General features: G+C 40.8%; 2 protein-coding genes across 2 annotated transcripts; one reads left to right on the plus strand and one right to left on the minus strand.

The window, feature by feature from the left end:
• The first annotated feature begins 4,469 nt into the window (after positions 1 to 4,469).
• LOC132134224 (interferon alpha/beta receptor 1a-like) lies at positions 4,470 to 34,255 on the plus strand. Its single transcript, XM_059547020.1, has 7 exons — positions 4,470 to 4,590; positions 5,450 to 5,579; positions 14,784 to 14,974; positions 29,696 to 29,859; positions 30,695 to 30,842; positions 31,198 to 31,352; positions 33,703 to 34,255. Exons 1-7 carry the CDS (start codon positions 4,533 to 4,535, stop codon positions 33,997 to 33,999), a joined length of 1,143 nt encoding a protein of 380 aa, XP_059403003.1. The 5' UTR covers positions 4,470 to 4,532; the 3' UTR covers positions 34,000 to 34,255.
• Positions 34,256 to 47,655: 13,400 nt separating this feature from the next.
• Positions 47,656 to 107,538, minus strand: LOC132134234 (interferon alpha/beta receptor 1a-like). The gene is made up of 7 exons (XM_059547036.1): positions 107,401 to 107,538; positions 97,575 to 97,704; positions 94,570 to 94,760; positions 84,892 to 85,055; positions 61,790 to 61,937; positions 61,280 to 61,434; positions 47,656 to 48,372 (listed from the first exon to the last, which is right to left on the minus strand). Exons 1-7 carry the CDS (start codon positions 107,456 to 107,458, stop codon positions 48,076 to 48,078), a joined length of 1,143 nt encoding a protein of 380 aa, XP_059403019.1. The 5' UTR covers positions 107,459 to 107,538; the 3' UTR covers positions 47,656 to 48,075.
• Between the last annotated feature and the right edge of the window lie 36,641 nt (positions 107,539 to 144,179).

Here is a 144,179-nt window from a genome sequence, read left to right on the forward strand (position 1 = left end):
AACAATTATTGCTACATGTGTGACTGCATCATATAATTACTATTAATTAATAATATTGATAGTTCATCATCTAGCTGACTACGTCTTGTATTATTATTATTATTTTTAATTTTCTGTAAAGTTGCTTTGTAACGATTTGTATTGTAAAAAGCGCTATACAAATAAACTTGAATTGAATTGAACTTATATGACCGCCATCAGTTCATCAAACCAATTTGAAAAACGAACAGAATGAAAGTGAAAGTCGTGACATATGCCAAGTACAGTAACCCTGCATTTAACCCATCCAAGTGCACACACACAGCAGTGAGAAGAGAGCTCACACCTGGAGCAGTGGGCAGCTATAGATCCAGCATCAGGGAGCAACTGTGGGTTCAGTGCCTTGCTCGAGGGCACTTCAGCCATGGCTATTGAGGGTGGAAGAGAGTGCTGTTCATTAACTCCCTCCCACCTAAAAACTCCTGCCAGCACTGAGACTCGAAACAGCGAACTTTGGAAAACTAGTCCAAGTCTCTAAGCATTAGGCCACAGCTGCCCCTAATGCATAGTTTCCTAGTCGCATATGATTATAAAAAACTGAAACACATTGTTGATGAGTAATTTCTTACTGCTAAATTCTGAAAAAAAAACAGAGGTGTTAATTATAGGACCTAAAAACTCTGCTTGTAATAACCTAGAACACTGTCTAAGACTTGACGGCTGCTCTGTCAATTCTTCATCATCAGTTAGGAACCTAGGTGTGCTATTTGATCGCAATCTTTCCTTAGAAAGCCACGTTTCTAGCATTTGTAAAACTGCATTTTTCCATCTCAAAAATATATCTAAATTACGGCCTATGCCCTCAATGTCAAATGCAGAAATGTTAATCCATGCTTTTATGACCTCAAGGATAGATTATTGTAATGCTTTATTGGGTGGTTGTTCTGCACGCTTAGTAAACAAACTACAGCTAGTCCAAAATGCAGCAGCAAGAGTTCTTACTAGAACCAGGAAGTATGACCATATCAGCCCGGTCCTGTCAACACTGCACTGGCTCCCTATCAAGCATCGTATAGATTTTAAAATATTGCTTATTACTTATAAAGCCCTGAATGGTTTAGCACCTCAGTATTTGAATGAGCTCCTTTTACATTATAATCCTCTACGTCCGCTACGTTCTCAAAACTCAGGCAATTTGATAATACCTAGAATATCAAAATCAACTGCAGGCGGCAGATCCTTTTCCTATTTGGCGCCTAAACTCTGGAATAACCTACCTAAAATTGTTCGAGAGGCAGACACACTCTTGCAGTTTAAATCTAGATTAAGGACCCATCTCTTTAACCTGGCTTACACATAACATACTAATATGCTTTTAATATCCAAATCCGTTAAAGGATTTTTAGGCTGCATTAATTAGGTAAACCGGAACCGGAAACACTTCCCATAACAACCTATGTACTTGCTACATCATTAGAAGAATGGCATCTACACTAATATTTGTCTGTTTCTCTCTTGTTCCGAGGTCACCGTAGCCACCAGATCCAGTCTGTGTCCAGATCAGAGGGTCACTGCAGTCACCCGGATCCAGTACGTATCCAGACCAGATGGTGGATCAGCACCTAGAAAGGACCTCTACATCCCTGAAAGACAGCGGAGACCAGGACAACTAGAGCCCCAGATACAGATCCCCTGTAAAGACCTTGTCTCAGAGGAGCACCAGGACAAGACCACAGGAAACAGATGATTCTTCTGCACAATCTGACTTTGCTGCAGTCTGGAATTGAATACTGGTTTCGTCTGGTCAGAGGAGAACTGGCCCCCTAACTGAGCCTGGTTTCTCCCAAGGTTTTTTTCTCCATTCTGTCACCGATGGAGTTTCGGTTCCTTGCCGCTGTCGCCTCTGGCTTGCTTAGTTGGGGTCACTTCATTTACAGCGATATTGTTGACTTGATTGCAAATGATTGCACGGATACTATTTAAACTGAACAGAGATGATGACATCACTGAATTTATTTAATTGTAATTTTGCACTATTGACACATTGTTTTCCTAATGAATGTTGTTCCATTGCTTTGACACAATCTTTTTTTTTAAAGTGCTATATAAATAAAGGTGACTTGACTTGACAAGATTATTTTGATACTTGAGTTTTTAAATAATGTGGGCCATCCATTATGAAAATTAACCAAGGTTTTATTATATTAAAAGTGTAGTCACCATGTTTTTTTAACGTTTTTTTGGTGCATTGATTATTATCTGTATAACCAGTTTTACTACAAATACCATGGTTAAACTCTGGCTAGTCCCAGTATAACGGGGTAAAAAAAAAATTCTGAACTTAAGGGCGATTGGTGTCAAAATTGTTGTTTTGGTTATTAAATGATAGTTCTAGTTATAAAATAAATTATGCTCAATGTTAATTTGTATAATGCATCTTGGAAAAAGGGGAGACACCTACAGGCAAGAATAGTGTATAATGTGTGAAGTCAGGCATCTTCTCAGTTCACTCGAGCAGCTGAGAAGGATGCTAGATGAAAATGTATTTGGTTAATTGGTCAAAAATATGTTGGGAGATAATGTTGAACTTTTGTCTAAAGTCAATTGTATTTAAGTCAATGTGTTTAAGATAAATTTACTATGCATTATTGTGTTAAAGGGTTAGTTCATTGAAAAATCTAAATTATGTCATTAATAACTCACCCTCATGTCGTTCTAAACCTGTGAGACCTCCGTTTATCTTCAGAACACAGTTTAAGATATTTAAGATGTAGTCCGAGAGCTCTCAGTCCCTCCATTGAAGCTGTGTGTACAGTCTACTGTCCATGTCCAGAAAGGTAAGAAAAACATCATCAAAGTACAACCAGCCAGAACAGCCAGCCTCTTTTGCAATGACCTTTTGTGTCTTGCCCTCCTTGTGCAAGGTGTCAGTGGTCGTCTTTTGGACAACTGTAAGGTCAGCAGTCTTCCCCATGATTGTGTAGCCTACAGAACTAGACTGAGAGACCATTTAAAGGCTTTGCAGGTGTTTTGAGTTAATTAACTGATTAGAGTGTGGCACCAGGTGTCTTCAATATTGAACCTTTTCACAATATTCTAATTTTCTGAGATACTGAATTTGGGTTTTCCTTAGTTGTCAGTTATAATCATCAAAATTAAAATAAATAAACATTTGAAATATATCAGTCTGTGTGTAATGAATGAATTTAATATACAAGTTTCACTTTAATTAGTGAAATAAATCAACTTTTTGATGATATTCTAATTATATGACCAGCACCTGTATAATAAAATATAGGAGGGTTTGTTCATTATTTTCACACTCCATCACAGTAGGTGGCGGTATGAACCTTTGAAGTTGGTTCGCAACCTGCCATTAAATCAAAAGAAGAAGATGAAGAAAAAGAAGAAGAAGAAGAATATATTCCAATTGGTGAATTTTATATTAAGAAATGAGTAACTAACCATTTGTCAGTATATGCTACAGAGCTATTGGCATTATTATTGGCCCTACAGTGGATAAAAGAGAAGGAACTAAATAGCACTGTCATTTCATCTGATTTTCAGCACTTGAAAGTATGAAATCCGTCAGATCATCAGTTAGGATGATATTATTAATGAAGTATTTTGCAGGGTGTATAAAATGAAAGATAAGGGTATGTCTACACAATTCATTTGGGTTCCTGCTCACGTTGGTGTGGAGGGAAATCAGAAGGTGGATTCTGGCTAAACAAACCCTAAGAATAAAGCAAATGGATCTACATATTCCATTAAGTAAAGCAGAAGCTAAAGTGTACATAAGAACATATACACAGTCAGGATGGCGGATATATTGGGATGACCATGGAACAGGTAGACATTTGTACAATATACAAAAAAAAAAAACAGCTGATGTTGTGAGAAAGGAGAGTAGGAGTCGAAGAGAAGGAAATATCATTACATATCTTAGAATTGGACATACTGTCGTTAAGAGTAGGCTACTGTATAGAATCATAATTAGCTTTATTGGCCAGGTGTGCTCAAACACAAGAGGAATTCGTTGTGGGATTTTAAGGTGCTCCTGGTACATACACATTACTGTAATCCACAAGAAACAGTAAAACATGTATTACTTCAATGTGTAAAATACAACAATGAGAGATATCGCCTTACAGAGTCAATTAAGAAGTAAAGTAAAACACCATCACTTTTCTTTGTCAGGTTTATTTGGCAAATCAGCTAACAAGATATATGATAATATAATTAGGTGTATAAAAGATTGTGAATTAAGTAAGAGACTATATAATATAATAAGGTGTATTTTGGTGTTTATTTTTATTTATTTGTTTTATATGGCCATCATATATTGCATAAATCTTGATCCACACTCCAGTCCAGTCGGTGGTGGTAATGCACCTATAAGCTGGTTTGCCAACCGTCAATAAACTACCAAGAAAGAAGAAGAGGCAGAAGGAGGAGAGAAGAGATTGTATGAATAAGAACTGTGTTGTTTGTACTCGAGCGGAAGTGACAGAAGTGTGCACGCAAACCCCGAGCAGCAGCTCAATGTGGACATGGAGGCGCTCCGCTGCTTCTGCGTCTGTTCTCTGCTTCTGCTCAAAGTGTCCACGGGTGAGTTCATCTTCTGACTCTGTACTCACTCTAACTACTTCTCATCATCTGCCACAAAACGGTTTAACTGCGCGACTGTAAAACAGATCCTAGACCACCTTTAACGAGTCTGCTGTTTCTTAGATAGTGGAGGCGCTTCCAGTTTGAGGAATTTCCGCTCAAAAAGACCAAAACAAATAATGTAAAGTCATCAAGATTAACTGTAAATGGTAATTTATTTCAGTTTGACCTTCAGACGTCTGGAGAGCGATGCTGTAAAGTTAGAGTTTGGACATTCATTGGATATTCATTGTTTTTGCCAATTAAACTCTTTTTGGCTCAGATAGTCATAAATATATGCCCTTTACGTTGCACAAGGCTTCCTAGGGGGAAATAAAAAAATAAAATAACAATTTAAATTAATTAAACAATTTAACTAGGTGACATTATGATATACAATCAATAAAATGTTCAGAAAAACATCCCTGTTATTTTTGGAATTATTATACATGCTATTTTATAATTTTAAAACTTTTAATGTGTGCAATAATATAAATCCATTAAACTGACACTATCTGACATAAAGATTTCACATGGAGCAGCTGTTACTACACAGAGCTGTTTAATTGGCAAACAGAAAAATACAAATGTCAAACCTCAAACTAACTTTAACGCAGTCTTGGTTTTTGACTGTGACTTGCTGTAACAGGATGGCTTGTGGCACGAGCTCTTCTCATTCGCATTTTCTCTTTTGCTTTATATTTTGCTGTAACACTCATCAGGTTGTGGTAACCTTAAATAAATGTAACTAATGTTAGCCAGCATAAAAAGTCTGTTCATATATAAATAAGTGGGTGTGCTGTCTCTGTGTGTCTGGCAGGATTTGGAGATCTGAGGTGTCCTGAGAACGTCAGCATGGACTCGCTCAACACCCGTTATGTGCTGCGGTGGGACTGGCCTCATGAGACCGCCATCAACCAGACCGTCACCTTCACCACACAGTGTCTGGAGTAAGAGCCTTTATATGTGTTTGCTTCATGCACATGACCCGGTTGTACATGCTTATTTGGGCTTGTGACTGAATCTACTGTTAAAGTGAATAAATAAAAAATACAACTGATAGTTTCTACAGGTCACGAGACATCACATACTCTCTGTACTATAACCACTAGTCAGAAACAATCTACTTGAGTGTGCATTAACCATAATGCATGCACAGTAGGGGTGTAATGGTACGTGTATTCGTACCGGACCGTTTTGGTACAGTGCTTTCGGTACGGTGCACGTGTGTACCGAATGACCGAATGCAATATTTTGTATGCGGAACATAGGTACATTTTCGTGTTTCCACACGAACATATTAAGTGGCGGAAATCTCAGCGTTCAGCGCAAATCCTGCCCTGCAGCTGATCTAAGGCCGGTGACACACTGCTGCGTGGCGTGAGCGTGGCGTTTCTGCTGCGTGTCAGTTGCGTGACGGCTGCTTCGTGTTTTCTGTGTCTTTACACACCAGAATCGTGCCTGACGCGGCACTGGCGCGCTGCTGCTGCTACTGTAGGTGACCTAGAGGGAGACCACCGACAGACCAGGATCTTGTCTTCACGACAACAATATCTATACTTCATGTTGAGCATAAATATAAAGCCTACTGATAAAGGACACAGTCAACAGTACTGATGGCAAAATAGACTATGTTTGACAGGTGCAATATGCCAGTGTGTCACCGGCCTAAGGTTTTCAAAAGGCATCACGCGAGTGTGAACATCACTACAACTAGGAAAAAAATTATTGTAATTCAAACGCAGCTCCCGTTGGCATTTGAACAGACCTTTGATCTTAATTCCGATCGGTCCAACGCAATAACGAAATCTGAGCAGGTCTAAAAACTTAAACTGTTGATGCTGCACTTTACACTTTGGAAAAATTATATATATATTTTTTAAATATGAGCAGGCCTACAAGCTGGGATTGGTAATGCTGCACTGTAATCATAGTTATTTATTTATATTTTTCATTATTTTATTATATGATATTGGTTTGAGACTGAGATAATTTTATTTAGTGGAGAACTTTGCAGCAGTATTTTATTTCTTACTCTTTTTATATATATATATATATATATATATATTATATATATATATATTATTAAAAAGTGTAAACAAATTGTTAAAAAAAGTTTATAGTAATAAACAACCTGCAGTTTAATGTTTGCATCTCTTTCCCTTACTGTATTGAAATGAACAAAACCGTGATTTTTGCGTACCGTTACACCCCTAATGCACAGTTTTCGAGTACAACACAAATTGAGGATTACAATATTGTGTGTAGCTGTTACTTTCTATCACTTTATCTATGTTACATGTAAAATTAAAACATGCAATGTAATAATTAGGGGTGTCAAGTCACCTTTATTTATATAGCGCTTTAAACAAAATACATCGTCAAAGCAACTGAACAACATTCATTAGGAAAACAGTGTCAATAATGCAAAATGACAGTTCATCATTGAATTCAGTTATGTCATCTCTGTTCAGTTAAATAGTGTCTGTGCATTTATTTGCAATCAAGTCAAAGATATTGCTGTAGATGAAGTGACCCCAACTAAGCAAGCCAGAGGCGACAGCGGCAAGGAACCGAAACTCCATCGGTGACAGAATGGAGAAAAAAACCTTGGGAGAAACCAGGCTCAGTTGGGGGACCAGTTCTCCTCTGACCAGACGAAACCAGTAGTTCAATTCCAAACTGCAGCAAAGTCAGATTGTGCAGAAGAATCATCTGTTTCCTGTGGTCTTGTCCTGGTGCTCCTCTGAGACAAGGTCTTTACAGGGGATCTGTATCTGGGGCTCTAGTTGTCCTGGTCTCCGCTGTCTTTCAGGGATGTAGAGGTCCTTTCTAGGTGCTGATCCAGCATCTGGTCTGGATACGTACTGGATCCGGGTGACTGCAGTGACCCTCTGATCTGGACACAGACTGGATCTGGTGGCTACAGTGACCTCGGAATAAGAGAGAAACAGACTAATATTAGCGTAGATGCCATTCTTCTAATGATGTAGCAAGTACATCGGGTATTATGGGAAGTGTTCCCGGTTCCGGTTTTACCTAATTAATCCAGCCTAAAAATCCTTCAACGGATTTGGATATTAGAAACATATTGGTATGTTATGTGTATAAGCCAGGTTAAAGAGATCGGTCTTTAATCTACATTTAAACTGCAAGAGTGTGTCTGCCTCCCGAACAATGTTAGGTAGGTTATTTCAGAGTTTAGGCACCAAATAGGAAAAGGATCTGCCGCCTGCAGTTGATTTTGATATTCTAGGTATTATCAAATTGCCTGAGTTTTGAGAACGTAGCGGACGTAGAGGATTATAATGTAAAAGGAGCTCATTCAAATACTGAGGTGCTAAACCATTCAGGGCTTTATAAGTAATAAGCAATATTTTAAAATCTATACGATGTTTGATAGGGAGCCAGTGCAGTGTCGACAGGACCGGGCTAATATGGTCATACTTCCTGGTTCTAGTAAGAACTCTTGCTGCTGCATTTTGGACTAGCTGTAGTTTGTTTACTAAGCGTGCAGAACAACCACCCAATGAAGCATTACAATAATCTAACCTTGAGGTCATAAATGCATAGATTAACATTTCTGCATTTGACATTGAGAGCATAGGCCATAATTTAGATATATTTTTCAGATGGAAAAATGCTGTTTTACAAATGCTAGAAATGTGGCTTTCTAAGGAAAGATTGCGATCAAATAGCACACCTAGATTCCTAACTGATGATGAAGAATTGACAGAGCAGCCATCAAGTCTTAGACAGTGTTCTAGATTATTACATGCAGAGTTTTTAGGCCCTATAATTAACACCTCTTTTTTCAGAATTTAGCAGTAAGAACTTACTCGTCATCCAGTTTTTTATATCGACTATGCAATCCATTAGTTTTTCAAATTGGTGTGTTTCACCGGGCCGCGAAGAAATATAGAGCGGAGTATCATAAGCATAAAAGTGAAAGCTAACACCATGTTTCCTGATGATATCTCCCAAGGGTAACATATAAAGCATAAAGAGTAGCGGTCCTAGTACTGAGCCTTGAGGTTCTCCATACTGCACTTGTGTGAATACCTCGAGAATACCTTATTCGGAATGGCACGGGTAATGGCTCCAAAAATGGATAACAGGCAAGGAATAATCCTGCCTGAATATTGGGCTGAGGCTGGTACAGTCTGGTGTTTGCTAGATGACAGTTGAATCAGGGGATCAGCACAATCTTTTACACAGACCTCTAAATTTACGCAATAGTGTGACGTGAATGAATGTAAACTTTGAGTGTAAAGAGCGTAAATGAAACACAGCATTTTTGTTGCCTCTCTGTGCATCTCTCAGAAATCATAGCTTGGCAAGAGTAATATCACCTTTAATAAACGTTCTATTATTTGTATATATTTAAAAAGGCATTTATTTAAACCGTTGGCTACGATATGATACAAATGAGTGGAATAAGCAAAACAAGATGAAAATCTAACTAACAAACCAACCTCAGCTTTTAAGTACAGCAACCAAACATCAATATTCACAGAAACATAGCTTCATTATTAATTGTGAGCAAAGACAAATTGGTTCACTCTCTCTGGTTTTAATGCTGCCCTGGTACATGTGACCACATTACCCCCTGTGCTAAATATGATTTCAGAGGGGGTGCTGGTGGCAAGTATTTGTTTTGCAAGCTTGCTCACTCTCAGGAAGTTGCGCTCATGTAGCCTCCACCACTCCAGCGGTTCAGACACCCTGTCAGTGTCAGGAGACATCACTCTGTCTTTCAGTGAGAGGTAAGGCATCTGCACTAGGGCTTTGCTTTTTGAAGAAACTACCCTAAGACTTTCATTGCTTCTTCATACCCAGTGGTGGAGGTGGTTCAGCAGAAACTCCTCCTTCTGCACCTGCTGCATCTGTTTCAACCAGAGTCTCTGCCTGGGGTGGGCCTTGGTCATCATCCATCATTTCAGCAAGCCCCCTGTTTTAATGGCTTCTGTCTTGTCTAGCTTGATGTACTGAGCTTTGAATCGGGTCAACTAAAGTAGCCACATTGAATGGGTCATCAGTGACCTGGTCTGCATATTTTTCATCAAGGGATGCCATGATTTTGGTCTTAAAGTCTTTGTGTTGAGCGTCCTGTTCATTAGCACCGAGTAATTTTGTTCTGAGTAGCTGGAGAACAGGATTCACGTATGACTCCCCAGAAAGGGAATCTGTGAAATCCAGTAAGGGACTTAGTGCTTCGTGCATATTCTAAGACATCAACGTCCTGCCATGATGGAACCAGGTGTCGGGTGCTTCTGTTTGAAGCCTGGACTTCAGCAATGGCCGTTCGTTGTTCCAGCATTCTTGTGGGTGACTCCATCATAAACTGAAGTTTGGGTTGATTGAGTTTTGGAATGATTGGATTTGTTGTCTTCTACCCAACTGCTGATGGCCATCAATCAGACGGAAAGATAAATCATGGAGTTAACGGATGCAAAGACTCGATCAGACTATTGATCAGACACGTCCTCGCGCGGATCGCTTACGCGAGCTGTCCTTGTCGTCAGAACCAGCGGCAGACGGTAAACAGTAATTATGTTCTGTAAATAAGTAACACAATCCACCATAAAACGTGCAAGAAGTAAATAAAGAACTGCTTGAAGCAAGCTAGTGGTTTGCTGGACGTTAGACACTACTTCCCCATTTGTCCACGACACTGTTGTCATGTGGTTTCTACGTCAGTAAAGGCGGTAACAAAGGGTAACTAGCATCATTGACAGGCGACTGCACTGACCCGTGTCACTGTTTAGAATGGGAATTTTGGCATAATTTACAAGTAGTTGAAAACATTAGAGATATTGTTAGTAATCAGCTGGACAAAATGTGTTTTTATGTGATTGTACTTAATTTAAGTTACAACGCTACTTGCCAATAGCTGCAAGTGGTGGCCAAAACATTGCAATGAGTCCCAGATGTTAAGTGAATTGGCTCTCACTACATTCGCCCTGCTGTCTGTGGTGATGCAAACTTGGTTGCTTTCATGCCGAGCCCATGAGACCAGCGCATCAGACAGGTTTTGCACAATAAATTTCCCCAAGTGGATTCCCCCATGTAAATGCACACTTAAGCTTATGTACATGGTCACATGTGCGACTCTTCCAGATGTCTGCGGTTGATGCAAAATATGAGATGGTGGACTGCTCCTTCTCCACTGCTTGACTATACTCTGAATAGAGCTCTGGAATAGCAGTCTTTGTAAAATACATGTTGACCGAGACAACAGCGCGGATCATCTACGCTAAGAAGACTTTTGAAACCTGATTTCTACACCATCCTGAATAGCAGCATTTCTTTAGCAATATAGTACACTGAGCTCGGTTGCACATGTACTTAATACTTGGTAGGGGCTCCTTTTGCTTTATTTACTGTCTCAATTCGGGCATGGAGGTGATCAGTTTGTAGCACTGCTGAGGTGGTATGGAAGCCCAGGTTTCTTTGACAGTGGCCTTCAGCTCATCTGCATTGTTTGGTCTCTTGTTTCTCATCTTCCTCTTGACAATAACCCATAGATTCTCTCTGGGGTTCAGGTCTGGTGAGTTTGCTGGCCAGTCAAGCACACCAACACCATGGTCCTTTAACCAACTTTTGGTGCTTTTGGCAGTGTGGGCAGGTGCCAAATCCTGCTGAAAAATGAAGGTAGCATGAAGTGCTCCAAGATTTCTTGGTAAACGGGTGCAGTGACTTTGGTTTTCAAAAAACACAATGGACCAACACCAGCAGATGACATTGCACACCAAATCATCAAAGACTGTGGAAACTTAACACTGGACTTCAAGCAACTTGGGCTATGAGCTTCTCAACCCTTCCTTCTGCCACAGAAATACACTTAAAGGTCGCATGACATGGATTATTTCCTTTTCTTTAAATGCTTTTTAATGTTTCCTTAGGTGTACTTATATTGTTAGTATGATTTTTACATTTAAAATTTAGAAATAAAAATCATTTTTTATATCCTGATATTAGCCCTCTGGCTTGAATGCTCTGTTTGAAGGGGCGTGTCTGCTGTGAGACTCCGAGTAAACCACAACTGTTGTGATTGGCTGACATCTTTGCATTTGAAATGCGTATTACATGTGGACCCCTCTCAAATATATATATATATATATATATATATATATATATATATATATACTACAGCTGTCGAGATTAACGAATTGTGGATCTGTTGATTATATAATTATTTTTTCGATCTTTTCCCATCACATGAAAGGCTGCAGTGATGAGCATTGAGTAGACAGAGTCTGTTTATCGCGTGAATGCATTGATCTCATTATTGCAACACGTTTTCTCTCACAAAATGCTTTCACCACAACTAACAGCAAACACATGAATACAGTAAGAGCTTTGTTGTGCAGCATAACAGCGTCATTCATTGTAACGGCAGTTTAGGCAAGAGTGCAGATAATATATACTCGCGATGTGTGAGAGCTCCGGAAAAAAAGGGAGCGTTCTTTGATCGCTCTCTGTAGTTAAATCACAATTTAAATAACAGATTTGTTTCATGCTACTAAGAGAAACAACGTGAAGTTGATCGTTTAGACACTGGCTTGATTCACTGATGCATAAACAGTATTAAACGATTTAGAAAGAAAGTCTGTGTGAACTTGAATGATTAACTACACATCAGAAATCACTGATCACAGATCAGGCATTAATGAACACTGTTACTCACTGTTTGTGCCGGTGCTGTCGAATCCATATCATAAAAGTCTGTTTGTAACGCCTGTGCTGATATTGCGACTGAATTATATGTAAATATTTGGGTGGGCAAAGCAGAGAAAGGGGAGGTAACATTTCTCTTTACAACGTCACAAAGAGGAGATTCCAGATCAGCCCGTTTGAGCTTCCATTTTCTCAAAGGCAGAGAAAGATAGCAAAATCTCGATTTACACCGATTACAATTTTTTGAAAGTTGGGGACCACATACATGCTAGGGGAAGTCATATTAATGTTAAAAAACCTCAGAAAGTGAAATTGTCATGTCATAGGACCTTTAAAGATGGAGAAGAAGACTTGGACTATACGCATAAACATTGCACACGGTATAGACACAAACATGGAACAATACATTTAATCTGTGTTAATGTTAATAAAAAGACAATTATTCAGTGTTTGTTCATGTTTTTATTGCTGTTACAAGACATAATGGTGTGACTAGGGGCGAGATGTGGGTTGATGAAGTCATAGTTCCAGAAAATATACCGATTCGCTGTCAAAAAGAAAATACAAAGGTAAAGTATTCAAATTTATCTACTCTGGGACCCAGTCTCAAAAAGAAAGATTGTTTTTTTCACTCTCCCAAAACGCCAGATCCGTGTGGTCCAAACCCCTATAAGACACAAAATGTAATTTTATCAATAAGATTCGGGAGGAGCGCGTCAGATACTTACTTTGTCAGCCTAACCAACACAGGTGGACCATAATCAAGTAATCAATCCCATAGTATAAATATCGCTGACTTACCTCTATCCATTTACGGTTTATCAGCATCCCTCCTCCACCCCATCTCCTCACTTCAAGTTCACTTTATAAATAGACGGGGAAGTGGGGGTACTCTAGGTTCGGGCCATTCCCGAGCTCGGAGCCCTTCCCCGGACAGCACGCCAAATACGCATTCCATACCTCAGCTAATTATATGTAAGCGTGAACTATTGAAATGTATACATATACAGCGAAATGCGACTCTGTGTAGACAATACCTAGGACCTGGGTTTCCAGCTTAGCCCAGGTAAGATGCCTCTGAAGTTGTCTGTGGTTCAGCAAATTCATGGTTGTTCATGCCTTGACCCCAGCCTCAGTTCATTCCTTGTGAAGTTCACTCAAAATCTTGAATTGATTTTGCTTAACAATCCTCATAAGGCTGTGGTTCTCTCCGTTAGTTGTGCATCTTCTTCTTCCAGACTTTTTCCTTTCTGTTAACATTCTTGGATACAGCACTCTGTGAACAGCCATCTTTTTTGGCAATGAATGTTTGTGGCTTACCCTCCTTGTGAAGAGTGTCAAAGATTGTCTTCTGGACAACTGTCAGATCAGCAGTCTTCCCCATGATTGTTTAGCCTAGTGAACCAAACTGAGAAATAATTTTGAAGGCTCATGAAACCTTTGCAGGTGTTTTGAGTTGATAAGCTGATTGGCATGTGACCATATTCTAATTTGTTGAGATGGTGAATTGGTGAGTTTTTGTTAAACGGGAGCAAAAATCATCACAATTAAAAGAGCCAAAGACTTAAACTACTTCAGTCTCTGTGCATTGAATTTATTTAATACACGAGTTTCACAATTTGAGTTAAATTACTGAAATGAACTTTTCCACGAAATTCTAAATTATTGAGATGCACGTCTGTAATGTTATCGTTTGGAAGTTTTCTCAGAAGGCATTGTTGTGGAGTACTTCTCCATTGTGGACTGCTTGTGAGTTGTTTGTTGAGGTTAGGTAAATGGACAACAAGCTGCATTTTCCAAAGCGTGGCAGCGATTTAAGATGATGAAATAAGTTGCTTGTGTTTCCGTTCTTGGCCAGGACATTTTTAATATAAAGCTCACATACAATGGTGTTCTGATGTTGGTCTGAAGAATAGAAACAAAAATACTGCTACACTGGCAAGCTGACATGTCCTCTGTTATTGATAATTTCCACACCGCCTACAGGTACGCCACTTTTCTTGTAGGTGTTCTGATGTCACACACTGATATTGACAATGTTTTATTGTCCAGCCCTATCATTTAGTCATAAACTAAATGAATGATTAGTGTGCCTTACTGTATAGTAGGGTTGTGAGGCAGTGGCTTGACAAAAACAGAAGCTAGTAAACCTTGGGACGTCCAAAAGTGGGACGACATTTTAATGCTTCAGTGACCTCTAAATGAAAGATCTTCAGTTGTTTCTCTGAGGTACTCATCTGTCCAGGATCGGATGACCACCTGAACTGTTTTGTTGTTCTTTTCAAGTTTGTTCCTGGAGCCCAATACAACCACGTCCAACACGTCTACTTATCTGACAGACTCGTTTCAGTGTCTGCTGATGAGCTGAATCATGTGTGTTTGATGGAGACAGCACTGGGGCTTCACGAACAGGTTTGGGAAGCACTGCTTTACTGTCAGATCAAGTGCACTCATGTCGTCCTTTCCTCCAACAGGGAGTATCGGTCCCGGAAGGCCAGTAATGAGAAGAAATGGAGATTGGTGTGTGTCAATGTTTTGGAGCATCACTGTGATTTCACTGGAGCTATACTGCATTACAAAATCTCTTTTCTGCTGCGTGTGCGGGCCAACACATCACAGCAATCCTCCAGCTGGGTCCAGATCAGTTTCTGTCCTGAGGATCATGGTGAGCCGTCTGACTGTCTATCTGTGTGTCTATCAGTAGTCTGTCTGTCTCTCAGCAGTCTGTCTCTTTCTGTCTGTCTGTCTGTCTATAAGAAAAATAATATAAGAAAAGAATTAAGAAAAATAATATACTGCCCTGTATACCGGTATACTGCCCAGCACTACTGTCTGTCAGTCTCTCTGCCAGTAGTCTGTCTCTCTGTTTGTCAGTAGTATGTCTGTCATTAGTCTGTCTCTGTTTGTCAGTAGTATGTTTTTCAGTAGTATGTCTGTCATTAGTCTGTCTGTCTCTCTGTTTGTCAGTAGTATGTCTGTCATTAGTCTGTCTGTCTCTCTGTTTGTCAGTAGTATGTCTGTCATTAGTCTGTCTCTCTGTTTGTCAGTAGTATGTCTGTCATTAGCCTGTCTGTCTCTGTCATTAGTATATCTGTTATTTGTCTGTTTCTGTTTGTCAGTATTATGTCTGTCATTAGTCTGTCTGTCTCTCTGTTTGTCAGTACTATGTCTATCATTAGCCTGTCTGTCTCTGTCAGTAGTATGTCTGTCATTAGTTTGTCTGTCATTAGTCTGTCTGTCTCTGTCAGTATTATGTCTGTCATTAGTCTGTCTGTCTCTCTTGTCAGTAGTATGTCTGTCATACGTCTTTCTGTCTGTCTCTCTGTTTGTCAGTAGTGTCTGTCATTAGTCTGTCTGTCTCTGTCAGTAGTATGTCTGTCATTAGTCTGTCTGTCTCTGTCAGTGGTATGTCTGTCATTAGTCTTTCTGTCTCTGTCAGTAGTCTTTCTGTCTCTGTTTGTCAGTAGTATGTCTGTCATTAGTCTGTCTCTCTGTTTGTCAGTAGTCTGTCATTAGTCTATCTGTCAGTAGTCTCTCAGTCTTTGTCAGTTGTCTGTGTGTCTGTCAGTAGTCTGTCTGTCTCTGTTTGTCAGTAGTACGTTTGTCAGTCTCTGTTTGCCAGTAGTATGTCTGTCAGTAGTCTGTTTGTCATTAGTATTTCTGTCAGTAGTCTGTCAGTCTCTGTCTGTCTCTCTGTCTGTCAGTAGTCTGTCTGTCAGTAGTCTGTTTGTCATTAGTATTTCTGTCAGTAGTCTGTCAGTCTCTGTCATTTGTCTGTCTGTCTCTGTCTGTCAGTAGTATGTCTGTCAGTAGTCTGCAAGGTTATTTTTGTAAATAATAACTGAAACTGAGACTAAAACTATCAGTTAAAAAAAAACATTTTCGTTAACTGAAATAAAATGTAAAATTCAGAATAAATGAAAAATTAAAACTAAACGAAACGATCAAAATTTATTGAAAAACTAACTGAAATGAAATAACAATTATCAAAAATAAGTATTCGTTTTCGTAATAAGCTCTCATCCCGTGGCGGAAAATCTGACATGTTTTAGTTTAAAATAGAGGTCTTCACAGTGCACCCGAGACCCGTACGGGTTCAGGTCTATATTTTAAATGATCAGCTGGGTCCGGGTCAGGTCCGAATCTATTACTTCGGGTCCCGGGTCTGTTTAACATTGTGCGTAATACCCGTGCGATCGGAGAACACCCGGCCGCGATCACACACTGCTTGTGTTTCTTGCAACTTGTAAAATTAGGAAAAGAAAAGTGTGAGCCAAAAAAAGAAAGAAAAAAGCGATCTCTCTCTCTGCCGTTAGAAGCAGAGTGCGCAGACTCAGAGTTAATGCAAGGGCACACACGGTAATAATGCTTGCAGACTTGACACCCTCATATTTAATATATTTCAAATCCGCAACAAGATCTGAGGTGAACCGGCACATGAATGTTTTCGATGACGCTCAGATTAATTTAAAAAGCATATTTCAGGTTGATCCGGCTAGCACGCATGTGCAGTCTCGAGTGTGTGTCATGTTTCTATGGCAACCAGTGAGGGACAAACCGCGCTTTACATTTTCTACCATTTTTTTAATAATATAAATGAACCGTTTAATCTTAAAGTTTTATTGGTCAGATTCAGACTCAACGCAGAGCAGAGAGCACAGAGATGATAGCAAATAAATAAGTGAGCGGCCATGGCATTGCACGAGCGATCGTTATTATAGTTCAAAAGGGCAAACAGTCAAAATTATTATGCGAGTTAACTCGAGTCAGAATGTACATGTGCGCAGTCGTAACCGTGACATCAAGAGGACTTTTGAAGCTGAAATAATGAGTGGATTAAGCTCGGACTTGAAATAACGAGAGGAATAACATGGATAACTTTCTTGTCGGAGGATTTTGATGCATAACAGACAGTCAGGTACAAGGAAGAGAAACTACGGCTCCTTAAATTAGATTAGAAAAAAAGTTGTATTTTTCGCAACAGATTTATTGACTTGTAATAGCAATTTAAGGTGGAATATGTGACAATCGGGTCCAGTCGGGTCTGTGTCTTCCCGGCGGGTTCGGGTCCAGCTTTCAAATAATAGAGGGGTCCGAGTCGGGTCCGGGTAGGCATTTCTTGGATGAGAAGCAGGGACAGGCCAGGATTAATGTTAGACAGAACAACGGTCAGAGGAGACAAATTGAGTTGTGGTTTGAAGAGAACCAGTGGAGAACAGGGCAGGTGTCTTGGTGAGAGACCAGTGTTAGCTTATAGATACACGTTCGCTAACGATATAAACTGTGCTCACAATATTGTACAGATTATTACCATCGTATATCAGTTAATAGCAAAGACATTATTGGTCATCTGGGCGTATTGGAACTTACAATAACAGAAACTAAGCTTTGATCAGGCGTTTGTCATGCTCCTTAATATCCGTCCAGACTTACGTTACGTGATATAACTATAGCAGTTTCTCATCGAGAGACAGAGATATTTTTATTCCTGATACAATTTTTTGTTCCATAGGTGCATGTGTGGGAAATGCGAGGCAATGTTTAAAGCTGAGGAAAGTCAGTGTTGCAGGGAGGTGGATGCATACAGGGCCTTAGTGGAAAATGTCACACCCAGACTTGATGTGCAGTGCCTGACTCTGCACCCAGGCTTCGAGGCTTGCTGTCTGAACCCATATGTGCTACAGATAGCCTATATGCACTTCAGACAGGAGCATGGACCTCTCCAGGCCAGCAGACATGAGTATGTTTATGGTAGAGATAATTTATTACTTTTGAGCTAAAAAGACATGTTCTAAGCGATCTCACGCGTTTTTTAGGCCAAAACATTTTTCACATACCGCAAACATCGATATCTCCTCACCATCCGCTAGCTGCCTGTCCCCTGAGCACAAACGCAGCTAAAACATATATCACACTATTTGATGCCATTGGTATAAGACTATCAATATTGATATTTCTTCCATGTCTCAAGGCAATACCGCTACACTGCATACCGACAGGTTGTCCGCTGGGCCTATGGCATTCTGGGCAGGCACATCAGGAAGCCCTTACCTGCATGTGTTGTGTCAGCCATTAGAAGACAGTTTCCAGAGGAAGGAGGACTCTATAAAGGTTTTGAATGGCTAAATTTTGTTGACAATCAATAGAAAATAAACAAACAAATCACAAATTGTCGTATAAAACTTTTTATGATCATATATACAATTTAACAATCTTTCGGGTATCACACTAAGATTTCGTTAACGTGTTAAATCGTGAATGCTGTGTTATATACACGCCAACAGCCTCATCCTTGTTGATCCTCTGGAGGGATCTGGAAAGGGGAGCAGGTGTAGTGGAAAACAAAACTGTGCTGCGTTCTCGTAGAGCCTGTGGTGACCTGGAGTATTCCTCTCTCAGAGACTCTATGAGGGCTGATGCATATGCTGGGAGAAGGAAGCAAAAGTGTAGATCACATTCATTGCTAACTCGTGGTCTGACTTGCTTAATATTTAAGAACTGACTGAAACTGCCCACCATATGATGGCTTTTCCTTAACAGGACGGACTACCCAGCCACCTTTGCGGAACCTTGGGTAGCGAACCGCATAACACGCCTCACCATCACTGGTTCGAGCAACTTCTCTGCTGCCATTGTGGTTGAAATGCATGGCTGCCAAGAGAAGTCTGTAGAGAAAAAAAAAGTAATTTTACCCATTACAAGTTGTGCATATGTAAATAAACCCAGAAGTAAAAAACTGGGGAGAAAAGCATTGCTTACTGCAAATTTAATGAAATTTGGGCTGCTGTGTTAGACTGCATTAGTTTCAGAAAGTACTCATTCTTTCACATCACACACTTACCTGCTGTACATCCCAAGAAAGGAGAACCCAGTGTGCTTTGGTGCAAAGTGCAGGATAAGGGAGTGAAATGCCTCCAGTGAAAAAGTCTGATGCTGTGGGGACAACTGCCGAACATCCTTTACCAGTGCTGTTCTAGTAGCTACACTCTCCAGTTTAACTGCTACAGTTGATCCTGCATAAACAAACATTTTGTTTTTAAGATGAGTCATGAGTGTACGACCACAATGAGGTGGGATTTTTTCAGAATCGATCCGATACCAAAAATTCAGAGTATTGACCGATACCAGCTCCATTTTAAAAATCAAGTAGAATTTATATAACTGTGTGTTGAACTGATAATCACCATTTTGTATGTTAAACAATCTACTTAATACAGACAACTTCATTATAAAGAAAAACAACATCCAAAAAATAATTTATCATAATCTGTGACAAAAATGCTATTATAAACTACATTAGTGGATAAATCAGCAGTAAAATTTAATCTAGAAAAATCTGAACATTTAGGGAAGAAAAAAAATAATTTAGTGGGAAACAAATAAGAGACAATAAGTGTAACGCCTAATCTGGTAAAACTTTACCCATTGCTCTTTGCATTGTTGTAAAATACATTAATAAAAAACAATTATTTTATAGCCTACTATAAAAAATGTTTATGTATAGCACAGCTGTTTAATGAGTCACTGTATTATGATATGAAAGGCTCCAATACAGTGCGACACAAAGCGCTTAAAAACTAATACATTAAACTATATTATGCAGTTTAGACTTGTTTTCCATTGTAATGATATAAGCTGAAGTGTGCTACCTGCAGTCACCAGACAGGATCAGTCCACCCCTCATCTCTTTCAGATCTCTGATGATCCCTGCCTGCTCATTCTGCCACGCCTGCACGATGGTTGGAATCGTGTACAAGCGCTGATGGCGAAAGAAGGTGCTGGCACTGATGCTCTGAAGCCCAAACAGCTTCAACATCCTGATGGTCTGGGTAGCCATGCAACCTGAAAAGTGGATGGCCCCACTCAGTAATAGGTTGCAAGCTGGCATATTGCGATGCAGCATTGGCTGGTTCTGCCAAAAACGCTGATACCCACATGCTGCACAGACCTAAGAGATGCATGTGAAAGGCAGAAAATGACTATAACATACAACAAAGTATAATGATTAAAACAAACTATACAAGTTATGTTACAACATCATTTTCTACCAGAAAACACAAATAGTTTCTTACTTGCTTTATTTTTACAAAAGTTCCCTCCTGCTTCTCAACATTGCCTTGGGTTTCCCCACAACAGGCTGGGCAAATGGTAAAGAGAGACATCAACTGGCTTTGGCACACAATGAACTTATCAGCAGCACTGGAAAAAAAAAGAAAAACATTATTTTTGACTTGACAATTTGATCATATAAAAACTTAAATAAAAGAAAAATAAGTCTTACTTGAGGTCAGGGTGAGATTCCTGCTGTGGTTCCTCATCAGATGAATCACTTGTCATTTCCCCCTCTGGGATCCATGACATATCACCAGGTTTGTCCATGAACACAGAGGATGACTCATCATCGGTATGCACAGGACTGGGCAGTGGAGTTGACATTGATTTCTCAAACCTTTCTGTCTGAGTCCCCACACTGACCATCTTGGGCTGTGCCTGGACAGCTAGAATAAAAATAGGTCCAGTTATACAATTGTGTAACAGCATGTATATGATACATCATAAATATATTTTTTTTACTTTGAGCAATGATGGAGCTATAACTTAACTTGACTCTTCTTAGAAGCAAATAAAAGAAAACAGCTTCTTGGAAAAAATGAAATGTAATATTGTAACGTTAGTAGGCTAGTTGTTAAAGTTGCTGATCTGTGGACACTGGGTAGTTCATTCATTGCACATTATATTTAATGTAAAATGTTAATCCACCTGATGAATGATGTGAAGGTCTGAGGTCACACTGTGAGCCAAAGTGATGCACAGATGATTGAGGGGCCAGTGGAGAGAAAGGCTCTTGCTCTGGGTCAGCAACAAACACTGCAGCACTGGCTGAAGATGTATCTCCCACTTCATTACTTGCAATTTCTGATAAATCCTTGTAAACAAACATGACAAATTACGAATTAGCTGTGCTAGCAACTAGCATTAGTTATTATGCCTAACAAGCTAGCTGCGGTACTTTACAACAACTTATACACGCCACATTGCTTCTCATTATTTAAATCATTATGTTGACTGATTTGTTAGTTAGTAAATGTAAAAAAAAAAAAAGACTTACGTTGCACAGTTCACGTTTTCGTCGAGCTGCATCTCTGATGGATCCGTGACCACCGTGTCTCCCGCCGGCGGGAGAACCCGAAGCTACGTGCACTGAAGGAACCGCACCAGCTCTGAGTCTCACTCGGTTCTTACTTCGGCATCCCATGTTGAACTCCCAACAGACTGCTGACAGAGACTACTAACAGACAGACAGACTGCTGACAGACAGAGACTAACAGACAGACTACTGACAGACAGACTAACAGACAGACAGACTGCTGACAGAGAGACTACTGACAGACAGACTACTGACTGACAGAGACTAACAGACAGACTACTGACAGACAGACTAACAGACAGACAGACTGCTGACAGAGAGACTACTCTGTCAGATTTTAGTTGGTCATCCAGCCTGGTCTTTGCCGGTCAGGAAACTTGTTTTTTACGGGGTTTTTGACCACTTCCTTGAGACTTAGGGCTCTGCAGAGACTGTCAGTCAGTCTCTCTCTGTCAGCTGTCTGTCTGTCTGTCAGTCTCTCTGTCAGCTGTCTGTCTGTTAGTAGTCTCTCTGTCAGCAGTCTGTCAGTCAGTCTCTGTCAGCAGTCTGTCGTTCTGTTAGTAGTCTCTCTGTCAGCAGTCTGTCTGTCTGTTAGTAGTCTCTCTGTCAGCAGTCTGTCTGTCTGTCAGTAGTCTGTCTGTCTGTCTGTTAGTAGTCTCTATCAGCAGTTTGTCTGCCTGTTAGTAATCTCTGTCAGCTGTCTGTCTGTCTGTCAGTAGTTTGTCTGTCAGTAGTCTGTCTGTCTGTTAGTAGTCTCTGTCAGCAGTCTGTCTGTCAGCCAGTCTCTCTCTGTCAGGAGTCTGTCTGTCTGTCAGTCTCTGTCAATCAGCAGTCTGTCTGTCTGTTAGTAGTCTCTCTGTCAGCAGTCTGTCTGTCTGTTAGTCTCTGTCTGTCAGTAGTCTGTCTGTCTGTCTGTCTGTCTGTTAGTAGTCTCTGTCAGCAGTCTGTCTGTCTGTTAGTCTCTGTCTGTCAGTAGTCTGTCTGTCTGTCTGTAAGTAGTCTCTGTCAGCAGTCTGTCTGTCTGTTAGTAGTCTCTCTGTCAGCAGTCTGTCTGTCTGTTAGTAGTCTGTCTGTCTGTCTGTCTGTTAGTAGTCTCTGTCACCAGTCTGTCTGTTGGTAGTCTCTGTCAGCAGTCTGTCTGTCTGTTAGTCTCTGTCTGTCAGCGGTCTGGCTGTCTGTTAGTATTCTCTCAGTGGTCTGTCTGTCTGTTAGTAGTCTCTCTGTCAGCAGTCTGTCTATCTGTTAGTAGTCTCTCTGTCAGCAGTCTGTCTGTCAGTCTCTGTCAGTAGTCTGTCTGTCTGTCTGTTAGTAGTCTCTCTGTCAGCAGTCTCTCTGTCAGCAGTCTGTCTGTCTGTTAGTAGTCTCTGTCGGCAGTCTGTCTGTCTGTTAGTAGTCTCTCTGTCAGCAGTCTGTCTGTCTGTTAGTAGTCTCTCTGTCAGCAGTCTGTCTGTCTGTTAGTAGTCTCTCTGTCAGCAGTCTGTCTGTCTGTTAGTAGTCTCTCTGTCAGCAGTCTGTCTGTTAGTAGTCTCTGTCAGCAGTCGGTCTGTCAGTAGTCTGTCTTTCTGTTAGTAGTCTCTTTGTCAGCAGTCTGTGTCTGTTAGTAGTCTCTTTGTCAGCAGTCTGTCTGTCTGTTAGTAGCCTCTCTGTCAGTCTCTCTCCGTTAGTAGTCTCTCTGTTAGCAGTTTGTCTCTCTGTTAGTAGTCTCTCTGTTAGCAGTCTGTCAGTCAGCCTCTCTCTGTCAGGAGTCTGTCTGTCTGTCAGTCTCTGTCTGTCAGTAGTCTGTCTGTCTGTTAGTAGTCTCTCTTACAGCAGTTTGTCTGTCTGTTAGTAGTTTCTGTCAGGAGTCTGTCTGTCAGTCAGTCTCTCTCTGTCAGGAGTCTGTCTGTCTGTCAGTCTCTGTCTGTCAGCAGTATGTCTGTCTGTTAGTCTCTGTCTGTCAGTAGTCTGTCTGTCTCTCTGTTAGTAGTCTGTCACCTGTCTGTCTGTCTGTTAGTAGTCTCTGTCACCAGTCTGTCTGTCTGTTAGTAGTCTGTCTGTCTGTTAGTAGTCTCTGTAAGCAGTCTGTCTGTCAGTCAGTCTCTCTCTGTCAGCAGTCTGTCTGTCTGTCAGTAGTCTGTCTGTCTGTTAGTAGTCTCTTTGTCAGCAGTCTGTGTCTGTTAGTAGTCTCTCTGTCAGCAGTCTGTCTGTCTGTTAGCTGTCTGTCTGTCAGTCTCTGTCTGTTAGTAGTCTCTCTGTCTGCAGTCTGTCTGTTAGTAATCTCTGTCAGCAGTCTGTTTGTCTGTTAGACTGTCTTTCAGTAGTCTGTCTGTCTGTTAGTAGTCTCTCTGTCAGCAGTATGTCTGTCTGTTAGTAGTTTCTGTCAGCAGTCTGTCTGTCAGTCAGTCTCTCTCTGTCAGGAGTCTGTCTGTCAGTCTCTGTCTGTCAGCAGGCTGTCTGTCTGTTAGTCTGTCTGTCAGTAGTCTGTCTGTCTGTTAGTAGTCTCTGTCACCAGTCTGTCTGTCTGTTAGTAGTCTCTGTCACCAGTCTGTCTGTCTGTTAGTAGTCTCTGTCAGGAGTTTGTCTGTCTGTCAGTCTCTGTCTGTCAGCACTCTGTCTGTTAGTCTCTGTCTGTCAGTAGTCTTCTGTCTGTTAGTAGTCTCTCTGTCAGCAGTCTGTCTGTCTGTTAGTCTCTGTCTGTCAGCAGTCTGTCTGTTTGTTAGTCTCTGTCAGTAGTCTGTCTGTCTGTTAGTAGTCTCTCTGTCAGCAGTCTGTCTGTCTGTCAGTCAGTCTCTCTCTGTCAGCAGTCTGTCTGTCTGTCAGCAGTCTGTCTTTCTGTTAGTAGTCTCTCTGTCAGCAGTCTGTCTGTCTATTAGTCTCTGTCTGTCAGCAGTCTGTCTGTTTGTTAGTCTCTGTCAGTAGTCTGTCTGTCTGTTAGTAGTCTCTCTGTCAGCAGTCTATCTGTCTGTCTGTCAGTCTCTGTCTGTCAGCAGTTTGTCTGTCTGTTAGTAGTCTCTCTGTCAGCAGTCTTTCTGTCTGTTAGTCTCTGTCTGTCAGCAGTCTGTCTGTCTGTTAGTCTCTGTCTGTCAGCAGTCTGTCTGTCTGTTAGTCTCTGTCTGTCAGCAGTCTGTCTGTCTGTTAGTCTCTGTCAGTAATCTGTCTGTCTGTTAGTAGTCTCTCTGTGTGCAGTCTGTCTGTCTGTCAGTCAGTCTCTCTGTCAGCAGTCTGTCTGTCTGTTAGTCTCTGTCTGTCAGCAGTCTGTCTGTCAGCAGTCTGTCCGTCTGTTAGTCTCTGTCTGTCAGCAGTCTGTTTGTCTGTTAGTCTCTGTCTGTCAGTAGTCTGTCTGTTAGTAGTCTCTCTGTCAGCTGTCTGTCTGTTAGTCTCTGTCTGTCAGCAGTCTGTCTGTCAGTAGTCTCTGTCAGCAGTATGTCTGTCTGCCAGTCTCTGTCTGTCAGCTGTCTGTCTGTTAGTCTCTCTCTGTTAGTAGTCTCTCTGTCTGTTAGTCTCTGGCTGTCAGTAGTCTGTCTGTCTGTCTGTCAGTCTCTGTCTGTCAGTAGTCTGTTTGTCTGTCTTTCTGTTAGTAGTGTCTCTGTCAGCAGTCTGTCTTCTGTCAGTCTGTCTTTTAGCAGTCGGTCTCTGTTAGTAGTCTCAGTCAGCAGTCTGTCTGTCTATTAGTCTGTCTGTCAGCAGTCTGTCTGTCAGCAGTCTGTTTGTCTGTTAGTAGTCTCTGTAAGCAGTCTGTCTGTTAGTCTCTGTCTGTCAGCAGTCTGTGTGTCAGTCTCTCTCTGTCAGTAGTCTGTCTGTCTGTCTGTTAGTAGTCTCTTTGACAGCAGTCTGTGTCTGTTAGTAGTCTCTCTGTGAGCTGTCTGTCTGTTAGTAGTCTCTCTGTCATCAGTCTGTCTGTCTGTCAGTCTCTGTCTGTTAGTAGTCTCTCTGTCAGCAGTTTGTCTGTCTGTTAGTAATCTCTGTCAGCAGTCTGTCTGTCTGTTAGACTCTGTCTGTCAGTAGTCTGTCTGTCTGTTAGTAGTCTCTCTGTCAGCAGTATGTCTGTCTGTTAGTAGTTTCTGTCAGCAGTCTGTCTGTCAGTCAGTCTCTCTCTGTCAGGAGTCTGTCTGTCAGTCTCTGTCTGTCAGCAATCTGTCTGTCTGTCTGTTAGTCTCTGTCTGTCAGTAGTCTGTCTGTCTATCTGTCTGTTAGTAGTCTCTGTCACCAGTCTGTCTGTCTGTTAGTAGTCTCTCTGTCAGGAGTCTGTCTGTCTGTTAGTCTCTGTCTGTCAGTAGTCTGTCTGTCTGTCTGTCTGTCTGTCTGTCTGTTAGTAGTCTCTGTCATCAGTCTGTCTGTCAGTTAGTAGTCTCTGTAAGCAGTCTGTCTGTCTGTTAGTCTCTGTCTGTCAGCAGTCTGTCTGTCTGCTAGTCTCTGTCTGTCAGTAGTCTGTCTGTTAGTAGTCTCTGTCAGCAGTCTGTCTGTCAGTCAGTCTCTCTCTTTCAGCAGTCTGTCTGTCAGCAGTCTGTCTGTCTTTCTGTTAGTAGTCTCTCTTTCAGCAGTATGTCTGTCTGTTAGTCTCTGTCTGTCAGTAGTCTGTCTGTCTGTTAGTAGTCTCTCTGTCAGCAGTCTGTCTGTCTATTAGTCTCTGTCTGTCAGCAGTCTGTCTGTCTGTTAGACTCTGTCTGTCAGTAGTCTGTCTGTTTGTTAGTAGTCTCTCTCTCAGCAGTATGTCTGTCTGTTAGTAGTTTCTGTCAGCAGTCTGTCTGTCAGTCAGTCTCTCTCTGTCAGGAGTCTGTCTGTCAGTCAGTCTCTCTCTGTCAGGAGTCTGTCTGTCAGTCAGTCTCTCTCTGTCAGGAGTCTGTCTGTCTGTCTGTCTGTCTGTCTGTTAGTCTCTGTCTGTCAGTAGTCTGTCTGTCTGTTAGTCGTCTCTCTGTCAGGAGTCTGTCTCTCTGTCAGTCTCTGTCTGTCAGCAGTCTGTCTGTCTGTTAGTCTCTGTCTGTCAGCAGTCTGTCTGTCTGTTAGTCGTCTCTTTGTCAGCAGTTTGTCTGTCTGCCAGTCTCTGTCTGTCAGCAGTCTCTGTCTGTTAGTCTCTGTCTGTCAGCAGTCTGTCTGTCTGTTAGTCTCTCTCTGTCAGCAGTCTGTCTGTCTGTTAGTCTCTGTCTGTCAGTAGTCTTTCCGTTAGTAGTCTCTCTCAGCAGTCTGTCTGTCTGTCTGTTAGCCTCTGTCTGTCAGTAGTCTGTCCATCTGTTAGTAGTCTGTCTGTCAGTCTGTCTGTCTGTCTGTTAGTCTCTGTCTGTCAGCAGTCTCTGTCTGTCAGTAGTCTGTCTGTTTGTCTGTCTGTCTGTTAGTAGTCTCTCTGTCAGCAGTCTGTCTGTCAGTAGTCTGTTTGTCTGTCTGTCTGTTAGTAGTCTCTCTGTCAGCAGTCTGTCTTCTGTCAGTCTGTCTTTTAGCAGTCTGTCTCTGTTAGTAGTCTCTGTCAGCAGTCTGTCTGTCTGTTAGTCTGTCTGTCAGCAGTCTGTCTGTCTGTCTGTCTGTCTGTCTTTTAGCAGTGTGTCTCTGTCAGCAGTCTGTCTGTCTGTATGTTAGTCTGTCTGTTATCAGTTTGTCTGTCTGTTAGTAGTCTCTGTCAGCAGTCTGTCTGTCTGCCAGTCTCTGTCTGTCAGCTGTTTGTCTGTTAGTCTCTGTCTGTTAGTAGTCTCTCTGTCAGCAGTCTCTGTCTGTTAGTCTCTGTCTGTCAGCAGTCTGTCTGTCTGTTAGTCTCTCTCTGTCAGCAGTCTGTCTGTCTGTTATTCTCTGTCTGTCAGTAGTCTTTCCGTTAGTAGTCTCTGTCAGCAGTCTGTCTGTCTGTTAGTCTGTCTCTCAGCAGTCTGTCTGTCTGTCTGTTAGCCTCTGTCTGTCAGTAGTCTGTCCGTCTGTTAGTAGTCTGTCTGTCTGTCAGTCTGTCTGTCTGTCAGCTTCTGTTAGTAGTCTCTCTGTCAGCAGTCTGTCTGTCTGTTAGTCTCTGTCTGTCAGCAGTCTTTCTGTCTGTTAGTCTCTGTCTGTCAGTAGTCTGTCTGTTTGTTTGTCTGTCTGTCTGTTAGTAGTCTCTCTGTCAGCAGTCTGTCTGTCAGTATCTGTCTGTCAGTAGTCTGTTTGTCTGTCTGTCTGTTAGTAGTCTCTCTGTCTTCTGTCAGTCTGTCTTTTAGCAGTCTGTCTCTGTTAGTAGTCTCTGTCAGCAGTCTGTCTGTCTGTCTGTTAGTCTGTCTGTCAGCAGTCTGTCTGTCTGTCTGTCTTTTTTTAGCAGTCTGTCTCTGTCAGCAGTCTGTCTGTCTGTCTGTTAGTATGTCTGTTAGCAGTTTGTCTGTCTGTTAGTAGTCTCTGTCAGTAGTCTGTCTGTCTTTCTGTCAGTCTCTCTCTGTCAGTAGTCTGTGTGTCTGTTAGTAGTCTCTGTCAGCAGTCTGTCTGTCTGTCAGCAGTCTGTCTTTCTGTTAGTAGTCTCTCTGTCAGCAGTCTGTCTGTCTGTCAGTCTCTGTCTTTCAAGTCAAGTCACCTTTATTTATATAGCACTTTAAACAAAATACATTGCGTCAAAGCAACTGAACAACATTCATTAGGAAAACAGTGTGTCAATAATGCAAAATGATAGTTAAAGGCAGTTCATCATTGAATTCAGTGATGTCATCTCTGTTCAGTTAAATAGTGTCTGTGCATTTATTTGCAATCAAGTCAACGATATCGCTGTAGATGAAGTGTCCCCAACTAAGCAAGCCAGAGGCGACAGCGGCAAGGAACCGAAACTCCATCGGTGACAGAATGGAGAAAAAAACCTTGGGAGAAACCAGGCTCAGTTGGGGGGCCAGTTCTCCTCTGACCAGACGAAACCAGTAGTTCAATTCCAGACTGCAGAAGAATCATCTGTTTCCTGTGGTCTTGTCCTGGTGCTCCTCTGAGACAAGGTCTTTACAGGGGATCTGTACAGGGCCGGCCCTGGGCATAGGCGGTATAGGCAAATGCTAAGGGCGCCACTCATCCATAGGGGCGCCAGAATGAGTGAACGAGTGAATTTTTTTTTTTTTTAGAATAGGCTACTATTTAAAAACCATTAATTCGAAATACTACCAAATAAAGCAAAAAAAAAAAAAAGAAAAGTCTGGCTCTTCAATCTTCCCCCGCCCATCGAGTGCTTGAAGTGCGTCAGAAACAGAGCGCGCGCACGATCAGTTGTTGGTAATTTGTTGTGTAGCGTGCCCGACGCCGCATCCAATGTAGACAGCACTGCTTTTGTTAACACACAGCTCGTAGAAACGGGCCTGGCAGCTCGCGCCAGTTCTAGACACGGTGAAAGTTTCCTGATTGTGACGGAAGGCCGAATTTACATGACACATTATAAATGAGCATAGTCTGCGATAGATACAGTGCCAAAAAGAAGAGAAGAGGATAAACACAGAGGTAAAGAGATGTAGAGAATGAACAATTTATTGCATAGGAGTAAGATACTATAATTTCATGGCAGTTATTTTTACCTTAAACTTAATGTTAGCAGTTGTTCTGAGTTCTGAGTCCCCAGACTGTGATTTTGTACAATCATGTCAGTTTTAAGACGCATTTTTTATCACTTTTTTATTAATGTTTTACTCTACAGTTGTGCAGTTTTGGGGGGATACAGTACAGGCCAAAAGTTTGGAAACATTACTATTTTTAATGTTTTAGATAGAAGTTTCTTCTGCTCATCAAGCCTGCATTTATTTGATCAAAAATACAGAAAAAAATTTAATATTGTGATATATTATTACAATTTAAAATAATTTGTTTCAATTTATTATACTTTAAATTATCATTTATTTCTGTGATGCAAAGCTGAATTTTCAGCATCATTACTCCATTCTTCAGTGTCACATGTGACATCCGGTCTATCACATGATCCTTTTAGAAATCATTCTAATATGATGATTTATTATGAGTGTTGGAGCAAATTGGTCAGGGCCGGCCCTGGATCTGTATCTGGGGCTCTAGTTGTCCTGGTCTCCACTGTCTTTCAGGGATGTAGAGGTCCTTTCTAGGTGCTGATCCACCATCTGGTCTGGATACGTACTGGATCCGGGTGACTGCAGTGACCCTCTGATCTGGATACAGTAATAGATTTCAGTAGTCTCTTTGTCAATAGTCTGTCTGTCAGTCTCTGTCTGTCAGTATTCTTTTTGTCTGTAGCTCTTATTCTGTTCGTAGTCTGTCTCTCTGTTCCTGGCACTGGCGTTTGATTCTGTGATGCTGACCCCGGCTCTTTTCTAATGTTCTCAGCGGCTTTAGGTCCTCCCTCCAGCGTGAAGCTGAGCTCGGTTAAAGGAGATCTAGAGATCATTTTCACCGACCCTCTGAGCAGCACTAACCAGTCCATGAAAACTTTGCTAGAAGACAAGTTGAGCTACCTCATCCAGTACTGGAGACGCTCTGAAGAGCCTCAGGTATCTGTGCACACTTGTGCTCTCGCATGGGTTTCAGCAGCAGTTGCGTGTGGATACTGTCTGTATGTGGTGACTGCTGAGACTTGAAGAAGCTTGGAACACAAAGCACTTCGCCATCTTCCGTTTCGATTTCGGAAATGCTGCCAAGTAATGTGACCACATCCTGTAGAAAGATGGTGGTTTCTGATCTCAAACCAGATTCTTTACTCTTAAAATGTTTATAGTTCAAACTGCACACTGGGCTCAAGTCTGTAACGTGGGAATTATTGTTTTTTATTTTTTTAATGTGTGACTTTGAAAAATGTAAAACAAAGATATAATACTCATAATAATAATAATAATAATAATAATAGGTATAATGATGATCATTATTTAGATATTGTGCAGTTTCAGTAAGTGTATAAAGTAAATCCAGTATTGGGCTTCTCACAGCACACTGAGAGGTGAACTCTGACACTAGTCTGTAGGTTTGTGTTTCTCCACTGCTGTGTGATGGGTGATTGGAGCATAGCAGCATAAATAATCAGTGATGCTGCTCATCAAAGTGATGCTTAGTCATCAGAGAGTTTGAGCGTTCCCCCATCGCACAGGTGAATGGTTTCAAATCAAAATATGTTCATGAGTTAAAAGTGTATGCTGTTCTTAATCTAGGCTGAAATGGTAAGTGCATTGGAAGTATAGCCTAGTTCAGTATTTCAGAAAAAACCTGATGCATTCAGTTGTGTTAACGGACCTTCTTATTTTACGGCCATGACTGGTGTGTTTGGTTTTTAATGCAGTATTACTGAATAAATAACACTGCTGGGTGACATTATTTCCTGCTCTATCCCTGCAGAAGGCTAAAGTTCTGGAGACGAACAACAATCTGGTGATGCTGACTGAGCTGGACAGACAGACGTGGTACTGTGTGAGAGTTCAGAGCCGTGATGTCTTCTATAACAAGAGCAGTGTCTACAGCGACACACAGTGCACACGCACTGAAGGTCAGCAGCTCCGTCACACACACAAGTCAGTCATGTCAGATTGAATCACATATGTGTAACATTCAGCCAACAGAATGAAAAAACAGTCTTCCAGTGACGGTTTAACCGCAAATTGTACCTAGTAAAGGCTACTGTTTTGGGAGAATGATTAATTTAATAAATGTATAACTCATACCTGTGAGTTCTTTTAAATACTTTACATGGTTGTTCATCCTCATTTGTGAGCATTTATAGTGTACATGTATGGATTTCATAATGCAGAGGCGGTACTCATGATGACAAGTGATTCTTCTGTCAGATGAATGAGTGTGTGGCATACGGTGACATTACGACTGAATGCTGTGTGTTATTTCAGGTCAGATGCCGTACTGGGAGATATTTCTGTACGTCCTGATCGGTCTGCTGCTGTTCTTCCTGCTGGTGCTGTTGTACTTCTGCTTTTACAAGATGTTCACGCTCCTCAAGAACACCTTCTGCCCAGACATTCAACTCCCGGATCACATTCAGGAGGTACAGAACATTTATACTCTGTTACCTGCTCCAAAATGATATGTGTCGTAAGGTTTTAAATACATTTGATGCATCTCAGGTCAATTTATACATTCTAGTAGTTATGCATTGATGAACTGTTAATCAAAATACATTTATCAGCTGTCTTCAGGAATAAAGACAGAAGTTCTGATTGAATCATATATTTTACATGCGGTCTCCTGACTCACTATTGCTGCATAGAGTAGCATTAGATTTAGCCTCCTCTACCTTAAGTTATTTCTCATCTAGCTCTTTGCTCCAGCTGGTCCTCTGTTGACTTCAAGGTTTTTTTCATTTCTATTTATTTTATTTAACTGAAACCTTTGTATAGCTCTTAATGGCCTAGATAACATGAGTAACTGCAGAAGTAGGGTGCCAACCTATTTAAACCCTTAAAAAAAACAAGTAACTTCTTATATTTGATTCTGAATTTGACAGGAAGCCAGTGGAGATTAATACAGGTGACATATTTGCATATTTCATCACATTCAAAAGCCTAGCATCAACATTTTGAAGCAACTGCAGGTGTGAAAGTGAGGCATGAGAAACACTGTAATACAATGAGTAACAATAGTCCAGTCTGGATGTAATAAAAGCATGCATAACAACTTCCAAATTATTAAAAGACAAAAAAAAACAAAAAACAAGGATTCAGTTCTGCAATGTTTCTGAATTAAGAGGATCTACTTCTAACCACAAGGTTTCTATGCTTCTCAACAGGGCCTAAAACTAACTTTTTGCCACACCTGCACATGGCCGGTGACATGAGAAAATTTACAAGCCAAAAAAATGATTTCTGCAAAAACATGCAGTTATTACTACTAGTGTTGTCAGAAGACCCGGTACTTGGGTACCAAGTCGGTACAGAAAAAATGAAACCGTAATGGTACCAGTTTTTTTTTTAAGTAACGGTCAACCTGGTTCTGTGCGCTGTCCAAAAGGTGTGTAGATGCGCTCTCTTCATAAAAGCACGAAGACGTGGCTACATCAAAAAGAGGAAATACGCCAAAATCTTTAAAGACAGACACGCAAATCAAATGAACGAGAATAATCAAAAAAATCAAATGAATAAACATGAGCACTGCACGTGTCAAGGTCCAAAAACCTTTGTTTTTATACCTGGGTGTTTTTATATCACTGTATTTCTGAATGAAACTGACTGTCTTCAGAAAATTATGGATGTCATTCTTATTTCATCTGTAATTCCTGAGCAATGTTTGTGAGAGCAGCTCTTATCTGATTACAGCCGTTACTGAAGAAACCTCTTTCTCTCTCCTGCTCTACAAGCGCCTCCTGCTGGCAGAGAATTAATTTACACACATATATATATATATATATATATATATGTGTGTGTATATATATATATATATGTATATGTGTGTGTAAATCGGACTTATATATATTAGTCCGATTTTCATCAATGACAGACTTCAGTGGGTTTTACTTTAAAATCAGCACCGTCTCTTTAAAACCTGATGCACATGACACGCATCTGATCTTTTCCCCAACTCTTTACAGTAATTTAAGTCTTAACTCATTTAAGACCACATTTACAAGGTAACTCACCAGAACAGTGTATTTAGACATAATTATGTGTGTTTTCGTCCGTGGAGGTGCTACTGGTGAGCGTACAGCCGAACGCACAGAGTTGTAATTCACTGCGGTGTATCTGCGGCGTAACCCCAGGTATTTGTCGCCGCATTCTTGGGTTATAAAGAATAAAGAAGGGGAAAGCTAATCTTATGCAGCAGTATCTTCTCAGGTAAATCTTATAAGAACCGAGTCTAGGGACTAGCTGGAAATCACTGCTCTGACCTCATCAGTCTGTTTGTATCTTATTATTTGATTCGCTCTGGTCCATCAAGACTGAACAGCTAATCACGATGACTTCAGAAAATATTATTTTGATTTGCTTATGTCAGAAATAGCAAATCTCATTAAAAATGGTCTATTTTCACTTCATTGTTATAATTCATAAGTCATTACTAGTAAACGCTAATGCAAGGGTGTTTCTGATGCAGCGTCTGTGGGAGGGGTGGTAAATTTGACATCGTTCTCTCTTCTGACTGTCGTTATCAGTCTCTCTCAATATTTGTCCTATCATTGAAAGTTATGAAATCACTATCGTGGAGCTCTTCTTTTGCTATTTGAGCAAATGGCAGTGCAATAACTATGTTTGTGGTACTCTCTCATTCACTGCTCTTCAAGTTAACCCAACTTTGACTTCCGCTGCTGAAACCATCTACAGTACTGTGTTCTTCTGATCCTCGAGGAGTCCCCCATCATTTAAATACATGCTCTCTCTCTCTCTCTCTCTGTGTCTCTTCAGCTGTTGTTCAGTGAGTCCAAGAAGCCGCAGCTGCTGTCTCCAGAGTATCCAGAGTCTGTGTGTGAGCCGCTGGTCTTGGTCAGGACTGAGCTGGACGCTGTGGCAGTGGATGAGCACTCAAACGCTGGAGAAGAGGACTCCAGTACACACAGCCGACACGGCAGCGGAGACTCAGGCGTTTACTCCACAGAGGAGGACTCCAGTCACAGATCCACCACACACACTGACCTACAGATGAGCAGCCAGAAGCACAGAGTAGAGCTGCATGATGGGACGCTGCTGGAGCTCTGTGCTTGAAACAACAGGACTCTGACTTTTTGCAGCTTCACCTTTCTCTCTTCCAACATCTGTCCACTTATTGTGTGTACATGTAGAGAACTTTCTGAGGTTTATGACATTTAGCCATATTTGTTAACACTCAGATTTCTTATGATTCTTATAGAATCTTAATTCATTATTGTCACTTGATGTCTTTCTTTGTTAACTTTAACAACAGCAGGGTTTAAAAGAGAATTAACTGTCATTCGTTAGATGACAGTTTCCTTTGATTATTTCCTCATTAATCTCCTCTCCGTGTAAGAATCATAAAATAACATGCATATATCATATATATTTATAAGTAGACAAAAAGAGAACAAAAACAAATTGTGAACCCTTTTGAGCCAAAGACCACCATAAAACAAACATTAAACTAGTTTTAATTGCATTGAGGTATTTTTCCAATTTGCCGTTTTTTTACTAAATGCACACAAAATTCAAACTTCTTTGACCAGTAACAAAAAAACTAGTCAAAGTCAGAATCAGAAAGAGCTTTATTGCCAAGAATGCTTGCGCATACAAGGAATTTGTTTTAGTGACATAAGCTTCCAGTACACAGAGACGACAACAACACACACACAAAAAAATAATTAGGCAAATAAGTGTATAAACAATTGTGCTATAAATGATAATGGAATAGGATTGAGTAAGTCCACAAACAGGATCCTCACATAAGTCCCTGTTTTGTCTAGATGTTGCAGGATGAAGTGCAATGCCATGTTGATTGCATCATCCACGGACCTGTTTGCTCGGTAAGCAAACTGCAGGGGGTCCAGTAAGGGTCCAGTGATGTCCTTCAGATAAGCCAGAACCAGTTTTTCAAACGACTTCATGACGACAGACGTTAGAGCCACAGGTCTGTAGTCGTTAAGTCCTGTTATCTTGGGTTTCTTTGGAACGGGGATTATGGTGGAGCGTTTGAAGCAGGAAGGCACTTCACACAACTCCAGAGATCTGTTGAAGATCTGTGAAAAGATGGGGGCCAGCTGGTCAGCACAGGTTTTCAGACAGGCTGGTGTAACGCCATTTGGGCCTGGTGCTTTTCTTCTTTTGTTCTTCCTAAAGACCTGGCGCACATCATCTTCACAGATTTGAAGAGCAGGAGGTATGGAGAGGGGGATTGCAGGAGGTGTTAATGGTTGTGTAGGGAGTTGGTCAAAATGGGTGTTAGGGGTTTCAAATCTACAATAAAACTCATTCAGCAAGTCATTGATTAGCCTCAGTGCAGGGGGATGGTGTCTTGTAGTTTGTGCTCTCAGTCCTCTCCACACTAAGGTTGGGTTGTCGGAAGTAAACTGGTTTTCTAACTTTTTAGTGTAGGTCTTTTTAGCCGCTCTAATCTCTTTGTTCAGTGTGTTCCTGGTCTGATTGTACAAGACCCTGTCCCCATTTCTGTAGGCATCCTCTTTGGCCTGACGAAGGTGTCTGAGTTTTACTGTAAACCATGGCTTATCATTGTTGAATGTTAAATAAGTCCTGGTAGGAATGCATATATCCTCACAGAAACTAATTTTCTAAGTTTAATCTAAGTTTCTGTAATGCCAGACCTACGTGCGCTTGTGGAGGGATGTAAACACTAACCAGAATGAACGAGTGAAACTCCCGTGGCCAATAGAACGGCTTGCAGTTGACAAACAGCATTTGTAGATCAGGACAGCACATCTTCTTTAACACAGTTACATCTGTACACCACTGTTCATTGATGTTGAACCATGTCCCGTCTCCGCGTGATTTCCCCGTTGATTCTGCTTCGCGGTCCGCTCTGAACAGCTGAAAGTCCGGCAGATGGAGTGCGCTGTCCGGTATGGCGTCATTCAGCCAGGTTTCCGTGAAACACAGAGCAGCAGAGTGTGAGAAATCCTTATTTGTCCGAGAGAGCAGAAGGAGTTAGTTTGTTTTGTTGGGTAGAGAGCGGAGATTTGCCAGATGGATGCTAGGCAAGGGCGTTCGAAATCCGCGTTCTCTCCCTCTCGCTTTCCCCGTCTGTGCGTCCTGAAGCGTTTGATCAGCGTCGCTGCACCTCCGATAACAACATTCAGTAAAACGTCTGAATAATTTAAATCTGGTAAAAGATCTTGTGATGTGTTCTGCCGAATGTTCAGCAGTTCTTCCCTGGTGAAACAACTGATTGTGTTTGTTTAACAAAAAACCAGGAAAACAGGAAAAACAAACAAAAACCGTACAAACACTGGAGAGCAAAGCACTGAAGCAGCCTTGTGAGGCGCCACAGAGTGATCAATATAGTGTTATAGATTTACAAACTGCAGCCGTTGTTCTCGTGAACCTGAGTGAGTTAGACACAATACCATTGGGTCATGTTATATGTTCTGTCTCACGATTGATTAATGGAAGAAAAGACAAGATTCACAAAACAAAATCAATCATATGTACAATCACTCAAAGGTCTGTTCAACACAATCATAAAAGCTCTTTACATAACTAACCTAGATATACCTCATTTACCCCGAGATTACATTCTGCGTTCCACACCACTTTTAGACATGCACTCCCAAACTTCCCCAAGCACTTCCCCTTGGGGGAATCCCACGGCCATACTGAAGTGTGTCTGGATAAGGGAAGTTTATCTGGACTGTCCCTCGACCCCTCGATTCTGACCGAGGGATCAAGTTTGCTTCATTTGCACAGTTCTGCCTCTCTACAGAACAGGATGCAACACAGTTATCTTCATTATTGTCAGTGTTTTTACAGATAAATATATATTTGTATGTAATCTAGAAATCATAGGTTTGGTCTAAGGAAGTGTTTTATGGCAATAACATTTGTTAAGAGAAGTAGTATTTATTGGAGCAAGATGTCGCTTCATTTCATGAAATACATTTTTAAACATTTTTTTTAAACATTTTGCAACAAGATATTTCTATTTTTGCATTTCAGTTTTACAATAAATTTTTTTTTAAAAGCCTGAACTGTACTCCTGTTATCGGTCTGTCAAGTTTTTCGTATCAGTGGCAGATTATTTGATGACTTCTAGTGTTGGTGTGCCTCCAAGAACGATTTCCCCAAGTACATGTTCCTGGAACAACATTCCAATCAACCAATCATAATTGAGATCTAACTTTTCAGGAAATATCTGTTTTAGGCTTAAAATCTGAGTTAGGTGCTTCTACACCCTTGTTATTCAGCTATCATTTCCCACTGATTTTAGGAATAAATTATGCGTAGGGTTAGGTTTAGGGGTAGGGATTGGGTTAAGTCTTTATGGACCTTTTTGGACCATAATGGACCAACCCGTCTTGCTGTCTCTAACCACTTCTCTTCCTCTAACACCCGCGTCAGGTTACTGGTCTCCTCATTTATAACAACTGGAAACACTCAACCCACTCTCAAGTCAAGGCACCTATATTTATATGGCATTTTATGCAATACAGATTGTGTCAGTGCAGGTTCACCATGTTAACTGGGAAAATAGTGTGTCAATAATACAGGAGGATGATAGTAAACAGTCAGATTTTCAGGTAAAGTCACAGTTCATAATTCCTTGTCTGTTTTTAAATCTAGGCTAAAAACCTATCTTTTTGATTTAGCATATAACTAAAGATGAAATGTACTGTTTTTGTATTGTTTTTATATTTGTATTTTGTATTGATGTAAAGCACACTGGTCAACTGGTGTTGTGTTTAGTAGTGCTATAGAAATAAAATTGACATTGACATTGACATAATTGAATTCAGTGATGTCATCATCCAGCTCAGGACTCTTCCAAAAGTATGTGTGCATTTGAGCTGACAATATTGCCTGAAATGAAGTGTCCCAAACTAAACAAGCCAGAGGTGACAGAGACCTAACTAAATCAGTAATAATATGTGTTAGTGTGTTATGTGTAAGCCAGGTTAAAGAGATGGCACTTTAATCTAGATTTAAACTGCAAGAGTGTGTCTGCCTCCCGAACAATGTTAGGTAGGTTATTCCAGAGTTTAGGCGCCAAATAGGAAAAGGATCTGCCGCCCGCAGTTGATTTTGATATTCTAGGTATTATCAAATTGCCTGAGTTTTGAGAACGTAGCGGACGTAGAGGATTATAATGTAAAAGGAGCTCATTCAAATACTGAGGTGCTAAACCATTCAGGGCTTTATAAGTAATAAGCAATATTTTAAAATCTATACGATGTTTGATAGGGAGCCAGTGCAGTGTTGACAGGACCGGGCTAATATGGTCATACTTCCTGGTTCTAGTAAGAACTCTTGCTGCTGCATTTTGGACTAGCTGTAGTTTGTTTACTAAGCGTGCAGAACAACCACCCAATAAAGCATTACAATAATCTAACCTTGAGGTCATAAATGCATGGATTAACATTTCTGCATTTGACATTGAGAGCATAGGCCATAATTTAGATATATTTTTGAGGGATTAGTAATAGTTTTACAAATTCTAACATTAGATGAGATGCGATATCATACGTGGCTTTTGAAGGAAGGACTGCTGTCAAATTGTACATTTAGGTTCCTATTGAGGTGGAAAGTAACTAATTACAGGTACGTCGTTGCAGTACTTGAGTACATTTTTAATACTTTGAGTATAATTCAATTGTGATACTTTTACTTGAGTAACGTTAGATAAAACTAAAGTATTCAACTTCACTACATGTATTTTTCACCAAAAGTACAAACAACAACAACAAAAAATTATTATTAATAATAATAAATGGACAAAGCACTGATAGAGAAACAGAGTGAGCTGGTGTTTGACGGGCACTTTTCAAACTGCTGGGTGTTTCAGCCAATAACAGACAGGTCTGACTCGGGTGCGAAACCAATCCAAAATAAATTAGATATAAATAGAAACTCGGATGAAGGATGCAGTTATTGCAGGGAAGGAGCAAGAACAATGTAGGTGTCTAAAATACATGCACATAGTTCAGTTGAATGGTAACCTCTTTAACAGGGCAGTAATGATACGTGCCTGTAATAGTGTGGGATGAATGACTTAAATGGTTGTTTCGTCTGGGAAGCGTGCAATCTGCGATCGAGAGCATTTGCTGAAGTTTGTGAAAGCTATCATTACTGAATACATTTACACTGCAACTAGCCTACAATTAAATAACATTTTATGAAATTAATGTTTTTATTTTGAAGGCAGAAATATGTCAATCAATTAAATTATATATTTAATATGAAACTAAAACAGACACTAGGTTGCGAGTGAGTTTACAAATTGTTGTGTTTTACCGGGCCACAAAGAAATATAGAGCTGAGTATCATCAGCATAACAGTGAAAGCTAACACCATGTTTCCTGATGAGATCTCCCAATGGTAACATAGAAAGCGTGAAGAGTAGCGGCCCTAGTACTGAGCCTTGAGGTACTCCATACTGCACTTGTGATCAATATGATACCTCTTCATTCACTGCTATGAATTGATGGCGGTCATATAAGTATGACTTAAACCATGCTAATGCACTTCCATTGATGCCAACAAAGTGTTCAAGTCTATGCAAAAGAATGTTGTGGTCAATTGTGTCAAACGCAGCACTAAGATCCAATAAAACTAATAGAGAGATACGATCAGATGATAAGAGCAGATAATTTGTAACTCTAAGGAGAGCAGTCTCAGTACTATGATACGGTCTAAATCCTGACTGGAAATACTCACAGATACCATTTTTCTCTAAGAAGGAATATAATTGTGAGGATACCACCTTTTCTAGTATCTTGGACAGAAAAGGGAGATTCGAGATTAGTCTATAATTAACAAGTTCTTTGGGGTCAAGTTGTGGTTTTTTTGATGAGAGGCCAGTTTCAAGGTTTTGTGGACATATCCTAATGACAATGAGGAATTAATAATAGTTAGAAGAGGATCTGTCATTGTTGGGAGACACTGCTCAGCTAACTTAGAGTTTATCGTGGTTAAATGTAGACCTTTTTATCTGCCACGGGAGTTCACTTCAACCATAATAACTGCAGTCTATATTCCACCGGATGCTAATGCCAAGCTTGCTTTGAACAAACTTCATGCAGCCATTAGTAAACAACAGACTGCTCACCCGGAGGCGGCTTTTATTGTCGCGGGTGATTTTAATCACTGCAAATTAAAGACAGTGCTCCCCAAATTCCACCAGCATGTTTCCTGCCACATCAGAGGAGACAAAATTTTGGATCATGTTTACACAAACATTGATGGAGCTTACATCACGACCCCCCTCCCCCACCTAGGACAGTCTGATCACCTTTCTTTGTTTCTCACCCCTAAGTATTCACCCCTCATCAACCGTGTGAAGCCATCAGTGAAGACCATCAAAGTGTGGCCAACTGGAGCAGACTCTTTACTTCAAGATAGGTTTCAACACACTGACTGGAGTATGTTTGCTTCTCAGGCTGCCTGTGGCTCTCACACGGACATTGATATCTACACCTCCTCTGTACTGGATCACATCAACACCACCATTGACAATGTTACAACAGAAAAACAGATAACAACATACCCTAATCAGAAGCCATGGATGAACAAGGAGGTGCGACTTTTGCTGAAAGTCCGCAACACTGCCTTCAGGTCAGATGACGCTCAGGCCTACAGTAAATCCAGGGCTAACCTGAAAAGGGGCATCAAAAAGGCCAAGTACTGCTACAAGCTGAAGGAAGAGGAACACTTTTCCAACTCTGACCCCGACGCATGTGGCAAGGCATCCAGATCATCAGTGACTACAAGTCAAGCAACTCCACTCCAAAGGCCACGGACGTTTCCATCCTTAACGAGCTAAATGAATTTTATACTCGCTTCAACAGCGACAGCAAGGAGACGGCCACCAAAATTACACACTCAGCAGACCACCAACCTCTCAAACTCGCCTCAACAGATGTCCACACTGCATTGAGCCGGATCAACGCATGCAAGGCTGCTGGCCCGGATGTCATTCCTGGACTTGTGCTTAGGGCATGTGCAGAGCAGCTTGCAGGGGTCTTCACAGACATTTTCAACCTGTCCCTCACCCAAGCAACTGTGCCAACATGTTTTAAGTCCACATCCATTTTGCCAGTACTGAAACACTCCTCCCCAATGTGCCTGAATCACTATCGCCCCGTAGCACTCACACCCATCATTATGAAGTGCTTCGAGCGACTGGTCCTAGCACACCTCAAAGACTGCCTCCCACCCACACTGGACCCACACCAATTTGCCTATCGTAGGAATAGGAGCACAGAAGATGCAGTATGCACAGTGCTGCACTCTGCACTCACACACCTGGACCATAACAACACATATGTGTTGCACCCACGACTGCAAGCCTGTGCATGTATCCAACTCCATCATTAAGTTTGCAGACGACACCACAGTGATTGGCCTCATCACAGACAATGATGAGACTGCCTACAGGGAAGAGGTACAGCACATGGTGCGCTGACAATAACCTGCTCCTTAACACCAATAAGACTAAGGAGCTCATTGTGGACTTCAGGAAGAAGAAAGGAAGCACGCATGACCCCATCCACATTAACGGGATGGTTGTTGAACGTGTCTCCAGCTTCAAGTTCCTGGGAACCACCATCTTGGAGGAACTGTTCTGGACCACAAACACCTCCAGTCTGGTCAAGAAGGCTCACCAGCGCCTTTTCTTCCTCAGGACACTGAAGAAGAACCAACTGTCTTCAGCCATCCTGGTGAACTTCTACCGCTGTGTGATCGAGAGCATCCTGACCAGTTGCATCACAGTCTGGTATGGGAACTGCTCAGTGGCTGACCGCAAGGCACTGCAGAGGGTGGTGAAAACTGCCCAACGCATCACAGGGACACCACTTCCTGCTCTTGAGAACATCCAGAGGAAACGCTGTCTACAACGAGCTCGCAGCATTCTCAAGGACTCCTCTCACCCTGACCATGGACTGTTTAACCTCCTGCCCTCCGGGAGGCGCTTCAGGAGCCTCAGGACAAGGACCACAAGTTTCAGGAACAGCTTTTTCCCTAAAGCTGTCTCCTTGCTGAACTCTGCCCTCTGACAACCCTCAACACCCCCCACACCACACACACAGACTCCAGACAGACTGATTTATTTATTTATTTACAACAAGCAAAAAAACAGTAACTTGTTATTACTTGCACTACTGTCTGTTCATCCAGGAACACTGAATAATACATTTGCACACTGAAATATTTTCTATGCACTTTTGCTGTCCATTGCAATAGTGTAATTATGTTCATATGTTCATAGTTCTGCCTATAGTGTACATACACTTTTACATAATCCATCTGTATAGTATGTTTATAGTACACCTATCTGTATATCATGCTAATAGTATTTAAAATCTGTAAATCATGTCCATAATACTTATCTGTATAGTTATTGTACCTATTGTAGACCTTGTATATTCTGTATGCTTATTGCACTTCTGGTTAGATGCTAACTGCATTTCGTTGCCTTGTACCATACATGTGCAGTGACAATAAAGTTGAATCTAATCTAATCTAATCTATGACTTCTGGAAGCACCTCTTTTAGGAGCTTAGATGGAATAGGGTCTAACATACATGTTGTTGGTTTAGATGATTTAACAAGTTTATACAATTATTCCTCTCCTATGGTAGAGAATGAGTGGAACTGTTCCTTAAGGGGTCTATAGTGCACTGCCTGATGCAACACTGTAGCTGATGGCTGAATGGTTAAAATTTTATCTCTAATAGTATAGACTTTAGAAGTAAAGTAGTTCATAAAGTCATTACTGCTATATACATATAACTCGTTGAAGTAATGGTGCTTCATATAACATTATTCAGAGAAACAAATGTTAATGATAAATCCCGTTATGTTTGTACTGGCTACTGTATACAGGCCACCAGGGCACCATACAGACTTTTTTAAAGAGTTTGGTGATTTTACATCCGAGTTAGTTCTGGCTGCAGATAAAGTTTTAATTGTTGGTGATTTTAATATCCATGTTGATAATGAAAAAGATGCATTGGGATCAGCATTTATAGACATTCTGAACTCTATTGGTGTTAGACAACACGTCAGGAACTTCTCATTGCCAAAATCATACTCTAGATTTAATACTGTCACATGGAATTGATGTTGATGGTGTTGAAATTATGCAGCCAAGCAATGATATCTCAGATCATTATTTAGTTTTGTGCAAACTTCATATAGCCAAAATTGTAAATTCTACTTCTTGTTACAAGTATGGAAGAACCATCACTTCTACCACAAAAGACTGTTTTTTAAGTTATCTTCCTGATGTATCCAAATTCATTAGCATATCCAAAACCCCAGAAGAACTTGATGATGTAACAGGAACTATGGACTCGCTCTTTTCTAGCATTTTAAATACAGTTGCTCCTTTATGCTTAAGGAAGGTTAAGGAAACCAGTATGACACCATGGTATAATGAGCATACTCGCACCCTAAAGAGAGCAGCCCGAAAAATGGAGCGCAGCTGGAGGAAAACAAAACTAGAGGTATTTCGTATTGCTTGGGGGGAAAGTAACATATCCTACAGAAAAGTATTAAAAACTGCTAGATCTGATTACTACTCTTCTCTTTTAGAAGAACATAACCCTAGGTATTTATTCAATACAGTGGCTAAATTAACGAAAAATAAAGCCTCAACAAGTGTTGACATTTCCCAACACCACAGCAGTAATGAGTTTATGAACTACTTTGCTTCTAAAATCGATACTATTAGAGATAAAATTGCAACCATTCAGCCGCCAGCTACAGTATCACATCAGACAGTGCACTATAGACCCCCTGAGGAACAGTTCCACTCATTCTCTACTATAGGAGAGGAAGAATTGTATAAACTTGTTAAATCATCTAAACCAACAACATGTATGTTAGACCCTATACCATCTAAGCTCCTAAAATAGGTGCTTCCAGAAGTCATAGTGTAATGATGAGCCAGAGACGTTTGGATCCAAATGCAGCGCTTTATTAAAGAATGGTCAAACAGGCAGAAATCAGGAATGGCGTCAGGTGTGTCAGGGATAACCAGAGTCGAAACCAGAAACAAGCAGAAATCGGGGCAGGCAGCAGAGAATCAGAGTCGGAGTAATCAGTCCAAAGATCAAACACGGGAATGACGAACACAGGGAGAAACGCTCGGAAATGTTAGACAGGCTAAACAAGACTTCACAGTGAGTGAGAGTGAGTGTGCTGCTTTTATGTGTGTGTAAATGAGGTGCAGGTGTGGCAAAGAAATTGGCTGATGATTGAGGTGCAGGTGTGGCAGGGTGATTGTGATGCAGTGACTCATGGGGAATGTAGTTCGGGTTTGGTGCAACAGTATGAGAGGTGCTAGTGTCTAAGTGACATCTGGTGGTTGATGGGTGGAATGGTCCTGACTGGAGTGCCCTCTACTGAAGTTCATGGGCACTCCATCTAATGATCGTGACACATAGATCCTCTTGACTATTATTAATTCCCCATTGTCATTAGGATATGTCCCCAAAACCTTCAAACTGGCTGTTATTAAGCCTCTCATCAAAAAAACCACAACTTGACCCCAAAGAACTAGTTAATTATAGTCCGATCTCGAATCTCCCTTTTCTGTCCAAGATACTAGAAAAGGTGGTATACTCACAATTATATTCCTTCTTAGAGAAAAATGGTATATGTGAGGATTTCCAGTCAGGATTTAGACCGCATCATAGTACTGAGACTGCTCTCCTTAGAGTTACAAATGACCTGCTCTTATCATCTGATCGTGGTTGTATCTCTCTATTAGTTTTATTGGATCTTAGTGCTGCATTTGACACAATTGACCACAACATTCTTTTGCATAGACTTGAACACTTTGTTGGCATTAATGGAAGTGCATTAGCATGGTTTAAATCGTACTTATATGACCGCCATCAGTTCGTAGCAGTGAATGAAGATGTATCATATCGATCACAAGTGCAGTATGGAGTACCTCACGGCTCAGTACTAGGGCCGCTACTCTTCCGCTTTACATGTTACCCTTGAGAGATATCATCAGGAAACATGGTATTAGCTTTCACTGTTACGCTGATGATACTAAGCTCTATATTTCTTTGCGGCCCGGTGAAACACACCAATTTGAAAAACTAATGGATTGCATAGTCGATATAAAAAAACTGGATGACGAGTAATTTCTTACGGCTAAATTCTGAAAAATCAGAGGTGTTAATTATAGGACCTAAAAACTCTGCTTGTAATAACCTAGAACACTGTCTAAGACTTGATGGTTGCTCTGTCAATTCTTCGTCATCAGTTAGGAACCTAGGTGTGCTACTTGATCGCAATCTTTCCTTAGAAAGCCACGTTTCTAGCATTTGTAAAACTGCATTTTTCCATCTCAAAAATATATCTAAATTACAGCCTATGCTCTCAATGTCAAATGCAAGAATGTTAATCCATGCATTTATGACCTCAAGGTTAGATTATTGTAATGCTTTATTGGGTGGTTGTTCTGCACGCTTAGTAAACAAACTACAGCTAGTAGTAGCCAGGAAGTATGACGATGTTTGCTCCCTATCAAACATCGTATAGATTTTAAAATATTGCTTATTACTTATAAATCCCTGAATAATTTAGCACCTCAGTATTTGAATGAGCTCCTTTTACATTATAATCCTCTACGTCCGCTACCTTCTCAAAACTCGGGCAATTTGATAATACCTAGAATATCAAAATCAACTGCGGGCAGCAGACCCTTTTCCGATTTAGCTCCCAAACTCTGGAATAACCTACCTAACAATGTTCAGGAGGCAGACACACTCTTGCAGTTTAAATCTAGATTAAGTCAAATCAAGTCAAGTCACATTTATTTATTTAGCACTTTAAACAATACAGATTGTGTCAATGCAGTTTTACAGTGTTAAATAGAAAAATGTAATCATTTATTTCAGTGATGTCATCACCCAGAGAACCCCTCCATTAAATTTATGAATTAAAACCCCATCTCTTTGACCTGGCTTACACACAAAAATGTATATGATTTAAATTCTTTTAAGGATTGTTAGGCTGAAGTATTTAGGTCAGTTCTCAAGTTCTCAAACATGTCCTGGATGCCCCTTGTCCTGCACTTTTTCTACGTCTTCCTTATCCAACACCCTTAATTCAACTCATCAGCTTATTAGTAGAGACTGCAAAACATAAATTGGGCATGTCTGATAAGGGAGACATACAAAATGTGCAGAGCAGGGGGTCCTCCAGCCCCTCCATGCCAAGCTCCATAAAGGAGCCCAGACCAAGAATTCAGTGCATAAATTAACATACTTTAAAGAACTTGAACTTTTCTGTTTTGCAAATGTTTTTTTTTGATTGATCTAAGGAAATATTCTAATATTTTGATATACTGGATTTAGCTGTAAGGTCTAATCATCAAAACTTTTGAACTGTTATATTTTACATGCATTGAATCTAAAATACATTCAAGTATATACAAATATACAAATACAAATCAGTAAAGTCTATTTTGAATTAGATGTCTTTGTTAACTGTTCTCATTCCTCTATGGTGTGTTACAGAAACAAGAACAAGTCATTTACATATGATAGTGGTCATTTTAATATTACACTGAGAGGAGATTGAGGAAACAATCAAACTAACGAATGACAGTTAATTCTCTTTTAAACACTGCTGTTGTTAAAGCTAACAAAGAAAGACATCAAGTGACAACTAAAAAAAAAGTTTGTTGAGACAAACTTTAAGTTGGCTTGAGAAAGCCTGACCAGAAAGTTTGAAGAAGTTTAAAGAAGTTAGAAGTTTAAAGTAGTTCGAAGTTTGAAGTAGTTTAAAGTTAGATTGATAGATTAGTTGAAACAAATATATATTAGTTCAAAAGAAAGAATGATAGATAGATTAGTTCAAAGGAAAGAATGATAGACAGATTAGTTTGAAAGAATAATAGATAGATAGATTAGTTAGAAAGAGTGATAGATAGATGAGTTCAAAAGAAAGAATGATAGATAAATGAGTTCAAAAGAAAGAATGATAGATTAGTTTGAAAGAAAGAATGATAGCTAGATTAGTTTGAAAGAAAGAATGATAGATTAGTTAGAAAGAAAAATAGATTACTTAGAGATAGATAGATAGAAGTTAGAAGCATTTTTCAAGCATGATGAGCATGTTGCTATTATGTTTCTAGCATGATTAACATGTTGCTAGCATGTGGCTAGTATGTTTCTAGCATAATTAGCATGTTGCTAGCATGTTGATAACATGATTAGCATGTTGCTAGCATGATTAGCATGATTGGCACATTACTAGCATGATTAGCATGTCGTTAGCATGTTGCTACATTTTTTTATTTACTAGTATCTTTTGTCGAGCATGATTAGCATGTTGGTAGCATGTTTTTAGCATGACTAAAATGCGACTAGCATTTTGCTAGCATGTTTCTAGCATGATTAACATGTTGCTAGTATATTTCTAGCATGTTTAGCATTTGACTAACATGTTGCAAGCATGTTTCTAGCATGATTAGCATGTTGCTAGCATGTTTCTAGCATGACTAACATGTAACAAGCATTTTGCTAGCATGTTTCTAGCATAAGCATGTTGCTATCATGTTTCTAGCATGACTAGCATCTGAGTAGCATGTTTCTAACATTATTAGCATGTTGCTAAGATAGATAGATTAGAAATATTAGATGTGTAGATAGATAGATAGATAGATAGATACAGTGAGATAGATAGATAGATAGAAACAGTCAGATACATAGATAGATAGATAGATAGATAGATAGATAGATAGATAGATAGATAGATAGATAGATAGACACAGAATAGTAGTTTAATTGAGTCTAGGGCTTCAGGGAGTTTAGATTTGAATTGTTGGCTTGTACACTAATGGGTCACCGTAGTCCTGGCTCAATTTGAGCACTCTGCAATGTAAGTCTATGGGTTTTTTTTTAATGATTTTTAATATACATTTTTAAGAAAACTGAATGTCAAATCTTTCTCAAGCCAACTTAATAATGAATTAAGATTCTATAAGAATCATAAGAAATCTGAGTATTAACACATATATGACAAATATGGCTAAATGTCATAAACCTCAGAAAGTTCTCTACATGTACACACAATAAGTGGACAGATGTTGGAAGAGAGAAAGGTGAAGCTGCAAAAAGTCAGAGTCCTGTTGTTTCAAGCACAGAGCTCCAGCAGCGTCCCATCATGCAGCTCTACTCTGTGCTTCTGGCTGCTCATCTGTAGGTCAGTGTGTGTGGTGGATCTGTGACTGGAGTCCTCCTCTGTGGAGTAAACGCCTGAGTCTCCGCTGCCGTGTCGGCTGTGTGTACTGGAGTCCTCTTCTCCAGCGTTTGAGTGCTCATCCACTGCCACAGCGTCCAGCTCAGTCCTGACCAAGACCAGCGGCTCACACACAGACTCTGGATACTCTGGAGACAGCAGCTGCGGCTTCTTGGACTCACTGAACAACAGCTGAAGAGACACAGAGAGAGAAAAGTCAGTCCTGTTTGTAGATTCATATTCAAGAGCACCAAACCAAGAGCCTGGCTCTGTTTGCACCTGCTATTCACACAGTTATGATCATATACTCCCTCACTCCTTTGTTCTAACTATTGGCTGTTGACTGTATTTTATGATGAAGAGCTCAGTGTATCGTAATATAGGGGCAGAGTAACTTTTTAACTTTTTTTTTACTTTTTAATGTAACTTTTTTTCCAACACTTATGAAACCAAAATGTTACCGCATACCCGGAATGACCCCAAATTTTTGTATTTCTAAAATTATTGTGCTCTGATTTTTGTAGAATAACTTTTGCTGCTGAATAATCCATTTACCTAGTTTATCAATATAGGCCTATCTTTTTTCTATATTTATTTTTAATGAAGTAGTCTGTATCAAGTAGATTGTGAAAGAATGATTATTAGTTCCCCACAGAGATATATTATACATTTATTTATGGCCGGCAGCCATATCACCCTGGAGCCCAAGACCGGTTTCCCACTGAAGCTGAGCAGGGTTTGAGCTGGTCAGTACCTGGATGGGAGACCTCCTGAGAAAACTAGGTTGCTGCTGGAAGAGGTGCTAGTGAGGCCAGCAGGGGGTGCTCACCCTGTGGTCTGTGTGGGTCCTAGCACCCCAGTGTAGTGATGGGGACACTATACTGTCAACAAGCACCGTCTTTCGGATGAGACGTTAAACCGAGGTCCTGACTCTCTGTGGTCAGTAAAAATCCCAGGATGTCTTTCGAAAAGAGTAGAGGTGTGACCTCGGCATCCTGGCCAGATTCACCCATTGGCCTCTGAGCATCATGGCCTCCTTACAATCCCCATATCTGCTGATTGGCTTCATCACTCTGTCTCCTCTCCACCAGTAAGCTGGTGTGTGGTGGGCGTTCTGGCGCACTATGGCTGCCGTCGCATCATCCAGGTGGATGCTGCACACTAGTGGTGGAGGAGGAGATACCCCCTGACTATGTAAGCGCTTTGAGTGCCTAGAAAAGCGCTATATAAATGTAATGAATTATTATTATTAATAGCTGGGTTTTCTTTTTATGCGCATTTTGAAGTGTCGCTTCAGAATCGAGTGATGGAAATGCTGAATTTTGAATAAAAATGCCTTAATTTGCAAAAACGTTTTTACGTTTTTTCCTTCAAGTGAATCAAAAAAATAATGTGACTGCGCTATGGGACGGTAAATCCTGACTAACCAGTGGAGCGATCTTGTTCCACAGCTATGTAACGTTGTTATATGGTCATTCGGAAATGACAAAGTAAAGTCTATCATCAAAGTATTTCTGTATGATTCCCTCCCAGAACTGTTAAATGACTGCGTTCCCAAACAGTAGCATTCAATGTTTCTTCTCCTCGTTCTGAGGTGCAAGTGATTTATCATATAGGAAAAATTGTATATTCAGTAGCTTCTCCTACTTTTCTTACTGATGTATAGTGCAAGTTTATCATAAAGTGATGATTTTGTTCTTTTTGACTCGTTGAATGTAAACTGTGCTTGTTCGCAATTTTTTTTTGCGATATTTCAATTTTGCGTATAAGCTAAATTTGCATCTTTGGATGGAAACCCGGCTAATGTTAATGTATTTGGTCTTGGTGGAAGAGATCTGCTATGCTTCTGCTGCTGCCAATACATCCACAACATGCTGCTGTGAGCATGTAAGAAACACTAGCCGCATTTCCACTGTCGGGCCAGTGCGAGCCAGGGCTTAAAGCGGGCCGGGCGGGGCTCATAGCCTCGGGAATAGCGCAGGGTTTCCACAGTCAGGGCCTGAAGCTCCGCTGTGCGTCACTAAAACACGCCTCTCAGAACAACTTCATGCAACCTCCTCATTTCACCAACAAGTTATCAGAAAACTAATAAGAAATAAATCACTGGAACACGCGTGATCACACAGCAACATGTTAAAAGCGGCTGTTTGTTTGCATGCTTTGTTAAATATTCAAATTCAAAAGCATCAACATTTTAACTAAAGAATAAGTGATACATTGATCATAATGATTTAATTTATCAGGACTCAAAATTAATCACACATAAATACACTTATTTCTATTTTATTTATTTATTTTTACGCTTATGAAAATAGCCTGCTTATTCAGTCGAGTCTGTTTCTGTTTATTTGTAGCCACATTTAGAATGAATGATAATATCTCTATTTTTATAAAAGCACCCGAACAAAAACATTATTATATTTTTTTTATGATCGGCAACGTGGAGCTAAGCTCTCGAGACGAGACTTATGACAGATAATATATATTAAATAAATACACAGTTGTGATAGAGAATAAGAAGCTGATGTCTGATCTCTCCTGGTTGCATTAACCATGTATGGTAACGTTCATGTTTAGCGTGCATAATCTTTTACATCGATTATAAAGATTTCTGCCTTGTTTAGTGATTATAATCTACATCGGATCAAGTTATTTCAAACACTCGCTGCTGAGTAAGAGTGATTTTTGAACTCAACTGATTTTAAAAAGTCTTTAATGCTAAAGTTCTGTTATCTTTCTGAAATGATCCGCAGCGCTGACGCTCTCCAGACACGGAGAAACTCTGCCTTTGTTCATAACCCCTCCTCTAGCCCCAGCTGGCCCGCTTTGACCCAAGGTTTTCATCGGGCCAAAAAACCCTGGCCGCTGGCCCCAAGGAAGCCCCGGCGAGGCACGATCAAGCCCCGGAAGTGACAGTGGAAACGCGAATGGCCCTGGCACGCACTAGCACGCCCGGTTTAAACTCACCAGTGGAAACGCGGCTACTGTTGCTGCACATATAACATATATATGTCCCGTCACAGAGGTCAGTTAATTCTCAGCACATAGAGACTTTTTCACCTAGATATCACACTATAGAGACTGTGTCTGTTCCCCGAACTAGAAAATACAAAAAAACGTCCAAACCAAGTTATGATTAACAATTTAATTGAGGTTCAACAAATAAAAAACAGAAGCAATATGGATAAACAAATGATAAAGCTTGGCTTATTGAATATCAGATCCCTTTCTACGAAAACACTTTTTGTAAATAATATGATCACTGATCATAATATAGATGTACTCTGTTTGACAGAAACCTGGCTAAAACCTGATGATTACATTATTTTAAATGAGTCCACCCCCCAAGATTACTGTTATAAACATGAGCCACGTCTAAAAGGTAAAGGGGGAGGTGTTGCTACAATTTATAACAACGTTTTCAGGATTTCTCAGAGGGCAGGCTTCAAGTACAACTCGTTTGAAGTAATGGTGCTTCATATAACATTATCCAGAGAAACAAATGTTAATGATAAATCCCCTGTTATGTTTGTACTGGCTACTGTATACAGGCCACCAGGGCACCATACAGACTTTTTTAAAGAGTTTGGTGATTTTACATCCGAGTTAGTTCTGGCTGCAGATAAAGTTTTAATAGTTGGTGATTTTAATATCCATGTTGATAATAAAAAAGATGGATTGGGATCAGCATTTATAGACATTCTGAACTCTATTGGTGTTAGACAACACGTTTCAGGACCTACTCATTGTCGAAATCATACTCTAGATTTAATACTGTCACATGGAATTGATGTTGATGGTGTTGAAATTATTCAGCCAAGTGATGATATCTCAGATCATTATTTAGTTTTGTGCAAACTTCATATAGCCAAAATTGTAAATTCTACTTCTTGTTACAAGTATGGAAGAACCATCACTTCTAACACAAAAGACTGCTTTTTAAGTTATCTTCCTGATGTATCCAAATTCCTGAGCATATCCAAAACCTCAGAACAACTTGATGATGTAGCAAAAACTATGGACTCTCTCTTTTCTAGCACTTTAAATACAGTTGCTCCTTTACGCTTAAGGAAGGTTAAGGAAAACAGTTTGACACCATGGTATAATGAGAATACGCGCACCCTAAAGAGAGCAGCCCGAAAAATGGAGCGCAGCTGGAGGAAAACAAAACTAGAGGTATTTCGTATTGCTTGGCGGGAAAGTAACATATCCTACAGAAAAGCATTAAAAACTGCTAGATCTGATTACTTCTCTTCTCTTTTAGAAGAAAACAAACATAACCCCAGGTATTTATTCAATACAGTGGCTAAATTAATGAAAAATAAAGCCTCAACAAGTGTTGACATTTCCCAACACCACAGCAGTAATGACTTTATGAACTACTTTACTTCTAAAATCGATACTATTAGAGATAAAATTGCAACCATTCAGCCGTCAGCTACAGTATAAACTTGTTAAATCATCATCAACATAAACTTGTTAAATCATCTAAACCAACAACATGTATGTTAGACCCTATACCATCTAAGCTCCTAAAAGAGGTGCTTCCAGAAGTCATAGATCCTCTTCTGACTATTATTAATTCCTCATAGTCAATAGGATATGTCCCCAAAACCTTCAAACTGGCTGTTATTAAGCCTCTCATCAAAAAACCACAACTTGACCCCAAAGAACTAGTTAATTATAGACCAATCTCGAATCTCCCTTTTCTGTCCAAGATACTAGAAAAGGTGGTATCCTCACAATTATATTCCTTCTTAGAGAAAAATGGTATATGTGAGGATTTCCAGTCAGGATTTAGACCGTATCATAGTACTGAGACTGCTCTCCTTAAAGTTACAAATGATCTGCTCTTATCATCTGATCGTGGGTGTATCTCTCTATTAGTTTTATTGGATCTTAGTGCTGCATTTGACACAATTGACCACAACCTTCTTTGGCATAGACTTGAACACTTTGTTGGCATCAGTGGAAGTGCATTAGCATGGTTTAAATCGTACTTATATGACCCCCATCAGTTCGTAGCAGTGAATGAAGATGTATCCTCGATCACAAGTGCAGTATGGAGTACCTCAAGGCTCAGTACTAGGGCCGCTACTCTTCACGCTTTATATGTTACCCTTGGGAGATATCATCAGGAAACATGGTGTTAGCTTTCACTGTTATGCTGATGATACTCAGCTCTATATTTCTTCGCGGCCCGGTGAAACAACAATTTGAAAAACTAATGGATTGCATAGTCGATATAAAAAACTGGATGACGAGTAATTTCTTACTGCTAAATTCTGAAAAAAACAGAGGTGTTAATTATAGGACCTAAAAACTCTGCTTGTAATAACCTAGAACACTGTCTAAGACTTGATGGTTGCTCTGTCAATTCTTCGTCATCAGTTAGGAACCTAGGTGTGCTATTTAATCGCAATCTTTCCTTAGAAAGCCACGTTTCTAGCATTTGTAAAACTGCATTTTTCCATCTCAAAAATATATCTAAATTATGGCCTATGCTCTCAATGTCAAATGCAGAAATGTTAATCCATGCATTTATGACCTCAAGGTTAGATTATTGTAATGCTTTATTGGGTGGTTGTTCTGCACGCTTAGTAAACAAACTACAGCTAGTCCAAAATGCAGCAGCAAGAGTTCTTACTAGAACCAGGAAGTATGACCATATTAGACCGGTCCTGTCAACACTGCACTGGCTCCCTATCAAACATTGTATAGATTTTAAAATATTGCTTATTACTTATAAAGCATATCAAGATCATCTGCGGGCGGCAGATCCTTTTCCTATTTGGCGCCTTAACTCTGGAATAACCTACCTAACATTGTTCGGGAGGCAGACACACTCTTGCAGTTTAAATCTAGATTAAAGACCCATCTCTTTAACCTGGCTTACACATAACATACTAATATGCTTTTAATATCCAAATCCGTTAAAGGATTTTTAGGCTGCATTAATTAGGTAAACCGAAACCGGAAACACTTCCCATAACACCCGATGTACTTGCTACATCATTAGAAGAATGGCATCTACGCTAATATTAGTCTGTTTCTCTCTTGTTCAGAGGTCACCGTGGCCACCAGATCCAGTCTGTGTCCAGATCAGAGGGTCACTGCAGTCACCCGGATCCAGTACGTATCCAGACCAGATGGTGGATCAGCACCTAGAAAGGACCTCTACATCCCTGAAAGACAGCGGAGACCAGGACAACTAGAGCCCCAGATACAGATCCCCTGTAAAGACCTTGTCTCAGAGGAGCACCAGGACAAGACCACAGAAAACAGATGATTCTTCTGCACAATCTGACTTTGCTGCAGTTTGGAATTGAACTACTGGTTTCGTCTGGTCAGAGGAGAACTGGCCCCCCAACTGAGCCTGGTTTCGCCCAAGGTTTTTTTTTCTCCATTCTGTCACCGATGGAGTTTCGGTTCCTTGCCGCTGTCGCCTCTGGCTTGCTTAGTCGGGGACACTTCATCTACAGCGATATCGTTGACTTGATTGCAAATAAATGCACAGACACTATTTAACTGAACAGAGATGACATAACTGAATCCAATGATGAACTGCCTTTAACTATCATTTTGCATTATTGACACTGTTTTCCCAATTAATTTTGTTCAGTTGCTTTGACGCAATGTATTTTGTTTAAAGCGCTATATAAATAAAATAAAGATATATGAAATAACCCCATAGAGCTTACATGAATCACCTCAGAGCTGATCTATACAGGTGGAGCTGGGAAAGGTGGAGGGTTTCTGATAGGGATGCAACTGATCATCACTCTTTTGTGTGTTAAACACAGTCTACTACATATACACAACATTTTCATTAAAAAAATATCAAAAGAAAATAATAATGATAATCTGTGACAAAAATACTATCATAAACTAGGTTAGTAGATAATTCAGCAGCAAAATATACACAATAGTACACAAACATTTTATAAAATCTAGTGAAATAATTTATTTACAAATAAAAGTGAATAAGTCTAAAATCTGGAAAAATGTACACATTGCTCTTTCTATTGTAAAACAGGTATATACACATTTATAAAGAAATAAAAGGCATTTCTTTTAAATGTATAGCACAGTAATAAAGACAGAACAGAAAAACTATTAATAATCTTTGAATCACGGATTTCAAACGCCCTTGCCTAGCATCCATCTGGCAAATCTCCGCTCTCTACCCAACAAAACGGACAAATTCCTTCTGCTCTCTCGGACAAATAAGGATTTCTCACACTCTGCTGCTCTGTGTTTCATGTGTTTCTGAATGACGCCATACCGGACAGGGCGCTCCATCTGCCGGACTTTCAGCTGTTTAAAGCAGATCGCAAAGCAGAATCAACGGGGAAATCACGCGGCGACGGGACATGGTTCAACATCAATGAACGGTGTGGTACAGATGTAACTGTGTTAAAGAAGATGTGCTGTCCTGATCTACAAATGCTGTTTGTCAACTGCAAGCCGTTCTATTGGCCACGGGAGTTTCACTCGTTCATTCTGGTGAGTTTTTACATCCCTCCACAAGCGCACGTAGGTCTGGCTTTACAGAAACTCGCTGATCAGATCACAGAGACAGAACAACAACACCCAGACTCCATTTTAATCATTCTTGGGGACTTTAATAAAAACAATCTCTCCCGTGAACTGCCAAAATACAGACAGCATGTTACATGTCCCACCAGAGACAGTAATATATTGGATCACTGTTACACTACAATAAAGGATGCATATCACTCCGTTCCACGAGCAGCTTTGGGGTTTTCTGATCACTGTCTGGTTCATCTTATACCAACCTACAGGCAGAAACTTAAATCTGATAAACCTGTAGTAAAGACTGTGAAGAGATGGACTAGTGAAACGGAGCAGGATTTACAAGCTTGTTTTGACCTCACTGATTGGAGTGTTTTTGAAGCTGCTACCACCAATCTGGACAAACTCACAGAGACTGTAACATCCTATATAAGTTTTAGTGAGGATATATGCATTCCTACCAGGAATTATTTAACATTCAACAATGATAAGCCATGGTTTACAGCAAAACTCAGACATCTTCGTCAGGCCAAAGAGGATGCCTACAGAAATGGGGACAGAGTCTTGTACAATCAGACCAGGAACACACTGAACAAAGAGATTAGAGTGGCTAAAAAGACCTACACTAAAAAGTTAGAAAACCAGTTTACTTCCAACGACTCAACTTCAGTGTGGAGAGGACTGAGAGCCATCACAAACTACAAGACACCATCCCCCTGCACTGAGGCTAATCAACGACTTGCTAACGACTAGGGCTGGGTTCCGAACTTTGATGCCTTTATGGTATCGAACGAAAAACTTCGATACTATGAGTATCGAAAAATTATCTTTCGGTGCCAAATTTCGGTTCCAAAAGCCAAGCGGACGTTTTTTTTTGTTTTTTTTTCTTTTCTTGCCAGGCGGCTGTCTGTGTGAGCTTGTAGCATACGTGCATGTAAGGACCTAAATTCGCCGTTATTGGCTGTCCACCACCACGTGACGTGACGGGAATTCTTCTCGCAGTCACACAACACAACAACACAAGTGTAGTTATTTTTTCTCAAAATGTTTTCGTTTTACAATGCCAAAGAGGTCTAAAGTGTGGCTACACTTTATAAAAGTGGATGCCGAGTCAGCAAAGTGCAACATATGCGATAAGAGTATGCAACCAAAGCCGGCAATAACACCAATTTAATGAAACATTTGTTTGGATGAGTGTTTTGCCCTCCCGGTTTAGTTTGGTCTAATCCATTGCGTTTGAAACACGCCCCCTTTCACGTCGTCTAAAAACGTCTAAGAGACAATTATTTTGATATAATTGTGTGTGTATGTGTTCATTCAGAAGTTACGATACGCGAAAGATGAATTCATTGTCTGTATGCGCATTGTCTGAAATGCTGCTCGCAGCACGTGCTTTGAATGATTGAGCGCAAGCTCCGAACGCGCGGGAATTGTTTAAAATGCTTGAATCAGCAATATTTAGAAACAAGTGCAAACGATCAGCTACAATCCGTTTCACCCCTTCAAGCGAGTGGACTGGAAAACACAATAGCCCCGAGAGGTCGGGCTAGCGATTTTGCGAGCCCTGCACGTCAGATCTATCCAGTTTGTGAACGACTAGTTTTCACACTGGTTTCGTGAAACAAAATAAATTATTATTTTAAAAGATTGACTCAAAAGAATCATCAGTTCACTAATCGATCATGAACTTGTATTACCGAGCCAAAGATCATCTGTAAAGCACATAAAGCTATCGTTTGAATTTTTAAACTCCCAGTCTGCCCCTGAATGGCACACCCCTATCCAAAAAGCACAACCAGTTGTATTAATAATGTTATCCCGAGTGTGAAGTGTTACCAGAATTTGTTGTAATTAAGGTGAAAAATAAAAGTTTGTGTTTAATGTATTTGTGTTGATGTTGAAATGGATTTTAAAACATATCGAAAAAAGTATCGTTAGGAACCGGTATTGAAACTGAGGTATCGAAGTTGGCACCGGATCGAAAGATTTTGAACAATACCCAGCCCTACTAGCGACCTGAATGAGTTTTATTGTAGATTTAAAACTCCTAACACCCATTTTGACCAACTCCCTACCTAACTGTTAACACCTCCTGCAATCCCCCTCTCCACACCTCCTGCTCTTCAAATCTGTGAAGATGATGTGCCCCAGGTCTTTAGGAAGAACAAAAGAAGAAAATCACCAGGCCCAAATGGCGTTACACCAGCCTGTCTGAAAACCTGTGCTGACCAGCTGGCCCCCATCTTTTCACAGATCTTCAACAGATCTCTGGAGTTGTGTGAAGTGCCTACCTGCTTCAAACACTTCACCATCATCCCGTTCCAAAGAAACCCAAGATAACTGGACTTAACGACTACCTGTGGCTCTAACGTCTGTCGTCATGAAGTCGATTGAAAAACTGGTTCTGGCTTATCTGAAGGACATCACTGGACCCTTACTGGACACCCTGCAGTTTGCTTACCGAGCAAACAGGTCCGTGGATGATGCAATCAACATGGGATTGCACTTCATCCTGCAACATCTGGACAAAACAGGGAATTATGTTAGGATCCTGTTTGTGGACTTTAGTTCTTTAGGCTTTCAACACCATCATCCCAACAGCCCTCCAGACCAAACTGACCCAGCCCTCTGTTCCTAGCTCTATCTGTCAGTGGATCACCAGCTTTCTGACAGATAGGCAACAGTTAGTGAGACTGGGGAAATTCATGTCAAACAGACGCTTCACCAACACTGGTGCCCCTGAAGGATGTGTTCTCTCCCCACTGCTCTTCTCGCTTTACACCAATGACTGCACCTCTAAAGACCCCTCTGTCAAGCTCCTGAAGTTTGCAGACGACACTACAGTCATCGGCCTCATCCAGGACGGTGACGAGTCTGTTTACAGACAAGAGGTTGAGCAGCTGGCTGTCTGGTGCAGTCTTAACAACCTGGAGCTGAACACGCTCAAAACAGTGGAGATGATTGTGGACTTCAGGAGAAACCCCCTGCACTTTCCCCACTCACCATCATGAACAGCACTGTGACTGCAGTGGAGTCATTCAGGTTCCTGGGTACCACTATCTCTCAGGACCTGAAGTGGGACATTCACATTGACTTCACATTGTCTGAAAAAGGACCAACAAAGGTTGTACTTCCTTCGCCAGCTGAGGAAGTTTAACCTGCCACAGGAGCTGCTGAAACAGTTCTACTCAGCCGTCATTGAGTCAGTCCTGTGTACTTCAATTACTGTCTGGTTTGGTTCAGCTACAAAATCAGACATCAGAAGACTACAGAGAATGGTTCAGACTGCTGAAAGAATAAATGGTGCACCCCTGCCCACCCTTCAAGAACTGTATACATCCAGAGTGAGGAAAAGGGCTCAGTAAATCACTCTGGCTCCCTTACATCCAAGTTACCCTGTCTTTGAACTTTTGCCATCTGGCCGGCGCCTCAGAGCCGCAAATACCAGAACAGTCAGGCACAAGAACAGTTTCTTCCCACAGGCAATCTACCTCATGAACAGTTAAATGTTCCCCACTTATGCAATACAAATGTGCAATATCCTTATATTTATTTGTTACCCCTCCATCCTAGTACATTCCCTGCATCTTACTCAATCCTATTCCATGATCATTTATAGTGGTTACAACCCTTTGTTTTGCATTTTGTTGTTTCTGTCTCCTTTTTTATTTTGAAAGTGTGTGTCCAGATAGGATGCTGATTGGCTCCAGCAGGCTAATGATTGGCCCATCTGGATTGGTGCATTCAAATTTAGGCACACCTTAAAAGCCCTGATGTCACCTTCTTTCTCAATTAAAAACCCTCAAAAGAAGCCCCGCTTCCTCCTTCACTTTTCATGTTGTGCCTTTACCCCTTGATGGGGCGTAACATGAATTGGGGGCTCGTCCGTCCATTTGGATGAAATTAGAAGCTTGTTCAATCATCTATCCGAATGAAATTGAGTATTTGGGTACTCACTGCTTTTGCAGAGTTGTGTTTTCTAGTGTTTGCCTGGTGGTTTTCATCTAGTGTGGGAGGAAGTTCATGGTTTACAATGTCGTTGAAATTTGAGCTTCAGAACACTTGAAATATGTCCATAAAACGTTTTGGTGATTTATAATGTTTTTGTGCCTTTCATGGAGCTCAACAATAACACAGAATAGTACACACACAATATTGGATTTGGACCGGACTCTTCTGATTGATACCCGATCGGCAGAAAATGCCAGTATTGGAGCCAATCAGTGATGCTATCTACACTGAATGCGGCGCAACTCAACAAAACCCGACATTAAAGTTGATATCTTGTTCTGTTTATGATATACTAACAAAAAGTTAAATGATTTGCAACGGTCACTTTGTCTTGTCCAGTGTACAGTAGAGCTGTTGCGGCGCGATACAACAACTGTAGCGTCCGGTATAAACACAGTGAGTGAAACTGAGGGCAAGATATGCCTGGTCATATTTTCTGCATTTATCTTTTGAATGACCAGCATCTGCCTGGGTCTGTGAGACTTCACCTATGACTTTTCTCTTCCCTTTTACACACCGATCGATCTCCCATTCTAAGTTACGTCCTTTGGCTGTTAACCGTTTTATTTATTTTTCTGTTGATGCCCTGCATGCCCCACACTCTGAGAACCACTGCTTTAGAAAGGTTTTAAATAAATGTATTAACTTACTATATATATTACTTTAAGGCCGAAGTCTTCAGTAATGAAATGCATCATAACACTGCTTGAGTAATTTCAATGTGGCGTTTTGAAGTACATTCATATTATATACACTTTCAAACATTTCAGCACGTAGCGTGCCTGAGTTGCCAGGATTTAACAACAAGATCTGCCCAACTGCTACTCAAAACTAGCCCAATCGAGTTTCGAGGGGGGTCCATCGGTATTCCAGGCAGTAAAATACATTTAATGGAGGGGTTTCCCAAACCGCGGACTTGGCAACACTGTAGCGTGTCAACTTGATGCTTCCTCTGAAGACTTGAAGCAGCGCTGATTAGACAGATCGGTGTGTGACATCAAAGTATTGTGAGGGCTAGGAGAGAGCGGACGTCTCCTTTTGCTTTCTCTCGTCGTACTTTGATGTCATTAGCAACCTAAAAGAGGTGGAACACACCTTTTTACTCTTGCGTCAAGTGACAAAGTTTAGTTGCAGCTTCTGCGATTGAAAAATTTAGTTTTTTTCATATCATAATATTATCGCAAATGCAATTAATCGTTCATCCCTACAAAAGAATCCCAGAACAGAAGCCTCATACACTTCTGAATTTTTTTTTTTTATATTTCCATGGCTTTCTAACATTTTCAGATGGAGGCTATACCTGTGATATCCAATTCCAGTTATGCATTCAGGAAGACAGCACATCTCAAACACATTAAGCAGCATGTGTAGTCTGTGTCTCAGTCAGAGACACACACAGCCTTTCGGTCTGAGCATATGATTGACCGAACCTCTTAAACTACTGCGAAACCAAACTATAAACTATGTCTTACCAGTTTTTAAAGTCTTTAATATGAAGCTTGTCACATGTTAGGAACATGTTACGAATCATTAGAGTATAAATGTTCTGTACCTCCTGAATGTGATCCGGGAGTTGAATGTCTGGGCAGAAGGTGTTCTTGAGGAGCGTGAACATCTTGTAAAAGCAGAAGTACAACAGCACCAGCAGGAAGAACAGCAGCAGACCGATCAGGACGTACAGAAATATCTCCCAGTACGGCATCTGACCTGAAATAACACACAGCATTCAGTCGTAATGTCACCGTATGCCACACACTCATTCATCTGACAGAAGAATCACTTGTCATCATGAGTACCGCCTCTGCATTATGAAATCCATACATGTACACTATAAATGCTCATAAATGAGGATGAACAACCATGTAAAGTATTTAAAAGAACTCACAGGTATGAGTTATACATTTATTAAATTAATCATTCTCCCAAAACAGTAGCCTTTACTAGGTACAATTTGCGGTTAAACCGTCACTGGAAGACTGTTTTTTCATTCTGTTGGCTGAATGTTACACATATGTGATTCAATCTGACATGACTGACTTGTGTGTGTGACGGAGCTGCTGACCTTCAGTGCGTGTGCACTGTGTGTCGCTGTAGACACTGCTCTTGTTATAGAAGACATCACGGCTCTGAACTCTCACACAGTACCACGTCTGTCTGTCCAGCTCAGTCAGCATCACCAGATTGTTGTTCGTCTCCAGAACTTTAGCCTTCTGCAGGGATAGAGCAGGAAATAATGTCACCCAGCAGTGTTATTTATTCAGTAATACTGCATTAAAAACCAAACACACCAGTCATGGCCGTAAAATAAGAAGGTCCGTTAACACAACTGAATGCATCAGGTTTTCTGAAATGTGGTATGTGAAAAAATACATGCAATGAATAAGTACCCCCCATGCCTGTTCAATAGGTTCTGATTACGTTTCAAAGCCAGTTCAGAAAACATAGCAGAGGCATGTGAAATTTAAAAATTGCAAAAACAATATTCAGAGCTTCAGCTGAGTTTTCAGACATCCACTCAAGCTTTAGTTAACAGACTGAGTGAAAAATTTGACAATGGAGATCCCACTTTGAAAACCGTCGAAACTGATTACCCCCGTCAAATAAATAAACTGCCTGAGATCACAATAAGGAGGGAATTTAAAATATGTGGTCAGATAGGGGAAAGAGGTCAAAAGGAGAAACTTTCATATACCAATTTAATGCACCAAATTGATATGTGTCAGAATAGTAACGAGAGGCAGAGGTAAGTGAATCCAACCACAGTGTTTATTTACAGAATAACAAGTGCAAGGTAAGTAATCGGTGGTTTCAGGTGCGGGGTTGGTGCAAATCACTCTGAAAGCAGGTGAGTACGTCCTTTGAAGATATGTCAGTGCCACACAGTCACAGTTCGTTAATACTTGTCTTTCTCTTACAGAAACAGAGGTTATCAAGTGAGCCCGGAGGAAACACAGAAGACACGGGAGATTGTTGGACTTTAGGTATCAGGCGATTATTCAGGAATCCTGGGGGCAATAGAACAAGGACACAGAGGTTAGTGTTTCAAAGGTCCATATACGATATGTCTTCGAATCCGCGGTGCATCAGATAATCAAGAGACAACAGCTTGTGGTCTGTTCCTGTTGGAGGCTTGACCTCGAACTGGGGCTGAGATGAGTGCTTTATAGTGCTTTGAGGAGGTCGCTGATGGTGAGCAGGTGTGGGTGATTAGAGCTTGACGGGTCCCTGACAATATGGTTTTCAGCAAGGGCTATAATGAGTCTGAAGTGATTGATGCATTGGTACAAGCTATTAGCCCTGGCCTCAGTTTACGCAACATCCTTGAGATAAAAAGTAACCTCACCCTTCCCTAACTGAAAACAATCTTAAAGGGGCATTTTAAAGGAGGACAGTTCCACTGATCTTTATCACAAATTGGTGAATATTAGTCAAGACCTTCGTGAATCCCCTCGAAACTTTCTGTTTCATGCTATTGAACAAAGAAAGGCTGTTGCTGGCATCCTTCTTTAGAGGTCGACCGATATTGGATTTTGCCAATACCGATAGCAAGGTTGGTCCACACTGGCCAATAATACCGATGAATTAACCGGTAGTTTTTAAAATGGATACTGAAAAAAAAAAAAAAAATAGTTCTATATTTAAAAAAAACAAAAAACAACGGTACTGAACCATACTAATAGTAGTAGTAGTAATAATTTACATTTACATTTAATCATTTAGCAGACGCTTTTATCCAAAGCGACTTGCAAAATGAGAACAATAGAAGCAGTCAGGTCAACAAGAGAACAACAACAGTATACAAGTGCCATGACAAGTCTCAGTTAGTCTAGTATAGAACGCATAGCCAGGTTTTTTTTTTTTTTAATAAATGAAAAGACAAGAAAAGGAAAAGTGCTAGTATTAGTTGGTTAAGTGCTGTCGAAAAAGATGAGTCTTCAGATGTTTCTTGAAAATTAGTAAAGACTCTGCTGTACGAATTGAGCTCGTTCCACCAGCTGGGCACAGTCCAGGAAAAGGTCCGTGAGAGACTTAACTGATGATCCATCACAACTCCTAGGTTTCTGGCTGTCCTCGAAGGAGTAATGGTTGATGAACCCAGCTGTATAGAGAAGTTGTGATGAAGCAATGGGTTAGCTGGAATCACCAGGAGTTCTGTCTTCGTAAGGTTAAGCTGAAGGTGATGGTCATTCATCCAGCTAGAAATGTCACTCAGACAGGCTGAAATGCGAGCAGCTACCGTCGGGTCATCTGGCTGGAATGAGAGGTAGAGTTGGGTTCGGTGTCAAAAGCAGCAGACAGGTCCAGTAAGATGAGTACTGAGGATTTTGAAGCTGCTCTTGCTAGTCGCAGGGCTTCAGTAACTAACCCTGCTTTTGAAGCCAGATTGGTTGCTGTCCAGGAGGTTGTTCTGTACAAGGAACATAGAAAGCTGGTTGAACACAGCTCGCTCAAGTTTCTTTGCAATGAATGGAAGAAGGGATACCGGTCTGTAGTTTTCAAGAAGCGCTGGATTTAGAGATGGTTTCTTGAGCAGTGGGCTTACTCGAGCCTGCTTGAATGCTGAGGGAAATGTTCCAGAGTGAAGAGAGGAGTTGATAATGTGAGAGTCGATGGAGGAAGTGGTGGCGGTGGATTAAGAGGAGAAGAGAAAGTCTTGAAGAGTGTCCGAGCGTCACAACAGCTGCTAATTTTGTTGTGGTAGTAGGATGTTTTAGCTGTGAAGACATTTGCAGAGAAGGAAGAGAGGAGAGACTGATACACACTGAGGTCGATAGAGTTTCTTGATTTCTGGCATTTCCTCTCTGCAGCCCTGAGTTTAGAGCGATGTTCACGGAGAACCTCAGACAGCCAGGGGGCAGATGGGGCGGTGCGTGCTGGTCTAGATAACAGTGGGAATATATTAAAATAATAATAATAATAATAACAGTAATAGTAAATGAAATGAAAGCCCTATGAAATCTGTTAAATTCTTTCCTAAATTAAATTTTATTTATATCCAAATTCTGTTTTTTAATATTTCTGGATTCTGTTTTTTCCATTTTAATTTTACTCCACTCCTTCTTAATAGTTAAATTAAAGTTTATTAATCGAAGTAAGTCTAATTAAATAAAATTATGAAACTTGTAATAAATAAAATCTATTTAATAAAAGTTTAACAGAAATTACATGATTAGGGGCCTATGAAATGTTTTATTTTCTCTCACCATATTTTTTTATTGTTACCAAATTTTAGTTTTAGCATGTCTAATTATTTGAACACATAAAACAACTTAATGTATTTATTTTTTCTTAAAGAAGCCTAATGATTTTTCCCCTCAAGAATTCTGTGTATTTAAATTTTTACTGTTATCAAATCAAGGCATGAAAATTCATTTTATTTGTCTTTTAATTACTTAAAATTAAGCAAACATTTTTTGGCAAACAAAGGGGATTTACTATTAAAATTAAAACATGGAAGAAATGTTGTGTGATTATTCCTTTAAAAATAATGTTTGTTTCATTTTAGTAGTAGTAGTAGGCTATGTACATTCTACTGAACAATAAACTTCAAAACCTGACTTTTAGTTTGACGGGTTGCAAAATAAATGAATACCTTTACAATTCTGTGCATGTGATATAATGCTTTTGCTCAAATCAAACGGTCAGATTCTCATGAAGTGAGCAGTTCTGGAGATGTTCTTCACCCTCATTTTGTGAGATGGCAGACGCTGAAATCACAGCGAACGTCATGCGCGCTAAACTGTGAATTCCATTTTTAAGAATGGATTCCGCAAATCTGTCCGCGTTTTCTGCATCCCGGAAAACATAAAGCCATACAATTATACCAGCATAATGTTTACTCTCGCACTTTAACTGCTTCTATTTTCTTATTTAGCACTTAATGATTGTCTAATCAATATAAAAGAGCATTGCTGAGTCTAGGAGAACTCACCGGTATCACACACACTCCAGACGCATCTCTAGCAGTGGTCTAAAACTGTTTATTTATTCATCAAATGGACACAAGTTGACTTCAAGAATGAACAATGAGGCAAAGATAAGTTTGAAGTTCAGTGTTTAAAAAACGGAGCAAACGGAAAGAGCGATCTATATTATAGCTCTATAAATGAAGCATACAGACTTTATTAGAGCCACAGAAAGACAAACATTTCAATGGAAATGCTCAATATACAATTCATTATGTACATTAACAACAATTCGGGGCGAATATAATGTAATTTTCTTTTAGGATTTTCTGTCTGACGTTTCTCGCTCTGTTCAGCATGCAGCATCACGTGTCTAAACAAATAGCATGTGCTGTCAGTGAATTCAGCCACTAGAGGCCACTCTCGCAATGTATAATGAAAACAGAACCTTCTCAGTTGCTCTTACAACGGTCTCAACCCGGGAAACTATCAGCTACTCCAGCAAAGGAAGAAACACGGAAAACTATCAGCATGGATTCTTGCCGATAACCGATTGTTCCAGCAATCAACTATCGGTGCCGATTAATCGGTAAAACCTGATTAATTGGTCGCCCTCTACTGAGAAGTACAGTCTGATGAACAGTGTAGCCCTGAGTTCATACAGGAAAAGTTCTTGAGATCTGTCAGTACTGGGCTGTTGAGTGATAATATTACATTTCAACTTAAACCCTACCTGGATGACCTGCAGATAACTGATGATGTGCTCAAAGGATGAACGAAGCAGCTAGTGTTGAGGATGAAAGACAAGTCAAGCTAAAGAAACCAAAACTAAGGTCACCAAAGTCAATGAAATAGAAACTGAAGTAGAAGTCCCTCAGAAAAACAGTAGAAAAGGAGGGGCACACGCTGATGTCCCAGAGGCCCACTGCCAAGCTGTTTAGAATAAGGTTTGCAAACTAACAGCTAATAGCCAGAAAGAAACAGAACTATTTGAAGTAGTGAAACAGCTAAAGATGGAAATGGAGGAAATGAGGAAAGCCTTTTACAGTCAGAGAGGGCCATCAGCTCATTCAAACTGGAAGACAAAAAAGGGTGTAAGCGGTGTAGAAATAATAACGTTGGAGATCAGTAGGTGTTTCTCAATGTCAAGGAAGGATCCTCGGAATCCTATGCGCGCAGCTTTGCTATCTTGTTCAAAAATTAAAAAAATGCAGAGCGTTGGCGGAGTCGGAGCGTTAACGGTTTTTATTGACGTTACCAAACATTTGTTATAACTGTAGTAAATATAAGTAAAGTTTAACGTTTAAATGCCAGTACAAATTACTACCATATTGATATTGTAAATTATACAAATACAAATGGTTAACTGAACCGGACCTGTCATTTAACAATTGGTTGCGTTATCGGCATTTCTTTTATAAATAACTAGTTAAGTTGTCCAAAGTAATTTAACAATACCATTCACAGCGTTATTCAAACGGACCTTTTCACTGACGTAATGATGCAATTACGTGCACTTGCTAGCCTGTTCCATTTACGTGTTCTCCGAATGCTAAAGAGGAGTCTCGCCTAGCCTCTGAAGGAAGTGACTTGGAAGGACCAGTCCTGCAAAGGAAGTATCCTTGACATTGAGAAACGCCTAGTGTGTACATTGCTTTAAGTGTGGACAGCCGGGCCATCTCTCTAAAGGCTGTAGATGACAAAGAGAGCAGACAAAAAAGAATGAATCAAGTGGACATGGCAGCCCAAACCATGTCACATCAAGGTGGGGAAATAAGCAGTCAAGTTGAGACACGTAGTAGCGTCGAGGCACTTCCCATCAGCGGAAACAGTTTCATTGATTGCGTGCCAACCTAAGCATTGTGGGACTCAGGATCATAGGTTTGTCTGATTAATGAGGAATGGCGAGCAGAACACCTCCCACACGCCGCAGTGCACAGCATGGAAGAGATTCTAGGATGTGGAACATTGGAAGGGAAAACATTTAACCAAACATCTATCCCCTTTATAGGCTGGGTGGAAGTCAAGTTCCAGTTGGTCGAAGAGGAGGCCCAATCGCCTGAATTACTGAATTAAGTTCAATTCAATAAACCAGTTGAAGAAAACAGTTCACCGTTTATTTTGCGCTCGACGTAATGATGATTGCCCTTGATTCAAGCCTTCGGTTTACCTGGGATCATAACATTAGCACAGAATCAGTTCAGAATCAAATACCAAAAAAAAAACTGTTAGGTTCAGACGCTCTGTGTGTAATTCTGCTTCACGCTAAATCACACAACACATGCGCAGTATCATAAGCTCTTCTGTTCTCGAATCGGACGTGTCTGACAGAAACGGTTCTTGATTCGAGAAAGAGTCAATCTTTTGTTCGTTATCTGGCTAGTTTCGGTGTTCATCTTCAGTTCTCTCTTCACAGCAGTTCAGTCAGTGTACTGTTTGAGTAAATGAATTACTCCGGGATATTGGTTTGTTTGAACTCAGAGGGAGTGTCAGTCACATTAAAAAAGTTAACAGCTTAAGTCATTTGTGGATTAATGCTTATTGGAGACGTGAAGCGTTTCAAACGATTCAGTTCGATTTGGTGAACTGGTTCAAGATGTAACGGCCTTTAGAGCAGTTATTTTGTTTTTTGAGCAGTAGTATCACTACCATGCTCTAGGGGGCTCTCCAGACTACTCTTTCTCTGGATAAAAGGCAAGAAGAAGTACAGTAGGAGTATTGTTTGGTTGGAGAGAACCATTCCTCATTCCTCATCCAAGTAAGTGTTATCATTGTTTTGCTGGGTTACGTTATTTCATGTAATATGTTTGGTGTTAATGTTAGCCTGTATGTTTTTATTTAGAAGGACTTCTCATAGATACCTCATCTACGAAGTTATCCTTCTTATTCTACTTGATGCTTCCATCCTATGCTGTACTGTTTCTTAATGGGTTCTAATTAGTCATGCCAGTATCATCATAGGATGACTTGAATCAACTGAGATTTGAGATGGTTGAGGGCTACAAGGACACCATTATTGCAATGTAAGCTGAACTGAAGCCTGGATTGACTGAAGCTAGAATATGAAATGAACTACTGACTTTTTTGCTCTTTTTTGTTTGACAAATCCCATATCTTCATCTGTACCTGGGGTATGGACAATGACCAGCTAAGTCTGCTACCATATATCCTTTTCACTATGTTAACTTAGAAAACATGCATGCATATCTTCAATTGTTGATTCACTGTTTTGATTGTTTTGTGGGACATATTTGATATAAACATTTATGCAATTACTTAGGTGTTTGTACTTGGTTTGTGTATTTGAGTCTGGTTAATTCCATAATAGTCAATGAAGTCCTCCCTTATAAATTTATTTGTGATGAGTCCTTCTGAGAGTTCTCGGTTGGAAGGTTACAAAGAAGATTCGGTTACATCGAATGATTCGTTCGCGAACCGGATATCAATAAACTGCAGTGTTTTGAAATGTCACAACAGACCCGGAAGAGAAGACAATGTTGAATAAAGTTGTAGTTTTTGCTATTTTTGGACAAAAAAGTATTTTCTATGTTTCAAAAAATTCTAACTGGCCTTCTGATGTCACATGGACTACTTTGATGATTTTTTTCTTACCTTTCTGGTAGGGCTGGACGATTAATCGAAAAGTAATCAAAACCGAAATTCATAACCTTTAATCAACTTAATTTTCCCATGTCGGTTATTTCGTTTTTAAATCATGTTAACACTTGCCCCTTAAAAACATACTACCGCGTGTGTAGCCACATGACTCTGCCCCGTCCTGTCAGTGGCATAAATGCAAAACACTGAGGTGAACGCCGGTTCAATACATACTGATGGCGCGTGAGCGGTGAGCCTTGCGTCTACACTAAACATTGTCAGTTGTATTTGTTTTATGGTTTGGACATTCAAGCGATTAGATGATCGGATGTGTATTATTATATCGATCTACCATGTTCGCGCAGCTGCATTGTGGCACAAACACTCATATAAACAGCTGTGAAGATCGCGCACAGAGGAACACAGAAACTAGTTGTCAGCGCTGTCCTGTGATTTATCACTAAAGTAGCTTAGAATCTCAAAACTTATTATAGCATGTTTGCGTGCAGCACAACCGCTGCTGGGGGTTCCCGGTTTGTGTCCGTTCTCAGACTGTTCTGTGTATTTTAACTGTAGAAAAGGTTGTTCCGAGTCGAAACTACGATACAGAAAACTACATCAGTATATCATCATAAACTCATTTTTGTCTTACGTGAACATAAACAGATGAGAAAGAAAACACACACGTGCAGTATTTTTGCTTAAAGAGATGACAGCCTAATAAACGCGCTGCCTGTCATTAATGTTAACCAAAGAACAAAAGAAAATCATTCACTGATCTTGACTGAATATATTTAATAACTTTACTTGATTAAGCTTTATTTTGTTTATAAAAAGAAAACTTTGCAGTGTTTTTAAACTTTTAATTACAGTTTCTGTACCTGAAATTTTGTTTAGTTGTATTTATTTATGATATTGCTAATTGATTTGTTTGTTCCTATCTTATTACTAACTGTTTACCTGTCTTTAACACTTTAATATTTTAAATTTATATTAATCTTGTTGTTTTTGCTATGGTATTTTTTTTAATCACAGGCAAAATTCCTCTTGCAGTGTTTTGTAGGCTGCTGATTTTTACTCATGTTATTCAGCTGCAACAGAATGCTTTGTAAAAATGTTTGACATCTATATGTTTGACTTAATTTTTTTTATATTGGATTTTTTATCTTATTGGAATTGAAATTAGGAATCGATAAGAATCAGAATCGATAAGCAGAATCGGAATCGATAAAATTAAAACGATACCCAACCCTAGTATGAAATGTTACGAACATAGATAAAATAACTGCTGATAGTGAGCTATGATGTCAGATCGCTGATATCTCACCTTTAATAGTCAATCATATTTACAGTACAAACCTTGTCAGTGAACTATGAGGGCAAAAAAACAAAACAGAAACAAAATAATCGTTCAGTGATCGTAATCGAGATAAAATGTTCAATTAATCGAGGTTTTGATTTTAGGTCATAATCGTCCAGCCCTACTTTCTGGACATGGACAGTATACCGTGCACACAGCTTCAATGGAGGGACTGGGAGCTCTCGGACTAAATCTAAAATATCTTAAACTGTGTTCCGAAGATGAACAGAGGTCTCACAGGTTTGGAACGACATGAAGGTGAGTTATTAGTGTTGAGCGAACAATGGCCCTTATACGTAACAGATTATTTAGGCCTTGGATGCAGGGAGACGTAGAACACTACGTGACCAAGGTGTGTAGCTGCCTAAAAAGGAAGAGGCCGAATAAACCCACCAGAGCTCCCCTGAACAATGTGATAACAACATACCCTTTTGAGATGGTGTCCATTGACTTCTTACACCTGGAAAGTTGTAAAGGAGGATATGAGTATATTTTACTGGTTATGGACCACTTCACGCGGTTTGCTCAAGCTTATGCCTGTACCAACAAGGCCACTAAGACAGCTGCTGAGAAGGTTTTTGGGAAATATTTTAAGTTTTAAAGTTTGGCTTTCCGTGTAAACTGCACCATGATCAGGGAAAATTATTTGAAAACAAGCTCTTTGCTAAACTGGAAGAATTCTATGGGATACAAGGCTCATGCACTACTCCCTACCATCCACAGGGAAACAGCCAGTTAGAGCATTTTAATACAACGCTCTTGGCCATGTTGAGGAACTTATATCAAGTCAAGTCAAGTCACCTTTATTTATATAGCGCTTTAAACAAAATACATTGCGTCAAAGCAACTGAACAACATTCATTAGGAAAACAGTGTCAATAATGCAAAATGATAGTTAAAGGCAGTTCATCATTGGATTCAGTTATGTCATCTCTGTTCAGTTAAATAGTGTCTGTGCATTTATTTGCAATCAAGTCAACGATATCGCTGTAGATGAAGTGACCCCAACTAAGCAAGCCAGAGGCGACAGCGGCAAGGAACCGAAACTCCATCGGTGACAGAATGGAGAAAAAAACCTTGGGAGAAACCAGGCTCAGTTGGGGGCCAGTTCTCCTCTGACCAGACGAAACCAGTAGTTCAATTCCAGACTGCAGCAAAGTCAGATTGTGCAGAAGAATCATCTGTTTCCTGTAGTCTTGTCCTGGTGCTCCTCTGAGACAAGGTCTTTACAGGGGATCTGTATCTGGGGCTCTAGTTGTCCTGGTCTCCGCTGTCTTTCAGGGATGTAGAGGTCCTTTCTAGGTGCTGATCCAGCATCTGGTCTGGATACGTACTGGATCCGGGTGACTGCAGTGACCCTCTGATCTGGACACAGACTGGATCTGGTGGCCACGGTGACCTCGGAATAAGAGAGAAAAAGACAAATATTAGCGTAGATGCCATTCTTCTAATGATGTAGCAAGTACATAGGGTGTTATGGGAAGTGTTCCCGGTTCCGGTTTACCTAATTAATGCAGCGTAAAAATCCTTTAACGGATTTGGATATTAAAAGCATATTAGTATGTTATGTGTAAGCCAGGTTAAAGAGATGGGTCTTTAATCTAGATTTAAACTGCAAGAGTGTGTCTGCCTCCCGAACAATGTTAGGTAGGTTATTCCAGAGTTAAGGCGCCAAATAGGAAAAGGATCTGCCGCCCGCAGTTGATCTTGATATTCTAGGTATTATCAAATTGCCTTTGAGAACATAGTGGACGTAGAGGATTATAATGTAAAAGGAGCTAATTCAAATACTGAGGTGCTAAACCATTCAGGGCTTTATAAGTAATAAGCAATATTTTAAAATCTATACGATGTTTGATAGGGAGCCAGTGCAGTGTTGACAGGACCGGGCTAATATGGTCATACTTCCTGGTTCTAGTAAGAACTCTTGCTGCTGCATTTTGGACTAGCTGTAGTTTGTTTACTAAGCGTGCAGAACAACCACCCAATAAAGCATTACAATAATCTAACCTTGAGGTCATAAATGCATGGATTAACATTCTTGCATTTGACATTGAGAGCATAGGCCGTAATTTAGATATATTTTTGAGATGGAAAAATGCAGTTTTACAAATGCTAGAAACGTGGCTTTCTAAGGAAAGATTGCGATCAAATAGCACACCTAGATTCCTAACAGATGACAAAGAATTGACAGAGCAACCATCAAGTCTTAGACAGTGTTCTAGGTTATTAAAAGCAGAGTTTTTAGGTCCTATAATTAACACCTCTGTTTTGTCAGAATTTATCAGTAAGAAATTACTCGTCATCCAGTTTTTTATATCGACTATGCATTCCATTAGTTTTTCAAATTGGTGTGTTTCACCGGGCCGCGAAGAAATAAGGAGCTGAGTATCATCAGCATAACAGTGAAAGCTAACACCATGTTTCCTGATGATATCTCCCAAGGGTAACATATAAAGCGTGAAGAGTAGCGGCCCTAGTAATGAGCCTTGAGGTACTCCATACTGCACTTGTGATCGATATGATACATCTTCATTCACTGCTACGAACTGATGGCGGTCATATAAGTACGATTTAAACCATGCTAATGCACTTCCATTAATGCCAACAAAGTGTTCAAGTCTATGCAAAAGAATGTTGTGGTCAATTGTGTCAAACGCAGCACTAAGATCCAATAAAACTAATAGAGAGATACATCCACGATCAGATGATAAGAGCAGATCATTTGTAACTCTAAGGAGAGCAGTCTCAGTACTATGATACGGTCTAAATCCTGACTGGAAATCCTCACATATACCATTTTTCTCTAAGAAGGAAAATAATTGTGAGGATACCACCTTTTCTAGTATCTTGGACAGAAAAGGGAGATTCGAGATTGGTCTACAATTAACTAGTTCTTTGGGGTCAAGTTGTGGTTTTTTGATGAGAGGCTTAATAACAGCCAGTTTGAAGGTTTTGAGGACATATCCTAATGACAATGAGGAATTAATAATAGTCAGAAGAGGATCTATGACTTCTGTAAGCACCTCTTTTAGGAGCTTAGATGGTATAGGGTCTAACATACATGTTGTTGGTTTAGATGATTTAACAAGTTTATACAATTCTTCCTCTCCTATAGTAGAGAATGAGTGGAACTGTTCCTCAGGGGGTCTATAGTGCACTGTCTGATGCGATACTGTAGCTGACGGCTGAATGGTTGCAATTTTATCTCTAATAGTATCGATTTTAGAAGTAAAGTAGTTCATAAAGTCATTACTGCTGTGGTTTTGGGAAATGTCAACACTTGTTGAGGCTTTATTTTTCGTTAATTTAGCCACTGTATTGAATAAATACCTGGGGTTATGTTTGTTTTCTTCTAAAAGAGAAGAAAAGTAATCGGATCTAGCAGTTTTTAATGCTTTTCTGTAGGATAGGTTACTTTCCTGCCAAGCAATAAGAAATACCTCTAGTTTTGTTTTCCTCCAGCTGCGCTCCATTTTTCGGGCTGCTCTCTTTAGGGTGCGAGTATGCTCATTATACCATGGTGTCAAACTGTTTTCCTTAACCTTCCTTAAGCGTACAGTAGCAACTGTATTTAAAGTGCTAGAAAAGAGAGAGGCCATAGTTTCTGTTACATCAATTTGTTCTGAGGTTTTGGATATGCTAAGGAATTTGGATACATCAGGAAGATAACTTAAAAATGCAGTCTTTTGTGGTAGAAGTGATGATTCTTCCATACTTGTAACAAGAAGTAGAATTTACAATTTTGGCTATATGAAGTTTGCACAAAACTAAATAATGATCTTAGATATCATCACTTGGCTGCATAATTTCAACACTATCAACATCAATTCCATGTGACAGTATTAAATCTAGAGTATGTTCTCTTACGAGAGCTCTCTCGTACTGCGTCTTAGCTAAGACGCTACGGGAAAAGTCTCTTTTCACGAAATACTGAAGCAAAAAATTATCCTTAATTTTGTATTTTTGTAAAGCGCATTTGCAGCAGTACACAGCCTTAGGCGAGACGGCTCGTTCGCTCATTGGCTTGTTCTGCGGCAACTGCACAGCCTATCGAGCGCGGGCTGATGCAACATCAGACCAATAAGGGCGCTTCGCGCCCTTCTTGCCACTTCCCGCCGAAACGGGTGTGGCCCAACCTATAAAAGGAGCTCGAAAAGGCTGACTCACCTGATTTTTCATCTCTTCAGCGAAGTTCACGCATCGCTGGATCACGGAGGAAGCAAGCGCTGTCTGAGAAAGCACATCAGCAGGACGAGCCATTCTGAAGCTGCTGGCATCGCCGCCTTCCACTGCCGTTCCTGCTGCGCTATCCGGCGCCTATATCTTTTCAATTCTGTTGTATCCAAGCTGTTCTTTATGTGTGTGTGTGTTCGCCCTGCGACACACACTCGTAAAAGAGCTCGCGTCTTTTTTAAGATGCCTTCCTGCGGCTCGTCAGAGCCCCACTCAGCGAGGGAGACCGGTACGTCATCTGTGTCTCCTGCCTGGGTGAAGATCATGCAGCGCTCGCGCTCGCTGACGGCGGATGCCCCCACTGCGAGCTGTTGCCATGGTGACTCTGAGGACTCGCCTGGCCTTTTTCTCTGAGCCTGCATTCTCCGTTGCACTGAGGCGCCGTAAAAGCATCGCTTCCAGCGGATTCCGGAACCGTCTTCAGCTCAACCGAGCTCGCCGGTTCGCCCTGCTTCACCGGCCCCCCCTGCATCGCTTCCCGGTGGGCAGCGCCCGCTGTTTGCCTCCGCGTCGTCCGAGGAAGTCGATCTCAGGGCCGCGTCGGTGGAAGAGGACACGCGCTCTCTGCTAGCTTCGGGCAATGAGGGCTGGGCGAGCTCCGAGGATCTCGCGCCTTCTGCTCAGAAGCCCAGCAGACGAGCTGACATCAAGAAGGAGCCGGGGCGAATGCTCGTGTTGGCCGCGATGAGTCTCGGCCGCGAGTGGTTTGCACCAGCGCCCCCCCTCTCGTTCCCGGCTGGATGGTATTTCCCTTTCGGATGAGCATACTTCTTAAAGCCCGCCTCATTTCTTCCTGAGCTTCACGAAGAGGTGGCGAAGGCTTGGAACGCTCCATATTCAGCGCAAACTCGTTCGTCTGTCTCACTAGCATTCTCCACATTGATGATGCTAAAAACAGGAACTACCACTCACTTCCGCCGGTGGAACAGGCGATAGCGACGCACCTTTGTCCGCCCTCTGCTGGACGGCGGCAAAAGCGGTGTTGCCATCTAAAGCCTGCTGTGTGACGCTGCGTCGGCACTACACACGATGGCTGCTTCATCGAAGCGCCGGTGTACGAGTTCCGCTGTGGCCGGGCTCTCACCTAAGCGCGCCGCTGTTTCAGTTCCAGAGATTGTGACTGTTTCAGCGTTTTTTTGCAATGCGCAAGCCTGTACGGTTGCCCGCTTGCCTGCACACGAAAACTGTTATCACGGCTACCCAGATATATTTCCCAAAAAAGGTGTAATTTCTGGTGTCCCGGCCACGGCCGATGGTGCTATAAATGTAGTGACGATGCCCACTGCTCAGTGCCCATCTCCACATATAAGCACAGCCCTTCACACAGGGCTCGCGCCCATAAAAGCGACTCAAGTCGATCACGCGCACTACATAGTAGACGTGCCCACTCCTCAGTGCCCACAATCACTATGTCACACGCGTCATGTGGTTTCTGTAAAAACAAAACCCGTGCACGTTCATCCGGCCACGGCCGATGGTGCTATAAATGTAGTGACGATGCCCACTCCTCAGTGCCCATCTCCACATGTAAGCACAGCCCTGCACACAGGGTCTGCGCCCATAAAAGCGACTCAAGTCGATCGCGCACACTGCATAGTAAGCGTGCCCACCCCTCAGTGCCCACAATTACTATGTCACACGCGTCATGTGGTTTCTGTAAAAAACAAAACCCGTGCACGCTCGTCCGGCCACGGCCGATGGTGCTATAAATGCAGTGACGATGCCCACTCCTCAGTGCCTATCTCCACATGTAAGCACAGCCCTGCACACAGGGCTCGCTCACATAAGATCGACACAGATCGGTCGAGCGCGCCGCATAGTAAACGTGCCCACTCCCCAGTGCCCACATACACTATGTCACATACGGCGTGTGGCTTCTGTAGAAACGAGGCCTGTGCACGTACGCTCTGCACAGGCAGACAGCGAGTTGAAAGTGGTAAATGTGCACATATGCAGCCCACAGTTACTCGCAGACATATCGAGTCCCACGGGACCTGCTCAGCCTTCCCCCAGTCGGTTAAGCGCTGGGACGGGGTCGAGGAGGAGCGATCTGCCTGCTGTGATCAGCGCGCTCCCCGCCTCAAATGCGCAGCACACCCGAGCGCCGCCGTTGCCCGGTCAACAGAGCGCGCTTCGCATCCAGCCCTTAGCCATTCATGCCGATGCATGGTCAGTGCTTCCAGGGGTTTCGGATTGGGTGCTAGGCATTATAAAGAGAGGCTACTCGCTACAGTTTTTTTCGACGCCCTCCGCGCTTTTCAGCGCGCGTCGAAACTACGGTCAACACAGAAGTAACACACATACTTCGGGCCGAAATATCAAAACTGTTGAGCAAAGGGGCTGTAGAGCCTGTGTCTCAAGCTCAAAGCAAGGGGGGGGCTGTACAGCAGATACTTTCTGGTGCCCAAGAGAGACGGGGGTCTCAGGCCCATACTGGATCTAAGACAGCTGAACAAGGTATTGATAAAACGCAGTTTCAAAATGCTTACGACCAGGAAACTCCTCGTGCAGATTCGCAGAGGGGACTGGTTCATCACAATAGATCTGAGGGATGCGTATTTTCAAATACAGATAGCGTCAAACCACAGGCGACATTTGAGATTCGCCTTCGAGGGCCAGGCATACCAGTTTACAGTCCTCCGTGGCTCCTTGTACGTTTACGAGGTGCATGGATGCAGCGCTCGCTCCTCTCAGACTCAGAGGCATACGAATGCTGAATTATTTGGACGACTGGCTGGTTCTGGCCCGATCACGAGCGGAGCTCGTGGACCACAGGGCCGTTTTGCTCGATCACCTCGAGAAGCTCGGCCTCAGTGTCAATTGGGCGAAGAGTTCGCTGAACCCCAGTCAGACGATCCTGTTTCTGGGTATGGTTCTGAACTCGTGTTCCATGACGGCGCGGCTGTCACCACAGCGCGCGATGGGCATTCAGCGCGCAGCGAGTTCTTTCCGCTGCGGCGCGACCGTGTCGCTCAAACACTGTCAAAAGATGCTGGGTCTCATGGCCTCAGCATCTCCGGTTCTGCGGCTGGGCCTGTTCCGCATGCGCCCCCTGCAGTTCTGGCTGAAGGCTCGGGTGCCGCGCAGAGTGTGGGCTTCTGGCCGGCTGCATTTCAAGGTCGATCAGAGCTGTGTTGCGGCTCTAGCACCTTGGACAGCGAACGGCTGGTACCGATCAGGTCTAAGCCTGGGGACTTCCCCGAGTGTGAAAATGGTGTCGACGGACGCCTCCACTTCGGGATGGGGAGCGCTGCTCGAAGGCAGACCGTCCTTTGGCCTATGGTCAGAACGGGAAAAGCTCCATCATATCAAATGCCTGGAAATGCTGGCAGTGGAGAACGCGCTGACGCGCTTTTGTCCCCATATCAAGGATCACCACGTCGTAGTCCGTGCAGACAACATGTCCGTGGTGTCCTACATAAATCGCCAGGGCGGTCTCGGGTCCCGAAACCTGTGCAGGCTGACGGAACGCCTCCTGGTTTGGGCTCAGCGCAACGTGCGCTCGCTGAGAGCAGTGCATGTGCCTGGACTGCAGAATCTGGGTCCAGACAGGCTGTCCAGAGGCAATGTTCCTACGGGCGAATGGTCTCTACACCCGCAAAAAGTCCGGCTGTTGTGGGAGAGATTTGGCATGGCGGAGGTGGACCTCTTTGCGTCCCACGAAAACGCTCACTGCCCCGCGTTCTTTTCCAAGAACGAAAGCGTTCCCTCCCGTCTCCCTCCTTCCGCAGGTGATAGAACGGGTGAGAGAAACGAGATGTTCAATACTGCTTGTAGCACCTCTTTGGAAGAACCAACCATGGTTCCCAGATTTGATGCAGTTAGCAGATGTCGCCCCGTGGCTGGTACCGTTGAGGAGGGACCTCCTCTCGCAGACCAGGGGCCCGATTTGGCACCCTCAACCGGAGTTGTGGTCCCTCCATGTGTGGGCGCTCAACAGTTACCCGCTGATCTCGCAGTGGGAGTGCTAAATACCATCACTCAGGCTAGAGCTCCGTCGACACGACGTCTGTATGCCTCGAAGTGGTCGGTGTTCTCCAGCTGGTGCACAGCTCGAGGTTATTCACCCCTTAGTTGTGAGGTGACGGAGGTCCTCTCCTTCCTACAGGAGCTGTTGGATAAGGGCAGAGCCCCATCCACGCTCAAAGTTTATGTGGCGGCCATTGCGGCGTTTTCTGAAACGGCGTCCGGTCAGTCAATGGGAAGGAACGATTTAGTCATCCGGTTCCTCAGAGGAGCTAGGAGGCTGAATCCTCCCAGACCACCGTCAGTCCCTATGTGGGACCTCGCGGCGGTTTTGGAGGCCTAGAAGGGTCCCCCTTTTGAGCTTATCCAATCGGTTAGCCTTCAGCATCTGTCGTTCAAGACAGTATTCTTGTTGGCTCTCGCTTCTGTGAAGTGTGTGGGTGATTTGCACGCGCTCTCGGTGAGCCAGTCGTGCTTGGAGTTTGGGCCCAATGACTCAAGGGTCATACTCAAACCTAGGCATGGTTATGTGCCGAAATCCCTCAACACACCGTTTCGGGCTCAGGTTATTGCCCTGTCTGCCCTGCCGGTGTCAGGGGAGGATGGAGACTCGAGTCTTCTTTGCCCTGTCAGGGTTTTAAGAGCTTATGTGTCTCGCTCTGCTGCCTTTCGGCAGACGGAGCAGCTGTTTGTCTCGTTCGGTGGACGTTCCAAGGGAATGGCTGTTTCGAGACAGACTCTATCCAGATGGATAGTTGACGCCATAGCGTTAGCTTACGCTTCCAGGGGCCTACAGTGCCCGTTGGGCGTCAGAGCACACTCCACAAGAGGCGTCGCCTCGTCGTGGCCGTGGTCTACTGGGATCTCCTTGCAGGATATATGTATGGCGGCAGGTTGGGCCTCGCCGTCTACATTTATCAGGTTTTATAACCTGGAGGTCCCCGCCTTGCAAGCAAGGCTGTTGTCGGTATAGTCGAATCAGGGCCCTGAGGGGAATTCTGAGTTCACGAGCGCTATGCGCTGCCGACTGTTATATGGGCAGTATTGCGTAAGACCCGCATTGCCACATTGGTCAGGCCTTGCCTCGGCTGTGTGATGTCATTTTGCCGCATCTACGGATGCTGCTAGATATAGGACGGAGGGCTTTTTCCCTTTTCTGTCCTGGACTCTCCGTGAGTCCCTCAGGTGACTGTGCACTGTAAATCCTGGGCGTTGCTTCAGGTTTATTGGTGTGTGATCCCTGCGCGCACAGCGTTTTACATTGGGTTCCCGTAGCGTCTTAGCTAAGACGCAGTACGAGAGAGCTCTCGTAAGAGAACGTACTCGGTTACTAAACGTAACCTCGGTTCTCTGTAGAAGAGCGAACGAGTACTGCGTTCTCTGCCGTGCGCACGATTCACTCTGGTTCGCTTCGGCGATGAAATAAATCAGGTGAGTCAGCCTTTTCGAGCTCCTTTTATAGGTTGGGCCACACCCGTTTCGGCGGGAAGTGGCATTATCAACATGGATATTAAAATCACCAACTATTAAAACTTTATCTGCAGCCAGAACTAACTCGGATGTAAAATCACCAAACTCTTTAATAAAGTCTCTATGGTGCCCTGTTGGCCTGTATACAGTAGCCAGTACAAACATAACAGGGGATTTATTATTAACATTTGTTTCACTGGATAATTTTATATGAAGCACCATTACTTCAAACGAGTTATACTAGAAGCCTGCCCTCTGAGAAATCCTGAAAACGTTGTTATAAATTGAAGCAACACCTCCCCCTTTGCCTTTTGGACGTGGCTCATGTTTATAACAGTAATCTTGGGGGGTGGACTCATTTAAAATAATGTAATCATCAGGTTTTAGCCAGGTTTCTGTCAAACAGAGTACATCTATATTATGATCAGTGATCATATTATTTACAAAAAGTGTTTTCGTAGAAAGTGATGTGATATTCAATAAGCCAAGCTTTATCATTTATTTATCCATATTGCATCTGTTTTTTTATTTGTTGAACCTCAATTAAATTGTTAATCTTAACTTGGTCTGGACGTTTTTTGTATTTTCTAGTTCGGGGAACAGACACAGTCTCTATAGTGTGATATCTAGGTGAAAGAGTCTCTATGTGCTGAGAACTGACCTCTGTGACGTGAGGCAGCTAGCAGACGGTCGGTTTAGCCAGTCTGCCTGCTTCCTGACCTGGGCCCCAGACTATTTGCCATATTTCTAGAGAGACGAGCGGCACCACCCCAGGAGGGATGAAGACCATCTCTTTTCAACAGGTCAGGTATGCCCCAAAAGCTCGTCCAATTGTCTATGAAACCTATGTTATTCTGTGGGGACCACTTAGACATCCAGCCATTGAGTGATGACAATCTGCTATGCATGTCGTCACCACGGTAAGAAGGGAGGGGACCAGAGCATATTACAGTGTCTGACATCGTGCTTGCAAGTTCACACACATCTTTAAATGTTATTTTTAGTGATCTCCGACTGGCGAAGTCGAACATCATTAGCGTTGGCATGAATAACAATCTTACTGTTTTTACGTTTAGCATTAGCCAGCACTTTTAAATTTGCCAAGATGTCAGGCGCTCTGGCTCCCAGTAAACATTTGACTATGGTGGCTGGTGTCTCTATATTCACGTTCCGTACAATAGAATCACCAATAACTAGAGCACTTTCATCAGGTTTCTCAGTGGGTGCATCACTGAGTGGGGAGAACCTGTTTAATGTTTTGATCGGAACAGAAGAGTGGTGTTTTGACCCACGACTACGCTGCCTCACCGTCACCCAGTTGCCCTGCTGCAGGGGCTCTGTTTCCGGAACCGAACAATGTACAGGAATCCCTGAGCTAGACGCATCCAAAGCTGTATCTAGAGCCCTAACATTCTTACTGTCCTCAATTAAAGTTTGGAAGCCTGTCTCTATTTCTGAAATCTTCTCTGTCAGCCTAACTATTTCCCTGCATTTATCACATGTGAATCCCTCATCAGCGACAGAGATAGATAAACTGTACATGTGGCAAGAGGTGCAAATAACAATAGCAGGAGAAGCCATTACTCACCGTGCTTGATGAAATATTCTTACTGCGGTTGTTTGATGAACTTGTGAAAAACTTGAGCGAGAGATAGGAGAGGAGAAAAGAAAACAGCGATAGGTTCGAATGAAAACGCTAATGACAAGCTAACGAGTGCTAACGCTTTGCAGGTGTACTGCACTCACGGATATAAAATAAAAGTGAACGATCAAAATTAATCTGATAAGATTGATCGATAATTTCAGAAATATGGTGTGAATTAAGTTATATTTTATCACTTTAAAAAACAGAGAGTGACAGTAAGATAAAGATTCTAGAGATAAAAATAAAATAAAAACGATTAGCAACAGAAGGCCAACAGGAAGTAGAGAAAACACTCTCCAACAGCGACTTGAAATGCTTTTGGATTTCATCTTGATATCATGTTGATATCGGATACACATCCAATATCTGGACATCTGACCTACGTCTAAACACAAGCCGATTCTCCTCACAACTCCCAGTGCGAGGGCGACACGTTTGCTCAAAGATTTTTTAATGCCGTTTTAATATTTGTGTGCTGTATGGAAACTTTTTATAGGTAAGAAATTGCACATTCAGGAGTTGGTTTTTAACCCCTGAATTAAAAAAAAAACAGCTAAAAGCTACATTATTTTTCTCAGCAATGAGGTGATAACTTAGCAGTTTTTGTAATTAAACCGACAAGCTTGTTCGCAATGCTTCATAATCACTCTCTCCCTCGCACCTGGGTTCATGCGTTTGTTTCGTTCATTCTCTCTCTCACACTCTGTTAATTCATTCAAAGTCATTTCAATAAATATCATCTTTATTTCACTAAAGAATTCTACCTACAATAAAATTGTTTAACAAATTTAAATTACCATTATTTTCCGGTCTTTATCCCTTCAGTCAGATTTTGTGCTGCAAAACATCCGTGACAGCCATTGTCCATGCTGGCAAATAATAATGGCCATTAAACGTTAATTATATAAATAATTTTAATAGCACAGACATTTAAAAGCCAAGGGTCTACCCTGTTCATAGTAAAGCGATCACTGCAGACAATCATTTTTGGTGGAAATCAATGTAAACACAGATATCAGATAACAGACATGTCTAAAGTGAATGTAATCAGAGGGGCCAAAAAATTTGATATGGTCAAAAGATTGGTTTTGTGCATTAAAAAATGCGGTGTGAACACAGCCTTAGTGTCTAAAAATGTTTGGCATAAAGGTGTGCTAGTGTTCAAGTCTCTGTGTTTAGATCAGTATGTTCAATCATGTGTCCTTGACCTTTACTGTGTATGTTTTGATTATACTGTGTTGTAAATAAAGCACAAATAATCAAAAGCCCCACTATTTTACCCTCCTCACATTCATTCTTACCAGGCTCACAGACACTTAGCTGACTGATGGCTCATTATGGGAGGCCCTTTGTCTCTCAGGTGTAAATCACCTAATATTCATGGCCATTGTTACTCCCTTGCATACGGCCTTTCTAACACAAGACATGCCTTACAAAAATTAAATCAATACATTGTTTTCTGTGAATGAGTGAACAGGATGATTTTCACATAATTTTGGAGCAAAAACTCTAGTCTACCACTAGTGCAGTTCTCAAAAGTCTTCAGAAAAGGATTCTTTCACCTTTTCCAATGTAAAATTCAAGCACTTTCAAGGTACATTTTCTGAAAACCATCAGAACAGCGAAAACAAAAAGAAGGATTAAATGTAGATGTATAACGTGTATAACAGCATGTGGTAAGGAACATTCTTATGTTCATGACATATCGTACATCATATCCGGGAGATAAGTCAGCAAATTTTAGTAAAATCAAAGGATTTGCCGTTTCCCGTGCAAATGCGCCACACAAAATTCAGATATTGGGCAGTAATTTCTAAATCACTTGAAGTCCCCAGATACTACGAATCCCATGCATATAGGGCTTAAGCAGCATAAATGGACTCTAGAGCCCTGCATGGACCTCAAATATAGGCCCTAGCCCAGCCCTTATCCAACAGATTATCAGAATTCTTGGCCCAAGATGACCCGAGCCCATATTTTTTACCCCTTCTCCCTAAATGGCTTATACTACTATTTCAGCTATTAAAATAGTTCTGTTCTGTATGTAATGGTGAAGTGATTATATTTCATTGAATTTTAAGTTAATTTTTTAAAAAGTAATTGTGTTTGCGGTTTGCCAGCGGTATGAGTTGATCATACACTATAACATGTTTGATCACTTTTGCCTTCTCAAATCATCATGACTTTCTAGAGTAAAATCTATAAATATAGAAAACAAAAGGTCTTTTATTATAAAATTCATAAAGATGCATTTCTCTGTAAAGGTGCATCCAATAAGGAGATGGCGAGTCAGGATCAACTTTATCTTTGCAACACTGACTCAGAAAACACTAGTTTATTAATAAATAATTCAAATATCTCCTTACAATTACCCCCCAACACATTAATGTTAATTACTTTTGCTGAGGTTTTGCAGCAAGCTTTAGCCAATTGCATGCATTTGCACACTGAACTCCTGCGCCTGCGCTGAAGGCACTCGCGTTTACTGCTGCTACAGGACACTAAACACCGTCCAAGCCAATCTTGACAGTCTCGGTGGCCTGGTTTTGTGTTGTTTCCACCAGCATGTCAAATTGTTTTCATCACCATAATTGATGAATGTCTAACATATTATAATTTAGGAGAAACCTAAATCAGGCCCAAGGCCGGCCCCTGTGGAGGACCAATACTTAATTTACTTTATACACTTACTGAAAACAGGGAATATGTAAATATCATAATCATTATACCTACCATTATGACTAAACAAAAATATGAACATATTTTTTTAATTGTCATTTTCTACTTAAGAAATTTATGTCGTTTTATATTTTTCAAAGTCTCAATTTTTATTGGAGCCCGGTGTGTGTGAAACACTTCAAGATATCTTCAGTCACAATCTCAGAAATGCTGCTGTGTTCACAGCTTCTTCTAGTCTCAGCAGTCACCACATACTGACAGTATCCACACGCAGCTCTGCTTTTGGTGTGAGTGTGCACAGATACCTGAGGCTCTTCAGAGCGTCTCCAGTACTGGATGAGGTAGCTCAACTTGTCTTCTAGCAAAGTTTTCATGGACTGGTTAGTGCTGCTCAGAGGGTCGGTGAAAATGATCTCTAGATCTCCTTTAACCGAGCTCAGCTTCACGCTGGAGGGAGGACCTAAAGCCGCTGAGAACATTAGAAAAGAGCCGGGGTCAGCATCACAGAATCAAACGCCAGTGCCAGGAACAGAGAGACAGACTACGAACAGAGAGACAGACAGACTACTGACAGACAGAGAGACTAACAGACAGACTACTGACAGAGAGACTACTAACAGACAAACTGATTGACTGACTGACACAGACAGGCAGAAAGAAAGAAAGACAGACTACTGACAGACAGAAAAAAAAGAAAAAGCAAGACTGACAGTCAAAAAAACAGACAGACAGACATTTACATTACATTAACATTTATTCATTTAGCAAACGCTTTTATCCGAAGCAACTTACAAATGAGGACAGTGGAAGCAATCAAAATCAACAAAAGAGCAATGATATATAAGTGCTATAACAAATCTCAGTTAGCTTAACGCAGTACACGTAGCAAGGGCTTTTTAAATATTACAACTTTTTTCATTTTTCTTTTTAAGAATATAATTAGAATAGAGAGCACAAGATGTAGAAGGGGCAAATAAAGATGGAAGAGATGTGTTTTTTGGATTGAGTTGGGGAGGTCATTCCACCAGGAGGGAACATTTAATTTAAAAGTCCGTAAAAGTGACTTTGTGCTTCTTTGGGATGAACAATCAAGCTGCGTTCACTTGCAGAACGCAAGCTTCTAGAGGCACATAAGTCTGAAGTAACAAATTTAGGTAAATGGGTGTAGAGCCAGTGGTAGTTTTGTAGGCAAACATCAATGCCTCGAATTTTATGCGAGCAGCTATTGGAAGCCAGTGCAAACTGATAAACAGAGGTGTGACGTGTTTTCTTTTTGGCTCATTAAAAATTAATCTTGCTGCCGCGTTCTGGATTAATTTTAAAGGTTTGATAGAATTGGCTGGAAGACCTGCCAAGAGACTGAAAGACAGACTACTGACAGACTACAAACAGACTGACTGACTGACTGACACACTACTGACAGGCAGACAGATAGATGACAAACAGACTGAAAGACAGACTACTGACAAACAGACCGATTAATCGACAGAAAGACAGACAGAGACTACTGACAGACAGGCAGATAGACAACTGACAGGCAGACAGATAGATAGATGACAGAAAGACAGACTGACACACAAACAGACAACTGACAGACAGACAGACTGGCGGAGGGGAAGGTGTGTGTGTGTGTGTGTGTTTATTAAGAACTCTTGGTGTGGAGACATACAGACTGTTTTAGGCACTGCTTGCCAGACGTGGAGTTTATATTGCTGAAATACCATTTTTATTGCAGCTGGGGACTTTAATCAGTGCAAATTGCAGACTGTTCTTCTCAAATATCACCAAAATGTGGACCCATCCACAATAAAAACACACTGGACAATGTTTACAGCAACATACACAATGCATACAGGGCTGCACCCCACTTTGGATACTCAGACCACATCTCTTTGTTCATGAACCTGAGAAAAGCCATTACAGTGGCCAAGAGACAGCACAGAGAGAAGCTGCACAGTTTCTACTCTAATGCTGATGCTGGGCGGATTTAGCAAGGCATTGTTCGCACCTGTTTCAAGACAATGAATATTGTTCCCCTTCCCAAGAAGAGCCCCCCAATCTGCCTGAACGACTACAGGCCAGTAGCACTCACTCCATTCATCATGAAGTATTTTGAGACAGTGGTGCTGACTCACATTCAGAGCAGTATGCCGGACATATTGGACCAAGCGGAGTACGCATATCAGCCCAACAGGTCCACTTCATACGACATTGCTGCTGTCCTCCATATTTCCTTTCTCACTTGGAAGATAAAGACACTTATATCAGGATGCTCTTTATTGATTATAGCTCTGCCTTCAATACGGTCATCCCTTACAAACTCACCCACAAACCACTTGTATTTGGACTACACCCCACATTTTGTGACTGGCAGACCGCAGTCTGTTAAGATTGGAGATAGGACCTCAGACACAGTCATAACAAACATTGGCACTCCACAAGGGTGTGTTCTCAGTCCCATCCTTTACACACTTTTCACACATGTCTGTGTTGTATCCCACAAAGACAACATTATACTAAAGTTTGCTAATGACACCGCAGTGATAGGACGGATCACTGGCAGGGATGCTGTGAGGACAACAATCTTACCCTCAACACGGACAAGACCAAGGAGAAGATGGTGGACTTGAGGAAAGAGAGGAAAACTCACCAGCCACTGTTTACCCAAGAGCCTGAAGTGGACAGGGTGAGCAGTTTTAAATACCTGGTGGTCCACATCAGTGAGGACCTCATCTGGACACTCTACACCATCCAGCTGGCACAACTGCAGCTGTACTTCCTGAGGAGGCTGGGGAAGTTTGGCATGTCACCTAAGATCCTGGTGTTCCTGAAGCTCAAGTGGTTGAGCAAGGTTGGGGGTTCAATTCCCCGGGAACACATGATAAGTAAAAATTGAATGCACTCTAAGTCGCTTTGGATAAAAGCGTCTGCTAAATGCATAAATTTAAGATCCTCAATAACCTCTACTGCTGTGTAGTTGAGAGCGTCTTGACCGACTGCATCACTGCGTGATATGGCAACACTACTGTAAAGGAGCGCAAACGTCTTCAGAGAGTGGTGAAGACTACTGAGAGTCCACAGAAGAGCTGCATCTATCATTAAAGACAATTTATTTTTAATAGTCTATATTCCTACTTCTGCAGCATAGTTTTTATCATGTTTCTTACATTGTACATGTATATTTGTAGTGTATTGTTTGTGTATGTGTGTGCATAGTTTTGGCATTCACTGCGGACAGCAAAGAATTTCATTGCTCAAGGAAACCGGTTTTCCTCACTGGGCATATCAAAATAAATGCTTTAAATCATTGAATCCTACTGACTGATTGATTGATTGATTGATTGATTGATTGATTGATTGATTGAATACTTTATTGAACAACAACAATCAACACAAAGTGTTCAAAAGGATAAAAACACAAAAAGCCCATAGGCTTATTTCCATTGTGGTCCTTAAGATGGAAGATGAGTAACAGTACATGTACTAACAACATTGAGGACAATGAAGAAAGGGAGCATAAAAAAATACATATAAATAAACAAAAAACACTAATAATAAAAAAAAAAAAACAAAGACTAAAATTCCAAAAATATTTCCTTACTTTTTTTCTTTTTTTTTCTCTTTATAAGTTTAATAACCAATTTTTTATTGAAGATTTAAAATGATAATAGGAAGAGCTCAACAGTTTAAGGTTTAAAGGTAAACCATTCCACAAGACAGCTGCGGAGTATAGGAAAGAGTACTTTCCCACACAGCTCTTAAAGCGGCAGGGCCTGTAATCTGTCGAACTCCCCCTGGTGCAGTAATTGTGCGTATCACTAATTTTTGAAAAGTAATCACATAAATACTTGGGTGCCAGATTATTTCTTATGTTATAAACTAAACACAGTTTAAGTTGAGAAACCCTCTCCTCCACTCTGAGCCACCCAAGACTTGAGAAATGGTCAGGAAGAAGATGAGTTCTGGGATGTAATTTAAGGATCACTCTGATTAGTTTATTTTGACAGATCTGTATCTTGTCTTTAAGACCTTTAGTAGTGCCTATGTACTAGGGTTGTGCCGATAGACGATAGTATCGTGTATCGACGATCGTCAGAGATATCGACATAAGCAGAATTCTCTGTCGACAATCAAGACGATATTAGGCTCATTTTCCTATTAATGTATTAGATTATAGTAATAACTATTATTTTTATTAGGCTGCTTATTATAATTCGGCTTTTAAACTGCCCAGCTATTTCACTTAATTTCACTGCCCGCATTTCACACACACACACACACACACACACACACCTCGCACGCGCAGGAGGATTAGAGCATGTAGTCGGTGAAGTTGTAACGCTTTGACTCGGATAATTCGTTAAATCCATGAAATGACAGAGATAGAAAACGGCGAGTTGGTGTCCCACACATTTAATGGCTGGTATACGGCAACACGCTCTTCTCATACATGAGAGATTAACTCTTTCTTGGTGTCACAAATAAAGTAAAGACAAAATAATTAACAAGGCGGCAGAGCGAACTTATCATCCATAGTGCATGGTTCTCACGTAGTCCTTTTCTTAAAGACCGATCACTTAACTTATAACACGCACTATGTGGTGATGACGTAGAAGGACTACGTGAGAACCACTATGGATAATAAGTTCAATCTGCCACCTTGTTATTATTTTCATGCACACCGCACTATAATGTGATGCATGCAAAATGCATAGTATCGGCCGTTACAAAGTCTCCATTCACAAAAAGACGTACATCGTCTGCAGAAATAAGGTGTTTCATTGCACTTTAACAAGTAATCTAAATGGCCTATATACTGTATGTGCACTAGTTTAAACGAGCCCTCACTAACTGAGTTTAATGCACAGTTATGTTAGAATGCATCTCATTCTTGTTTCTGTGGCGGTGCGTCAGACTCGTCATGAGGCGCGTGGTCCGGAGCGCTGTATGACTGATGCATCAGTTCAGTTCAACTTACTCCAAATATATCAACTTACCTGTTTTAAATACTTTATATTTAAATGTTCGTTTATGCCCAATATTAGTGTTAAACTGTTAGACTTTAAATGAAATCTGCTATTGATTTTCACAGTTGACTGATTTTGCAGAACATTTAGACGGATAACTTCCGTGCGCAGATAAGGACGTGCGATATGACAGTTGCGTCCGACTATGTATGAACTAGCTGTTTTAAATACAGTATTTTTATATTTAACGTTAGTTAAATCAGTCAGTATGTTTGAAATTAATTTTTTTATTATTATTGGTGACTCCATAGTCTCTCTCTCGCGCACCTGCGCGGTTTAAAACACCCAATAGTTATGCTATGACAAGAACAAAGAGTATCTCTCTTGCTCCACCCATGCTCGATAATATCGTGTATCGTCGATCTCACGGGCTGACGATATGACGATTTGAAAAATGACCATATCGCCCAACACTACTGTGTACCAAGATGTACAGGCATAGCCAGGATTTTTAATGTTTTACTATCTAAGAGGCTGGATATTCTTGCCAGGAACTCAGTCCTTTGGCTTGCCTTTGAGATAATTTTTCGAGCCATAAGCTCCCCTGATAGTTTGATATCTAATATACAGCCCAAGTAAGTAACTGCTTCCTTGGCTGTAATTTCAACAATACCTACGACTACCCTGAACCCCATAGCCTTTTTCAGTTTATCTCTGGACCCAAAAAGAATTGATTCTGTTTTGCCAAGGTGGATAGACAACTTAGCCAAATACTGAGGATAAGGAGTTCAGAACTAAGCAGCCTTTCCACCTCTGATTTGTCTTTATGAGAGGCTAGAATAGCTGAGTCATCTGCAAATAAAAACAAATTACAGTTTATAGCTGGCGACATATCATTGACATATAATAGAAAAAAGAGGACCCAAAATACTCCCCTGGGGGACTCCGCAAGTTAATTTAAGTGGTGAGGACAAGCACCCTTCCACATCTACCACCTGTTCTCTGCCCACCAGGTATGACCTCACCCACTGAAGAGATGCAGGAGAAAATCCTAGGACTTTTAGTTTGTTCAAAAGGACATCATACTGAACCCTATCAAAGGCCTTTTGAAGGTCTATTAACACCATGCCACAATAATTCCCCTTTTCTACCTCTTTCCTAATAAAGTCTGTAAAATAAAACAGACCGGTATCAGTGGAATGGGCCTTTCTAAAACCTGATTGGAAGTCAAGTAAAAGGTTGTGTTCTGCTAAATAACTGTCTATTTGCTCATAAATGATCCTTTCCACAATTTTTGATATTGAACACAAGATAGATACAGGGCGAACATTTCCAGGATCAGATTTCGGCCCTTTTTTATTTAAAGGTATCACTCTTGCCACCTTAAATTCACTGGGGAAATGATTTTTTTCAATAGAAAAATTAATAAGATAAGTTATGACAGGAGTGATTATTTCAGCAGCATCCTTAAGAAATCTGGCAGGGGTGTTGTCAAACCCAGTAGCCTTGGAAAGATTTAGGCCTTTGAGTTTTTTTTAGTACCAGCTCCTCTGTTACTTGTTTTTTAATAAAGTGTTTGGCTGAACTCCCTTTGCTTCATAAAACTTATGCACTCTCTGTGGATCACTAAAAACACCTGACGCAGATGGAAGCTTCTGCGCCAGATTACTTGCAATTTTTTAAACTATTAAAAGTATCTGCCACCACTTTTTTATCATACCATATGTACCCATTAATATCTAGGCCTATTTTACCTTGTTTTTGCTTAGGGTTCCCTTTTATCCCCAAAGGCCTAAGAGTTGACCATAATTTCTTGGGATCCTTTTTATGCTCCTCAATTTTAGACATAAAAAATCCCTAAGAACTTTATATTCTTTAAAAAGAACAGGCAGTTTTGTTCTTTTAAACTCACTTAAGATTTTATCCCTCAAGTAAATGGTGTCCAAAATGTCATTTATCCAAGGCTGTGATCTTTGTTTAATCCTGGTCTCTGTTAATGGGGCTATCTTGTCAAGTATTTTCAAGAAAATAGATTGAAAACAATCCCATGCTGTATCAACATCACATATGTTGGTAATTTCCATCCAGTTGATATTATTATGTCCTGAGAATTCTCTTCACAGCTCTTCACAGATTTATGACATTTAATCTGAGCTCTCTTGACTTTCCTGGTACAGTAGGTTAAAAAAATGGTCACTAATTCCATACACAATGACACCACTTTGTAGGATTTTACTTGTGTCAGATACAATGATGTGGTCAATAGCAGTTTGGCAATGCTGTTATTCTGGTTGGAACGCTAATTAATTGAGTTAGACCATGCATTTTCAGAAAATCACAAAAGCCATTGTATAGTGGACCTTCTATATTCAAAACATCAATATTATTTTCTGCCATTAATATGACTTCCTGTTTTCAAAAATCATGACAGCCTGCACTGACGCAGTCATTTTGATTTGGAGGTCTATAAACAACACCACACAAAATTGGTTTGCTTTTTGGAAGCAAAATATCAATCTACACAGCTTCAAGGTCAACATTGACCAGGTCCTGTCTTATATTGAAATCAATATCAGACCTCACAAATATGCAAACCCCACCCCCTTTGTCTGTTCCGGTCTTTAGGAACGATAACAAAGTTTTCTATTTCAACTTCGGAGTCAGTATTATAAGAATCTAACCATGTTTCTGATGAACATAGTATACTGGCCTTGATTTTCCTGGCCAGCTCACGTACCTCCGTGATCTTTGGCAGTAGGCTGCAAATGTTTAAATGAAAACAATGCAAACCATTCGATGCAAAAACAGATATTTGTTCCTCAGTGAAGACCAAGTTGTTACTTCTCACAGTAGTGGCCTTCGATGTCGATTTTGTATCCGATACTGGTGCCTCCAGACAAACACAGTGCGTGTCCGCATCCTCACCTCCCCCGGGTAGCAGTCCCCTCAGTGTTGTATGTCCTCCAGGTGCCAGAGACTCCGCTGACCTCAGCCTTCCCATCCTCGTCCCCTCCAGCGCCTGGTGTCTACTGGCGTTAGGTATTTCAGCCTCAGCAGCACACTGCAGCCGCATACTCGTCCGCCTCGGCACCCGATATTCGCTGGTTCTTGAGTTTACAGCCGCGTTCGCACCAGACATCTCCCGCTGCGACTCCTGCAGCTGTCCATGTCTGTTAGCCGCATCCAGCAGACCCAAAGACAGCCCGTCCACCGGGTCCACGCTCTCGACAGCAGCAAGTTGCAGGTAGCCGATCGCTTCCTCTATTTGTGCCTTTGTTGGAAGGTTTCCTCTGAGTGCAGTCTCTGGACCAGGGCATTGGTGTATATCGCCAGATAGCAACAAGTAAAGTGAGATTATCAAACCGTTGTTACTTTGGCATTTGCTCATGGTTTTACGCTTTTGCCCAGTGCGCGGAGACTCGGCCCAAACGCAGGTATAAATTACACCCCTTCCAAAGCCGAAATGTTTATAGGCTTGGCCCGTTGTTTTTGAACTTATACTGATATGGATTTCAACTCCTTGGCATTGGGAGGAAATATTTTTCCTGTTCAGATTAACTTCAATAATATCAGATGGATTTACAGGGCTTGATAATAAAGCATACAGTAAGAGAGCTGCAAGCGCACCTGTCTCACCCACCGCCATGTTGTTCAATTCCGACTGTCTGATACTGAGACAGACAGACAGACAGACAGACATAGAGACAGATAGACTACTTACAGACAGATAGATATATTACTAACAGCCAGACAGAGACTACAGACAGACAGACAGATAGATAGACTACTTACAGACAGACAGACTACTTACAGACAGATAGACTACTTACAGACAGACAGACTACTGACAGACAGACAGACTACTTACAGACAGATAGATATATTACTAACAGCCAGACAGAGACTACAGACAGACAGATAGACAGACAGACTACTGACCGAGAGACAGAAAGACTGATAAGATAGACTACTAAAAGACCAACTGACAGACATTATAGACAGACAGATAAACAGACTACCGACAGACAGAAAGAGAGACAAACAGACAGACTACTGACAGACAGACAGAAAAAAAGATTGACAGACTACTGAAAGACAAGACAGACAAATGACTAACAGACAGACCGACAGACAGACCTACAGACTACTAACAGAAAGAAACAGACTGACAGACTACAGACAGATATACAGACAGTTAGAACGAAAGAAAGACTGACAGACAGACAGACTACAGACAGACAGACATTATAGACTGACTGACAGACAAACTGATATACTACTAACAGAAAGGCATAGGGCTCCACGATTAATTGAAATTAAATTGTAAAGGCGATAAATCACGATAAGGCAGAAACTGCAGTTGTAATGTGTTTCTCTGAGTGAAGCACAGTTCTGTGATCAACAGTAAATCTCTATCTGAAGGCCAGATGGCGCTCTTGTGCAGATGCTCCAAGTACGCTTTGCAGATGAAACACAGGAAATCCCTGAATAAACAGAAGGTTTAACTGCTTTCATTAATTCAGCATGGCTAATAAACACACGACTACGACAATATAGGGTATATCTGAGGTCATCTTATTATAATGTTTATTATAATAAAGTATATAATAATGCAATGCTATTCAACATTGCCCTTTTCACTGTTTAGAAATATGTTGCATGCCTTATTCTGTGTAAGAAGCCACATTAACTCACAGAAGGATTTATTTCTAACACTAGACTTACATTATTAAGTGAGTTCAACCAGAATTGTTTTATTAAAAACATGTAATCAAATGTGGTATTTTAACATGCTTTCAGAGAAAGCATAATTTACTACACAAAATCGTCTGCCATTATGAGCATGATTTTGTGTAGCTTGTCAGAGAACTACTAAATGCTGCTCCATTTAAAAGCACGTGCTGGAGATTTACTACTATAAGAGAACCGGCTTTACTAACAAGATATGCATGACAATAACATTCGATTAATCGTGCAGCCCTAGACAGACAGACAACTGACAGACAGACAGCTCACCTTGTTCATCAGGACAGAAACTGATCTGGACCCAGCTGGAGGATTGCTGTGATGTGTTGGCCCGCACACGCAGCAGAAATAAGCCATTGTAATGCAGTTCAGCTCCAGAGAAATCACAGTGATGCTCCAAAACATTGACACACACCGATGTCCAGTACTGCTCATAATTGGCCTTCCGGGACCGATACTCCCTGTTGGAGGAAAGGACGACATGAGTGCACTTGATCTGACAGTAAAGCAGTGCTTCCTGAGCCTGTTCCTGAAGCCCCAGTGCTGTCTCCATCAAACACAGTATATATAACAAAGTATTCAAAAGTTACAGTTTCCAATTAATGGGTTAAGGTATTATTTATACACAAAAGATGCAATGGATTGTTTTGATTCTGGACTCATTTCAATCACGAGAATTTGCTATAAATAAGGATGTGTCCCTTTCCACGATCAGACCATGTTTCAAGAAATGACAAGTGTAAAAACATTGAGAAAGTTATAACATGCGCCTTTGGGGTTCCTCGATGAGGAATATCTTTACATCTAAATAAAAAATCATTGTAAGAGCAGTGGTCGGATTGTAAAAAAATAAAATAATTCAGGGGTTATGGTGTGGTCAATTTCGTTTGGGTTTGTTCTGTTGCTAATTTTAACACAATGATTACAAAATTAGTCTAAAAAGGTTAAAAGGCAATTTTTTAAACCAACTATTATTTTAAAGCTTTTTTTCCCCTTCTTGAGCCAGAAATGGAGGAATTTGGGTCAATACTGCTAATTAAACAATATTTAGCTGAATGTGTTTATGTGCTGCCACCTTGGCTGGTTTAGGACTGTCATGGATAAAGAAAGATGACAATAAAACTAATAAATGATTTGTTGAATCATTCAAATCAAATGATTAATCCAAACAGCTGATTAAATTAGAAACGAAAGTGAATTAGCATATTCATGTGCTGATATTCAGCAAAAGTACATTGCTTATGCAATGAATATAAAAACATAACTCAAACATGGGCATTTTTTCTTTCATGTGAAAGATTATGTGTCTTTAGTCAGATGCATTTAAATGTGACTGTGTTTCAGATGCCATCAACTCAAACTTTTGACAAAAGTGTGGCCTAAATGGCCCTTGTTATCCCATTAGGTCAGCATTAGGTCAATGCATCAATGGACTCTCCATGGGAGAGGTCCTATCAGGTCATCACCAGGTTACACCATCAATGGCTCTCCATGGGGTGTTATTGTACTGTTTGTACCACATTTGTTACCAGGTATAAAGGTCGGGTCTTACAGACAGTACTTTGGGTTAAGATTGCTTGAAGGATGACATGCTAACATCACTGCTGAAGAACTGCTACACTGCTACCTTCCAACTTATTTTATGTATTAGAGAAATCTAGTACATTGGCGAGCCACCCAAACTACTGCTCAGCCAAATATAGCAAAATCTAACACATTGCTTGAATTATAAGGGCATTTTGACTGCATTCTAATGGGCTTCATCGCGCAGTGAATGCTTTCTGGACTCTCAAGATGTGTTCTGTTTGTGTTCTGCAATGTTGTTTACTCGATAATGTCAGCTCTCCTATCGTCCCTCAGTCACACATACAGCACAATGACAATGTCAGGGCAATGTCTTTAAATTCTATTCAAGGAAAAATCATACTTATTTTAAAGAACTTTCATAAGAATTGAATTGTAACATTTCATTTGCACAATAGATTTTACATGACACACAACATTACTAACCCCCCCCCCCCCCCCCCCCATTTTTTTGTGAAAAATATCATGCCATTTTCCATGATCTATGCATGTTTCATGAAATTATAAAGGTAAACACAACCCATATGTTTTTTATTATTTATGTATTTAATGGTTTTATGTGTGTGATAGCATACTGGAATATATTTAGATCTAATGAACGGATTATAATGTGTTTGGGCTCCTTTTAATCAGGAGAATTCTGAAAAAACAAACAAACAAAAAGCATGCAATTTTCCATGATCTATGATTGTTTCATGAAGTTATAAACAAAAGCGTAAAGTGAAACGTTTCTTCTGCTGTGCCTCAAGTGCCCCGGTTGGGTTTTTTGTGTTATAGCTATGAGCAATATCTTTGGATCTCCGATTATGACGGGGGAATATATAATCGGGAGAAATTTCCGAAAATAATATTATGCAATTTTCCACAATCTATGCATTTACCAACAAATTTACGAATAAAAACAACATGAAGCATAGAGTTGTTTTTCTTTTTGCGCTTGTCTGGTATAATGTGTTACAGCTCAATGAGGAGTATATTTTGATTTCGATGGATTATGGGATAATGGGAGAACTTATAAATATGAATTTAGAACTTAGAAATAATATGTCATGAAGTTATGAGCTAAGATTATACCTATTTTATGTTACTCCATTCAGGAAGTGCTTAGTAATTTGATTCAGATTTTTTTTGTGCGGACACCTCGGGTTTAAAGGGTTAATAATCCTGAGCACATTTAAACACATTTCTCCTTCATTTCTTACAGCAGTAATGCAAAAGTAATATAGATTATTATAAATATAATTCTCTTGGTAGTATTTGTTGTTCTGTCTTTCATTTATGCAGATTTTCCCTCACTCATTTTTACATTACAGTAACAGTGAGAATAAAAACAAAACATCTAGACAAAATGCTAATCAGAAATTTGGAGGAAAAGACTGTCGATATTCCAAAAAGGTGTAGGCCTAATTTTCTTTATGCTAAATATAATTTAGCAGTTATTTTCCTTGGCATGTTGAGATGAAAAATAAACCTGACCTTAAGAAGCATTTACACACATTAGCATTTACGCATTGTGTCACACATTAGACCTTGGTCATATCCTTAGTCTACATCTCCTCAAACAATCTATTACAGTGTTTGTGAGGTCTTATGACCTTTTCTTGACTTTAACAGTAGATTCAGTCACAAGCCCAAATAAGCATGTACACCCGGGTCATGTGCATGAAGCAAACACATATAAAGGCTCTTACAGTATATACTGTGTGGTGAAGGTGACGGTCTGGTTGATGGCGGTCTCATGAGGCCAGTCCCACCGCAGCACATAACGGGTGTTGAGCGAGTCCATGCTGACGTTCTCAGGACACCTCAGATCTCCAAATCCTGCCAGACACACACACACACACAGTTTCTGTTTCTGCAGGGTTGAGCATTATAACTGTACTCTGCTCCACAGCTCTCCAGACTCATCTTCATAACTAGCAGTGTGCAGACAATGTGCAGGGTGGACAGCTTCACTGGTGTAATTACACAGCCATAAACCTAATTACACTTTCACTTATGATATCATAGATTTCCTTTAGTGTGAAATACAGCATCTTTTCAAGAAAAGACAGAGAAGTTTAAACCAAGAGCAACGGACATTTACAGTTACAGATTCTTATAATCCATTTGTGGCCATATTTTACATTTCTCAAACAGATTTCTTAAATGCATAACTGCAGTGTTTTAATCACTGTATGCCTTTATGAACAGTCTACATAAAGTGATTAAAGCTTGCAGAAGCATTTTTATTGTAAGTTTGACTGTATTTAACCACAGTAGTTCTCTGTGTGTTCAGGTTTAAGCTCAGCATCTCAACTCAGGAAGCTCCCTGAAACAAACACCCATCTCTACAGCACATCTGAAGTAACTTTCATATAGAAACATCTTGTTCCTTAAGGCCCCAATATACTTCAAACGAAAATCAAAGAACTAACTTATATGACATCATTTAGAACAAAATCAGGCCAAAGCATTTTGAGTTTGTTTCGGCAGTTAGAAACAGCTGACCAAAGCAAACGTTCTGGGGGAGTTAGCTTAGTTTTGGCTCCTAAACACCTTTGAGTTTTCATTGGTCTGTGGCGTTTACACAATCAGTGAGTGTGTTCTGAAACTCCACCTTCTTTGACATGAGAGTTTTTTCCCATTTGTTTGTTTTATTCAGCGGAGGTCAGGCAAGAGAGAACAATATCTCCGGCCTAGTCACTAGCAACATGAATACACTGGAATGTCCAATAGCTGAGCAGCACAGATTTATCCGCACCTGTACGATCTCTCGCAGGGAGACTTTAAAGATTAAGGGAAAGCATTTAACTCCTAGAAACAAATTGCAACGAAGCTTGCTGCTGACGACCCAGAGTTATGCAAAAAGTGACAAACATGCATCCGAGACAAGCTTTTCAAAACCATGGAAAGAATGAAAGGAAAGAGTAAAGATATAAGGTAGCAAGTACCAAATACACATTTCAAATAAATGTTACACCATACTACTGCTGCTGCTGCTGTTGTTCTTTCAATAAGCAAATTTAAAAGGTATACAGTAAATGAAATGCCAAACGATTATACAATAAAAATGTTTTAATCAAAAGTAAATCAGGACCCCGCATAAAATATAAAAAGTTTATATTTATAAAAATGTATCCAGTTTAATAAAATAATGAACACTAATAAAATAAAGTAACAAACTGACTCCTATTCTCTTGGTCGGCGTTACGTCACAAATCATGTGACCTGCATAGCAACAAGCCGCCGCCGTGTTTGAAGGGTAAAACAAACCGAAGGCAATCAAGGCAAAGCCCGAGGAAAATCAAAAAGGTATCTATTCACAGAAGTTTTGTTGTGGATTATGTCAGTTATGGATACTAACGGACTACTTTGTATTAATGATGAATGATATCTGTGTATGCGAATGTATGTCGGTGGTGAGAAGTGAAGTGAATGTAATAAAACACTCATGTAAAGCGCTTTGTGACTAACGTTAGCTAACGTTAAATACATGTATGTGAAAGGCGCTAGCAGCTATACAAATACAGATCTTCTTTCTTCTATTACAGAATGTCTTATCAATATATAGAAAGTCTACTTGTGCCTGCATTGACCAGGTACCACAGAAAGCTGTCGCTTGTAGGTTTAACGTTACAATCTTGTCCCTATCGACATCCAGCTGAGTCCTGGGAGAACAACCCAAAGGCATGGCCCAGGCTCGAGTATCCAGACATATACAATTACCTCATCAAATCCCCTGGTGTGAACACCATGTGTACATACCATGTGTCCTACACTTGCAGTCATGTTTAAATACCCATCAAGCATCGATTACATTAACTATGTTCATTTAGAAAAAAAAAGATGTTTATTCAAAAGCACTGTGTTACACAATGGCTGTAATGAGCTCAGTCTGTCAGTGGCACAGCTTGTACAGTGTCAGTGAGGGACACAGTTTTTTCAAAAAAGCAAAAATAGACTAACTGCAGAAACGTATCTTATTCCCCACACAACTAGTGCATTTCATTGTTGCTTATCAGTGTAGAGCTGCCGACCATTATGCATAGCAATGTCATAACATAGCAACAGAAAATTGAGTGGCCATCTCTGCAGTGGTATTATTTTGTTATTCTTTGATTTGCCGAATCATTGCTAATTTTTTAGGCATGATTCTCGGCAGTTTTCTCGACAGCTTCGTGTTGCTTAATGGCGAGCGCTTGTTTGTTTTACCCTTTGCCGCGGTTGCTATGCGCGCGCAGTGCATTATGGGAGTAAAAGTCCCAGATGTCCGACCTCGAGAATATTTTTTCTACATCATGCTAAAGTTATCAGTCTATGAGCCATTCACATTATAAGACATATTATGGAAATGGAATGGTTCTTTTGTGTTGTAAACATGATACTTGACTCTAAACTGCTGCTAATCATTATTCTTTTGTCTATAATATTCTGACCATTGGGTCTCGTCTCACACCTAGATTGCCTACATTATTTCATCCTTGTAGTATTTAGGGCATACGCCTAGCAAGTCATGTTTACATTAATCTACACCCCGCCTCCAGCGGCGCGAGTCGTGTTTACATTAATCTAAACCCCGCCTCCAGCGGCGCGAGTCGTGTTTACATTAATCTACACCCCGCCTCCAGCAGCGCGAGTCATGCTTACAATAATCTAAACCCCGCATCTAGTGGCGCGAGTCGTGTTTACATTAATCTACACCCCGCCTCCAGCGGCGCGAGTCGTGTTTACATTAATCTACACCCCGCCTCCAGCAGCGCGAGTCATGCTTACAATAATCTAAACCCCGCATCTAGCGGCGCGAGTCGTGTTTACATTAATCTACACCCCGCCTCCAGCGGCGCGAGTCGTGTTTACATTAATCTACGCCCCGTCTCCAGCGGCGCGAGTCATGTTTACATTAATCTACACCCCGCCTCCAGCGGCACGAGTCATGTTTACATTAATCTACACCCCGCCTCCAGCGGCGCGAGTCGTGTTTACATTAATCTACACCCCGTCTCCAGCGGCGCGAGTCATGTTTACATTAATCTACACCCCGCCTCCAGCGGCACGAGTCATGTTTACATTAATCTACACCCCGCCTCCAGCGGCGCGAGTCGTGTTTACATTAATCTAAACCCCGCCTCCAGCGGCGCGAGTCATGTTTACAATAATCTAAACCCCGCCTCCAGCGGCGCGAGTCGTGTTTACATTAATCTACACCCCGCCTCCAGCGGCGCGAGTCATGTTTACATTAATCTACACCCCGCCTCCAGCGGCGCGAGTCGTGTTTACATTAATCTACAACCCGCCTCCAGCGGCGCGAGTCGTGTTTACATTAATCTACACCCCGTCTCCAGCGGCGCGAGTCATGTTTACATTAATCTACACCCCGTCTCCAGCGGCGCGAGTCGTGTTTACATTAATCTACACCCCGCCTCCAGCGGCGCGAGTCATGCTTACATTAATCTACACCCCGCCTCCAGCGGCGCGAGTCGTGTTTACATTAATCTACACCCCGCCTCCAGCGGCGCGAGTCGTGTTTACATTAATCTACACCCCGCCTCCAGCGGCGCGAGTCGTGTTTACATTAATCTACACCCCGCCTCCAGCGGCGCGAGTCATGTTTACATTAATCTACACCCCGCCTCCAGCGGCGCGAGTCATGCTTACATTAATCTACAACCCGCCTCCAGCGGCGCGAGTCGTGTTTACATTAATCTACACCCCGCCTCCAGCGGCGCGAGTCATGCTTACATTAATCTACACCCCGCCTCCAGCGGCGCGAGTGGTGCTTACATTAATCTACACCCCGCCTCCAGCGGCGCGAGTGGTGCTTACATTAATCTACACCCCGCCTCCAGCAGCGCGAGTCGTGTTTACATTAATCTACACCCCGCCTCCAGCTGCGCGAGTCATGCTTACATTAATCTACACCCCGCCTCCAGCGGCGCGAGTCATGTTTACATTAATCTACACCCCGCCTCCAGCTGCGTGAGTCATGTTTACATTAATCTACACCCCGCCTCCAGCGGCGCGAGTCATGTTTACATTAATCTACACCCCGCCTCCAGCGGCGTGAGTCATGCTTACATTAATCTACACCCCGCCTCCAGCGGCGCGAGTCGTGTTTACATTAATCTACACCCCGCCTCCAGCGGCGCGAGTCGTGTTTACATTAATCTACACCCCTCCTCCAGCTGCGCGAGTCATGCTTACATTAATCTACACCCCGCCTCCAGCGGCGCGAGTAGTGTTTACAATAATCTACACCCCGCCTCCAGTGGCGCGAGTCATGTTTACATTAATCTACACCCCGCCTCCAGCGGCGCGAGTCGTGTTTACATTAATCTACACCCCGCCTCCAGCGGCGCGAGTCGTGTTTACATTAATCTACACCCCGCCTCCAGCTGCGCGAGTCATGCTTACATTAATTTACACCCCGCCTCCAGCGGCGCGAGTCATGTTTACATTAATCTACACCCCACCTCCAGCGGCGCGAGTAGTGTTTACATTAATCTACACCCCGCCTCCAGCAGCGCGAGTCATGTGTACATTAATCTACACCCCGCATTCAGCAGCGCGAGTCGTGTTTACATTAATCTACACCCCTCCTCCAGCGGCGCGAGTCATGTTTACATTAATCTACACCCCGCCTCCAGCGGCGCGAGTAGTGTTTACATTAATCTACACCCCGCCTCCAGTGGCGCGAGTCATGTTTACATTAATCTACACCCCTCCTCCAGCTGCGCGAGTCATGCTTACATTAATCTACACCCCGCCTCCAGCGGCGCGAGTCATGTTTACATTAATCTACACCCCGCCTCCAGCGGCGCGAGTCATGTTTACATTAATCTACACCCCGCCTCCAGCAGCGCGAGTCGTGTTTACATTAATCTACGCCCCGCCTCCAGCAGCGCGAGTCGTGTTTACATTAATCTACACCCCTCCTCCAGCGGCGCGAGTCATGTTTACATTAATCTACACCCCGCCTCCAGCGGCGCGAGTAGTGTTTACATTAATCTACACCCCGCCTCCAGTGGCGCGAGTCATGTTTACATTAATCTACACCCCTCCTCCAGCTGCGCGAGTCATGCTTACATTAATCTACACCCCGCCTCCAGCAGCGCGAGTCATGTTTACATTAATCTACACCCCGCCTCCAGCGGCGCGAGTCATGTTTACATTAATCTACACCCCGCCTCCAGCGGCGCGAGTCATGCTTACATTAATCTACACCCCGCCTCCAGCGGCGCGAGTCGTGTTTACATTAATCTACACCCCGCCTCCAGCGGCGCGAGTCGTGTTTACATTAATCTACACCCCGCCTCCAGCTGCGCGAGTCATGCTTACATTAATCTACACCCCGCCTCCAGCGGCGCGAGTCATGTTTACATTAATCTACACCCCGCCTCCAGCGGCGCGAGTCATGTTTACATTAATCTACACCCCGCCTCCAGCGGCGCGAGTCGTGTTTACATTAATCTACACCCCGCCTCCAGCGGCGCGAGTCGTGTTTACATTAATCTACACCCCGCCTCCAGCGGCGCGAGTCATGCTTACATTAATCTAAATGAGCAGAAGGAATATTTGTGTGAATAGTATTATATTTTTGAATTCATGAAAATGTTTGTATTTTCTAAATGTTGGTTGGCAAGAAAGAAATACATGTGTACATAATGACAAGTGTAGAATAGTGTGGAAAACATTCAGTGTTCTTTCTGTCAAACTGAGGACACTGAATTGTGATGCACTACCCTAATGATATTTCATAAGTTTGTTTGCATTGTCATTTTTTTTTTTTACTGCACAACTGTCACTTTTATACGACCAAACCACAATAGAAGTTAATTTGGTTACTTCATTTTTATATTCAGTGTTATTCAAAAGAAGATGCTTCTAATACGTTACTGTCATGGATCATAAAAACTACAGGTGCATCTCAATAAAGTAGAATGTCGTGGAAAAGTTCATTTCAGTAATTCAACTCAAATTTTGAGACTTGTGAATTAAATTCAATACACACAGACTGAAGTAGTGTAAGTCTTTGGTTCTTTAATTGTGTGATTTTGGCTCACATTATCAAAAACCCACCAATCTCAACAAATTAGAATACTTCATTAAACCAATAAAAAAAACATTTTTAGTGAATTGTTGGCCTTCTGGAAAGTATGTTAATTTACCGTACGTGTACTCAATACTTGGTAGGGGGTCCTTTTGCTTTAATTACTGTCTCAATTCGGCATGGCCTGGAGGTGATCAGTTTGTAGCACTGCTGAGGTGGTCTGGAAGCCCAGGTTTCTGTGACATTGGCCTTCAGCTCATCTGCATTGTTTGGTCTCTTGTTTCTCATTTTCCTCTGGACAATAGCCCATAGATTCTCTCTGGGGTTCAGGTCTGGTGAGTTTGCTGGCCAGTCAAGCACGGCAACACCATGGTCATTTAACCAACTTTTGGTGCTTTTGGCAGTGTGGGCAGGTGCCAAATCCTGCTGGAAAATGAGATCAGCATCTTCAAAAGCTGGTCAGCAAAAGGAAGCATGAAGTGCTCCAAGATTTCTTGGTAAGCGGGTGCAGTGACTTCGGTTATCAAAATCACAATGGACCAACACCAGCAGATGACATTGCAGCCCAAATCATCACAGACTGTGGAACTTCACACTGGACTTCAAGCAACTTGGGCTATGAGCTTCTCCACCCTTTCTCCAGACTCTAGGACCTTGGTTTCCAAATGAAATACAAAACTTGCTCTCATCTGAAGAGAGGACTTTGGACCAATGGCAACAGTCCAGTTCTTCTTCTCCTTAGTCCAGGTAAGACGGCTCTGATGTTGTCTGTGGTTCAGTAAATCTCTCGACACGTCTGTGTGTGGTGCTCTTCATGCCTTGACCCCAGCCTCAGTCCATTTCTTGTGAAGTTCACTCAAATTCTTGAATCATTTTTGCTTTGACGATCCTCATAAGGCTGTGGTTCTCTCTGTTGGTTGTGCATCTTTTCCTTCCACACTTTTTCCTTCCACTCAACTTTCTGTTAACATGCTTGGATACAGCACTCTGTGAACAGCCAGCTTCTTTGGCAATGAATGTTTGTGGCTTACCCTCCTTGTGAAGAGTGTCAGTGATTGTCTTCTGGACAACTGTCAGATCAGCAGTCTTCCCCATGACTGTATAGCCTAGTGAACCAAACTGAGAGACCAATTTGAAGGCTCAGGAAACCATTGCAGGTGTTTTGAGTTGATTGTCTGATTGGCGTGTCACCATATTCTAATTTGTTGAGATAGTGAATTGAGTGAATAGAGACATCAAAGCCAGCGGCACATATCAGAAGGTCTAGCCGAGGTGAGACTGCTCTCGGTGGATACATGATCACAGCTCTCGCTGATCGTGTGGAGCTCACGTCTCCGAACTCGGCTAAACACATTTTTAAATAGGCGCTGTCTTTATAAACAACTACATTCTCGCCTGAAATACTTTTAAAATTTAATTTCATGATACAATAACAGTAATATTTTAAAAATGTTCCGAATAAATGGTGGTCGAAATCACAATGCTGCATGAACTCAACCAATCAGGATGTTTAGTGCTCAAATCCCACCTCCGAAAGTTCCGGAACTTTGAAAAGTACCACCTTGCTAGCAGGGACTTTCTGAGGGGCATTTTTTTTTACCCGGAACTTTATTTAGGTCCTGCGGTGGAGTACCAAAGTCCCAAAGTCCCTAGTTCCTAGGTAAAGTTCCTGCAGTGAAAACGCGGCTTATAACATGCATGCGCATTAACATGGTGACAACACAAGCATGTGTAATTTGCATTGCGTGATGACGTTAGGTGTTTTCGCGTCGTGTGTGACGTAACCAGTCATTAAAACGCATGCGCATACTTAACAGAATACTCTATTAAAATTTAAAAATCTAAATGTTAAATGTAAAAATCATTAAAGTATTAAAGAGCACTGAAGTGGAAAAAAGAATGGAAAAACAATAGTAAAATGGAATACAACACATATCCATGATTTCAACCATGTTTCATCCGAAGTAATATTATACCGAATTACAGAGATGATTCTGTAATATCTGTGTAGTATTTTATTTACAATACATTAACATTCTGTTGCAGTTTATTTCACTGTGTATATTGTAAAACTATACTTTAATGGCACCTTACATATATATATATATATATATATATATATATATATATATATATATGTGGTTTTTTTTGTTTTTGTTTTTTGTTTTCTCATGTCAAGCGACCTCAATGACATGATATTTTTCCCCTGGAATGTGGATTTTATCAGGAGAACTCTGCTAAAAACCTGTATTTAACTCCTGGAACGCGGGAACACCAGGGGACACCATTTAAACAACGCGATTGGGTGGGTTTTGTGAGAACCCTGTCTGGGTCTGGGGGAAGCACTGGACCCAGAGGGCGTGCTGTCATGGAACGTCAGAATCTGATTGGCTGATGAATCTGTCACTAATGCTCGTTACAAATCTGATTCAACGTCTTTCAACAAAAGAGAAGCACTATCTGTAGATCTGGCCGCAGACTTTATGTAGGATACTCCAGTTCCCTCAACGAAACTACACAAATGAGAATGATATCTAAATAATAATAATACAAACATTTTTCATACAACTAATTGTTTTATAGGGCCAGCAGGGAAGGCCCTGATGGCCCACCACTGGCTTAATGAAACACATCTGAGCCAAACATGAGAAGTAGACCAGAATATTTGACTGTGTCCCTGGACACGACACTTATATCATTATAATTCATAGCTGGGCATTATGCTAATTGTGAATAAGTGTACTATCTATCTACTGCTGTAGATTACAGAGGAAATCACCTGCTGGAGGACAATGAATGTGCACTGTCAATGAGCTGATTCATGATAAAATAAAAATAAAAATCTGAAATCCGCGCCTACAGACCAGTGTGAAAACCATCCCTTAAAACAAGCAAACCTGCAGAACTGTAAATATTAAAGTCAATATGTCTTCTAAAAGTCCAAACAATTAAGACTGTAAATTACTTTGATTTATAGCTAAAATATAGCTACATTTGCTATATTTTCAAACCAATAAATAAATAAATAAAACACAACAACAAAAACAAAAACAAAACGTGATTAGGTATTCCTTTTATATCACTGTCCTCTTATGTTAAGAAATAAATCTCCTGACAGGTCACTCCCAAGTGGTTTCATTGTCAGCATCGAGTCCGAGTATGATTCAGTGGGCTTTATAACACTTTCAATTGTCAAGAAATCACTTATCTTTAACAGTTTTGGTTCAATATAGCATTACTTCAAACACAGAGCGTTAAGTCATCGCCTGACACTGTTATTTAAACATAAGTGCATAAGTGAGTGAACATAAGTGAAGTCTCGGTGCGAATTTACAGCGAATCTTGGTGATTTCGGTCTTTTTGAGCGGAAATGATCCCACTATCCAAGCAGCAGACTAGGATCTGTTTTACAGTCGCGCAGTTAAACCGTTTTGTGGCAGATGATGAGAAGTAGTTAGAGTGAGTACAGAGTCAGAAGATGAACTCACCCGTGGACACTTTGAGCAGAAGCAGAGAACAGACGCAGAAGCAGCGGAGCGCCTCCATGTCCACATTGAGCTGCTGCTCGGGGTTTGCGCTGGAGGCCCCCACAAACACAGAAGTAACACAGAAGTCACGCGGAAGTGATGTTCAGGCTCCGCTATTACGAAACTACAGGGTGTGTTCTATGAAGATAAAATTATGCCATAATGAATTGCAAGCGCAAGGTAAAATTTGTGAAAGTGTAAATAAGATTGCAAGCGTAAATCAAATCAAATCAAATCAAATTTGCATGCGCAAGATAAGATTTGTAAAGGTGTAAGTCGACTTTCAAGTGTAAGAAAAAAATATTTGCAGCATTTTAGTGTTATTCGTAAGTGTAATTCATGTATTGTGAAACTGCAGCTTCATGCTAACGGCTGGTTTGGCATTTTCATTGAAATGATGTATATGTTAAGCATCAGCTCAAAGGTCTAAGCATATTATATGGTGTATATCATATAATCTGCTTAGAGCTTTGAGCTGATATCCAAATCTATAATTTAAACACAGTGTGTGTCCATTGCTCATTTATTCTCAATACGGTCCTCTGACAAAACTATTCTTGGTCGCCCAAGCTTGCCAGATTCAAAATCTAGAATGTTGTACACGTGATTGTCGTTGATCTCACCAATCACCTGCACAACCTCTCTAAGTCCATTCATTACAGCATGTAGAAATCCTGCATCCTCCTGGCTTGAAACTGCACTTAAAAAAACTAGCTCCTGTGAACAGGTAAACTCCAAAAAATCTAAATCAACTGGTGGCCGATTAAGCAGATGGGTCAGTCGTGTGTGAAGTCTATCCATCACAGCATTCATTAGTAGTTCCTACGATTTAGACAGCAGTATAACAATTAGCAACATGCACATTATAGATTTGCTATAAAATGTATTAATTATATAGTTTAGCATCAGCTCAAAGCAGATACCATTTAATATGCTTAGACCTTTGAGCTGATGCCTAACATATACATAATTTTGAGCTGATGCTTAACATATAGACCTACATCCTTTCAATGAAAATGCCAAACCAGCCGAATCTGTTTTTCTTAACACCGAGAATGTCATAGTATGCAGTATTAACACACGGGAGGCGGGAGTCGGCTTAATAGTAGCCTACACAACTTATAAATTATTTTAATATAGGCCTACAACAATTGTTTATTATTATATATTTGTGTGTGCGTTAAAAGTACCATAACGGCGGCGAGGAAGATGCTGAGCCAAGTCAGAAAGTCACTCACGAAGGAGTTTGTTTCTCTTCTGGTGACTGGCGCGATAATTGAACCAATCAGATAAGAGTAAATCGAGAGTCAGCAAGAAGCTCATTTGATTGGCTACATGAAGAAGGTGGACCCGCCCTCCTCTTTCACGCTTGCAAAGCTAAGTCAGTGATAGAATCGTGCCAAAACTGTAAGCGCAGAAAGACGAACTGTGCAAACCAGGTTATTTCGGGAGCGTTTATCCTACGCACCCAACAAGTAATTTAGACGTTTGCAGCAGTTTATTTTTTAAACAAAGTTTGATTTTACGCAATTAATCTGTTTTGCAGTTCTTGACTCTGTTGCTTTCGCTTGCAAATTGATGTTCACAGACCTGCAGTACTTTTGGCCGCATCTGTGCGCTGAAACAGTGCCAAAAGTGTACACGCGGAAAAATGGAAGTCAGAAGAATGCAGATCCTTATTATTTTGCGTTAGCATGAAGCTGCAGTTTCACAATACATGAATTACACTTACGAATAACACTAAAATGCTGCAAATATTTTTTTCTTACACTTGAAAGTCGACTTACACCTTTACAAATCTTATCTTGCGCATGCAAATTTGATTTACGCTTGCAATCTTATTTACACTTTCACAAATTTTACCTTGCGCTTGCAATTCATTATGGCATAATTTTATCTTCATAGTGTTCTCACCAAAACTGAAGAAAGCAGGGAGCTCTATTCTCACAACACAGGTGAATGAGATGAAAATCCTGCCTTAATTCTAAATATATAAATAAACAAATGCACAAAGAAATGTAAAAAAAAAATAATAATAATAATACATATTTTATAATTTTATTTCCTTATTTTTATTAAAAAAAAACTCTTTCTACTTTTATTTATTTGTACATTTCTTGGTGAGGTAATGATGAGGATTTAAATATTATGGGACTTGGTTAAGAGGTAATGAGTTTTATCTCAGGAGTAATCGAGTCAGAGCAGGCGAGGGGTAAGCTGCCCAAACGCAGCACGAAGTGTAGCCTACATGACACTTTTCTAATAGTGTGGGATGAATGACTTAAATGGGCAAAATGGCCAAAATATTATATCACGGGTTATTATTTCAGTATTTCGTGAGGGTTCGTTTTGTCTGGGAAGCATGCAATCTGTGATCGAGAGCATTTGCTGAAGTTGGCGAAAGTGTGAAATCACTTTCTTATGCACGCTGTTTTATCAGGTTTCACTATCAACACGTTTCCAAGATTGGTAGGGGAGAACCGGGGCGAAAGTAACAAAGCGATTTGCTCAGAGCCTATTACTGCATTTGCATTCCCAGCTATGACGGTATATTCAGCATTCAATCCTTGATGGAGCTGAGAAATATTACGTGATTTCCTCATCATTTCCCGCAGTTAGGTCGGTAAAACTGTTTTCGAGTACAAAAAGTAAATTATTGAAGCGGTAATTTTTTTAATTAGTTGTGTTGTTTTTTTTGTTTCATGTGTCACAGCAATGATCAACCTACAGGTTATTTAGTGCTTTAACACATCCTAAAGTTTGCATTATCAAAGTGTTTTAGTATAAAAGTAAATCAGGTTTAAATGCCAGGAGTTCCTGTTCCGCTACAGTGACAAGAAGTATTTATTTTGTTCCGGTACATGCTATTCTGTGAATTTCTGTCTCTTGCATCATTTATTAAAATGTTTGTCATATTATACCAATAGAATATGTCTGAGTGAGGGTCAGAAAGACAAACAGTGGTCTGGTTTTATCCAGATGTTTATGAGAGAGCGTTTCTGGACACAGAGGAACATCTGGGTAGCTCCTACCTCACATTTACCTTAGTTATATTTAGGTTTTAGCCATACCTTAGCTTTTACACCTCCAGCTATGAATTTGCAGTGTTTCCAGATGTTTTAATGCACATTTTGAATTTATGCATAAAAACAACTGGATGGAAACATGAATAGGCCTACTGTTACATTATGTTTAGAATTTATATTATGCCAATGTAATTTAATTATTATATTGTTCATTCTGTTGAAAAAGTGTTTTATAAAAATACACTGAAATAAAAAAATAAAAAATAAAAAAATAAAGTTTGTACAGTCGGGTTTTGAGACATTTGATGAAACTTAAATTTAAAATAAAAATATAAATATAAATATGTAATTTAATAATTTTTTTTACAAAAATAAAAGACAGAATATGTTTGCAGTTACATATTTACAAGGTCATAGTCAGGTATACTTAATAAAAATAAGAGTAACAGAAAATAAATCTAGCTTATGTTGTTGTGTTACTTTTAACCCACCTGTGTGTTACTTTCGTCCCAACCGATGGGGTCAAAAGTAACAATGTGCAACCTATGTTCAAATTGAAATTATACTGAAGCCTTTCTACATTTCTACAAAATACCACCTGGTATTGATAGACCAGACTTATGAGTTACTGACCACAGCAGAAATATATCTCTGTCTACAACATTATCTTTTAAAATGATGTTTTTCTGAAAAATGGTACTTTCGCCCCTGCTCTCCCCTAATAGAAGGAGGCAGAGCCGATCTTCCTTATACACAAAGTACACAAGCTGTGTAGGGCCCCTGAAACACCATAGGCCCCTGGCTCTCAAAGATCATTATTTTAGTTCGTTTTTGAATTGGCCAGTGGTTTGTCATTTCTTTTAATGCAGTGTGCTGTCACCCTTTCTACATAGAAATCAGTCAAGTCATGTAAATAGAATGTCATACAATGTCTTACTCGAGATGGAAAAAAAGAAAATAAGTTGAAAGCGTCACTTACCGAGCTGCTGCAGAAGAGACACTGTTTCTCAAGCACTTTCCTTGAGCACGATTCGAGACAGAGTGAACACAAAGGCATTTCATTCATATGCAACTCAAAAAGTGTCCAGTGAAACACACATGCACTGAACATATAAGCATCATGCTCATCCAAACATAGCCTGTCCTGTGCCTGAGCTTTTTCACCTCACAATGTAACTTCCACAAACAACACTGACAGCATCAGAAACAAACCCGTTAAATGAAGGCTTAGGGACATTTTTTAAACCAAATTAAATGTATGTGTAACGCAGTTCTTTCGTGGGAAGAAGGAAGCGGGAACCGGTTGACAATCAAATGACTTTAATAATAAAATAAAGACAAAACAGTGCACCAGCCCCTAACGGATGACTGCCACGCACAAACAAAAACCAAACACAACTAAAATCCAGGCCTGGTCCTCTCTCATCCTTCACTTCACCCATTTTATATCCTAGGAACTACCAAAAGTCCAGCGTTTTGTGACCTTAGGGTGCGTGATGGATTGTAGCCTGGTAGAAGGCTAGTTAGGTACGCAGGTGCTAAACCATTTAGGGCCTTATAGGTAAGTAATGATAATTTGTAACTGATACGGAACTTAATAGGTAGCCAGTGCTACCTTGGGGAAATATGATCATATTTTCTTGACCTGGTAAGGACTCTAGCTGCTGCATTTTGGACTACCTGTAGCTTGTTTATTGAAGATGCAGGCCAACCACCTAGAAGTGCATTACAATAGTCCAGTCTAGAGGTCATGAATGCATGAACTAGCTTTTCTGCTTCAGAAACAGATAACATGTTTCGTAGCTTGGCAATGTTTCTAAGATGGAAGAACGCAGTTTTTGTAACATGGGAAATATGATTTTCAAAAGACAAGTTGGTGTCTAATATAACACCCAGATTTTTGACTGTAGAGGAAGTAGCAGTGCATCCGTCTAGTTGCAAATTTTACATCCAGTGTGTCACCGGCCCTACCAAGGGGCAACATGTATATTGAAAATAGAAGGGGACCTAGGACGGATCCTTGTGGCACTCCATATTTTACTGGTAATAAATGAGATCCGATCCAATCCAATCCACTTTATTTCTATAGCACATTTTACAAACACAAAGTTTCCAAAGTGCTGCACAAAATATTCAGAACATACAAAGCAACTAAAATATATAGAATTCAAAAGATAAAAATAATAAATACCACAAAGGACCACACAACTCACGTGCAGTTAAAAGCCAAAGAATAAAAATGAGTCTTTAGACGAGCCTTAAAACACTCATCTGTAGGGGCAGTTCGGACATGGAGGGGCAGAGCGTTCCATAGTTTAGGTCCAACCACAGAAAATGCCCTGTCACCTCGAGTTTTAAGTCTTGACTTAGGGACTCATCCACGCTGGCGTATAAATTTGTTTATCATCATTGCGTTGCATAAAAATGGCTTCACAGGCAAGGATGTTGTGGCTACTAAGATTGCACCTAAATCAACAATTTATAGGATCATCAAGAACTTCAGGAAAGAGGTTCAATTCTTGTAAAGAAGGCTTCGGGGCGTCCAAGAAAGTCCAGCAAGCGCCAGGATGGTCTCCTAAAGAGGATTCAGCTGCGGGATCGGAGTGCCACCAGTGCAGAGCTTGCTCAGGAATGGCAGCAGGCAGGTGTGAGCGCATCTGCACGCACAGTGAGGACAAGACTTCTGGAAGATGGCCTGGTGTCAAGAAGGGCAGCAAAGAAGCCACTTCTCTCCAAAAAAACATCAGGGACAGATTGATCTTCTGCAGAAAGTATAGTGAATGGACTGCTGAGGACTGGGGCAAAGTCATATTCTCCGATGAAGCCCCTTTCCGATTGTTTGGGGCATCTGGAAAAAGGCTTGTCCGGAGAAGAAAAGGTGAGCGCTACCATCAGTCCTGTGTCATGCCAACAGTAAAGCATCCTGACACCATTCATGTGTGGGGTTGCTTCTCATCCAAGGGAGTGGGCTCACTCACAATTCTGCCCAAAAACACAGCCATGAATAAAGAATGGTACCAAAACACCCTCCAACAGCAACTTCTTCCAACAATCCAACAACAGTTTGGTGAAGAACAATGCATTTTCCATCACGATGGAGCACCGTGCCATAAGGCAAAAGTGATAACTAAGTGGCTTGGGGACCAGAATGTTGAAATTTTGGGTCCATGGCCTGGAAACTCCCCAGATCTTAATCCCATTGAGAACTTGTGGTCAATCTTCAAGAGGCGGGTGGACAAACAAAAACCCACTAATTCTGACAAACTCCAAGAAGTGATTATGAAAGAATGAGTTGCTATCAGTCAGGATTTGGCCCAGAAGTTGATTGAGAGCATGCCCAGTCGAATTGCAGAGGTCCTGAAAAAGAAGGGCCAACACTGCAAATACTGACTCTTTGCATAAATGTCATGTAATTGTCGATAAAAGCCTTTGAAACGTATGAAGTGCCTGTAATTATATTTCAGTACATCACAGAAACAATTGAAACAAAGATCTAAAAGCAGTTTAGCAACAAACTTTTTGAAAACTAATATTTATGTAATTCTCAAAACTTTTGGCCACGACTGTAGGCTAAACATCTGTGTTTTAGAAGATATACAGACAGTTGAGGTAGCCGTTTTGAAACATAATAAACAATGCTCTAGTATAGTGCGCTTGCTCTTTGACTGACAAACCTTTTTACTTTTTCTTTAACGTAGTATTTTGACAGTCAGCGCCTGGCTAGTGCTGGAAATCGATTCCAAAGGAAAGGAATCGATTCCTTGATTCAGAGGCATAAGGAATCAAGATTTGATTCCACAGGTTGTAATCAATTCCATCGAGGAGAACCGATTCCTTTGTCAGATTCAAATCAACAGTTCATCATGAATTAGCCTCAGTGAAACAGTGACTGGAAGTACGATTCATTTCCGCGAACAGATTCTTTCGGACGGTTCGTAACGTATCTATCTTCTAACAAAATTCTGCACTGTACGCTCAGATTCACAGTGTCAGAAGCAAATTGTCCATCAACGGTGATCGCGCTCTTTTGAACTCAGAATAACCGTCAAATTATCTATCCCAAAACGACGCTGATTGTCAGGCTCAGTTTATTTATTTTTTTTACAATACATTACAATCACTCCAAAATAGATGATACCTGCATGACGTGCTGCACTTTCTTTGCGTGCCTGCTTAGCCTTACGCTTAGCAGCCCCTGAAGGATGCGTTCGTTTCGGCGCCATCAGATCAATTTGTAATAAAGTTGGACGCTCCCAGAAAAGATTCCAGTTATTAACAAATAGCAGTTTCTGTTCTTTACACCATGACAACAACCTTTCATTTAAAGCAACAAGTCTACTGAACCTTTCGTGTCCTCGTCGATATGTGGGCAGTGGTCCTGACACGATGATCGTCACCGTGGGTGTCGTGCTGCGAATCGTCTCTTTCAGGCTCCTGAAGTCCCTCTTCAGTGTCTCCGTCTGCCGCAGTGTGCTGTGGTTAACCCCGGCGTGAAGCACGACCGTTCTGGGTCTCTCGTCCGCCTTCAGGATCGCGGGTATCTGCGCAGAAACATTGAGAACACGAGCCCCAGGGAAACAATGAGTGTGTACTTTACCTTTGGCTAACTTAGCAAGGACGTGTCGGACGATGGAGTCTCCGAAGATCACAGCGCCATGTCCCGTCTCGTGGAGGTGAAGATCCTGGAAGACTGGAGGGGGAGAAGTCGTCTCGGCCTGGCTCGCGTCCTCCGCTGTGGATGCACCCAGGGTCCGTGTTGTCCTGGCGCCGGAGTGAAGGACATCTGGGAGGATCACGTTCTGGTTGCACCGGGCCTGTGCAGAGAAACACACGGAGTAGACGTGGTGGGATTGTTAGCAGCACGCTGTATACTTACTAGGCCTGTCTCACCTCCAGGTCGTTAATCTCCTTCTCCACAGCCTCCAACACCGAAAGCAGCTCGAACGTGTCCTCACCTGCAATCAAAGGTAGACATTCATCCGCCTTTAAAGCAAGTAACATTGAGTAAAGCAATGGTAATGTGTGTGAATAGAGTATTAGCAATGAAAATGCGGTTAGCAGCAACCACGCTGCTGATGCTAACGGGCTATAAGCTAATAGCGGACCCAGGAGATCAAAATAAAACTAGTGATAAAAAGGCGCTCTGATTGTTTTTGTTGTAGACTACGATAGAGGATATATTCACACGTTATAGAACGGAAACGATGGTGTATAAAATTTATTTTCAAGATAAAAAATAGTCGATAAAAAGAATATAGTAACGGAGCTCAAACGCAGTACATACGCCAACAACAAACAGGAAGTGACATCTATCGTAAAAAAGGGCTGTTACTAGTAAAAAATCCCATCAGTGTCAACAAAAGCCATCAGAGCCATCATTACTGAATACATTTAAACTGCAGCTAGCCTACAAATACATAACATTTTATTCAATTAATGTTTTTATTTTGAAGGCAGAAATATGTCAATATGTCAATCAATTAAATTATATGTTTAATATGAAACTAAAACAGACACTAGGGGGCGGCAAGTCACTGTCTTAACCAAGTCCCTCCCTCCCTTCCTCTCACTCTCTCTCTCTCTCTCTCTCTCTCTCTCACTCTCTCTCTCTCTCTCTCTCTCTCTCTCTCTCCCTCTCCCTCGCACACTTCCGGTGCATGCTGGGAGCGTTTTGGGTGGTGGTGAGGGGTTTTACGGAGAGGAGCTAAACTTTACTATTGATTTTCTTACTACTTTGAGTAATTTTGATATTTAAATCTAATATTAAATCTAGTAGTAAAATTTCGTTTGAGGTTAGTTGACACGTTGTGAAATTAGTATTCACGTGGCGAGTACAGAGATGGCATTGCACCTGGATGTGCGAACACCGTTGCTGTCGCTTTTGCACGGAATTAGATGCATCATTCAAGTAGGTATAACAGTTGCGGATGTGTATCTGGATGTAGCTGAGCGAGTGGGACATGAAAACATTATTTCTGTGTCTCAAATGAAAAAGGCAGTGGTGGTCTTTTTGAAGGAGGAACTACTAGACAATCAGTTGGTTGAGAGCAGCATAGTGGTAAGTGGAGCTTTTGTCATTGTTCAACCTTTAATATTTCCAACTGTGAAGGTAGTAATTTTTAAATGTGCCGCCATTTATTCCTGATGAAGATATACAGCGTGAGCTTTTGAGGTATGGGAAATTTGCAAGTGGATACCGCTTGGATGTAAACATGAGTCTTTGAAGCATTTGTTGTCTTTCAGACGGCAGGTGTTTATGTTTTTGATTGCCCCAACATTAAATGTGTCTTTTCATTGCATTTACGAAGGAAAATCATACATGTCATATGCGAACGCTAGGGAAATGTGCTGTTATGATTGCAGTGCTGTAGGACATGTAAGATTGTCATGCCCGCAAAGAGAAGAAGTGACGAATGAGACAGGTTAAGATAAAGATACGAATGGTAGTGTAGAGCAAACCGTGGAAGAAAGAGTGGAAAAAGAAGATCAAAATGTGCATAATAACAAGGATTTAGGCAGTGTTGGTGCTGAGAGGGAGACTACTAAAGTGGTAGAGAATGTTAATGGTGAGACACAGGTGATTGAGGAGATGTTGATGACGGAAACTGAGAAGAATACAGAGCAAGTGGAGAAGGTAGAAGATGTTGAGAAAGTGATGTCAGTTGATAGAGATCAAGTGATAGAAAGATAGTGAATTCAGAGAGTAAGAATTCAGAAGATATGGTTGAAAATGAAGGAGAGGAAGAAAGTGATGATGATTTGTCAGATGTATCAGATGTGTCAAATTTATCTCAGATGGGATGTGACCAGTTTTACGCTTTGGAGGAAATAGATGCTTTTCTGGATGAGACTTAGCAGAAGTGAAGGATTACTTTACTGACAATAAGAAATTTGAAAGTTCTGTATTATACTGGATGAAACGAGTTGGAGAGGACAAATTAAGTAGGAGGAAGAGGTATCGATTGAGAAAGTTTGTCACGAAAATAAGAGGGGGGGAAACCCAGAAAAAAAGAAAATTTAAATGATGTATAATTCACTTTATTTCTTCTTTTCTCTCTGTCATTCTTTTCCCTTCATTGGACCCTTATTATGGAGTTTGTAAGAGTAGGATCCTTAAACATCAATGGAGGAATAGATAGGGTCAAAAGAGCACTGATTTCTGAATTTATTAAATTAAATGATGTCAAAGTAACTTTTTTACAAGAAACACATTCCGATAGTAATAATGAATTGGAGTGGTATGGATGGTGGGAATGAGAGTGTAAATTAAGTCATTGAACAAATTTAAGTATGGGTGTTGCAATTCTCTTCTCAAAACATTTGGATTTAAAAATTGTGACAACAATAGAGGTATAAAAAGGTAGAGTGTTATTAGTTATAGCAGAAATTAAAAGTATTAAATTCCTTTTTGTTAATGTGTATGCTCCGAATATAGGATGGCATTGTGAAATAACATATAAAAAATTAAATGATGCAATAAAAAAATATGATGATGGCAATAGATGTGTTGTAATAGGAGGTGATTGAAATTGCATGACACATTTCTTATTGGATAGGAATTGGGATGAGCCTCACTCAAAATCTAGTAAGTTATTACTTGATATAACAAATAATTTAAAGATGGTGGATGTGTAGAGAAGTAGAAATAAGTTGGTGAAGCAATATACCTGGATAAAGATATTAGATTCTGTTGTGACAGGAGAGAGACTGGATAGGTTATATATAAGTAAGTCAGAAATAAATAGAGTAAATAATACTAATATATTACCAAATGGTTTTTCAGACCATCATATGGTTACTTTGGATTATAATTTTGTGAAAATGTCAAGACCTGAATATTATTGGCATTTTAATGTAAAACTATTACAGGATACAGATTTTTTTTTAAAATAAAATTCTGTAGTTTTTGGGAAATTTTGAGACAGAGGAAAAATAATTTTGAAAATCTGACTCAATGGTGGGAGGTGAGAAAAGCACAGATTAAATATTTTTGTCAACAATTTTCTTATAATGCTAATTCTATAAATTGAGGAAAAATGTGAAAATGTTGGAGTTTGAGATTAATGAAATGGAAAAAAGAATGATTGATGTTGTTAATGATGGTTCAGTGAATATTTTAAAAAAGAAAAAATGGAGTTGAAGTCATTGTTGGAACAAAGAGTTAAAGGTGCTCTAGTTCGAGCTAGAATATCATCAATTAAAGAAATGGATGCTCCAACTGCTTATTTATTTATTTTTTTTGGACTTGAATGGAAGGAAGCACAAAAGAAATGGATGCTTCATCTTAAAAGAAGAAATGGAATTAAAGCTGCAAGCAGCGATGAACGGGCCCTCGCACCCGGCTCACCGCCAGCGAGTGGATTTAGTAAAAAAGTGAACGGCGAGAAATATGCATTTGAAGTTGTAAATATAAGTGGAATATGTCAAAGTCATTTATATCTGCCAATCTTCCTGCATGATGTTTCCGATTGCCATCAGGTGGCGCTATGATTATAACTGAATACTGGCCTTTAGATGTCTTCAGAGTATGACTCTTTCCAAATATCTGAAGTTTGGAGAAGATTGGATATTTTAATCATAAGTTACAACAACCTCTATTTCCATGTCGAGACATCAAATTTTGTCACAGTGCCATGGACACGCCCTTTACCAAAAACTCAAGATCTCCACAATGTAACATTGCAAAGAACTTTAGATTAGGCTGACCAAAATAAAATGTAGCTGTCATCAAATTTCTTGGAGTAGTTTTGTACAACGTAAAACATGTCACTTCCTGGTGCCAGCAGGTGGCGCTATGGCTATAACTTAATATGGGCATGTAGATATGTTTGCAATTTAACATTGCAAAGGTCTTTAGATTACACTGACTAACTTTGGCGTTTATCTGAATAAATCTCTAGGAGGAGTTCGTTAAAGTACAACCCCTGAAAATGGCAAAAACGACACCAGTTTTGCAGAGAAAATTCAAAATAATCAACTTCCTGTTGGGATTCGGATTTCCTACCAAGAGACTTTTTTGTAGATATTGGTGTGTTACATGTGTGTACTGATTTTCGTACATGTACGTGAAATGGAGCTCGAGGCACGTTATGTTGAAAGTGTATAGGTTCCATTTTGCCACAACCAATGGAATATTGGGCTTCAGATCTGTTCAGGCCAGGACTCTTATCACACATGTGAAGTTTGGGCAAGATCGGACATTTAATGCCTGAGTTATAACATCTTTTATTCCCATGGCGAGACTTTGAACTTTGTCACGGCGCCATGGACACGCCCCTTAACGAAAACTCAAGATCTTCACAACTGAACATCGCACAGGCCTTTAAATTAGACTGACCATAAAAAAGACATTGATGTCAAAAAATTTCTAAGAGTAGTCTCTCGAAGCATAAAATATGTAACTTCCTGTTGCCTATAGGTGGCGCTATGACTATAACTGAATATGGGCATGTAAATCTGTTCAGGCTCGGAGTCTCATCAAACATGTGAAGTTTGGGACAGATTGGACATTGTATGTCTGAGTTATAGCAACTTCATTTTTCATGGCGAATCATCGAAATTCGCCAGGCCGCCACGGACACGCCCTTTAACGAAAACTCAAAATCTTCGCAATTTAACATCGCAAAGGCCTTTAGATTAGGCATACCATGCTGTTGATCTGAATGAATCTCTAGGAGGAGTTCGTTAAAATACAACATATGGAAATGACCAAAATTACACAAAATTTGCTCATAATATTAAAAATAACCGACTTCCTGTTGGGTTTAGAATTTTGAGCCAGGAGTCTTTTTTGTAGGTATTGGTGTGTTACATATGTGTGCCAATTTTCGTGCATGTACGTGAAACATAGCTGGAAGGCTGTTGGTTTTCTTAGTATAGGTGGCGCTGTCGAGCCGTTTTGCTACACTCTATTCGGAATCCTATATCAGACAAAAATTTTCACCAGGTTTGACACGTGTACAAAAAGTTTCATTACTTTTTGAGCATGTTTAAGCCTTCAAAAATGCGATTCATTCGGGAGAAGAAGAAACGGAATAATAATAATAATTAAAGCTGCAAGCAGCGATGAATGGGCCCTCGCACCCGAGCTCACCGCCATCGTGTGGCTTTAGTAAAAAGGCGAACGGTGAGAAATATGCATTTCAAATCGTAAATAAAAAGTGAAATATGTCAAAGTCATTTATATGTGCCAATTTTGCTGTTGCCAATAGGTGGCGCTATCATTATAATGGAATATTGGCCTTCAGATGTGTTCAGGCCAGGAGTCTTATCGAACATGTGAAGTTTGGGGAATATCGAACATTTTATGCCTGAGTTACAACAACTTCTCTTCCTATGGCGAGACATCAAATGTTGTCACAGCGCCATGGACACGCCCTTTAACAAAATCTAAAAATCTCCACAATTTAACATTGCAAAGACCTTTAGATTAGACTGACCAAAATAAAATGTTGATGTCATAAAATTTCTTGGAGTAGTTCTTTGCAGTGTAAAACATGACACTTCCTGTTGCCAGCAGGTGGCGCTATGACTATGACTGAATATGGGCATGTAGATCTGTTAAGGGCAGAATTCTTATCTAACATGTGAAGTTTGAGGCAGATTGGACATTGTATGTCTGAGTTACAGCAACTTCCTTTTTCATGGCGAAACATTGAAATTTGTCAGGCCGCCATGGACACGCCCTTTAACGAAATCTCAAGATCTTCGCAATTTAACATTGCAAAGGGCTTAAGATTACACTGACCAAGTTTGGTGTTGATCTGAATAAATCTCTAGGAGGAGTTTGTTAAAGTACAACCCCTGAAAATGGCAAAAACAACACCAATTTTGCAGGGAAAATTCAAAATAATCGACTTCCTGTTGGGATTCGGATTTCGTACCAAGAGACTTTTTTGTAGCTAATGGTGTCTTACATATGTGTACTGATTTTCGTACATGTACGTGACACGTAGCTCGAGGCGCACTCCATTGAAAGTGTATAGGTGGTGCTATCGAGCCATTTTGCCACACCCAATGGAATATGGCCTCCAGACGTGTGCAGGTCAGTACTCTTATCAAACATGTGAAGTTTGGGCAAGATCTCATATTTTATGCCTGAGTTACAACAACTTCTACTCCCATGGCGAGACATCGAACTTTGTCATGGCGCCATGGACACGCCCTTTAACGAAAACTCAAGATCTTCACAATTATTGCACAGGCCTTTAGATTAGACTGACCACAAAAAAGACATTGATGTCATAAAATTTCTAGGAGTAGTTCTTCGCAGCATAAAATATGACACTTCTTGTTGCCAATAGGTGGCGCTATGACTATAACTGAATATGGGCATTTCAATCTATTCAGTTCCAGAGTCTTATCAAACATGTGAAGTTTGGGGCAGATTGGACATTGTATGTCTGAGTTATAGCAACTTCATTTTTCATGGCGAATCATCGAAATTCGCCAGGCTGCCACTGACACGCCCTTTGATGAAATCTCAAAATCTTCGCAATTTAGCATTGCAAAGGCCTTTAGATTTAGGCATACAAAATTTGTTGTTGATCTGAATAAATCTCTAGGAGGAGTTTGTTAAAATACAACGCATGGAAATGGCAAAAATGACACAAAATTTGCTCATAAAATAAAAAATAACCGACTTCCTGTTGGGTTTAGAATTTTACTCCAAGAGTCTTTTTTGTAGGTATTGATGTGTTACATGTGTGTACCGATTTTCATACATGTACGTGAAATGTAGCTCGAGGCGCACACTGCTGAACGTGTATTGGTGGCGCTGACGAGCCATTTTGCCACGCCCACTTCTGAAACCCATATCAGACGTAAATTTTCGCAAGTTCGGAGGCGTGTGCAAAATTTTGTGACTTTTTGAGTATGTTTAGGCCTTCAAAAATGCGATTTATTGGGGAGCGGAATAATAATAATAAATATAGCTACAAGCAGCGATGGCGGGCTCAAGCCATCAGTGCAAACACCACCCCGGTGGCATCGGGAAAACTGTAAAAAATAGCATTTACAGTAACCCTCTGGCAATCAAGTTTTAAGGGATATGGCAGTTAAAGGGTTAATCCGACCCATCTAGACTTTGAAATCACATACACAGAACAATATATATAACTTTAGTAACACTTTATTTTAATATATATAAAAAATGTATGAGGTGTGCATTGTAGCTGACACCTAAATGAACACATTACAATTGTTTTATGACTGCAAGTCTTTCTCCTCAAATGCTATTGAGCTTCAGATTTGCGTTTGAGCCCATGTGAAAAAGTAGCATAATTCACATATGACTTACAGTTTGTTTTAATAAATATCAAACATTCAATTTAATTGTGCATTATAGCTGTCACGTAGATGAACAATTTCAGTTATTTTTATGACTGTAAGTCATTCTCTTCAAATGCTACCGACGTTAGAAAAGTGTATAACAATATCACATGTAACTTTAGAGACGGTCCCTAAATTTGAGATTCTCGAATGTCCAATGTCAAGCCAACTTTATGCCTGTTTTTTTTTTTTTTACTTTAGTTTTCTTTTCTCTGTGCCGGATTGCTGATGTCCTTTACCCGGGCATAGATGTCCATCCATCATTTACGAACATTCAGCCGCAAACATGAGGTGCGAGCGGTCGCGAGCGCGGATGGGTGAATGGCGCATGTTTTGTTTTTTTGTGTGTTTTTTTTTGAGCTACTGGGATGTTGCCCCCTCTGGGAGTTGGTGCCCTACGAAGACTGCGTACTCTGCATATAGAGAGCGGCGGTACTATCTGGAAGATATATTCCTCAAACCGTCGTACAAGAGGAGGTGATGCTAGTCCTTCAAAAATCACTCAAAACCTATCGGTTCATAAAGCCTATATATAAAGTCTTAACATATAGTATTCCACAATACGTCGTGCTATTCTAATTAAGTCATTTTTTGGGATCTTTTACGTCTCTCAGAACCTGACACATTGTAATTCTGAGACTCCAGGAAAGTTGCAGTTCTGGAAAATGGTGGCACTGTAGACTAAATGCTCCCTGGTAGTGTCACACCTTTAATTCTTTAATTCTTAATTCTTTTGCAGTTAGATTTTCTCTTCCAGGCTTCATGGTCAACTACATATATATCACACTCGTTGCCTTCTCTAGTGCAGCTCAACCAATTCACATCCCATTTGTCAATATTTGTGATATCACAAATCCTGGAAAATGCTTGTTGTAGTCCAAACAATTTGTTCGATGTAGTTTTTAAAAAGTTATTTTTGTTAAATAAAATATCTCCTTTTGAATTGGACTTTGAGCTTTGTAACTTTGCAGAACTTTTTTATGCTGAAACAGCAACATTACTGTCATGGATTCGGTTTTCCTTCTCTCCTTCCCCCTCCTCTGCTGGTTATTTTGCTACACTCACACACCTCTTCAGCTGTTTCTCATTATCTGTCCTCTGTCTCGCTAATAGATTCACACCTGTTCTCTCTTTTCCCTTATCATCCTGGCTATTTCTAGTTCCCTGTTTTTTGTGCTCTCTGCTTGATTATTTCGTTTGCTGTAGATGCAGAAGCTTCACAATCATCTTGTGCCAGTCCTGTCCTGTCCCGTCGTGTCGGGTCATACCCTGCCTTTCGTACTCCAGTCTCAGGTCAGATCTAACGGTGCTCTGAGTTAACCTGTTGCTCTGCTCTCTGTCCAGTCCTGCTGTTGCTGGCAAGTACTCTGGACAGTTACCATACCTGCCACCTGACGTAATCTCGTAAGGGAGAGAGGAGGTCAGCGAACGCCTATCTCCGCACGCTGCCCGAGTGCCGGCCCGTTTACCGACGAGAACTTTCTGTTTGCTGCTTTACGTGAAAGACTTTGTGTTCACTGTTTGGGTACCGGCTCATCGGCTGCTTTTGTTGTTTATTCCGAAGACTTGTTTTGTTGCAACACTACTCTATTAAAGGAGCTTCATTTTGCTTAACCGTATTTGGTTCCTCATCTTTCCATATCACAATTACAGACTAACTAAAGTTGAAAAAAGTGAAAAAGCATAATAGCACTCCTTTAATAGGCATTATTAAGCAGTTCATAAATACAGCTATAAATATTTTGTTATTGAGCATATCTATAAAGTTCAATCATTGTTTTTTCACACTTAAAGGATCAATTTATCATTTATAAATTATTGCATTATTTACAAACCAGTTATTAAGGAGTTGTCAGTGGTTCATGAGATCATTAAGAAAGTGAAATTAAATGATTAATGAACTATTTTAGTGTAAATATATAAATCTTATTATTTAGACACATGATAATAGTTGGTAAGTTTGTTAATAACTGCTTTATTGACATATATTCCAGCTGTAATTCATGATAAAGTCAGGTTTTTATAAAACATTTAGTAATAGCCAGCTATCTGGCTTCTAAACTGAAAAGTTAAACACAACACAGAGGGATAAAGAACACAGAAATATTTTTTCAAGATGCAAAAAATGAAACTGTACAGCTGTACACTTGTTAAAAAAATTAAATATAAGCTTATGCAATTATATATATATATATATATATATATATATATATATATATATATATATATATATATATATATATATATAATTGCCCATGATTATATTTCATATATATATATATATATATATATGTTATGTTTTCTTTATTTTCATGACTATGAAAATTGTAGATTCACACTGAAGGCATCAAAACTATGAATTAACACATGTGGAATTATATATGGAATTATATACATAACAAAAAAGTGTGAAACAACTGAAAATATGTCATATTGTAGGTTCTTCAAAGTAGCCACCTTTTGCTTTGATTACTGCTTTGCACACTCTTGGCTTTCTCTTGATGATCTTCAAGAGGTAGTCACCTGAAATGGTCTTCCAACAGTCTTGAAGGAGTTCCCCGAGAGATGCTTAGCACTTGTTGGCCCTTTTGTCTTCTGTCTGCGGTCCAGCTCACCCCTAAACCATCTGGATTGGGTTCAGGTCCGGTGACTGTGGAGGCCAGGTCATCTGGCGCAGCACCCCATCACTCTCCTTCTTGCTCAAATAGCCCTTGATGCCTTCAGTGTGACTCTACAATTTTCATAGTCATGAAAATAAAGAAAACTCTTTGAATGAGAAAGTGTGTCCAAACTTTTGGTCTGTACTGCATATACTGGCTTTCCAATGGCGTTGCTGTTGATAATAGGATTATCACACAAAGCCATACCTTATGGACCGCATACAACTAGAATCCTCCTTGCGATATACTCAGTGCTCAGTGCGCTCAAAACTGTGCTTCCCAAGTACCAACACACACACACGTTGCTCAGGTGCTCTAATTAAACATAGCCACAGCACCACCCAGTGGACGAAACCTTTACCCCCCTCCAAAAATAATTATATATATATATAAAGATTCAAGTGTACAGTTTCCTTTTATTGCATCTTGAAATAAATATTTATGAGTTCTGTATCGATCTGTGTTGTGTTTGTTTATTTTTATTTATTTATATATTTATTTATTTTTTAGGAAGATTGCAGCCTTTAATCTCCTCAAAATAAATGTGCATATAAACCATGAACAATTTAATTATAGCTGTATTTATAAAATGCTTACTAATGACTATTAATTTTGGGAGAAGGCTATATAAAGCATGAACTGACTATTTACTAATGCTTAGCTAATGAGTGCAGCTATTATGAAGTGTTACCAATGCATTTACTAATGTTAAAAAATGAGACATTATTTTAAAGTGTTACCAAATCCTTAAATAATTAAAAGTGTTTTATTATAATTTTATTGACATATAAGCATTTGTGAAATAGTTCTGCTTGCATCACAGCTTGGTCTTCATCTGTGAGCTGAACAGTTTTACTGTTACATCCATGAGATTATGTCAATACAGATAAATGTCATGTCACAGGGTGTCAGAGGTCAGTATCAAATTAGTTTATTATTTGCAGCACAAATAAGTATTTTTAGATTTTTTTTTTATCCCTGAAACTGTCAGAAAAGGATAAGGCCTAAGAGATTTCTTAAGCTGTAATTAAAACAGCGCAATTAGCAACAACAACAAAAAAATAACAATTTAAAATAAAGTTTTTTTTTCTTCTGGTGATTAAAGAGATGTTTAAGTCTCTGCCCATCCCCCACTCACACTCACACACACACACACACACACACACTCAGTCAGCACACATACATTCCTCAAACAGAGGGACAGAGTGAGTTGAGATGTCTGACAGTTTTTTAATTTTCTTTTAATCATACAGTGTTGTAAAGTCATGAAACTATGCATATTTCCTCAGAATGATTTGATCTCTGTATGAAAAAAATGCTTTTAAGTGTTTTTGGAAGCCGCAATTTAAAAATACAAGACAATTAATGATTCCCTTTTTACTGTCAATTTAAAAAAATCACTACGACAAAACCGTTCAAGCTAACCAAAATCCGTTCACAATTTAAGTTACTCTATGTTTTTGCAACATGTAGACAAAGTTTGGTGAGTATACTGAACTTTTCCTCTGAGGAGTATGCATTAAATCCATAGACTGTATAAAAATATGGACATAGTGTCCGTGACGTCACCCGTAGACTACTGAAGAAAGTTTTTGAAGCCTAAAGTGTGTAGAGCGGGTCGTCACCATCTTGGCAGCGCGTCACCGCGCGACTCTCCCCGGCCAATCAAAAATGGGCAAAAAGGCGGGAGCTAGTTGCTGTAGCCACGCCCACCTAGCGTGACGGCAGTGTCAGCAGCGGCAATCTCCCTGTCACTCAAGTGGCCACGCCCTTAATTATGCAGAACTTTAAGTCTTAATATAATTTAAACGGATGAGTTATAAAAAAATTCACCCCCCTCACAGTTGTCATGAAGGGCAAAATGAGCTATTTAGACCAAAATCATTTTTTGAACCAGGCTGTAAACAAGTTTTTTCCTGCTGTAAAATTGGGCATTTTAACATGGGGAGTCTATGGAACTGACTCCCTTTTGCAGCCAGCCTCAAGCGGCCAGTCGATGAATTGCAGTTTTAGTCACTTCCTTATTGGCCTCACGAGAGAGAGCGGGAGGTTGGCGCTCGATTAAATCACAGCTAAATTTTTTCAAAAATCCATATTCAAATCAAAATAGCTGACTTCCTGTTGGTCGTAGCTGATGACTGTGAATTAGAAAATTGTCCATCTTGATAAGAACAATATACGTACCGATTTTGGTGTCTGTAACTAAAACTACCCCCCCCCACTTTTGACAAAAGGTGGCGCTATAGAGTGCCTCTTCCACACCCTTTTAAAAGCTTTTTCCATTGTCTAGCTATCAATAATACTGATATGTGTTTTGAGTTTCATGTAAATCTGAGGTTGTTATCTGCCTCAAAATCACCATAACAGAATATTCAAGTTTGACACGTTACCATGGCAACAATATATAAGATATCAATATCCCCACAACAGATTTACATCGGCCATGTTTTGTCATTATTCTGATGAAGTTTGAAGCAAATTGAGTAAAAATAAGATGCTGAATTCAAAGCATTTTGAAAATGACTCAATTCCTGCTGCCAGTTGGTGGCGCTATAACGTTGACTCTTAATAGTCATATATACGATCGGTATCATACAACGAACAAACCAATGAAGCTTGATCAAACTCAGGCAATGTATGTGGATGTTATTAAGCATTTCCTGTTTCTCATTTTTTTGCCCTAATTTCAACGCCACGCCACGGGCAAACCGTTCGAGATATCAAAAATCCCCTGGCAATTTTTCATCCCCAATGTCTTGAGATCATGTTGACCGAGTTTGGTGGCAATCAAGTAAAAAAACTATGACAAGTATATCAAATTCCAGAGCATGCTTTTTTAAAACAGCCCTGAATAGCTGACTTCCTGTTGGGCGGAGCCTATGACATAGAGCGCGAAAGTTGTTCAGCTCAATGAGATCTATAAGTGTACTCAGTTTCATATAAATACATGCAAGTGTGTATGAGCTATGGTTCAAGATTTGTGACTGTGTTCTAGGGGGCGCTGTAGAGCCCCTGTGCCATGCCTGGGTCCCAGTCTCTGTGGCGTCCTGATGGCCACAGATTCCAATGTGTGTGCCAATTTTCAAGAGGTTTGAGCATGTTAAGGCCCCCCAAAAACCCCCAGAAGGTTTAAAAAATAATAATAATAATAATAAGAATAATCCTTAGGGGAACAATACGGAACAATAATTAAAACTGCGAGAAATATGCATTTGAAGTTGTAAATATAAGTGGAATATGTCAAAGTCATTTATATCTGCCAATCTTCCTGCATGATGTTTCCAATTGTGGCGCTATGATTATAACTGAATACTGGCCTTTAGATGTCTTCAGGCTATGACTCTTTCCAAATATCTTAAGTTTGGAGAAGATTGGATATTTTATGCATAAGTTACAACAACCTCTATTTCCATGTCGAGACATCAAATTTTGTCACAGTGCCATGGACACGCCCTTTACCAAAAACTCAAGATCTCCACAATGTAACATTGCAAAGAACTTTAGATTAGGCTGACCAAAATAAAATGTTGGTGTCATCAAATTTCTAGGAGTAGTTTTGTACAACGTAAAACATATCACTTCCTGTTGCCAGCAGGTGGCGCTATGGCTATAACTGAATATGGGCATGTAGATCTGTTCAGGTCAGGAGTCTTATCAAACATGTGAAGTTTGGTGCAGATTGGACATTGTCGGAGTTATAGCAACTTCCTTTTTCATGGCGAGACATCAAAATTTGTCATGCCACCACGGACACGCCCTTAAACGAAAACTCAAGATCTTCGGAATTTAACATCGCAAAGGTCTTTAGATTACACTGACCAACTTTGGTGTTTATCTGATTAAATCTCTAGGAGGAGTTTTTAAAGTACAACCCCTGAAAAGGGCAAAAACGACACCAATTTTGCAGAGAAAATTCAAAATAACCAAATTCCTGTTAGGATTTGGATTTCCTACTTTTTTGTAGATATTGATGTGTTACATGTGTGTACTGATTTTCGTACATGTATGTGAAACAGAGCTCGAGGTGCGCTATGTTGAAAGTGGTTAGGTGGCGCTATCGAGCCATTTTGCCACACCCAATGGAATATTGGCCTTCAGTTGTGTTCAGGCCAGGACTCTTATCAAACATGTGAAGTTTCGGGAAGATCAGACATTTTATGCCTGAGTTACAAATTTTATTCCCATGGCGAGAAATCAAACTTTGTCACGGCGCCAAGGACACACCTTTTATCGAAAACTCAAGATATTCACAATTCACTATCGCAAAGGCCTTTAGATTAAACTGACCAAAACACAATGTTGATTTTATTAAATTTCTAGGAGTAGTTCATTGAAGCATAAAGCATTCACTTCCTGTTGCCAGCAGGTGGCGCTATGACTATAACTAAATTTGGGAATGTTGATCTGTTCAGGTCAGGAGTTTTATCAAACATGTGAAGTTTGGTGCAGATTGGACATTGTATGTCTGAGTTATAGCAACTTCATTTTTCATGGCGAATCATCGAAATTCGCCAGGCCGCCACGGACACACCCTTAAACGAAAACTCTAGATCTTCGTAATTTAACATCGCAAAGGCCTTTAGATTACACTGACAAACTTTGGTGTTGATCTGAATAAATCTCTAGGAGGAGTTTGTTAAAGTACAACCCCTGAAAATGGCAAAAACGACAAAATGTTTGCTGAGAAAAAAAATAATAACTGACTTCCTGTCAGGATTTGGATTTCGTACCGAGAGACGAAAGGGGAGTGCATGTACAGTTCTCTCTCCACCTTCAATACCACGACTTAGGTGCCCTTGAGCAAGGCATCGAACCCCCAACTGCTCCCCGGGCGCCGCAGAATAAATGGCTGCACACTGCTCCGGGTGTGTGTTCACAGTGTGTGTGTGTGTTCACTGCTCTGTGTGTGTGCACTTCAGATGGGTTAAATGCAGAGCACAAATTCTGAGTATGGGTCACCATACTTGGCTGAATGTCACTTCACTTTCACTTTCATAAACAGAGCAGAAACAAGAGGGTCCTCGCACAATCGGTGCTCGGGCCTTAATAATAATAAACGGAACAGAAACAAGTGGGTCCTCGCACCATTGGTGCTTGGGCCCTAATAATAAACGGAGCAGAAACAAGAGGGTCCTCGCACCATTGGTGCTTGGGCCCTAATAATAAACGGAGCAGAAACAAGAGGGTCCTCGCACCATCGGAGCTCGGGCCCTAATAATAATAAATGGAGCAGATACAATAGGGTCCTCACACCATTGGTGCTTGGGCCCTAATAATAATAAACGGAGCAGAAACAAGAGGGTCCTCGCACCATCGGAGCTCGGGCCCTAATAATAATAAATGGAGCAGAAACAAGAGGGTCCTCGCACCATTGGTGCTTGGGCCCTAATAATAATAAACGGAGCAGAAACAAGTGGGTCCTCGCACCATTGGTGCTTGGGCCCTAATAATAAACGGAGCAGAAACAAGAGGGTCCTCGCACCATCGGAGCTCGGGCCCTAATAATAATAAATGGAGCAGATACAATAGGGTCCTCACACCTTCGGTGCTCGGGCCCTAATAAAAATAATCCTTAGGGGAACAATAGGGCTCTTCGCCCCTTCGGGCTTGAGCCCTAATAATAATAATAAACGGAGCAATTCCAAGAGGGTCCTCGCACCATCGGTGCTCGGGCCCTAATAATCCTTAGAAAATCAATAGGGCTCTGCGCCCCTTCGGGCTTGAGCCCTAATAAATGGAACAGATTCAAGAGGGTCCTCGCACCATCGGTGCTCGGGCCCTAACTATTACTTCAGATCCAACAGAAATGAGAATAATGGGCTTGAATTTTATAAAGAACTGTTTGGTGATATGGACTGTGATGTTGGATCTATTGACCAGTTCTTAAGAGACTTTCCTAAATTAAGGGCTGAGGATAAAAATTCATTGGATGTAATGATTTTCTTTTGATGAACTTTCGAAGGCGGTCAAACAGCTCTCTACAGGAAAGTCACCAGGAATTGATGGTTTACCAGCAGAGTTTTATAAAGCCTTTTTGGAGTGTCTTAGGACAAGATTTGTATAATGTATTTTGTTAATGTTTTAAAAGAGGTTGTCTACCAAACAGCTGTCAAAGATCTGTGTTATCACTTCTGCCAAAAAGTGGAGACCTAGGCTTGTTTAAGAATTGGCGACCAGTGTCTTTAATGTGTCTAGATTATAAAATTTTGTCTAAATGTTTAGCAAACAGACTAAAAAATATTTTGCATGTTGTGGTGGAAAGTGAACAAACTTACTGTATTCCTGGGCCGACAATAAATGACAATTTGTATATGGGATATGTGATTGATTTATCTATTAGAAACAATCTTGATGTGGGTTTTTTATCTATTGACCAAGAGAAAGCTTTTGACCGGGTAGGTCATGAATACCTTTTTACTGTTTTAAAAAACTTTGGATTTGGGGATTATTTCCTGGATAAAAATACTTTATGAAGATGCTTCAGTTATGCTTAAAATAGGAGGTGGCCTGAGTTGTCCAATACCTGTTAAAAGAGGAATTAGGCAGGGATGTCCTCTATCAGGACAACTTTATAGTTTAGCCATAGAACCCTTACTGTGTAAGCTAAGAAATGAGATACAAGGTTTAAAGATACCAGGAGATAATTCAGGGCTAAGGTATTCTGTGTCTGCTTATGTGGATGATGCAAATATTTTTATTTCTGGTCAAAATGATATTCAGATACTTTGTAAAACTTTAAACCTTTATGAAAAGTCTTCTTCAGCCAAGGTAAACTGGGCAAAGTGTGATGGGTTTGCTGTGGGGTCTTGGGATGACATGGGACCACCTCAACTTCCTGAAGGACTGAAACAGGGCAAGGAAGGTTTTAAAGTTTTGGGGGTGTATCTGGGCACTGATAAATATAAAGAAAAGAACTGGGAGGGTCTGCTTGGAAAGGTTGTTGCCAAGTTGTCTAAGTGGAACTGGCTATTGCCTGAACTATCTTATAGAGGCAGAGTCCTAATTACAAACAATCTGACGGCCTCTATGTTATGGCACAAACTGAATGTGCTTGAGCCACCAGATATCCTTATTAAGGAGATTCAGAGGAAACTGGTGGACTTTTTCTGGTCTGGTCAAAAGTCGATTCCTCGGCAGGCACTTTATCTACCAGTGATTGAAGGAAAGCCTAATAGATGTACGAAGCGGCATAAGTGCTTTTCGATTGCAATCAGTCCAGAGACTATTGTACGAGGAGAATGGTGGGTGGATTAATGTTGCTTGTGCTCTTCTGCGGAAAACATCTGGATTATTGTATGATAAACAGCTTTTTTTTTTACTAAAAAGTGATTAAGTGGATTTGAAAGAGTTGACACCTTTTTATAAGTTAATGATAACAGCTTGGAAAAATACATTTATTATACACAGATATATTTTACAACCTGAGGATTGGATAAGGGTTCCATAACCCATGAATTAGAACAAGGATTTTGTCCTCTAAATCTGTGGAAAGCTGTTTTCGGAAGGCTGGGTATGTCAAGTTGGGGGATCAGAGAAGTGGTGACAACTGGAAAAGTCTTTGCTGTTACGGAGTGTTACGGGGTTGAGATCTCTTAAACTTATATGATGAATAATGGAGGAGGTGTGGGCAGCTCTACTGGGGGCCTGCAGAGAGGCACTGTCACAGGACTGGAATGGGCTTTATACATTTCCACCAATCAAAGTATCTGCTGCTGTGCAAGAGGAGATGGAGGAAACTGGACATTCGATTTTAAAATAAAATGTTAGGCAGGGGCGTCACTAGGCCCTTTTTAGGGGGGCTTCAGCCCCCCTAAAAAAATATTTGATTAATAAATTTTTTTATCGCTTCAGTCCCCTTTAAAAAAAACTCATTTGAAACGGCGGCAAGCTGCGTCAAGTTTCGGCTCCTCCCCTTATTTGAGTCTTCTTGGAGTTAGCGCATTTTTCAATCTTCAGTGGCGCCGAGCAGAGCGAACATCAGAGAGCACAAGGTGTGTCGTGAGTGCATTTATTGATAGATTGCTATGATATTACATCTGCATCGGTGCAGTTCTTTGTCATAAATGCAGTGCAGTTTACATAATGCAATGTTACTGGAGCATTGGGAGCAACACGGGACGGTTCGGTTTCTCATCCAATACCAATACGTTTCGCTGCGTTCACCTTCAGCCCTATCACACTGTGATAGTTGTTTTTTATTCCTACAAAAATGAAGCGATTAACACCCATGAAAACATACTTTAGAAAACGATCATGATTTATTTTATTTATTTACTTTTTAACCATTTAAAACATATTATTTTGTATTTTGGCATTACATTATGCTGCCATGCACAGAAATGATTAAAGACACACATCATTATCTGAAAGCACTAGATGGCCCAGAGAGAGAACATCATTATTATTTGAGTTTTTTTGTTTTGTATTAATAAATATAGTTTTGTATTAAGTAATAATGAATCAGGAGGAGTGTACATACATATATTAGAGTAAGAGTAAAAGGGATTTGTGATTTTCTTTTAAGTACTTGATTTATAGAAGTGGCAAATTGATAATTCATGTTGTTATTTTTAATAAATAGAAATAAATATAGAACAGATTAATCATATTGCCAATAGACAGTTACATTAATACACGTTTAGCTGGTTAGTTAAATGATTTGAAATTAAATAGATTTTCACGGGGTGACTTGGTGAATAACCAACCGTATTGTTGATTACAAAGCTAAAAAGCTTAAAAAATAAAATAATTTATTTTTCATTGTTGATGGACTTAGTTACCTAGCTTTCCTGGTAGCTTTGTCTGATTCATAAATCAACCTATCAGTTGACCCTATGTTTACTTTCTTCACTGACAGACAAAAATAAAAAGCCTATATCAGTCAAAGCTCAGCTTTACGAGGGAAAAGACAGAGCAAGATAAAAACCAAGAGAAAAAGAGTGTGATGCTGATGAGGTGAGAAAAAAAACAGCTGCCCGCACATGGTTTTAAAGCTATTGTCATCCAATTTTTTTGGCCTTCAAAACATCTTAAAATGCACATATGTAGATCAGAGAAATCAAAATTTTCTCGGGGGAGCATGCGCCCGAACCCCCCTAAATACCTCACGTTCGGTACCTCAGTGATTATAAAACTGTGCCATATGCATGTTACTGGATGAATGAATGAAACTAGTTAATAATGAGCATTAGAGCATAAACTAATTTTTTGTTTTTTTTTTGTTTTTTTTACATAATACCCTCATTGGGGGCTGAGCCCCCATAAAATGAAAATCCTATAATCGCCCCTGATGTTAGGTATAGGTCCAATTAATGCTGAATCAAGATAGAGTATACATATTATAAATTGTTCAGTGACATTGTAATGTTTTATGAAATGTGTACAGTAGGGGGAGTACTTTGTCAAATTGGAGAAAATTAAATGTTGGTTTTAAATGTGTAGAAATAGAAATTGAATTTATGAAATTGAATTTTTTGTAAGAAAATTGTATTGAGGTAAAAGGACAAATGGTCTAATAAAGATATTGTTAAGCCTCTCTCTCTCTCTCTCTCTCCCTCTCTGTCTCTCTCTCTCTCTCATTTCTGGTGTGAGCGTGAGTGTTTTGGAGCAGCTTTATTTTTCTGTTTCATTGTCTTTATCTTTTTTCTCTTGGTTCTGTTGTTTGTTTGATTTGGAACCGCGGGGGGTTTTCCCCTCTTTGTGGCTATGGCGGAGGCGTGAGCTGGTTTTTTTCAATAATCTCACGCGATGTCATTGTGTTAAAGTGGCGCCCGCGGTGAGTGTCGAAGATTGCTGTTTGGCTATGGGAGAGGTTGTTGGGTATGATAGTATTTAGTCATCGTCCAAAATTAATAGTGCTGTTGTTGTTTTCTTTTAGTTCAGTGGAAAAGGCAAATTAGTTAGTGGAGACGGGTATTGTTGTAAACAACCTCTTCACACCTGTTCTTCCACTTTCAATGCCTTCAAAAAAGGTTACTTTGTCTAATATTTGTTTCTGATGATATACTGGTTAAGATTTTGGAAAGCTGGATTCACCCATTAAGAAGAATCTTTTTGGTACCACTTCACAACTGTTAAAACGTGGTCTCGTTTAGGAGATTTGTCTATATGATCTTGAAAGACAGCGAAGAACTTGACTTGACTCTTAACATTAAGGTTGACAACATTGATTATGTGATCTATGTCACAACTGATAAGATGACGTACTTTAATTGTGGGTGGAGGGGCCATCTAATTCGGGCTTGCCCTGAAAGGAGCAAAATAATGATCAACTGATGATCAAAATATGAAGGAGACTAATCTAAATAATGATAATGTGGAGGAAAGGGTAGAGGCAGGACCCTCCAATGCTCCCATTTCGAATGTAAAAAATTTGACTGTTGTGGAAAATAATGGTAGGGTGTTTGAGGCTCAGCATGCGGCATTAGATGCAGATGCATCAATAGTGTCCTTGCAGGAAGGTGGGATGGAGGCTAGTGTTTCCACTGCTAAGTCTATTTTGACAAGGGATGAAAGTGACTAGGAATTTGTGATGAGGCTGATCTAGAATCAGATAAAACCGAGTTCAAAGTTCCAATTAAAAGATAAAGTTCAAGTGAACCTCAAAGTGTGAAGCAGAAAAAAAACAAACGTGACTGATGATGAGGGCAAAGAAGGGATGGAAAGTGGCAAGGAATCTTCTGATTCAAGTTTCAGTTTTTCTCAAAGTGATTTATCCAGTGGTAGTTATGAGGTAGAAGACATTAAACTCTTTCTTAGGGCAACAAAGAATAAGAGAGGAGTACGTTTCTCTGAATATTTTCTGGACATCAAACAATTTGTTGATAAAACCAGGTTGTTTATGGCTGATAATTTATTCACAAATAAGGAGATTTATCGGTTAAAGAAAACTGTAAGAAATGTAAACTCTGATGTAAACTTGTTAATGGAAATAGTTAAAAAGCCTCAAGCGAATAGTTATGGGTTTCTAGTTTTGTTTTTAGCAGTATTTGCTTTACTTTCTTTCAGAAATGAATGAAATCAATATTGCCTTAAGAAAAGAACTGGAATTTATGAATCTGTGAAGCAAAATAAGTTAGATGTGATAATGTTGCATGAAACTCATTGTTATTCAAATAATGCTTCTGACTGGGCTAAAGAATGGGGTGGTTTTTCATTTTTAAGTCACAGTACTTAGTGGAGTAGCCATTCTTTTTGCAAAAAATTTCAACCAACATTCTTTTCAAGTAGAAGAAATAGTAAAGGATAGACTTTTAAAAATAAGAGCAAGCTATGAAAAGAATGTTGTTGTATTTATTTGTGTGTACTGACCAGTCTCAGCGATAGAGAGAATGGTGTTTTTAAATATCTTATGCACTGTTTTACAAAAATGTAATCAAGAAGACTTTTTATTCTTGGGAGGTGATTTCAATTATACTGAATCTTATCTAGATAGAAATCACTTAGTTCAAGTTAAAGTCTGCTTTATTGTCAATTTCCACATGTACAGTACATACATACAGAGAATCGAAATTACTCTCAGACCCCGGTGCATACAGATAAAATTAACATTAAAGCCTAAAAATCTAGATCAAATATAAAATGTAGATACAACTATACAATAAGGGAATGTAAAAAAAAGGCATATAATAAAATTTAAAATAAAGTTAAATAAAGCAGCGCAAGGCAAATGACAGATATAGTGCAAATCAATGAAGTGAACAACAGTGCAGATAAAAGATTTTTAGTGCAAAAAAATCCCTTATTAAAAATATCTTATTAAGTCTGATTAAAGTGACAAGTGGCAAAGGGCTCAAGAGCAGTTATTTTATTTAACTGACTGATGAGGTAGTGGAATGACGTCAGTTCCATGCTGAATGAGGTAGTGAGCAGACCAATGCTGCACAAAGTGACTAGTGCATGCCATCATATAATTAGTGTGTGTGTGTGTGTGTGGGGGGGGGGGGGGGGGTTTCATAGTTCAGTGGTGCCTGGGGCAGAAGAGGGAAGGGGGGGGCAAGTTCGGGAGGGAGTTCAGCTTCCTGACAGCCTGGTGGATGAAGCTGTCCTTCAGTCTGCTGGTCCTGGCCTGGAGACTCTGCAGTCTCCTCCCTGATGGCAGCAGACTGAAGAAGCTGTGTGATGGGTGAGTGGGATCACCTGTGATGCAGAGGGCTTTGCGGGTGAGACGGGTTCCATAAATGACCTGGAGGGAGGGGAGAGAGACACCGATGATCTTCTCAGCTGCTCTCACTACGCGTTGCAGACTCTTTCGGCTGGACACGTTGCAGGCGCTATACCACACAGTGATGCAGCTCGTCAGGATGCTCTCGATGGTGCCTCGGTAGAAGGTGTACATGATGGGGGCCGGGGCTCTGGCTCTCCTCAGTTTGCGGAGGAAGTAGAGACCCTGTTGTGATTTCTTTGCCAGTGCTGCTGTGTTTTCAGTCCAGGAGAGGTCCTCTGTGATGTGCACACCCAGGAACTTGGTGCTGCTAACTCTCTCCACAGTCACACCGTTGATGGTCAGAGGAACGTGCTGAGTTTCCTCTCCTGAAGTCTACAACAATCTCCTTTGTCTTCTCCACGTTCAGAGAGAGATTGTTGTCACTGCACCACTTGGCCAGGCGGCTCACCTCACTCCTGTAGATGTCTCATCTTTGTTGCTAATGAGACCCACCACAGTCGTGTCATCTGCAAACTTAATAAAGAGGTTGGAGTTGTGTGAAGGTGTGCAGTCATGGGTCAGCAGAGTGAAGAGGAGGGGGCTCAGCACACATCCTTGGGGGGCCCCAGTGTTCAGTGTGATGGTGCTGGATGTGTTGCTGCCGACCCATACTGCCTGAGGTCTTCCAGTCAGAAAGTCCAACAGCCAGTTGCACAGCGAAGTGTTGAGCCCCAGCTGAATCAGTTTGTAAATGAGCTGTTGAGGGATGATTGTGATGAATGCTGAACTGAAGTCTATGAACAGCATTCTGACATATGAGTCCTTTTTGTCCAGATGAGTGAGTGCTGAGTGGAGGGTAGTGGCGATGGAATCATCGGTCGACCGGTTGGACCGATATGCAAACTGGAAGGAGTCCAGGGAGGGGGGGAGGGCAGACTTGATGTGGTGCATGACTAGCCGTTCAAAGCACTTCATGAGGATTGGGGTAAGTGCAACAAGACGGTAGTCATTGAAGCAGGATGGAAATGGCTTCTTCGGAACTGGAATGATGGTTGTAGTTTTGAAGCATGTGGGAACAACAGCCTGACTCAGTGAGATGTTGAAAATGTCTGTGAAGACATAAGTGAGTTCTGCTGCACAGTCTTTCAGTACACGCCCAGGGATGTTGTCAGGACCCGGAGCTTTGCGTGCATTGATCCTGCTGAAGGATCTCCTCACGCTGTCTGAGGTCAGCGTCATCAGCGTTTTGTTTAAAGCGAGCAAAGAAGGTGTTCAGCTCGGTCAGTAGAGGGATGTTGCTGTCACAGGTCCGTGGTGGGGGCTTGTAGTCCATAATGGTCTGTATCCCCTGCCACAGGTTCCTAGTAGAGCCTGACCGATATATCGGCCGGCCGATATTATCGGCCGATATAAGCTAATTGCATTTAAATCGGCATCGGCATTTATAACGGCCGATGAAACATGAGAAACAGAGTCTCATGCTTCACTCATGTTATGAGTGTTGCATAGTGTGCCCACCAGAGGGAGCTCTGCAGCTCCAGAGTTAACAACAGCGCCAGAAGTCCACTACAGAAGAAAGCGATCAGCCAAGCCATGGAGATGTAACTTACTGTTTTGACGGTGAGTCTGTCGTTCGTCATGTGAAATGATTGTAGATTTAGTTCATACCCTGTATATAAAAACTGTGTGGTAGTTCTAGCTAACGTTCCTATCATTATCACTTCTAAATATTCTGTAACATCACTTATAGCCGCTAATGCATTGCTATATTAGATTAGCCGCAAAGCTAATACCATGTTTATCAGTGGAAGAGCGCGAACGTTAATAGGAGGTCAAACTATAACGTTAGCGTTTAACTTATTCTTATTCTATTGCGGTGTGTTTCCCACATAATGACCGCGTAATGGGCCTTTCACACAGGACGCGGTATGCACGGCGCTTGCCGCTGGGTTCAGCGTTGCCCTTCAGATACAACGCAATTTGCGCTGCGCTATGGCGTAGGCAGGGTTTTAAAAACGTTTAACGGGAGCTCTTTCATAGTCTGTTCCTCCTCCTTTCGGTCAGCAACAAACATGTATCTGTCCCGTTGTAAGAAGCGAGCGATAGCGCTAGTCCTGCTGATGAGAATTAAGAGAGAAGCAAGGAAGAAGAGGCTACCCTCAGGTCCAGAGAACAATTTGGTGAATTCAGGCTGGTTACGTGAAGTGAAGTGAAGTGACATTCAGCCAAGTATGGTGACCCATACTCAGAATTTGTGCTCTGCATTTAACCCATCCGAAATGCACACACACAGAGCAGTGAACACACACACACACACTGTGAGCACACACCCGGAGCAGTGGGCAGCCATTTTTATGCTGCGGCGCCCGGGGAGCAGTTGGGGGTTCGATGCCTTGCTCAAGGGCACCTAAGTCGTGGTATTGAGGGTGGAGAGAGAACTGTACATGCACTCCCCCCACCCACAATTCCTGCCAGCCCGGGACTCGAACTCACAACCTTTCGATTGGGAGTCCGACTCTCTAACCATTAGGCCACGACTTCCCCTTACGTTACTCTGACGCTAATAGCTTCCTTTTTAGCAGGCCCCTTAAATGCTTGCTATTAACTTGTTTGAAGGTGGTTCTTCTCAAAATTGACAGCGGTGTGTTCATGACACTAACGTTAACCATTCAACTTCGAATTGATTCCGTAATCTTCCGGTAATAGTAGGCAAGACGATGTTCTGTGAGAGCAAATATAGTGTAGTTACAGTAACTACAGTAGGTGCGTCAGAAATGATTAAACCAGATAGGACATGTAAATAAATGTGAGCTGAACAAGCGCTTTTTTTTTTTTACATATTGTTTCAAAGCAGCTTTACAGACATAACAGGAAAATGTTGAAATAATATTGTTAAATATAAGTAGGTAATACCTATTGCTTGACAAATAAAAAATACATATATATTTCTCATTTTTGCCTATGTAGGAGATCCCAGTTTTTATTATTATAATTCTAATGATGACATGAGTAATGATACATGGTGATATTATTAATACACATGCTTATTCTTTCTCTGTCTCTCTTTCTGCCTACAGATGGCTGAAAAAGGTGAATGCTGTAGCAGCAAAGTGTGGGACTACTTCTGCAAATACTTTAACTTTAGTATTATAATTTATTTACAGTACACACACAGACTGTTAAAACCAGCTTCAACTGGAAGAAAGTAAAAGTGTTAAATGTTTAAAACCAGACTGTTTTTTGATCATTAAAAAAATATATACTTTTGATGTGCAATTGTTTAGTCATTGTGACTGTAATCTAAGGCTTTTTTTTAAAACATAGTCCATTCTGGAAAATGGTTTATACAGCCCACATACATAGAACAGGCAGATATTTTGCTATTGAATGTTGTGTAAGTGCAGTTTATAGGAAATGGGTCTAATATCCAGATTATTTTTAAAATCAAAATATCGGCTTATAAATCGGCTCTTTTCGAGTTAATATCGGCATCGACCCCCAAAAATCCATATCGGTCGGGCTCTAGTTCCTAGTGTCTCTGCTGTTGCTGAATTGATGAGCTATCCTCCTGGAGTGCTGTCTCTTAGCCTCTCTGATGCCACGGGACAGGTTGGCCCAGGCTGTTCTCAGGCCCACCTCATCTCCAGCTCTGAAGGCAGCGTTCCGTGTCTTCAGGAGTCTGTAGACCTCCCCTGTCATCCATGGCTTCTGGTTGGCCCGGACAGTGATGGTTTTTGTGACCGTTACATCATCAATACACTTGTTGATGTAGGCAGCGACAGTCTCTGAGTACTCCTGGAGGTCATTGGTGTTATTGCATGTGGCTGCCTGCTTAAACATGTCCCAGTCAGTTGTGTTGAAGCAGTCAAAGTCAAAGTCACCTTTATTTGTATAGCGCTTTAAACAAAATACATTGCGTCAAAGCAACTGAACAACATTCATTAGGAAAACAGTGTGTCAATAATGCAAAATGATAGTTAAAGGCAGTTCATCATCAGGAAGTTGATGCATCTCGATGGTGTGATTTTATTGAGCTTATCTTTGTCAAGTTTTAAAAATCCGATTGCTTACGTCACTTCCTGTTTGTTGTTGGCGGCTGTACTGCGTTTGAGCTCCGTCACTATATTCTTTTCATTGACTATTTTTAACTCAAAAATCAATTTTATACATCATCGTTTCCGTTTATATAACGTGTGAATATATCCTCTATTGTATTCTGCAACAAAAACAATCAGAGCGCCTCGCTATCACTAGATTTATTTTGATCTCCCGGGTCCGCTATTAGCTTTTAGCCCGTTAGCATCAGCAAGCGTGGTTGCAGCTAACTGCGCTTACATTGCTAATACTCTATTCACACACATTACCACTGCTGTACTCACTGTTACGTGCTTTAATGGCGGATGAATGTCTCCACTCTGTGCAGCTCGAGCTCGAGGCCGTGGGAAAGCAGATTCGCGACCTGGAGGTGAGGCAGGCCCAGCTGAGAGAGCGGAGAGCCGCGCTGGAATCATCCCGGGCTGACGCTCACAAGTCCGAGGTAAGTATTCAGCGTGCTGCTAACAGTCCCACCACGTCTACTCCTTGTGTTTCTCTGCACAGGCCCGGTGCACCCAGGACGCGATCTTCCCAGATGTCCTTCACTTGACGCCGGGACACCACGGACCCTGGGTGCATCCACAGCGGAGGACGCGAGCCGGGTCCCGGGCGACGACTTCTCCCCCTCCTGCCTTCGACATCTCCATCCGGAACCGCTTCACTCCCCTCCGCGAGACAGGACGCGACGCTGTGATCATCGGAGACTCCATCGTCCGACACGTAAGTGCTACGTTAGCCGAAGGTAAAGTGCACACTCATTGTTTGCCTGGTGCTCGTGTTCTCGATGTTTCTGCGCAGATACCCGCGATCCTGAAGGCCGACGAGAGCCCCAGAACGGTCGTGCTTCACGCCGGGGTTAACGACACCACGCTGCGGCAGACGGAGACGCTGAAGAGGGACTTCAGCAGGCTGATCGAGACGGTTCGCAGCACGACGCCCGCGGCGACGATCGTCGTGTCAGAACCACTGCCCACGTATCGACGAGGACACGAAAGGTTCAGTAGACTTTTTGCTTTAAATGAATGGTTGTTATCATGGTGTAAAGAACAGAAACTGCTATTTGTTAATAACTGGAATCTTTTCTGGGAGCGTCATAGGCTGTTTCGCGCTGATGGATTACACCCCAGCAGAGTCGGAGCGGAGCTGCTCTCTGCCAACATCTCCAGGACACTTCGCTCCATGTGACTAGTAAGACAATTCCCAAATAACTATTATGATGAGTTTTGTTCCACGCGCTTAAATGATAAAAGTACTTGCGCTGTAAAAACTATTAAGACTGTGTCTGTTCCTCGAATAGTGAGGTCAAAATATAATGTAGGAACTAGAAAAAATCTTATCGTAATTAAACCAGAAAAATGTAAAGTAAATTAACAAAAACAGTTTTTAAAGTTTGGGCTCATAAATATTAGATCACTCACACCCAAAGCAGTTATTGTAAATAAAATGATCACAGAAAATAGTTTTGATGTACTCTGCTTGACTGAAACCTGGCTAAAACCAACTGATTATTTTGGTCTAAATGAGTCTACTCCACCGAACTACTGTTATAAGCATGAGGCCCGTCAGACTGGTCGTGGCGGAGGTGTTGCAACAATATATAGTGATATTCTCAATGTTACCCAGAAAACAGGATACAGGTTTAACTCTTTTGAAATACTTCTGCTAAATGTTACACTGTCAGACATGCAAAAGAAGTCTAATGTATCTCTTGCTCTGGCTACTGTGTATAGACCACCAGGGCCGTATACAGAATTCCTAAAAGAATTTGCAGATTTCCTCTCAGACCTTCTAGTTACAGTTGATAAGGCGCTAATCATGGGAGGTTTTAATATTCACGTTGATAATGCAAATGATACATTAGCAAAATGTCACCGGGCCCACTCATCGTTTTAATCATACACTAGATCTAATTATATCGCATGGAATCGATCTTACTGCTATAGATGTTGTACCCCAAAGTGATGATATTACAGACCATTTCCTTGTATCGTGCATGCTGCGTATAACTGATATTAACTATATGTCTCAGCGTTACCGTCTGGGCAGAACTATTGTTCCAGCCACCAAAGAAAGATTCGCAAATAACCTGCCTGATCTATCTCAACTGCTATTTGTACCCAAAAATACACATGAATTAGACGAAATTACTGACAACATGGGCACTATTTTCTCTAATACATTAGAAGCTGTTGCCCCCATCAAATTGAAAAAGGTTAGAGAAAAACGTACTGTGCCATGGTATAACAGTAATACTCACTCTCTCAAGAAAGTAACTCGTAGTCTTGAACGCTAATGGAGAAAAACTAACTTGGAAGTTTTTAGAATTGCATGGAAAAACAGTATGTCCAGCTATAGACAGGCTCTAAAAACTGCTAGGGCAGAGCATATCCACAAACTCATTGAAAATAACCAAAACAATCCAAGGTTTTTATTTAGCACAGTGGCTAAATTAACAAATTACCAGACGCCACCTGATTCAAATAT

The sequence above is a fragment of the Carassius carassius genome, unplaced genomic scaffold (genome assembly GCF_963082965.1).
Source record: "Carassius carassius unplaced genomic scaffold, fCarCar2.1 SCAFFOLD_58, whole genome shotgun sequence".
In the NCBI taxonomy this organism is placed as follows: domain Eukaryota; kingdom Metazoa; phylum Chordata; class Actinopteri; order Cypriniformes; family Cyprinidae; genus Carassius; species Carassius carassius.

Bases quoted from the DNA above. Each gene is read 5' to 3' on its own strand.
- LOC132134224 (XM_059547020.1), top strand. From the start codon at position 4,533: ATGGAGGCGCTCCGCTGCTTCTGCGTCTGTTCTCTGCTTCTGCTCAAA. The intron at 4,591-5,449 runs GTGAGTTCATCT...TGTGTCTGGCAG, and splicing joins TCTGCTCAAAGTGTCCACGG to GATTTGGAGATCTGAGGTGT. The intron at 5,580-14,783 runs GTAAGAGCCTTT...TTCCTCCAACAG, and splicing joins TTCACCACACAGTGTCTGGA to GGAGTATCGGTCCCGGAAGG.
- LOC132134234 (XM_059547036.1), bottom strand. From the start codon at position 107,458: ATGGAGGCGCTCCGCTGCTTCTGCGTCTGTTCTCTGCTTCTGCTCAAA. The intron at 97,705-107,400 runs GTGAGTTCATCT...TGTGTCTGGCAG, and splicing joins TCTGCTCAAAGTGTCCACGG to GATTTGGAGATCTGAGGTGT. The intron at 61,435-61,789 runs GTCAGCAGCTCC...GTGTTATTTCAG, and splicing joins ACAGTGCACACGCACTGAAG to GTCAGATGCCGTACTGGGAG.